The 144,179-nt window shown below is 43.1% G+C and overlaps 1 protein-coding gene and 1 long non-coding RNA gene across 3 annotated transcripts; one reads left to right on the forward strand and one right to left on the reverse strand.

The window, feature by feature from the left end:
• Positions 1-8,600: 8,600 nt before the first annotated feature.
• LOC148501153 (uncharacterized) lies at positions 8,601-69,571 on the reverse strand. 2 transcript variants are annotated; one of them, XR_015870079.1, is made up of 5 exons: positions 69,386-69,571; positions 61,731-62,472; positions 39,289-39,342; positions 13,232-13,426; positions 8,601-12,346 (listed from the first exon to the last, which is right to left on the reverse strand). It is a non-coding gene; the product is annotated as an uncharacterized LOC148501153 (long non-coding RNA). The 2 variants fall into 2 exon arrangements; XR_015870080.1 differs by lacking the exons at positions 13,232-13,426; positions 39,289-39,342.
• Positions 18,190-78,745, forward strand: IFI30 (IFI30 lysosomal thiol reductase). The gene is made up of 7 exons (XM_088450864.1): positions 18,190-18,414; positions 59,505-59,699; positions 62,629-62,703; positions 65,459-65,554; positions 71,323-71,475; positions 75,176-75,244; positions 78,548-78,745. Exons 1-7 carry the CDS (start codon positions 18,298-18,300, stop codon positions 78,617-78,619), a joined length of 777 nt encoding a protein of 258 aa, XP_088306990.1. The 5' UTR covers positions 18,190-18,297; the 3' UTR covers positions 78,620-78,745.
• The last annotated feature ends 65,434 nt before the right edge of the window (positions 78,746-144,179 follow it).

Here is a 144,179-nt window from a genome sequence, read left to right on the forward strand (position 1 = left end):
CGTCATTCAGAGCAAGCGCTCGCTTTTTGCGAGCGGCTCTGAATGAGGTCCTGAATCTTCAACTACAGGGTAAAGACAAGATATTAGCCAGATGATATTGGACATTCAGGCATTTTGCCACAAAAAAATAAACAACAGATGGAGTGCTGTCCTATAGTATAAATTTTTAATGAGTGACAATTGGTCACTCTTTAGCCATACCAGGTCATAAAGATCATACAATAAACATATAAAACAAATATTGATAAAATCACAATCTAAAATATCCAGATGTTTCTAAAATTTGGATGCAATCATATCACATCTGTAAGTAGCATCTAATCGCATCACTGATACTGTAAAAATGTTCCTATACCACTCAGTATATTAGCAAAGGAAGGCCAATGAAAATTGCAACAGAGAGAATCAATTTAGTGATCACCTCCTTAGATGCTGCAACTTGTTAGTTAATAGCTATTCTGGATATCCACAAGAAACAATAAAAGTCTCCCAAATAGGTATGATCTAGTCTCCAGTGGTAAATAATTAGAATATAGCGGTATAAATCAAGCAGTCACCACTAATTGTATCAAAAAATGGCAGTGTATATAGGAGACTGTGAGTAATATTTCAGGCGCCGGGCACGGCTAAAAAAAGCTCCATCGGTATTTCCGGCCGCGCAGCCTCTGGTCTCTGGGTACAGACTTGAGGTGCTGAGGTTGCACACCAGTGCCGGCGGTAAAATATCAGCTAGGGGAGGTCAGCCTTCCGTATTATAGAGTCCCCTCCCCTCAACTCAGGGCGCTATTCCTCTGAGGTCTAGCCCCTCTGAGCTGCTCTCCTTCTCCGACCCTGCTCCCTCAGAGAGCTCCGGTGGCCATCTTCTCCAGGTTCAGCCGCAGTTCTCCCTGGGGAAACGCTGGGTCCCTCCGTACATGCCTTTCCCTGGAGACAGGTTATGTAGTGCTATAGCCTACCAGATGTTGAGTCACTGACCACAGAGTCTGGGTAGTTGATTGTAGTGCCAAATTTGCAGTAATATATTTCCTGTATTGTATGTGACTTATGCTAGTGCTGTCTGTTTGTATGGGACTACCTAATCTGTACAAGTTATGTACGTTATATCCCTTTTTTTCTCTCTCTATAACCCTGGCATACCAGTGTATTGAGAGTTAATGTGCTTCAAATTGATGTATTATTTGTGAAGATTGTCATATACTGTTGGGTTGCACTAATCACAGTGTCAATACCTTGTGCTGTGCTCTCCTACAGCTTCTATAAGCACAGACAGGATCACTATACTGCATACACACTTATATTTGGTGAATACTGTTGCATGCCTTGTGATTGCATATTGCTCAGTGCCATATTGCTTGTTAGTTTACTCTGCAGCTTGGTTTAGCAAGGGCAAGAGTAACAATCAGACTGCTGCACCTATTCTGCTATCATACAAATCCTGTGAAGCAGGTTTAAATATGGAGGATTTAATTCAGGGTGGTCTGTGTGCAAGGTGCCATACTACACCAGGTCTAACAGCCCCTCCAGCCCCTGCCCAGGAGCCCCCCAGGGCTTCCTTTTCTCAAGTGCTAGCTACTATTGCAAACCGCCTGGCAGTCCCAGCAGTAATTCCCACTATGGGGTTGCCATAACCGGTACAAGCAGTACAGGTACCTCCTATGCCCTCTCCTTTTGTAGATACACTTTATACCTCAGTTCAGAGTCTGGCTACTACGGCTACTGCCTTTCAAAATATGTTGCAAGGCGAGAAGCTACTGCCTAGTAAAACTACTAAGCAACCTGTGTTATCTTCACAGTCTACGCATCTATCAGATACTAAGGTGGTATACGTTTAGGATGCCGGCGGCCGCAATACCGACCGCCGGCTTCCCGACTCCTCAATCCCAGCTAGGGATAAATGACTGGCGTCTAAAATCTAGACACCTGTCATTACCCCTATTCCGGGAGACCGGCACCCGGCATCCCGATCGAAGGTATCCCGGGGCCGCGCGCGGACAGCCGTGGGGGGGGGGAGGGTTAGGTTTAGGGCTCCTGGGGGGGACTTAGGGTTAGGCACCCACCCCGGGAGGGTTAGGGTTAGGCTAGGGGAGGGGGGGGGGGTTAGGGTTAGGCACCCCCAGGGGAAGGTTAGGGTTAGGCACCCCCGGGGGGTTTAGGTTTAGGCAAATAGATGATGATGTGCCCGCTCCTAAATCAAAGCACCCACTATTTAAATTACAAAAAGTGGCTTTGGAAGAGTTTCCTCTTTCTGATCAGGTAGCTGAACACATGGCGACAGCTTGGCAGAAACCTAGTAAGAGGTTTCAGCCCCACAAGCGCCTAACCAAATACTACCCTTTTCCTGCAGCTCATTGTGCAAACTGGGAATCTCCCCCAGCAGTAGATTCCCATGTTACAAGATTGGTTAAATCTTCTACATTACCTACCCATACAGCTTCCTCACTGAAGGAACCTACGTATAGAAAGATTGAAACTGGCCTTAAATCTGTGTATTCTCTTTCAGGAGCTATTGCTTGCCCTACTATGGCTATTGCCTGGGTGGCTAAAGCAATTGAGAGCTGGATAGATGCCCTAGAGGAGTCTCTCTCTTTTGATGCTTCCCGGGATCAGCTGTCATATATAGCTCACATAAGGGATGCAGCCGCATATATTGGAGAGGCAACCGTGGATGCTAGTCTTTTGGCCTCTAGAGCTTTTGCTATGTCAGTGTCTGCGCGCCGCACCCTCTGGCTGCATTCATTGAAGGCAGATTCAGACTCTAAGAAGGCCTTGGAAGTATTGCCTTACACTAGAGACGTTCTGTTTGGCCCAGAATTGGATAAGACTGTAGCCATATTAGCAGCATCTAAGACTGCTTTCCTGCCTTCAGCAACTTCTACAAAACCCTGGACAATGTCCTTCAGGTCCTTTCGTCCCCAAGGAAAACCTAAGGGTCAGTCATTTCCTAGATAGTCCGCCTCCACTAAGGCTGCAAAGCTACCAGACGCCCAGCTGACAAAGCGGAGGACAAGCCCACCTCCTGATGGGTTATTCTGGCATCCACCACAGATGCCTGGGTATAACAAGTGGTCTCTCACGGGTATGCCCTCTCATTTCTAAGATGGCCTTCCCACCAATTTTTCGGCACAGGTTTCCCAGCAGACTCGGACAAGGCCCTACTCATCCAGAAAGCCATTCAGTACTTACTTCAAGTGGGTGTAATAGTTCCAGTCCCTCTCTCTGAGTAGGGAAATGGTTATTATCCCACCCCATTTCTGGTTCAGAAACCAAATGGGTCTTATTGACCTATTCTCAAACTGAAGTCCCTGAACAAGCTTATCAAGGTGCCCAGGTTTCGGATGGAAACTCTGTGTTCTATTGTTCTAGCTATAGAGCCTGGGGACTTTATGGTTTCTCTGGATATCTAAGATACTTACCTACATGTACCTATAGCATCTTCTCATCAGAGATATCTCCGATTTGCTGTCCTACAGCAACATTTTCAATTTCAAGCTCTACCTTTGGACTGGCTACTTATCCATGGGTCTTTACTAAAATTAAGGCTATCATGGCATACCCGTATGACCTACTGCTCTTAGCACGCTCTCCAGACATTATTTAACGCCATCTGCAGATAACCATTGCTCTATTACAGAGGCATGGCTGGTTGATCAACTGGAAGAAGTCCTCCCTGAACCCTTCACAAAGGATGGTTCATCTGGGGGCTCTGGTCGACTCTCAAGCCCAGAGAATCTTCCTGACAACGGACAAGATTTCCACACTTCAACTATGGCTACACAGATTCCTATGCAGTTGTTGAGTGTTGGTTCATGCAGCAATGCAGATTCTGGGATCCATGGTATCCAACATCGATATAGTGGAATACACTCAGTTCCACTCCAGGACCCTACAATGCCTGATCTTCTCCAGGTGGAACGGGTTGCCTCAGCGGATCAGATCCCAGACAATGATTCTCTCTCCAGATCCCGGACTGGGTACTTTTTACAACAGATGAAAGTCTCCGAGGATGGAGCGCAGTGACCAGTCAACACTCCTTCCAGGGTCATTGGATATCAGTAGAGTCAACTCTGCCAATCAATGTATTGGAACTCTGAGCCATCTGCATAGCTCTCATTCTGGCTCAAGACATTCTTCTTGGTAAGCCTGCACAAGTGCAGTCCGACAATGCCATGGCAGTGGCTTACATCAATCACCAGGGAGGCACTCAAAGTCAGTCGGCAATGGCAGAATTGTCCTGCATTCTCACATGGCCCAATGGTAACATCACGGCCATTTCCTATATGTTCATGTTACAAATGCCGCTGTGGCTCTCTGCCTGATTGGCTCTCAGTTGTTATCCTTACTACCTGGACTCTGGCTGCTACATGCAGTTACTCACCCGTTGGTAGTCTCATTACCTGACCTCAGCCTGAGTGACCAATCACAGGAGACCTCTCCCTTCATTGAGGATTCAAGTCTGTTCCAGCCTGCCGATGATATTACTAAGTTCCTGCACCTAGTGGAGGTTCATGTGGTCGCTGCACGCTGTGCAGTTCCTTGCTCCTTTACCTTTGTTCCTGTGTCCTGCCACTGTATACCTTTGCTCATAGACTCTGTCCTCAGTGTCCTGTCCCTGCCAGTCCTACTCCTGTGTCGTGCTGGATTCTGCCTGTTCCCGTGTCCATTCCTGCTATGTGTTTGTGCCTTGCCAAGACCCTCCAGCTTACCTTTTGTGTCACCTCCGGTTTATGTCCAGTCCAGCGTGTACCTGTGCATCTGCTTGCCAGTTCAACCATTTCAAGTACTGATTCTGTTACAAGCTCCAACCTGCATTCACCTGTCAGTTCAACTATAGCCAGTACTGGTTCTTCTACAAACTCCAACCTGCATCTACCTGCCAGTTCAATCATTTCAAGCACTGATTCTGCTACAAACTTCAACCTGCATTCACCTGTCAGTTTAACCATATCAAGTACTGGTTCTGTTACAAACTCCCACCTGCATCCTGAGTAGCTGGTCTGCCACAATGAAATCTATTTCCAGCATTGCAGGTTCCACAGTATTCCCACCTGCATCCTGAGTAGCTGGCCTGCCATAATCAAGTCCATATCTAGCATTACTGCTTCATCATAATTCCATGCCAGAAAAGCTGGCCTGCTACTATCCAGATCTACACATCCTTTCTGTTTTTGTGCTTATCCGCCTGTGCCAGTTAATTGCAAGTCTTCAGACCATCAAGCCAATTTCCCAGCAGCAGACTCTAGCACACACCTGCATCTGTTAGCCTCTGCTATTAACACCTACCTTGCTTGCTGCTTTACCACAGGTAAATTATTCTCTGTGGATCTCTGCCTATTGCATGAGCCCCATAAGCGAGCTCTAGGGGTCTCATGCAAATAGTGCAGGTACATTCATAACTGTTCATTCCAGGAGTACTCAATTGGGAAGCGGACTTCCTCAGCTGTCATGACCAGCATGCAGGGGAATGGTCTCTCCACCCAGAAGTCTTTCAACTCCTAGTACACAGGTGGGGCCTGCCAGAGGTGGACCTCATGGCCTCCCGACACATTCGCAAGCTGCTGGTGTGCGGGTTCAGAACAAGGGATGCTGAAGCATTTGTAGATGCCTTGTTAGTCAAGTGGTTCTTTCATCTGGCATATCTCTTCCCTCCACTCTCCCTTCTTACTCGAGTCCTCTGGAAGTTCAAGTAAGATGGAGGCACGGTCCTGCTGGTGGTACGAGCTTAGCCCAGACAGCATTGGTACTCCGATCTTCAGAGTCTCTCCATATATGCACCGTTTCTACTTCCTCAATGGCCAGACCTGTTGTCTCAGGGTCCCTGCCTTCACCCAGACCTGGGTCGTCTGCCTTTGATGACGTGGCTCTTGAGACATCCTTCCTAAGGTCCAAAGGGTTTTCTCGCTCTGTGGTCCAGACTATGCTCAGAGTGCGTAAGCCTGCTTCTGCCCGAATCTATCATAGAGTGTGGCATACATACTTCCAATGGTGTGCCACTAGAAGCTATGACCCTGAGAAGTTTAGGGTTTCTCGAGTCCTAGCCTTCCTTCAAGCTGGATTGGACCTTGGACTTTGTCTTAGCTCATTGAAAGTACATGTCTCTGCTCTATCCATTTGGTTTCAGCGCAGAATTGCTTCTTTACCGGATGTCTTCTTTCAGGGTGTCCTCCGTATACAACCTCCCTTTCTCCCGCCGGTGGCTCCGTGGGATTTGTCAATGGTTCTTCAAGCCTTTCAGGGCCCTCCGTTTGAATCTCTGGGATCTGTGGAACTCAAGTGGTTCACAGCGAAGTCTTTTTTTCTTCTAGCTACAGCTTCCGCCTGTAGGGTGTCAGACTTGGAGGCGCTTTCCTTTCGCTCCCCATTTCTAAATTTCATCAGGACAGGGCTGTTCTTTGGACTTGCCCTGGTTTCTTCCCAAAGTTGTTTCTCGTTTCCATATTAATGAGGAAATTGTAGTCCCAGCCTTTCAGTCGCCAGACCTCTCGGCAGGTGAGGAATAATTGGATGTGGTTCGGACCCTCAGGATCTATGTGGACCGTACCAATTCTCTTCGGAGAACAGATACTCTATTTGTTCTATATGGATTCCACAAGAAGGGTTTGCCTGCCAACAAACAGAGTTTGGCCAGATGGCTTCGTATGACTATCTCACAGGCATACACACAGGCAGACCTTTCTGTACCAACTTCTGTCACTGCTCATTCCACTCACTCTGTGGATCCCTCGTGGGCAGCTCGCCATGGTGCCTCAGCTGAACAGCTTTATAATGCAGCCATGTGGTCTTCTGTCCACACCTTCTTAGGTTTTATGCCTTTGATACCTCTGCCTCTCAGGATGCTTCCTGTGGATGCAGGATTCTCCTCTCAGCTGAGGAGTGTCCCCACCCTTGAATACTGCTTTGGGACATCCCTGAGGATCCCTATGGACCCTGAAGAAGAAAATGAGAGCTATGGTAAAACTTATCTTTGTTAACTTTCTTTCTTCCATAGAGTCCATCTCTTCATCATATTAGTAATCTTCTGAACTAGAGGTAAAAAAAATTAAATCATACAACTTGTTAAGATTTGCTGGTATAAACACTCCTAAATACTTAAAATGTGTTTTAACAATTTTAAATCTTTGAATAACTGGATGAGAGAAGGTTTGAGAAGCATCTCCTGACAACAATAACAATTCTGATATGTTTATAATAATTTTATACCCTGAAAGTTCACCTGATTTTGGCTTTTAAATGACTGCTACTTTAAAACATTGGACAGTCTCACACAGGACTTACCAATGCCTGCAGTCCGCAAGCTATTACATATACCCCATGTCTCCAGGAGTGAGGAGGACATGACCTGACATCACCTGTCATCAAACAATGTGATGTGCACATATCATATTCATTTTAGATCAATAGCATATAATTGCCTGAGATTGCATAACTTTTTAGTATTAGTGTTTATGTTCTGAAACCATGTGTTTACTATGTAATGTAGAGCTAAACAAGGGAAATAGCCACAGTAATCATAAATGGTTGTGGTTTCCAAACTGATTGATGTGGCACCCCGGGCGAAGCAAGGCACCAGCAGGAGTGCCACAGGATGGTGTCCAGTATCAAATCAAATTTTCGGTCAGTGTGATAGACAAAACCATTGCTGGTGGCTGCCAATCAGAAGCTATGCGGATAAACAAAAGTGTCCACCATGTCCATCATATAACTGAACCTAAAGGTGGCTACACACCTGGGCAATATATCCACCGGCCCAGTGACCTGCAGACCGAGTAGCCGATTGGTAAGCCAATATACATAGGTGTAATAGCTACTCAGATGAGAGCACACATGGGCAAGTATCGTTTCGCACTTCAACTAGTGTATGCAGCCCACAGTTTCAAATTACAACTCTGAAATCAAACCTCATGAAAGTTCAGATGAAGGTCAGCTTAATCCTGAAAATTTATGAAGCTAGTCTGATTGTATGTACCGAAACCATATAACCGTGGTATCCAAACCTTCTCTAATCAAGGCACCATAGAGTTTCAACATTTTTTTCACAGTAGCCATAAGCAAAAAGTTATTGAGATAATCAGCAAAAAATATTAAATAAAGTAAATTGTGCTTACCTGTCATTCTTATGCTGGGTACATGGTCTATCTATGTATATATATATATATATATATATGGAAAAGTTGAAGATAATACAGCGCCACCTGGATAATATTTATATACCTATATTCACTCTCCCACTTGGTTATGGGCGTCAGCCAACACAAGAAGTATATGTAAATAGCAGTGGTAATCTGCTATTATAAAGAAAAAGTTACGTTTAAAGTGGACTTGGTGCAAGACGACAATCGTGCTCACGTACAATAAATAAATTATTATATAAATAAATAAATATACAAGTGAATAAAACAATTTTTGGTGAATAAAAGAAGGATTTTGTAAAATAGTGATAAATTAATTCCCAAAGGAGGAAAAATAACGCTTAAAGTTTATATTAATAAAGTGCCAGTGCAGAAATGCATGAAACCGTGCTAAATAGTACCACTTCTAGGATAGATGAAAATTCTCATATATATCTCTATATAGCAAACTTAGATAACAGATATTATGACCAGTTTAAAAGGAAGATATTATTTAATGAAATAAAAAATACAAAATATACATAACAATATAGACACATAAAGATATAGCAGGATATTTTAAAAAAATATTTCATAATCAGCACGATACATAGAATAAATATAAAATTATGTATTAAAATCAACGAGTGCTAAAAAGTGCCAAGTGCTTATCTTTTAAATAGATAGATCTTATTCAGGCAGGTTCGTGTAAAGCGGGTATGGAGTGTCCAACGCGTTTCGTCTGTCTCCCAGACTTCTTCAAGGGTAACGTGGCTCCATTAAAGATTTAGGGACTATATATATACCACACTAATTAGTGTTCATTAGTAATAATCAGTGACATCACTTCCTCTGAATAGTGATGTCCTGATTTAGCTGGAACTCATAAATGAACAAGTGCATCATACTGTTTAGCATATATTCAAGCTAGACGCTTGTCTAATAGTTATTTTTAGTCAGTTATCAAATCTCTCCTTCTTTTATCTTTTTAACATCGGGCACCGGGGGACTTCCGCCCTTAGTTGTTAGTGTTTCTGTCCATAGTGATCGGGTATATTTGTCACTTTCGCCCTCACTTCGTGTGTCACATGTACTTCTCCATACACATCGTATCCGGTTGGTGTTTCACGTGTCCTCCTCCGCACGCGTCATATCCTGTTGATGCGATCTCCGGTTTCCTGAGTGTATGTGCTGCGCCCGATGGCTACCTACATCACTTCCGCCCCTTCTCTCTGTGTATCCTTTCACATCACTTCCGCCCTTTCCCCGCTGGCGTAACATCATCATCCCCTTTCTTTAATTTCAACCACGTTTCTCATGTGATCCAGCATGCGCATATTTCGGTCTCATCGTGAAGTCGGTAGGGGTACATCCCTGTCGCTCTACTGCAGGCCGCCATTTTTATGGTTCTCTTATCAGGGAATTCTAAGAAAAAGGATATTCATGGTAGTAATTAAAGAATTCACTATAATGGGTTGTGTCCCCAATGATTGTTTTGTAAATGCATTTCAGAGATGCATAATTTCGGTTGATTAAAACAAATTATAAGTCCAAAGCATTTAATTTAACATGTCTTAGCGCACAATCTATTAACATAATTTTGATAATGTTGTCATCTAATCACTATTTTGCCCCAGTTAATATAGATACATTTTAACAAGCGGATTCAGCATAGTACAATAGATGAGTATTTTTATATATTGGCAGTTTAAAAGAATTTTAACCCATTAAGGACAACCTATACAAAAAATATATGTATAAAATTAAATTACTACTAATAATGGAACGAAAATGTTCCTGCTATATTCATTTTGTATGATATATTCATACTCCTAGGTTTACACATGATTGTAAAGCATATAAAAAACTGAAATAATGTTCGTTTTATAAATATATTGGAGCTTATATATTCTCGTTTTTATATGGACTCAGGAGATAGGTCTACTTCGAAATATTCAATTAATTAGGTCATAGTTATTTTTTCACTATTGTCCAATAATTTTATTTATTAATTGTTCCAAAACTGTCTCATAAATTCTGATCCTGGAAATAGGTGCAGTCTATTTAAGAATGGTGACTGAATTCACTTCCTCCGATAATGGTTCCAATTCATCTGGAGTTCTTCATACCAAGGTCACTTATATACCCCCATATATTCAACTACAGCACTCAGACTTCCTAGGAGGTCTCCCAACCAAGTACTAACCAAGCCCCACCACTCTTAGCTTCCAAGATTGGACGAGATTGGGCGTTAGGAAGTGGCTATGGCTGTAGACATCTACACGAGTATAGTTACCTAGGTACTGGTCTCCTTCATGGTTCATAATTGCCGATGTGCTAGTAGAGGGGATACGAGGTGTACATCATATTGATTGTAGAGACTGTTCCAGTTCTTCTAAAATTCTAATGTTGTTGATTCATTTTTCTTATATTTCAGATCCACATATTCTAAATACCTATATCGGCGGGTGTGTAAAGATGATATATCTGTGAACAACATAGTTCACAGACATATTACATCTGCCCTGCTGCACAACCTATGCCGATATTTCTAGCAGATATATCTGCACGTCTGGCTGTGTGTACGGGCGACCCGCCGGCCTCCCGTACACTTATCAAGGACTGATATTCTTGTTTTCACTCATTACTAATCTTATATGATGCTCCTATCATTCAGCTCCTGTTATTTTTTCAAACACATGACAGTTAGGAGCTGATTAGGTGGAGCACCATTTAAGATTAGTACACGAAGAATATCACTCGTTGATAAATCTGGGCCTAAGTTCTACAAAGCATAACATTTGGAGCTGTACATCTATATCTGATTTTATTATACTATATGTACACTGCTCTTAACACTAATCTGTTAAAATAGTTTTTTTTTGCAGACAACTAACTGCCATGAAGAAATATATTGTCATATATTTTCTAGGATAATATATCATGATATATACAGGTTGAGTCTCCCATATCCAAAATGCTTGGGACCAGGGGTATTTTGGATAACGGAATATTCCGTATTTTGGAATAATTGCATATCATAATGAAATATCTTGGGAATGGGACCCTAATATACACACAGAATGCATATATGTGTTATATGCACCTTATACACATAGCCTGCAGCTCATTTTATACAATATTTTCAATAATTTTGTGGCTCAAGCAAAGTTTGTGTACATACATGAAATAAATTTATGTTTCATTTACACCCTATACACACAGCCTGAAGGTAATTTTATACCATATTTTTAATAATTTGTGCCTTAGACAAAGTTTGTGTACATTGAACCATCAAAAATCAAAGGTTTTATTATCTCAGTCATGCCAAAATTATTCCGTAATTCGGAATATTCTGTATTTCGGAATATTTGGATATGGGAGACTCAACCTGTATCTTTGTGGTAGTTTGGTATTTTGAAATGTATTAATCCTAACAGTTTAATGGTAGAGGCAGTTAGATAGATAAGTAAAATAAAATCCTATAAAATGCTATATATCTATTGTTTTTTAAATCTACTCTACCTGTGAAACGTTTTAGAACACTATAATTTTTCAAGTTTTTATTGAAAGTTATCAAGTTTAATGTCTCAATGTGGAATTAAAGAATAGAACAAAAAACTATTGGAGATGAAAGAATAAATTGTAGAATAATTTAGTTTAACAAAACTAAATCTCCATTTTTAACTCATCAAAGTAGCCACCTTTTGTAGATATAACTGCTGAACACAATCCTAGCAATCTTTCTACAATGGAAATCAAATATTGTTTGGGACGTCTTCCCAACACTGTTGCAGAAATTCCCACAAATGTTTAACACTTGTAGGTTGCTTTGCTTTCACCTTTCTGTCCATTTCACCCCAAACCAGCTCAAAGGGATTTAAACTGGAGACTGTAATGGCCATTACATCATTTTAAGCCTTCCGTCTTGTTCTTTTCCTCAAAGGTGGCTCTGACATACCCTGAAGGTATGTTTTGGGTTATTATCTTAATGTAGGATGAACACTTGACCAACTAAGCATAGACCAGATGATATGGTATGATGCTGCAAAATGCTGTGATAACCCTTTTGGTTCAGGAAGCCAATCAAATAACATACGATAGATGTGAATAGGCGCTGTCTGCTTGTGTAACCAGGGAAGTGTTCAAGGAAAAATACTTATCTTTTGATGTGTGAGAAAGTGTTTTTCCTTGTACTGTTGTCATTCTATTTGATGTTCTTTTTCTTTATGTTCATCCAACTTGGGTTGTTCATGCATATATAAAAATAAACATAAAAATTTAGTTTTTTCAGATAAAACACTCTCAAAATAAATAATCTAAGGGAGGATTATGTCCCTATTATCTCCCTGGGGAGTAGGTGTATCATACATATATACGTTATTCGCACTAAGAAAAAATTAAATTTGTTCTTTCCCCATCTGATTGTGGGGGACGCACCTAGCTTACACACAGAAGGTGCGAGCCCAAGCCCATAACGGTATCTTTAAGGGGAAAATGTTCATGTATGACCCAAAGAATCCTCTGAACGTCAAGATATCATATACCTGACTTACACAAATAAGGTGCAAGTGAAAGCTTGTAAATGTTTCTTTTTGCTTTTATAGACGGTCATTTTAAAACTCAAGAGAAGTCCACGTAGGGTAAAATATATATATATGCGTACCCATACTCACACTTTGTGGTGCATAGTCAATCACATCTAAGTATCTTTATATTCCAACTAGTGAAAGAATCTTAAAATTCAAACTCATATGAATAAAAAATACATTTATTGTTTTATAAAAGTTCTATAAACATCACATGTAAAGCTATGTAAAAAAATATCTAAAAATATATAAAAGGCGCGAATGGCAATATTTGCCCAAATATGCAACAATGTGCAGAGGAATGGGAACTGCTTGGACAAAGATATGAGGTACATGCAAAAAAAGGAGTAATAAACAGGTGCCGGCTCCTGTATATCACATCGATAGTAACAAAAAAGGCACATACCTCTTGTCCCAGATGACAGTGTAAAGTTCCCTCTCCTGTGTAGCCTCCAGGACCAATGCGTTTCGAGATGAATAATCTCTTTACCAAGGTGTGGAGGTACTCATACTGATGTCCTGTTTATATAGCACTACCTGGTAATGTCACGAGGACGTCACTTCTGGTTAAGGTCCGCGGGGAAAAGACTTTAAAAAAGTCCTTATTTCTTGTCCATTCATTTTGTTTGCGGATATTGAGTGGTGTACCTGGGTTGATCCTCTCTAGCCCTCTGGATAGGACTTAATAAGGTGGTTGTTGTACGCTTCACTAAACCGTAAGTGCACTGGCAGCTAGTAATAAGAGTAAACCATACATGCAGATTATCGCAAAATTGTTTAAAAGATGATCTGAGAAGCATAAAAGTAAATGTTCAAATATAAATATACAGCATAAGGGAGACTTACCCATATACTTATTAAAGAAATTAAACTTTTAGACATAAAAGTTTAAATCTAGAAGTATTAATTATACAGTATAAGGGAGACTTTCTCATAATAAACCTCCTAATGGAATTAGACCCCTAGATCCTAAATATGAGTACCGGAATTACACACATGGGAAAAAACAACTTCTATATGGGGGTTTATGGATAGGTTATAAATTTCCTGTGTGTGAACCTCTAATTATAAAGAAAGAGCACCAATGTACTGTATAAATATAATTATTAAATAGCAATAATATATTTAGGCTTATTGACAATCAAAGTGTTCCAAAAAGGGGGGGGGGGGGTAGGGGACTACCCGTATTTTGAATGTCTCCAACAAGAAGATCTTTTTTTGAAAGTACTAGTTGTGCATAGATGTATATAGATAGGTACCCTTACTGGGTGCTTTGTTACATTTTCACAGATCCTCTCATATTTTAATATGGTAAAGGATTTGTAGTTAGGACTTCATAAGGAGGACAAAGACCATGATTTGATCTGGTAAGGATGCAGGCAGGATAGAGCTCTTCAGTTGAACCACTTTAATTCAAAGTCCTGGTTCAGACCTTTTGGACTCGGCCTGATTCAGATCCGGACGCTCTGAACGAGAGCCCGCTCTAAATCAGGGCGTTTTTTTATTTTTTTGGTGCGTCCTCCTGGACGCTCGCATAGCTTATGCGAGCGTCCATGATGATGGTCGCGATGGTCAAGACCATCGCGACCCTCGGGCTTGCGACGAGACCAGTAGGGTCTCGCTGCTGCAAGCCCTGGAGTGATTTTGGCTCTATCAGAGCCAAAATCACTCCCACTGACATCACTAGTGATGTCAGTGGGGCCGGACCCAGACGGTAGACGTTCCCATGGGAACGCCTCCGTCTGGGCAGCCACGCCCCGGCATGCCCACCAAAGGGGGCGTGCTGTCACTCACCATCGACAGCACGCCCCCTTTGGTGCGAGTCCCCGAGCAGCTTCCATCGTGCGCATGCGTATTTGGGTACCATCGACCCGCTTGCGAGCATCCTGCGCTCGCGAGCGGGTCTGAATGAGACCCTCAGTTTATTCAGTTTGAAAATTGACGTCATCTCTGTTTTAGCCAGATTTTTCTCTATATGTTTGTCCCTTCAGGAAGCTTTCGTGTGTGGGATGCCCACAAATCTACATATATATGTCAGGTTGAACAGTTATGTTCCATCCTAAGTGGTTGGATAAATGGTGCATCTGGAGGTCTTTCTTGATATTTCTCAGATGTTCTGAGGTCATTATTTTCAAAGGACTTGTCGTGCGTCCAATATATGTAAGACCGTATGTGCACGCGACTAAATATACTACATTAAAAGTATTGCATGTAATAAAGTCTTTCACTTTCATATTCACTCCATTTACTGTTATTTCATTATATTTGGCATGGTCATCTTTAATATTCCTGCAACCGATGCATATGCCACATCTGTGGAACCCCTTGGTGCAAACTAATTATTTTAAGGCAACCTGCAAAGTACTTTTAACAAGGTGAGTTTTAAGATTTTTTGCCTTCCTATAGATAAAACATGGCTATTCCGAAATTATCTCCTTCAGGACTGGGTCCCTTCTTAACAGATGCAAATATTTATGAAAGACTTTTTCAACGTGTTTGTGCTGGGTATCATTTTGGGTAATCAATGCCCACTTTTGTTTATTCTTGTTGTTAATTGTCTATTTTCTCTCTGGGTCCAATAAGTTGGGTTCTGTCTTTGATAGCTTCTTCTATGGTGTTGTTCAGATCTTCCGTGTTATAGCCTTTCTCTGCAAAATCTTGTTTCGTCTGGATCATCTGTTCTTTGCAGCTTCCATTCTTGCTGCAGTTCCTCCTCACTCAAAGGAATTTACTTTTTGGGACACTCTTTAGCCACTGGGCATGATGTTGACTGTCTATGGGTATGAAGGTGTTCACATCCGTGGGTTTCCGAAAGATCTTTGTCTGGATATTCCCTTCTTCCACATAGATCATAAGATCGAGGAAATTGATTTGTTTGCAGCTTTGTGTCAGTGTAAAATTGATATTCATGTCATTGGTGTTGAGAACTAAGAAATATTCCTCAAGACTCTCTCTTGTCCCTTTAAATAACAATATCACATCGTCAATGTACTGGTACCATTTGACAAAGCTAGTTCCCCAAGCCACGCCACCATACACATGAATTTCTTCCAAATAACACATGAAGAGATTGGCGTAGCTCGGGGAAAATTTTGTGCCCATAGCGATACCGGTACGCTGCAGGAAAATGTTGCCATTAAAGAAAAAATAATTATTTTATAAAACAAATTTGATGGCTTCCAACAGAAACTTTTTTCTTTTGGGGGACAGATCTGTCTTATCTAGAGACCAAGATATGGCTTCTAAGCCTTTTGAGTGGAGAATACAGGTGTAGAGTGATGTGACATCTGCAGATGCCAATCTCATGTCATTGGTCCATACGAAGTCCTTAATTTTGGTGAGAATATCTCCTGTATCTTTCAGATATGTGTGAGGATACAGGGTTCTCTCAATCACCCAGACACCGAGCAGATGAAACCAAAGTGGTGGTTTATTTTTCACGGCACACAGAAATAGGTAATATGCAATGGCAAAGGGGTAAATACAGCAAACAGGCAATATGCAAGTCGCAGTCCAGCCAGAGGCAGCCCCAGTAGAGTATGATGTCCCAGAACAATTCCACGAAATAGCTAGAGACCCTCAGTCCACACAGTCGAAACTATCACTGATCACACAGCAGTGAATAGCGTATGAGTCCACCTAAGCATTTTCAGGATATCACACAGTCGAAACTACCACAGTTCGCACAGCAGTGATAGAATTCAAGTCCACACCGGAGAACGAAGATCTCCCCACAGGAGTTTCCAAATGTATATGTCCACACAGGACTGGCGTTGCATTCCACTAAGCAACTTGGCAGAAATTCCCTTCTTAGCCAAGGTCAGTGACTAACATCCAGAGCTGCCTTTGGTGACCTCTTTTGAAAGCTTCCAATTTCCCATGGTCCTTGTGACCACCCAGGGGAGTTGCACCGTTCCCTGAATGGTGTGGGTCTCTTATCTCCTACCTCCCCCAGATATTTCTTCCCTGACGAACACCTGCTGGGTTGGCTCCGTTCAGTCTGCCATGCCTCTCAGATGTAGCAGTACACGCCCACTTTTAAAAAGCATTTCAGGGAGATTGTGAAAGCAGCACGTATGAGTATCATGGTAAAGTGGGCATGTACTGCTACATCTGAGAGGCATGTCATAATACTGACTTACATCCAAATGTAAATGAGCCCCAAAGCAGTCAGTAAGATCTACTTGTTGAGGACAACACACTGATACTTTTCAGAAAATGCATATAGCCATAGGGATCATTGTGCCTTATAACCAGTGCAAGGAAAGGATACTAATAATCCATTTGAATGTATATATCTGTTGTTTTTTTATACATCAGCTTCATAATGGGGGTAAGGTGCAATCAGGGAGATTGCTAGGCTCTTCAGGGAGTCAGGGAGATTGCTACTATTTCAGGGAGTCTCTCTGACAATGAGGGAGAGTTGGCAAGTATGGCGTGTACACATCTATACAATATAACTTGCCATCTTCAACCCCATCTGTCTAAAAAATCTGCTGAAAAGACACAAAGGGGGTGCTGCTGCTGCTGCTGGAGGAGGGCAGGCAGAAGCCTTGGAGAGAATGTTCAGAAGTGCAAATACAGTAAATTTTTTGTCCAATATTGTACCATTGAATAGGATGAAAATTAAACTGCACATTAAACCTGATATTTTAATCTTCTGAGAACACATCATCAAAGGTGGGTGCACACTGTAAGATATCACATGAACATGTAGGGAATCGAAAGAACGGCCCGACAATTGTACAGGTGTGTACCCAGCATTAAGTAGAGGGTACAGAGAGAGGAAGGGTTGGAAAAAGGGAAGGGGATCTATCTTATTTGCAGACTGCAAATACAAGGGGAAACATAGGGACCTCTGCTTTGTAAGCTTAGGTTAAATTTTGCTTTATAACCATTTACCAAAGTGTTTTAACACAGAATAAAGGGAAGAAAGAAAAATGGTATTTTGAGATTTTGGGGTATATTTACTAAAGGTAAGGTCGATTTTAATCGATCAACATCGATGTTTTGTTTCTGGTCTAAATCACACATTTACTAATACTTAAAAAACTAAATCAAAAGTTGACTGTTAGTAAATGTGTGATTTAGCCCCAGAAACACAACATCAATTTGAATCAATTTTGTTCGATTTTAAATCGATTAAAATCAACCTTTAGTAAATATACGGCTTTTACTTTAAAAAACTAAAAACAGGTTGCAACAGGGAATTCTGAGATATCATAGTGGAAGCACTGCATATAATGTACATCTGATATGTAGCTGAGATCGCATGTGAAGGGAACCAATGAAGTACAGCCCCAGACCATCTGAGTTCACCACTGACACATAAAACATGCTTTTGTACAGTGTATGACTACAAAAAAATTCTGCTGAAATGTCAGTATGTGAAAGTGGAAGTCTGCAGCTGGTTGGCGTTTGTTGTTTTTAAATAAGTAACTTTCATTATTCACACAGCTGAGATCCTTTCATTCAGGATACTGGTAATTTTATACAGGGAAGATTAGTGAAGGCGTATCAGGAAGAAACTGAGATTTCAAGGAGTGGCTTTATCATTATAACTTGCTGCACAGCCTGCACTTACAGTTTCTTACCCAGACACAATGAGGGCTGCTGTGCTTCTCTCTACTCTGTACTTTGTGAGTGCTTCAGCTCAGCAGCAATGCGACCACCCTCCAAGTGACTGGTGCAGTTCCTGGGAAATTGCTAAAGCCTGCCAGGTAAGGAGAAATTATCATCTTTTCAACATTTAAATGATATAAGCTGCTCTACCCATCTTCATTTTCAGGGCCTCCTATATACTTGTACATTGAATGTACCTGATTGTGATATGCTCTTCTGTCATTTTATGGAATAAAACCAGAATAAAAAATAAAATGCTGTTTCATATTGCAATAGACAGCATGTACTTTCACAGGGGATGTAGTTATGAGAGGCCGCCGGTCTCAATCCCGACAGCGGAATCCCGGCAAGGGATTTAACATAGGCATCTAAATACCGAATATAACGAAGGTAAGTCCGGGGTGCCCTTGCGTCAGCCGCTAGGGGGGATTAGGCATAGTTGCCTACCTTCTAAAATCTCTTCCCGGGAGAAGCCTGGGTAAGAGAAGCAGGAGGATGGCAACGGGGACAAGTCACGTCATTAAGCCCTGCCCCCTCACTGCAAAATTGCCGCAATTGGCTGTAATTTGCACAGGGGGTGGGGCTGAATGACATGATTCATTTAGAATCACATCTTAAGCCCCGCCCCCTACACGGAGACCCGCGATCTCTGCGGGAATTCTCCTCATTCTGCCCACTTTACTAGGAAGTGGGCAGAATGTGTGAGAAATGCCTACCCTTCCGGGGGTGCGGGGGGTTGCCCGAAAAATCGGGAGCCTCCAGCAAAAACCGGGAGGGTAGGCATGTATGGGATTAGGATTAGAGACTCTAGCGGGGTTAGGGTTAGGTTTGGGGGGGGATATTAAGTCTTGGCACCCCTAAGGGGGAGGGTTAGGGTTAGGTACCCCCAGGGAGAGATTAGGGCTAGGCACCCCCCTGGAGGGTTAGGCTTAGGGAGCGGTAAGAGGGGGTTAGGGTTAGGCACTACTAAGGGAGGGTTAGTGTTGGGGGGGGCAGAGGAAGTTAGGATACTTACCTGCCCCAGTCGGGATCTTCATCCGTCAGGCATCCGCTGTAGGGATTTGAACCGGCGGCTAAACAGATGCCGGTATTTCAATCCCTTTCACAGGGTCAGGCAACTTGGGACTGTCTAGGTTTTATTGATCTACAACTGCAGTTGGCTGGTAAACTGTGCTGGGATTTGTAGTTCAACAAAAGCTAGAAAGCTGCAGTTACCTTATCTCTTTACCAAAGGGTGCTGATTGTCAGTTCTACAAAGTTCCTTTACTGAATAAAACTCATTATTAGGCTACATTGACATTTCTCCTTAACTGAACTAAAGTGGTAATAAAATTATAGATAAAGCATTAGTTTGGCAAGTCTATATGCAATATGGCACCATCGGAGCAATCAGAAACTTTTACTGATTTCTAGTCATTCCGCAGGAAGCAGATCATGATGTCACTGTATTTTTAATGTTTTATGTGTTAGTATATTTACTGAATTTACCGACCATGGGTAATTTAACCATAATTTTATAAATTATTTGCCATTCCTTGAACGTATTACAAGTATAAAGTTTAGCACTCTGATAGATATGTGAAGCAAAAGTTAATGACATCCAAATCTGCATACTGTGGGCTGGATGTATGTTAATTACGCCTGTATTGCTATTCACAAAGGACCGCTCTCCCTGATAACAGCTGCCCTTTGTAATAGAGGGATTTCCAGGTTTTCTACCCAGAAGTCCCTTTGTGCATGCACAGAATAGCGCACGGTGCTGTGGGGATGATGCAATAGCAAGCCCAGAGGCATCTACTGGGTAACGCCATCTAATGCTGGCGTTACCCACCAGGTCCAAGCTCCCGAAGCTTGGTACATATTAAAATACGGATAAAACTCTTTATTTTTGCCCTTAGTGCATCCCACCCAATGTAGTTTTTAAAACTAAAATGATACAAATGGTTATAAATACTTTATAGAATGCCATATAATTTAACAAAATGCATGATATTATAGAAATTGTGTGTGTTTAAAATATCCTTCTTAGTAAAGTGTTCCCGCCAATATGAGAAATGTAGATTTGGATGGCATTAAGTGAAGCAAAATAAAATACAAAGTGTTACTCTAGTTGATGGTAGACTCCCAGATGCTTCTAATGCTGGGTACACACCTATGCAATCGCCGGGCCATTCTTTCAATTTTGACCCATTCTTTCATTATCACAAGAATGTGTCGCACCTTTGATCATGGTTTATCAGATGAAAATTGGCAGAATCGAAGGATCACATCTTATGTGCTGTTTAATATTCATCCAATGCAACTGGTCCAGATTGGACCAAACCTTCAGTGTGTATGCACCTTCCACCGTTCTTCTGATTCTACATCAGCAGCAACACCTCCTCTGTGTGTGGTGCAATCATTTTCTTTCGATATTTTGGCAGTCAGGGTTAGAAGGCTGCAAGTATGATTGTATAGGTGTGTTCACGTGTATCGGCACTGTGGTATGGACTTCCGATCGGGAGTTAAGTTTATCGAAACATTGCATTAAAAGAATGATCACAAAGGTGTGTACCTAGTTTAACATTTTGATTACACTGCAGGAGCTGACATTCACTATCGCACATTAAATGAAAGTCATTTATGGGACATGTTACACGTAAATGACTGAAATCCTGAAGTCCAGCATAGTTGCAGCTTTCTCTTATGTTGTAGTTCGCACAAGTTAAAGCCACAACAATACCATATGGTCTCATGGGAGAGTGTAACCTTAGTATCTGACCTCTTCATTGACAGCAGTAACAAACTAATGGTGCGTACACACGTAGCGATTTAAAAGGACGATATCGTTATCATTACCGTTATCTTTCAAATCGTTGTTTTAAATGGTCCCTACCAACTTACCAGCGATGCACGGCCGCGTATGGACGATAGCAATATAGTCCATCGACCGTGCATGCCGCTCAACTTACTTGATTTTTACTATAGGGACCAGCGTATATCATATTGCTGACAGATCGCTACGTGTGTATGCACCATAATCCAGTGCTCTTCACTTAAGATTCATTCACACATATCCCTTAAAGACCACACCAAAAACACATTTTAATGTACTCTCATATTTTGCCTATAACTCCAGCTAACTGGATGAATATCAAAACCTTTGGATCTGGCTGGCTTGGAGTAGCAATAAAATAGACTGCTTTTTGCACCACCTAGGTGTATTTTATACAAGAAACTACATTTTAATGCATAAAAACAATTTAATAAAATAATTAAAATGTAACACATAAAACAAATAAACTGCAGAGCTATTCATTCCATGAGGCAAGTCTCAGAGAATCTTACACTCCAGTCACTGGCCCTGTGCTGCAGCAACTGATTGCAGGGAAGAAGTGCAGAGTAAAATGACCACATACTCTTCATTCTTTAACTACTGTCCTAGTTGCTTCCTTACTGATAACATGAGTGGTGAATGGGCAGGAAAGGATGAAGCATACCTGCAAACATTGGAGGTGAGCTGATCGGGACAAGGGACTTGGCCACATCACAGAGGAGGAAAGGCCATTGTCTCCGAGGATATCCAGGGTCACCAAGAGGGGGTGTGCAGTTACAAAGTATGCGTGCCTTTCTGGGGGCAAAGGCTTGAAGGAGAAGTATGACCTCCCCCCTCTTTGTGTATAGCTTGTTCAGATGGCATCACATCCCTCAGCCACATATTCCCAATATAGGTGCCTATCTGTGCTCTCGGGAAATAGTGCTTAAAAGCTCTAGGATGCCCATTATCCCACTCCTATCATCCTTTCACTGCCACGTGCACCAGCACCAGGTTTGTGTGGAACCAGGGTTTGATAAACCATTAAGAAAAATAAACACATGCTTAGGGCATCAAGAGGAGAGGGGCACCACAGATATTTATCATTGCCGGATTCACCATGGACCATATGGTGCAAAACTGCAAATGTGCAGCTGAATCGGGTTCCACAAAAAGGGGCTATATACAATAATAAAAATAATATAATAGTAATAATAGAGGTTAATGATATACATTAATGTTGTCTTGGTCACTCGTCCACTAAGAGTGAGTGCAGCAGCGCACAGTACAGTGCTGCCAGATTGGGGGTTTTCTCCAAATTTGGAAGTTTTAAAGGCCTTGGCAAGAATTTTTGAGATAACTTTTATTTGTTTTTTTTGGGAAGCAAACCAAAATGGGGGCACCAAAATCTTTTAAGCGCTTTATGCCTCTAAATGTCTTAGGGCCTGATTCAGCAAGGAATGCACGCTAGCAGACGCACGCACCCAGCCACTGCGAGAATATGCTAATCAATGCATACACACGGAGACAGCAGCACAAGGAGCAGACGCCCAGCAAAACATAAAGCCGCCCACCTATACCGTGATTGACAATGTACACATCGGAACATCGAGTGCCATCAAAGCTGGGTGTAATCTAAGGGTAGACCTGACCCTGCCGCAGGACTTGATAGATTCCTGCACGCAGAGAGACGACAATGAGATTAATTTATACACGCCCCTGTAACGCCATCACGCCTGCGTTCGGCAGACCACACCACCCACAAATGGCACTTCCTGTCAATCAACATCGAAGGTCTCTGCGGGCTCCCTGCATACTCTTAGAGAGCCCTCACCGTACTCAGCAACCTGTTTGCACATGCACAATGCGATGCATATCCATGCGCAGATCGCAAACATCGGCTCGCACCGTGCATTATCTCACTTGCGTTGCTTACTGAATCAGGCCCTTAACCTGGCCCTGTGTGGAACAAACATACCTAACAACCAGCAGCGGCACATGCCCTCTTACCTGACGGGTGCTGCCGCTGGCCTGGGTCCCGGCGCCTGCTCAATGAATCTGGAAGGTGGCATGCACATAAGCGGCAGTGGGGCTGTGCATGCGCATATCACCAGCTTCTCGGGGCTGCATTGGTTGCAGCCTCGAGAAGCCCTGTAGGGCTGCCTGAAAGGCAGAGTAGTGGCTTCCACTGGAAGCCGCTCTCTGCTGATCGCAGCCCAGACTGGCAGTTTCAGGGGAAGGAGAGAGCTCCCCCCTGGGGCTGCCTGTCTTCAGCATGACTGTCAGGTGGCCCTTCCAATGGGAAGCCAGTGCAGTCACGGACTGCATTGTCTCACTGAAGTGGCTGATTTTAATGGGGGGGCTGCAGATTCGCAGCTCCTAGGTAAAATCCTCCACTGCTACCAACCGTCTAGCAATTGGGACAATTCAGTTATTGTGACGGTAGGATAGAACCTTGAAGAAGCATCAAATTAATTCTGACCCTAACCCATTAATATTGGGATCTTATGATCTCATTGCGAAAGCGCTGCTATGTTATCTACAGTACTACATTTTGGACATAATTGTTGAGACCTACACATAATGGACATAAATGTGATCTGTGACTGTTCTGATGCAACTTGCAGATCTTTTTTCAGCTGTAAATTTGACTTGTGACAGCGCACAACTAAAAGGCCAGAAACAGGGCTGAAAGGGGAGTTGTGGCCAGTGGGTCTGCATTATCCCTGAGGAAGCCTGTGCAATGGAGGACAACTGTTTCGCAGTGTGAGTGTGAGCACACAGACAGGACTGAGTACCTGATAGCTTCCAGACAGTTTTTGCCACGCGGCAAGCCCTATGACTCAGTCGGTGTTAGCAGAAGTAGCTGCCAACTGCACGGGGAACTGCTAAACCATAGTACGGACGTGCTACACATGCTAAAGGTCAAGTGCCAGCTCCCTGCCATCTGCTACTGTATTACAAGTCCTGTGGCGCTGTCAGGATCACTTTGTATGGGGAGAGCGATTCAGAGAAGCACAGAAGGCTCAGCTAGCTTTTCAAAAAGAATTTGCCATCTCCGGATGGCGTAATGAGCTTTCTGACGGAAGAAAAACAGTGGAGACTGTTGTCTTCCTGCCTCCACCCTGTTCTCCCAGCCCTCTTCTCTGACACCGGCCAATCAGCTGCCCCAAGAAGTGATTGCTCCACAGGGATAAGACCACAACTTCTCTACAGCGGCCCGACTGCTGTGTCCTGGAGCGACTTTAAACTGTTATTTAAACTGTGAATTGTGCACTTTCATAATATTTTTGCTTTTTATTGATGTTTTATTCATTTGCAACAATTCTGGCCACTGCCTTGCAGAGGGCATAACATTTTTAGATTGGCAGACCCAACAGGATCAATAAACAAAGATGTTATTATAACTGCACTTGAAATTTGTTTCATATTTCACCCTCAACTTATTCTCTTATACTTTTTCTTCTTCTTCTCAGGATCTCCAGTGCCAGTAAACAAAACTAGTTTAAATTTTAGGAGTGGGAGAACTCTACACTTAGCTAAAAGCAGTGTCATAACCAGAGGTGTGAGAGTGGTGCCACCTCACGAATCGCAGGGCTGGTGTGGTTGGTACCGCCACTCAACCACAGCCCCTGCCTCTGGCTAGCAGAGCCACAGGCCCTGCCTCTGGCTAGCTTGGAATAGCACCCTGCAGTCAGAATTGATGCTTCAGTGCCACCGAAGCATCCCGTGGATGCTGCAGTCAGAGCTGTAATTAGCGGCTCTGCCGGCCCTACCCCCTCCACATGACATCATGCTTTCAGGGGGTGTGACCGGCACAGGGCGCAGAAAAGTCCTGTTACGACCCTGGCTAGAAGTTTTTATATTTTTCCTTCACCCACATTCCCTTCCCAATCCCCCTATATGGATCAGTGGTGAGGCAGTGCAGCTTCACACTTCTATTAATAGTAAAACATTGTCAGAATGACATGGTCACACCCATGCTGGCCACACCCCTCTCTAGCACCCGAGACAGCAATCTACCACAATGGCCCTAGAGTCACACTCCCTGTACTGGCAGCAGTTAGGTAGACTCCATAGGCTGCATTGATGGAGGTGTTGTAGTTAAAATAAAATTTAATTGGGTGTGTGCACCATAGTTTGTAACCTGGGGCTAATGTATCTAAAATTTACCACAACTGGTCCTAATCCACCAGCTTCTACTATCAGGACCTACCACATGAGGTCCTGCAGAGCTTGCTTAAGTGTCCAACCTCTCAGGCCTTCTTCTGCAAGAGAATTGACCATTGTCCATGCTCCATGATATCATACAAGTGAAGGAAGGCTCATTTACCTCTGTTTTACTTGTTGGGGACTGGACAGCCTTACACTTATTTTTTACTTCTGGGGGGGAGTACTTATTTAATAGTTCATTATTAAATTAAACAATCATATTAACTTATTTTGAAAATGGTAACAACTTGTTTGTTCATTTCTGGGTCTATTCTGCTGGGACATGAAGTGTTACAGACACACAGATGCATCCTTTGTGATTTTGATGGAAGAGGAAGTGGCTACAAGGATTGCAATACATTAATATGTAAATAGAAACAGTACATACTTTTAATATGATGTGTTTTTACAAATATACCCTGTGTGTTTTTCTTTGGAAAGTCCCAGGTCGCATGTTGCATGATGCTTTGTTTCAGTTGTCACCACAATTATAAAAGGTAATTTACCAAGTATTTAATTAATGTAGTTAACTAAAAACTGTGGTGCAAGAGGGTGTGACCACACTGGGTCCTGGCACAGAGGCGCACAGTGATATATTATTAACAAGTAATAAAGGACGGGCGCTGCTTGAGTTTAGTTTTTCCAATAAATGAAAGCAGCTATTTGAATAGAAGATAGTCAATCTTCTTGACAAAGATACAGATAAAAAAATTATAAGAAACAGCGCTATAAATGAGTTATTGTACTCTAATGAAATTTAATAATCATTATATAACAATTTTAAAACATATATAAAAATATATAGACCAATTATAAACTGAAAAATATATATATTGACCTGAGGTTGGTTGGAAATGATTTTGTGCACGAGTACAGTTCATATGTCCACAAGTTTTAAGACATTGGCCCTCATTCAGAGCCGTACGCTCTGAGCAGAGCGCACGCTCTGAATGAGGGCCAGGCTCCATTTTCATGGAGCGTCCTCCTGGACGCTCGTATAGCTGTGGGTCACCACCCACAGGCTATACGAGCGTGCATTGTGATGGCCGCGATGGTCGAGACCATCGCGACCATCGAAATTGCGAGCCGGAGCCTGCGGTTGAGGTTTTCAACCGCAAGCTCCGGAGTGATTTTGGCTCTATCAGAGCCAAAATCACTCCCACTGACATCACTAGTGATGTCAGTGGGCCGGCTTTTGACAGGAGGCGTTCCCATGGGAACGCCCCCGTCAGGGAGGCACGCCCCCGGCACGCCCACCAAAGGGGGCGTGCTGTCAATCAACATCGACAGCACGCCCCCTTTGATCGGACACAACGAGCGAAGGACTTTTCTTCGCTCGTCGCGTCTGGCGCATGCGCACGACGGAGCTCCCTCCGTCGTGCGCATGCTCAGTCCATAACATCGACCCACTTGCGAGCGGACAGCCGCTCGCGAGTGGGTCTGAATCAGGCCCATTATCCAATTATGGCCCGTATTCAGTTTGAGCTGAGCCGTGATACTTTTTCGCCTACAGGACTTTTACATTGCGTGTTTTGCAGGCGGAAAATTGAATACGGGCCTATGTAGACTTGTTACCAGTTTTGTGGGACAATTGGATGGAGTCCTTAAATTAGCGGAGGGTCCAGAGTTGAAGCAAATCCCAGCGCAGATGTACAGGCTCCCAGTCTCCAGTTCTCCAAGTGAGATGTTGATAATTTCTGATATGGACAATAGCAAAGTTCATATGGAGGGGCTTCTCCAAATAGAATCCAACACCTGGGTCCCAGCATCTAACGCGTTTCGCTGCTATATGGCAGCTTTTTCAAAAAAAGACTTTCTCTCCCCACCAGGCACAGCTGAGGGATCACTCTCCATGTGGACTAGGCTCAGCTTCTGTGTATCTCTCCTGCATCATGCCTACTGCTCAGCCGCATTATTAATGATGCTACTCTGGCACAATTTAGAATCAGGAAATCTATTTATATGCCATAGTATTAAGTTTTATACCGTGATCCATTATTCCTGAATTTCTGCCTAACTACTCCTTGTACCAGACCCTGCACGTTTACCCAAATTTGTGCTTGTAACCTTATCCTCTGCTTGTTTAATTGTCACCTGAACATTCTCTAGTGATTTATTTATTTATTTATTAACAGTTGCTTATATACCGCAGCATATTCCGTTGCACTTAAATCAGATTGTGTACTATGCCATGTTATGATCCTCCCAGCTAGTCTTATTAGAAGACAGTAAGAGGGCCGCAACCTGCCCGGCTCTCACCGCAAAGCACATACCAACTTGTGGGGAGGGGGTCTGTCAGGGGGGTGTTAAACTTGAATATTAACATGACCATTGTCCAACCTACACACAACTTTTTAAAGGTAAGTACTCCCCAAGTAATAGCAGCTATTGGACACCTAGGTAATTAACATACACAGGTTAGATAGGGACTTAACATACAAGTAGGCAAAGCACTGCACTTCTATATAGAGCAAACACATTTAGGCAGACTCAGCACATCAGTGGATGGAGTAAACACATTCATTATGGGAGTAATTCAGCTTAGTCCAGGACCAGGGAGTCCCCAGAGTAATACTGAAGTGATAGTAGCTGAGTCTGGAAAGTCTTTGCTGTTGCATGACGTATGTGCCTATGCTTGGGTGTAGGGATGGCTCTGACTATATGAACTCTTTACTACTATGGGAAGTACAGCAACTTGGACATATCAGGGTCTTTTGCTGAGCTCCAAATTCTCTTTAGCAGTGTAAAACACAGAACACATTGTCATTGCCTGCTTCCTTCACCCAAGATTTTAGAATATCCGAGTCATTATGATGGGCATGTCCTGTCTCCTAGAAGAGTTTCCAATACCCTCTGGATCCCTTCTTGTAGGCAGGGATTTCTTTTAAAGATATGACACGCTACAAAGTGTAAATATAACTTTCATCAGCTGTATGTAAACACTAGCATCAACAGTTCAATGAATGCAACTTTTTAATGTTCCACATAACTGTTTAAGTTAACTTTTTTATAGCCATAAAGTATAATGGCATCAGCTATTAGGGACAGGGGCGCTGAGAGGGGGGGAGCGGGTACAGATTACCCGGCCAGGGCATTGCAGGGAGCCCGAGCCGCCGCAACACATCAACATTTTTTTTATATTCTCCTTTACTACTTTACTAAAACCAGCGCGGGAGGCGGCGGGCGGCAGTTGGCAGTTCGGGGGGGGGGGGTAGTGGCACACTGTGTGTCAGTGTCACAGACAGTGCACTGTCACTCACTTGTCTTGCAATGCAGATTGCAGTCTAGGGATGGACATCGATGGTCAATGTTTGCCGACCATCAATGTTTTTCTTCTGATGTTAGTGTTTTTACCATTCGATGGCAGCATTCCGATGTTTGCTGCCATCAAATGGTAATTTTTCGATGGTGTTCCAATGGTGGCTTATTTTCTTTAATTCTTAAAAGCAATGCCTTCCCTGGCTGTTGGGTGCTGTGTCTCTACATGTGATAGTCTCCATGGCTCATGCTGCTGGGTCTTTGGAGCTGTCTCCACTGCCTCAGACGTGACCCTCAGTCCCTCCCTCACTCCCCTCTATGCTAGCTCTGATTGGCTCTCTGAGACAATGAGAGCCAATCAGTGAGCAGCCCTGGCCGTGCAGCAGCAGTCACTCACAAACACACATCACACAGACAGTGAGCAGGTCCCAGACTCATCTCCTAGTGTCTGCAGAAGCAGTAACAGTGTTTCTGTCTTGTCCTAAGTTCTGCCTGCCTGCCTGGCTCAGCTGCTTTTTTTTTTCTCTGCACGGCTCCAAGCCTCGCCCCTAATCCCGCCCCTTTACTACTCATATAAATAGTTCTTACCATCAAATTCTTTTGATGCGATGATTAGTTACCATTGCATCGAAAGATTCAATGGTGAAAGCACTTGATGGTGGGCTTCCGATGTCCATCCCTACTGCAGCCACGCCGATGTCATCATCTCGCAAGGCTCTTCCAGTTCCAGGCTCCGGGTGGCGGGTGGACATTGGGAGAGAGGGAAGCAAGTGACCGCGAGCAGCCTACAGTATGTGGTGTAGACAGTGAGCCGGAATAAGACTGTCACTGTCTGTGAAGGGAAGAGCCAAGCACACCACTGACTGGCTGCTTGGTCGACGGTGTGAATCTGTGTAAGTGGACTTTGACACTGTGATCTTGTTGCAAGTTGTAAATCTATAAATATAATGCATCGCCATTAGTGTATATTAGATATATCATATTAATCATACGATACACCTGATATACACTATTGGTTATGGTTGCTATATAGATATATATATATATATATATATATATATATATATATATAGAAGAGTGGTCCGGCACTCTCACTTTTGTGTATATTAATTGCTGGGGTGCTTTCCAGGGTAGCTTTGATAGTTACCCACAGATATATTTACACTATCATCGTGTGATGAAAGGAAGACACTCTCCAGACTTGGCTTTGAGTTTGCAATATTAATCAGTTTAATAGGACATACCAAATTAATTTGCCAACGTTTCGGTTCATTAAGAACCTTTGTCACGGCATCTCAGTATTTGTTAACATCAGCAAGTTTTAACTAAAATTGGGGTACATAATAACAACATAAGCATATGGTCTAACAGGCCCTATATTATTTACCCAATATGAGTTTTACTGGGGAAAGAATGTAATAAAGCCTATACATGCAATGACTGGTACACAAATCTATACATACACACAGTGCCAGATTATGGTCCACATGGGCCTGGAGCTGAAATTTATGAAGGGCCTATTGTGTGTCGTTGCTTGGGGTGTGACCAGCACCATAGGGGTGTGATTAGAGATGTGGGATGTGTGACCAGTATTTTTTGAGGTGTGGCCTGTACTCTAGGGTGTAACTAGCACCTACCTTCCCTCCCTTCTTTGCTTATATCAACAGTGTAATGCAGGGCCGGACTGGCCATCGGGCACTTCTGGCAAATGCCAGAAGGGCCGATGGGCAGATGGGCCGATTTTGGCTGAAGCGCTGAGCGCAGGCTTACCCGGCCGGCGCTGCAGTGTTCAGCGTTTCCCGTTATTTACATATGCCGCGGCTGTATCATAACGTAATGACGGCATGACGCGGTAGCGTCATGACATCATTGCGCTGGCGGCGGCCGTGTGAATTGGGTAGCTTTATCCAGCTCCCGAGAGCTGGCAACTTGCCGGGTAAGCGGGCAGCGTCATGACGTGCTGGGCTTGATGCACGGCGGGAGTGGGGCATGCCTTGTGTGAGCTCAGCTGAGTGTAGGGGGGCGGGTCCGACTGGTGCACAGGCAGCGCGACACCCACGGCGGTGCCAGCGGTGGTGTGACGTCATTACGCATCTGGCCCAGGCGCTCAGGGATAAAAAAGCGCGGCGTGGGCGGGAAGCCAGAGTGGACTGGATGCCATTTTGGGACTGCATGAGTTGCCAGCTGAGAGACGGATGCCATCTGAGACTGCAGCAGAGACCCCAGTGCCCAGTGAATCATGTGTGCAGTCACATTGTCAAAGTGAGTGTGCACAATTTTTATTCCCCTTGGTGTGGTGGGTGGGCTGCTCTGTGCAAGCTAGCAGTGCCTGGCCAGGCAGTAGTCAATTGGTGTGGTGGGTGGGCTGCTCTGTGCCAAACTATCAGTGGTCACTAAGGAAGTAAACTACTATAAGTACTGTAGGCTACAGTAGTGTCTTGTATTTACTGAGGCTGTCAAGAATTCTGTCACTATTTCAGTTCTAAACCTTGAACTTGGTTTCTCTAAATGGAAGTGTAATGGTTGGTTATTTAATAAAGGTATAATCTATTACTAACATATGCATATTGTTAGAAGAAGAATATTGTATGTTTTGGTACCTAACCCTGCTTCGCATTTTTATTACCTGGTTCTCTGCATAACAAGGGAATTGAGAGGGGTGGGTAGAAGATCTAATAAGCATGTGCCAGGACCAAAACTAGGATTTTAGTCACCTGGGGCAAGACAGTAATTTGGCAACCCCTTCAGCAGTGCACCTATAGTAATACCCCCTGAGGTAATGCCCCTGTAGTATTACCCATATGGTAATGCCCCTGTAGTGCCGCTTTCAAAAAAATCCCCACAATACTTGCCTTAAACCCCGCTCCTGCCTCTGCCACCATCCGGTCCGCCCAGCTGCTCCTCGGAACCATGGGAGAGACGTCATGACATCTCTCCCATAGTGTCCATGGGGAGAGCCGGAAGCTGGAGTTCAGGGGAGAACTCCAGCCTCCGGTTATCATGGCGCTGCAGGGAAGGAGCCAGGCTCCCGCTTTTTTCTCTCTTTTTCTCCTGGCTCCCCCCTTTCCTCCTCTCTTTTTCCTGTCTCTCTATTCCTTTTAGTATGTTGCTATTTCAAACCTGCAGATCCATGTAGTATTAATATTAATTGTATACAATATATTGTTTATTATATTTCTATTTTATAATCTGTGCAAATATTCATATATGTGTATGTGAATAAGGGACACTATTGTGTGACATAACGTGAAAAAGGGACACTACTGTGTGACGTAACGTGACTATGGGGCACTACCGTGTGATGTAATGTGAAAAAGGCACACTACTGTGTGACGTAACGTGAAATATTAGGTGGCTACGCCCCTTCCCAGCAAAACTACGTCTGAATTTTTGTGCGCGTGCTATCCCTGCTTCCCCTATGGTTGGCGGCACAAACGCTCTTTTCTTAAAATGTGTAGCTGTGGCTCTGCATTGGTGTGCACAGAGGTGTCCTCTGCATTCAGCACCCCTACCCTAAAAAAGTCCTGCAGTGAACACTATCTAATCTTCTACAAATGTTAAACTATCGCTTGGGAAAATGCTTTCCCCTTTCTTGTGTATGACCTACACCAGTGAAGTGCCAGCTTTACCTATAGATATCTGTCCAATCTGTCTGGTGGGAAAGAAAATCTGGTCCATTTTCCAGCATCTGGGAGCAAATTGCTATTGTTATCTGCTCCCACACATTCCCAGATTTTCTGTCCCACCACACGAATTGGACAGATATATCTATAGGTGTCTGCACAACTTAACAGAACCAACACAATACCAAATGTTTGACTCCCATGCAGGATGTGCTCTGTTGTATGTATTTTAATAGATAATGATGTGTACTTGCCTGTTGTTCTAATATTAATTACATTTGTAAGAGCATAGAATAAGAAGTGGGAGGGGTCAGGAATAGTTTGGGGAGGAGTCTATGCCAGGAGTCAGATGCTGACGCGAGGTGGGCCTGTGTGCTCTTTAAATGCCAGGGCCTATTTTTAGTCCCAGTCCGGCACTGGTGTAATGTGAAAATCTATTAATGAACAAAGGGAAACAATCCTTGTTAACGTGTCTGTAATATGACAAAAAATGGCACTTAATAATGAAGCACATGTAAAACCCATCTACTAAAGAACATACGGGTCACCTAGTGATGTCATGAATGTGAAATATAAAAAAAAGACACCTTACCTTATTATAAGCTACTGGGGTATATTAATTAAATTATGAAATTTGCCCTCTGAAAATTAAGAATCTTTATCTCCTCAAGGGTTCTATTTATCAAGCAGTGAAAGCGGGGAGAAGTGGAGAAGTTGCCCATAGCAACCAATCAGCGCCTGCCTATTATTTTATAGACTGTACTTGATAAATGCTACTTCAAAGCTGATTGGTTGCTATGGGCAACTTCTTCACACTTTTCACTGCTTGATGAATAGACTCCCAAATCTCAGCAATAAGGATTCTTGTTCCATTTTAATGCATCAATCTTAATCGCCAGGACAAGGGCTCCGATGAGAGCCTGTCTGTGATCACTTTACTTCTATCTATGGACCCCCTTAAGGCTACTGCAACTTTCCAGCTGTGCGATGTGGCAAAAGCTGCAAAACACTTTGGGACGTCCTGTATCCCACTAGAGGGATCACAAGATCCTCTCCAGCAGGGTAACCCCATAGCAGGTAATGGGCTGACGCCATCCTGCGCATGAAAAATCTGCAAAGCTTTCCTTTGTGGATCTTATTAAGTACCCTTCCAATTAAAAACTATGGGAACAGCTGCTGTTCAAAGGGTATGATGTCAACATTGTTCAACTGTTGACAGGAAATATATCACCATCTGCAGAATGTTGCCATGAATTTTCGTCTTTGGTAGAAGGGTTAGACTACGGGGGGGAGGATTAGGGGTAGCAACTCACAGCTTGGAACACTGCATCAGCTGATACCCAGACAACACCACTGCACTGACATCCAGATGACACCGCAGCGCCGCCAGACCAGATAAGAAGATTGCCGCACCACAGGGACTATAATGTTGACATTATTATCCTTTATTTATATAGCGCAACAAGTGTTCTGCAGTGCCTTACTCAGTACATAACCATATAAGTGAACAAGATACCAGTGATTAATGGTGTCCATCCAAAAGGCGATTAGACCTAACGATTGAGCTATAACGACCGTCATTATCACTCAATCGTTTGGTAATCGCCCACAAATCGTGCAGTTTAATGTCTAATACGACCAGCGATGCGCGTGCATGCTGGCTGTTTTGGACATCTATCATCGGGCAGATCAGCATGTTACCAGATAATTGAAGTTCCTACACTGAACATCTGCTCGTTCAGTGTAGGCACATCACAGACATAGAAACGACAGCATGATTACAATTCGTAAGCGTGCTATCATTTCTATGTTGTGTAGTGGATGGGCAGCATTACAGTACAATACAATGCAGGACAAGAACATGGTATTATACAAATTGCTGCATTAGCGATTAGAACACTCAAAATAAGCAGCAGGGAGTCATCAATCAAGTGTTAGGTGCCCTTGTGGGGAGAAAGGAGTAGAAGAAAGTATGAGGATAAGCACAGGAGGGAAGAGGGCCCTGCTCATGAGAGCTTACATTGCAATCATGTTGACATTTCATCAGTGTCAACTTGATGAATGTCAACTTAATATACCAAATCCATATGTACAGTATATGTAATGTTTAGATCTTTCCCCTTCAATGCGTATCTGACATGCCCCTTATGGGCTCCTCAGTTGTCCCCACATTCCATCACACCGCTATTCATGCCCCTGCAAAGCCCAACCAAGTAATTGTACAGACCTCTGTGTAGTGTTCAGGCAGAGAGGGAGAAAACCAATGGCCACCAGAGAGGGGACATGCAGGTTGCCGAGACAGTGAAGAAAAGATGAGATCAGCCAGCCACACAGAGGGCCTGATTCAGACCCAGTCGCAAGTGCTGAGCGCTCGCAACCGGGTCGATGGTGGCCCAGAGCGCATGCGCATGACCGAGCCAGCTCCGTTGTGCGCATGCGCGAGACCCTGATAGCGACGGGCAATCCGTCGCTCCGGGTCTCGCACCAAAGGGGATGTGCTGTCGATGTTGAGTGACAGCGCGCCCCCTTTGGTGGGCGGGCAGGGGGGGTGGCTGCCCAGACAGAGGCGTTCCCATGACAACGCCTACATTTTGGGGAGGCCCCACTGACATCATAAGTGATGTCAGTGGGAGAGCTTTCGGCTCTGTTTGAGCCGAAAGCTCTCTGGGGCTTGCGGCCACGAGACCCTACCACAAGGGTCTCCTCGCAAGCCCGATGGTCGCGATGGTCTTGACCATCACGACCATCATCCTGGCCGCTTGCATTAGCTGTGGAGGCCGCTCCATACAAAAAAAAAGACGCCCTGATTCAGAGCGAACGCTAATCTCCTCTGCACCTGTAACTAATCCCAGCGCTGCCTGTTAAACTAGAACATATATATTGGTGTTCTATCTAATTCATCCACTGTATATACAGTACATATATATATATATATATATTAGGGGTGTGCACCGGCCACGTTTCGTGTTTTGTGTTTTGGTTTTGGATCTGGATCTTTCTTCGTGTTTTGGATCTGGATTGGTTTTGCCAAAACCACCCTTCCGTGTTTTGGGTTCTGGGTTTTGTGTTTTGGATCTGTATTTTTTTGAAAAAAAGCATAAATACAGCTAAAATCACAGAATTTGTGGGTTTTTCTGCTCCTATGCTATTATTAACCTCAATAACCTTAATTTCCACTCATTTCCAGTCTATTCTGAACACCTCACACCTCACAATAGTGTTTTTATGTCCAAAAGGTTGCATCGAGGTAGCTGGATGACTATGCTAAGAGATACGAGTGGGCGGCACAAACACGTGGTCCATCTAGGAGTGGCACTGCAGTGGCAGACAGGATGGCAGTTTGAAAAACTAGGCCCCAAACTATACATAATGCAAAGAAAAAAAAGAGGTGCAAGATGGAATTGTCCTTGGGCCCTCCCACCCACCCTTATGTTGTATAAACAGGACATGCACACTTTAACAAACCAAACATTTCAGCGCCAGGGTCTGCCACACGACAGTGGCTGAAATGATTGGTTCGTTTGGGCCCCCACAAAACAAGCTGGCAATTAATCTGTCCCTGCACAAACTGGCTCTACGGAGGCAAGATGTCGTCCTCATCCTCCTCATCCACCGATTCCTCACCCTCTTCAGTGTTGTGTACATCCTCATCCTCACAGAGTATTAATTTGTCCCCGCTGGAATCCACAACCACAGGTCCCTCTGTACGTTCTGGAGGCTGGTCTCCCTGGAAGAGTTGATAATTAATTTTATGAACATCATCTTCTCCACATTTTGTGGAAGCAACCTCCTACGCCTTTCGCTGACAAGGTTCCCGGCTGCACTAAACACTCTTTCGGAGTACACACTGGAGGGGGGCAACTCAGGTAAAATAGAGCCAGTTTGTACAGGGACCTCCAAATTGCTTCTTTTTCCTGCCAGTACAGGTACGGACTGTCTGACATGCCTACTTGGATGCTGTCACCGATGTAATCCTTTAACAGACAGACGCACGCTTGTCACTGCTGCTTTGAGGATGCAAGTGCGGCTACAGCCCACACAATTCACAAAGACAGAAAAAAGAAGAAGAATATTTTTATTGTTTGTGTAGCACACTTTGAGGGTGTCACCACCCTTTAACAGACAGACGCACGCTTGTCGCTGCTGCTTTGAGGATGCAAGTGCAGCTACAGCCCACACAATTCACACAGACAGAATAAAAAAGAATATTTTTATTGTTTGTGTAGCACACTTTGAGGGTGTCACCACCCTTTAACAGACAGATGCACGCTTGTCGCTGCTGCTTTGAGGATGCAAGTGCGGCTACATCGCACACAAGTCACAAACGCATTAAAAAATAGTTTTTTATTTTTTGGAGCACTTTGAGAGTTACACCACCCTTTAACAGACAGACGCACGCTTGTCGCTGCTGCTTTGAGGATGCAAGTGCGGCTACAGCCCTCACAATTCACAAAGACAGAAAAAAAAAGAACAATATTTTTATTGTTTGTGTAGCACACTTTGAGGGTGTCACCACCCTTTAACAGACAGACGCACGCTTGTCGCTGCTGCTTTAAGGATGCAGGTGCGGCTACAGCCCACACATTTCACAAAGACAGAAAAAAAAGAACAAAATTTTTATTGTTTGTGTAGCACACTTTGAGGGTGTCACCACCCTTTAACAGACAGAAGCACGCTTGTCGCTGCTGCTTTGAGGATGCAAGTGCAGCTACAGCCCACACAATTCACAAAGACAGAAAAAAAAAGAACAATATTTTTATTGTTTGTGTAGCACACTTTGAGGGTGTCACCACCTTTAACAGACAGAAGCACGCTTGTCACTGCTGCTTTGAGGATGCAAGTGCAGCTACAGCCCACACAATTCACAAAGACAGAAAAAAAAAGAACAATATTTTTATTGTTTGTGTAGCACACTTTGAGGGTGTCACCACCCTTTAACAGACAGACGCACGCTTGTCGCTGCTGCTTTAAGGATGCAGGTGGAATCTAGACGGGATTTGGAACTGGGGACACACTACCTCCATCAATTGTCTAAATCCCACTGCACTAATGGCGGATACCGGACGCACGTCTAACACCAACATAGCAGTCAAGGCCTCAGTTATACGTTTTGCTTCAGGATGACTGCTGTCGTACTTCATCCTCATCGCTAGGGACTGTTGGAGGGTCAATTGTTTAGTAAAAGTAGTGATGTTCCTACTTCCTCTCTGGGATGATGAACAACTCCCAGCAGCAGCAACAGCACTAGGAGGAAGTGGTTCTTGATCTTTCCCTAATTTATTTTTATCGGAGAAAGTTTGGTCCTCCATTTATGTTATATTGATATATACGTGCGGCTAAAGCGCACACAAACACAGAAAATATTTTTTTATTTTTGCTGGAGAGTAGTGCACTTTGTGGGTTACACCACCCTTTAAGAAATGAGCCAACCAGCTCTTTACTTATGGGACACAGGCGCACGCTTGGCGCTGCTCCTTTGTTGATGCACGTGCAGCCACAGTGCACACAATTCACAAACACAGAAAATAATTTTTTTTTTGGTTTGGACTGGAGTGTACTTTGGGGGTTACAGCACCCTTTAATGGTCAAGCCAGCCGGCCCTTTACTTATGACACAGGCGCACGCTTGGCACTACTTTGTTGATGCACGTGCGGCTACTGCGCACACAATTCACAAACACAGAAAATATATTATTTTTTTAGCACTTGGGGGGAGCACCCCTGATGGACAGAGCACCCCCTGGACAACACTACAGCACCCCTTTAGGACTGGGACACTGCACAGGACTTTGGAGTGGACACAGCCCCTATGGAGAACTGACTGCACAACACAGTCCAGCCAGCCCCTATGGACTTTGAAGTAGTGGACACAGCCCCTATTAACAACAGCAGCACAGCACAGCACAACACAGCCAGCCCCTATGGACTTTGAAGTAGTGGACAACAGCAGCACAGCGCAGCACAGCACAGCACAACACTACTCTGCACTACACTACACAGCCGAGCCAGCCCTAACTCCCACCCTCCCTCTTCACTGTCCACAGCCGAGTGAGAAAATGGCGCCGACGCAGGTACCTTATATAGGATCCAAAACCCGCGAGACTCGGAAGGCGGGATGATGACATTTTGCCTCGATTTCAGATCCGAGTCAGGCGGGAAAAGTCGAGCCTGACTCGGATCTGCCTCGGATCGGTGGGGCTCGGGGGGGTTCGGATTTCAGAAATCCGAACCCGCTCACCCCTAATATATATATATATATATATATATACAGCACACAGTGTGTACATATATATAAATATATATATATATATATATACACACACTGTATATATGTGTGTATATATATATATATATACACACACTTACATATATACTGTGTATATATATATATATATATACATACTTACATCACAATATAAATACCTTTCATTACTAAAATCTTCAGCCAGAGTCAGTGGCAGAAGGAGCATACCATTACTGAGGCACTGCAGGACACCCCATCCAGAAACATCAGCAGCCAGCAGGTTGTCCTCGATCACCATCAACAGCCCTCTAAAGTCAGAGCTGTGGCAGTTAAGTCACTCACGATCACCTGGGCCTCCTTCCCGGAGCTGAACTTGGCTGCTGCTGCTGTTCAGCACTGTTTTGGGGTGGCGCTCGTATCATGTCATATGGCATGTTGTCACGGAGCAGGGGAGGCGCGCCACAGAGAAACTATGCAGCGCTGTGAAGGGTTGCATTGTGCTGCCACCATTAGCAAATTTATTATATCCGGTATTTCAACCTCAGATGGGAGGGGGAGAGGGCTTGGTGTTGCGGGGTATTAGGGGCTGCAGCTTGATTGGGTGCGGCCACCGGCGGCTGCTGCCAAGGTATAACAGGATTTGTTTTTCCTGTCTCCAGTGCAGCACAGCAGATGCTGTGGGCCTTTTTTGATATGGGGCCTGGAGCTGCAGCTCCACCCGCCCCATTGTTAATCCGGCCCTGCATACACAGATATACATATGAATAGACATGCACATCTCTATAGTGACAGAAGAAAGGATACTATATACATGTATTTATTTATACAAAAATGACTATTACCTCCAATCCTCCGGCACGGCTATGGGGTCCAATTTGGCACCGGCCTATGCGAACCTATATATGGCCCAATATGAAAATGAGATCATTATGCCAAGATATGGCAACAATATTAAATTATTCATGAGGTTCATTGATGACATCTTTCTACTATGGGATGGACCAGAAGTAACTTTCATAGAAATGGTCACACAGCTCAACCAACTGGAGCATCCAGTAAGATTCACATATCATGTTGACAAATTTACAGTGGACTTCCTGGATTTATCAATATTCCGTATCAACAATCAGTTGGGTACAACCCTTTATAGAAAGCCTACAGACAGAAACCTCTTCTTAATCCCCTCAAGTCATCACCCACCAGCACTAATCAATAGTCTGCCTATCTCCCAATATCTTAGGGTCCTACGCAACAACTCTAATAAAGACAAAATGAATGAACAGCTTATGGAAATGACAGCAAGGCTACAGGAGAGAGGATATTCTAAGACCCTCCTTAACAAGTGTCTGCATAAAGCTAAGCATAAACTTATTAATCCAACACAGAAGCAGAAGAATATGGAACGACTCCTCTGTTACTGAATATAATAACAAATCACTACAAGTGGAGAAAGCTGTCAAACGCTATTGGCCAATCATCAATACGGATCAAACCCTACCCTTTAGGAACATGCAAGCTCCAATGATGGCCTATAAACGAGGACCCAACCTCAAACAGCTTCTATTACGGCCAACACTCAACCCGGAAGCACATGAGACTATTATAAGAACAATGCAAAAAAAACCAGGAAGCTATAAGTGTGGCGCTAAAAATGCATATTTTATGGAACTCTCCTGTCATCCTAATCATACCTCCCAACTGTCCCACCCGCAGGCCACAGTGTTGGGAGAAATCAATTTCACCGCTAGTGGGTGGATAGATGGCGTGCACATGCGCACGGCATCTCTTCACTGAGCATGGAGGGCCTGGGGGAAACCCAGCACCTCCTGGGATGCTTGGCTCACCCCCAGAGTGATGTAATGGGGGTGTGCAATAATACCATGCCCATGTTTTGGGTGCATGCGCTTTCGGCACACGGATGTCCCAACTGCTGAATCACCAATGTTGGGAGGTATGATCCTAATAGTGATATTTATGTCCCTGCTGCTGGTAGCCATGTCATGCTCCTGTGGGTGGGTGCTTCTCACATGCTAGACACGCCCCAAAAGATGTGCAGCCCTGTCCCTAACATGCTGTGACCACGCCCCCTAAGGGGGGCCCTGGGAAGTTGCTGTACTGGGGCCCAGGATTTCTCTTGGGAGCCCTGATTAGGGGGCCTATTCATGATGTTAATTATCAGGGTCCAAACAGACCTTAATAATTAACATTCTAACTCACCGCGGAATCCGGAGCAATTCATCATTGCCCTGGCGCGGTGACAGCTGATGTGAAATCAGCTGTCCCTGTGAGCGGATTCACTGCTCCTTTTCAGTGCAGTAAATCTTTTCACTGCTCCTGGGGGTCACGCATGCGCACAAGAGCCCCGACGTCCGGCAGAAGGAGCCAGACGGTGGTGGAGGTATCCGAAAGGAACCCTCTTTGTAACCCGGGACTCCTTCCCATAGTGAGGGAGCAGGTATCGGGAGCATTCGCCATCTGAAGATGGCGAATGCTACTGCACTCAAGCTCTGAAAATATATATGATGACATGCGGTACTTGCACACTGCTTGTCTGGGAGAGTTTTGACCAGACAGATTTTTTGGGGCGAAGGGGCCCGTTCAGGGACCCACCGGACCCTAAGCGAGCGCTTAGATTGCCTTATGGGAAATCCGGCCCTGCTGCCAGTGATATACAGTATGTTACACTAAATAAACATTTGTTTAGGACTGATGCCTCTCACTCTATCAAGTTTGTGTATAAAGAAGGGTGAGTGCCTAAAAGTGTGATTTTTCAGGTCAGTATACAATGAGCCTGATTTTGAGTCCAACACTGCTTGTACCCTGGGTAAGTGAGAATGCCAATCAGGACAGTGGTGAATCTAGCCTTTTCTTTTAGGGGGGGGGTAGTTTACTGTTTAGTCCCGACTCCTCCCATATCCAGTCCCGACTCAGGCATGACCATCACTTTTGGGCAGAATGAGAGAGGCGACCACGATCATTACAAAGCAGAATATCTGCTATGGCATGCCAACATACATCTGGGTGGTACTTAATATTTGCGGGTATCCCCAAAAATGGGTGTTTTCAGGGATATACCGCAAATGTTTGTTGATGAATAGTCCCCTATATAAAAGGCATTTATATAAAATACAACTTATATAAAAACACAATATAATTGAATTATGCATATTCAGAAATATATATATATAATATATATATATATAATATATATATATATATATATATATTGATAGATCGTAATTAATCTTCTGTGGGTAATCTCCAGTCAAAGCTCATTATGTGTGTGTCAGACCCTTGTGTTGCAGAGTATACTCTGGAGAGGCAAATCAACAAACATCCATCAGTTGTGTGTACAAAGATTGCTCTGGCTATAATTGCATGTCATACAATAATATAAAGCACAGTGTTCTTACTTTGCAACATATCAGTATTTTCACATTACATCTCAATACAGCAGTCATTGTTAGCATTCATTACATTATTATCTTATACACGAGGGAGTGAACTGTTAAGGGAAAGGAGGTAAGAATACACAGTCTTATTCATAACACTATCTGGTGTGAAACCATCTGCATGTTTATACATTTCAAGGTTCTACAACTCAAAGCTCAGCAGAAATCAGTATCTGTAATATTATTCATTTAAACCTATGAATAACTTAAAGGCACACACCATCTTGTGACAAGATGGAGTCTTATATGGATAGCTTAATAACAGATTTATCAATGTATAGAATGAATAGTTGTCTTGATAATTAAAGTTAATAATTAAAAGTTACAAATGGTTTGCAGGAGAGGAATCTTGGGAGCAGCTGCCAGTGCCATGGTGGAGTAAGCAGCATGTGAGTCAGTGTCACTATGACAAAACAATCGCAGGAGCCGCCGGACAGAGAGGAGAAAAGATAGGTAAGTTGGGAGAAAGAAGGGGAAGGGTGGGCCTGGAAATTAATGCAGCTGATTGGTGGCTGGTCCCGTGGAAGGGACCAAACACACAGAAACAACACAGTGGCAGTGACAGCACTAGCAGCCCATAAAGATCATGTGATCACGGGATCATGGCCACCATCACAGTATCAGACTCCCGGTTTCTATGGTGGGGCACAAGTCCTCCTGCCCCCTATGCCATCCGAGCACTCTGCCTGTGAGCTGCTACAGCAGGCAGGCTCAGCTGGAGTTACTCAAACTGTCAGACTGCCAGGACAGTGCATGTGTGCATCCCGTCAGTTGCACTGGAGGCAGCAGTGTGATAGGGGGGGCAATCACCCCAATCGCCCCCCCTGGATCCGCCACTGAATCAGGACAATCAATGGCTACATCATCAAGATAAGCAGCAGCAGAATTTCTAAGGGGCCTTAGAATTTTCTCCATCATCCTCTGAAAGGTGGAAGATACCCAATGTAACCCAAATGGCAACATCTTATATTGGAACAGATCCTCTGATGCAGAAGAAGCTGTCTTTTCTTTTGCTTTGTCTATCAACGGCATTTGCCAGTACCCTCTGGTTAAGCCTAGAGTGGTTCAATACTGTGCTGTTCGCAGTCTTCCACTATGTTCATCCAACTGAGGCAATGGGTTGGCAACAAACTTAGACACACTATTCAATTTACAGAAATCATTGCAGGAGCATCAACTCCCAATGGGTTTTGGAATAAATACATAAGGACTTGACTATGTGACTCTTCAATTACACTCCAACATTATTTCCATTTCTTTAGAGACCAATTCCCGTTGGGCTTCTGGTATTCTATAGGGCTTTATGGTGACCTTAACCCTTGGTTCAGTGATTATGTAATGTTTAATGACTGTTGTTTTGCCACGTACAGTATGTCAGAAAACAAATCTATACTTCTTACGGGAAAAACTTTAGACTCATGTGTTGAATAATTGAGAGGGTTTTTTCTATTTTTACTTTGGGAATTGAAGGTACTTCAGTTACCGGAGGGAGCTGGATGGTGATAGAGCTACTCTATTCTTCCTAGGGTGGCCAATCCCCTGCCATTTTTTCAATCCCAGGTTTTGGGATTGAAAAACACTTTGTCCTGGGAATAGCGGGATACCCGGAATTGGGTTGTGGCACAAACATATATTATTAATGCCCCCTACCCAGCTCCCACAGTGACTTACCCTCCTGTCTTATGGGTCGGGCGGGTGAGCAGCGTGGCTGGAGAATGGTTAGTATAGCGGTTTGAATGGTGGCTCCAGTCGGCCGGTGGTGCTACTTGCAATGGGCAGACTGTACAGCATGACCTCTGCATGTGACGACAGTTGCAATTTCTCAATATTCAATTAGTTTTGCATTGGCGAGAAAGCTTTGCCTGCTGGACTTTTCACCTACATCATGTGTTTTGGATGTGAAAACTTATAATGCACGTCCGCGCTTTTTGCCCTATTAAATTACTAACCAGGCGAAAACGGCAAGTGGCGAATGCAGAACGGAAATCGGTCTGAACCCCCCAAAAAGATGCACTAACATTGGGGAACAATGTAGAAGTGTTCCAATAGCTCTAATAAAACTATCTGGGGTACTAAAGTTGTTTAAAATCCTTGTTATTAGCGTCCATGTTAAAGTGGTGAAGAATGGTATAAAGCAGTATTTTTAGGTGAAAATAAGTAGTCCATTCAAATTTGGGGTACTTGAAAATGGGTGCTAGCATCTTTTAAATTCTCTAAAGTGAAGTTTAAATAAAGTGAAAAACGCACTTGTTGCATGCACCCTCAATCCCAAAAATACCTGACCCATCCTTGCAGACCACTAAGTTTTTATGCTTGTCCCCCCACTTTGTACTATTTCTTCCCCAAAATTAAACTACTTTTTTGGGGTGTTCTTAAGTTTTTTTCCTGGATTTGTTGTCCTTTGGGGGCTGTCCCAAGGGTTCTGAGTGCTTTCCTTTTGTTTGCACCCCTAAATAAAAATGTTGCACTTCTTTTCTCCTGCTATTCTTAGGCAAATCTTTTTTGCATATTACATTGCATTGACTTACCGCGTAGGCGAAAACTGTCTGGAATTGAATTTGAAGCCCCGATCCGCGATAACTTTTCTGCAGAAAAAACGGCTTTTCGCTTCTAATTGAATACGTCCCATTGACATTTTGCCTCACTCTGAGATCTGAACTTGGTCAGAAGACTCTATCCAAAACTGTATATCAGAACATGACCACACACCCAAGAGTGATATATCTAATACATATAGATATAGATAAATAGATAGATAGGACAGGTTCTGTGGCTTAAAACCTGGATTAAAACCAGGTGAATTGGACACTAGGAGCTAAATTTACTAAAATGGGAGTTCTATTAAGATGTGATGTTGCCCATAGCAATCAATCAGATTCCAAGTATTATCTTCTAGAAGGTGCTAGATAAATGAGAAGTAGAATCTGATTGGTTGCTATGGGCAACATCACTTTTAAAATAGAACTCCCATCTTAGTAAATTTAAGAAATGACAACGCCGGCTGTGCACGCTCAAACAGAGCAACAACTGAAATGCTCCACCGGGCGCCATGCAGTGGCCAACAGCATGCAACACATTTGAATTCTCCCCATAGAGGCGAGGAGCAGTGTTTTATATATAAGGGCACAGTCAGCGAATCGAATAAACTGAATGTTCCCATAGAGAATTCCGGAGAGGGGCTACACCTTCCGGAGAGGTGTTTAAGGGGCTACACCTGAAAAGGTATTGGATGTACTGAGCTGAAATTTGCCACGGACTGGTAGAACTGCGGTGCTGCCTGCCAAATTTCAAGGCAAAAAAATTTGAATTTTAAATTGGCAGTTTTTTCGGCTACTTTCAGTTAGGACCACTTTTCTGCTTTAGTCTATGCAGGATTTTTGGGAAGGCATAACTCAGGGCAGAGGGCAAATTTAGGCTTGGGGTTTATTTTGTTAGGTATTTGTTGTTGGGGTTCAGGTAATTGAGAAAGTTACAGTCTTTAGACTACCTCACAAATGCCCCATTATATAGATAGGGAGCTTCAACTTGTTGCGCAGCCTCAGTAGGTGGCCTCCAGCAGGGGATGTACTGTGGCTTCACCTGGGTGCACAAAGATAGCTGTCCTTTGTGGGCATTTACCAGCGGTGGGTCCCAGGAGAGGTAGCGGGCATTAGCGGTGGCGGGGACCTGGCTTAGGTGCTGGCATTAGCGGCGACGGTGCGGGCATTAGCAGTGAGACCCAGCGGCAGTGCAGGCAGTGCCATTCTGTAGAGTTCAGAGCCTCAGCGCCATTTTTGAAATTCAAAGATGGCCGCCACGAGCAAATTACAGCTCGCAACGTCATTGCAGAATTCGGCAGCAGTGCTCATTTAAAAAATGGCTGCCGCGAGCCAATTATGGCTTGCAACGTTATCGCCCCACCCCTTCAGCTGGCCTATATAAGCCATGTGAAAGAGCTTAAAGGCTGCCGCCTCCCAGGTGAAGGTGCAGCAAAATTATTAAAATATTCAGTGTTATGTTTTTATTTAAAAAATTATTTTACAGGAGTACTATAGGTACCAGAGGGCCCTTAATGCCCTGCTTGTGGTTCTCCAAGTACCAGCATGCGGGGGAGGCTTGTTGGGACCTGTAGTTCTACTGCAAAAGACAATATTTTAACTCTTTTATTTGCACCGTATTTATACATAACCCGGCACCCACCTCCCAGGGGGGTCCCCAGCTCCCCAGGGATCCCTGACCTGGGCTGACTAGTGGTCAGTGGTAATGCTATAGATGGGGGACCCGGTGAATGGGTTCCCCTGGCTGTGGGGAGAAAGGGTCTGGTGCTGGTTAAGGATAATACAGGGGACCCCTACGCTTTTTGTCCCCTGTATTTACAAAACCGGGACCGGCTCAGCTGAGCCCAGTGCTGGTTGTGCTAAATACAGGGGACCCCTATTTCATTTGTCCCCTGTATTTTCACAACCAAAAACAGCTGGACAGATCTCACTGAACCGTCCATGCATTTGTGTCTTATTTTTTATTATTAGTTATCTCAGATGCATGCCACACGTGCGTATATCTCTGAATCATTTTTTTTAAACAGATGCCTGCATCATGGATTTCACTGATCCCTTCTCCCCTGCAGATGGCCTGGTTTGCTCCTCCTATCTCTGATGGTTAGTAACTTATAAAAAAATAAATTAAAATCTATAGATGAAAAACCTTACATTTTCACATGTCCCATTAAGGCTTTTTAGACATGATCTGAAATTTCACAAAATCTACTGAATTTCTGCCACTCAAACTTAAAAAAGCACTGAAATTCCAAACACTGAAACTGGGTACACACTAGCCGATATATTGGCCAATCAATTGATCGGCCAATATATGGTACCTCTGTCGGCCAGTGTGTACAGACGATATGTCTGTGAACGATGTCGTCTGCAGACATATCTGTCCATCGGCAAGTGTGTACGGATGATAAATCACCCGTACACAGGAGCACCGAGAGGGGGGGAGGCACGAGCGGGTACTAATTACCCAGGTTCGGTACCGCTCCCCATCCTTCTTAGGTCACAACAACCCAACACATGCTGCTGTGTGCTGGGCTGCACTGGAAAACTGTCCGAGGCTGCTAAAGCAGCAGCCGGAGAGTCTCCTATGCCAAAGGGGGGAGTGATCATGCTGATCGCGCCCCCCCATTGGCTGTGCACTGGGTTGAGGGGCACACAGCGCTCAGCGCTGCACTGCAATTTTTTTAATTTTTTTCAAAGGGGGCATGGCCACGAGTTCCACGATTAGGCTGTGCCCCCCTACCCGCCGCAAGGCTGGCCCGACCAACTGCAGCATGCAGATGATGGTCATTCAGTGTGTATGAGCAACCATCATCTGCAGATATATCTTCAGATCACTCAAACTGCAGATATATCACTATAGTGTGTACCCACCTTAAGACTGATGCCTTAATGGACATGTTTCTTGCGCAATACAGATATGGTATGCCATCATATCCTGTGGTTAACTGCAGATTCAGCACTCTCACAGAGTGAGATTGCTGTCACTCACAAAATGGTGGAGCTGCTAATTCACAGAATTGTGTGCTCATTGGAATACAGTTTATGCAACTGAGGTCTGAGCAGAAGATAGAGCTGTGCAAATGGGTTAAGAATGGTGTGGATGGGGAGGAGGAGACAGAGCAGTATGGATAAGGGAGACAGAAAGGCATGGAGAAAGGGGAAGATTAAGCAGCACAGATGGGGGGAGCCAAAGTGATGCAGTTGGGTGATAAACAGTGGTGTGGATGGGGGGGACAAAGTGATACAGATGGGTAAAAACCCTGGTGTGGATGGGGGGGAGACAGAGTGGCACGGGTTGGGTAGACAGAGCAACGTGCATGGGGAGTACAGAGTGGCATGTACACGGGAAGACAGAGCAGCGCAGATGGGTAAAGACAGATTGTTGTGGATTAGGGAATATGGACTAGCACAAGTAGGAGAACACACAACATTGTGAAAGACAATTTGGTGCGGATGGGGGGAAGAGAAAGTGGTGTGGGTGGGGGGGAAGACAGCATGGCACAGTTGAGGGGGACAGAGTGGTGCAGATGGAGGAAGAAGGAGTGGCACAGATGTAGGGAAAAGAGAGCGGTATGGCTGGGGGGAAGGTAGTGGTGCAGATGGAAGGAAACAGTGGCATGGATGCAGGAAGACAGGGCCGCATAGATGGGGAAAGACAGATTGGTTTGGATGAGGGTATACAGACTAGCACAGTTAGGAGACCGCACAGCAGTAGGGATTGGGGAAGATAAAGCAGAATGTAGGGGTATAGGGGAAGAAAGTGTACATGCATAAACAGTCAGGTCTGGCGATGGAGTGTCTAAGGGGACACTCGTACCAGGTCCAGAGGGGCCTCAAGGTCCAGATGGGCACAAAGTGGTGCCACGGACAGCAAACTCACTGTTCCAGCTATGGCCGCCGGGACTTATAGCCGGCCGCCCAGTCCTTAGCTCCATTGTAGTTTGACCCAGGCAGTGCTGGGCTCTTCCAGGTGGCTCAGCTGCGGTCCGGGTCGGGCATGGCCTTTAACTCTGCAATGCAGCAGCGTGACATCTTAGGTCACGTTGCTGCATGTCATCCCTGCCTGGGCGGAAATGGATAGAACCCCGGCCAGCCATCAGGCAGGCTGCACCGCTGCAGTAGTAAGGAGTTCAGGCTGCCATTAGGGATGGGGCTGGGGATGGTAGAAGATGAAGGGAGCAGAGGAAGGTGACAGGGGCTGGGGCAGAAGGTGATGGGCTGGACATAGAAGGAAGAGGCTGGGGCAGAGAAAGGTGATGGGGGCTAGGGCAGAAGGCGACAGGGGCTGGAAGCATAGGAAGGTGATGGTGCTTGGGGATGGAGGAAGGTGATGAGGGCAGAGGAAGTAGAAGGAGGCTGGGGGCAGAGGAAGGTGATGGTGGATGGGGACGGAGGAAGGTGACGAGGGCAGAGGAAGATGAAGGAGGCTGGGGGCAGATGAAGGTGATGGAGGCTGGGGGCAGAAGGTGACAGGGGCTGGACGCAGAGGAAGGTGATGGTGCCTGGGGATGGAGGAATGTGAAGGGGACTGGGGGTGGAGGAAGGTGATGGGAAGTTGGGGGCAGAAGGTGATAGGGGCTGGGGACTAAGGATGTGGGCTGGGAATGGAGAAAGGTGATGGGGCTTCTGAGCTGAGGATGGTGATAAGAGGCTGAATTTGAGGAAGGTGATGAGGGGCTGACAACTAAGAATGGCTGGCCGCAGACACAGATGTCAGCAATATATTGTCAGACATCATATTCTCAAAAGCTTTCCCCAGTCCTCCATTCCTCCTACCCCTGAGGCATTCACACCACTGTCATCACGAAAGACCTTGCAAGAGATGGCGGACAAGAACTACAGCCTGCATATCTTTCATTTAACATTATCATGCTTCACATATCACACATGCAGGGGAGGGATGTGTGGAATCGGGAGTGGTGGTGAGAAGGTGGGGCCCCCAGAGACATCAGTGTAATGGACCCCGAAAATTCTGTTGTCGGCCCTGGACAGAGTATGATAGTTTTAGCAATTAAGGAGCTGAATGTGTATTCTAAATTAGATGGATGTATCGAGTGAGAAGGATGTTGGAACCCGGTGGGATTGTTGTTGTGACTGAATGGGAAGATTGTGGTAACTGAGTGGGATGTTTGTGCCACATAACTGCCCAGACCTCAGTTGCATAGACTGCATGTGTGTATTCCAATGAGCACACAATTCTTTGACTTCGCACCTCCACCATTTTGTGAGTGACAGCAATCCCACTCTGTGAAAGTGTTGAATCTGCAGTTAACCACCGGGTATGATGGCATACCATATCTGAATTTGCACAAGGAACACATCCATTAAGGCATCAGACTTAATGATCAGAACTTAATTTCTTTTTTAAGTTTGAGTGGCAGAAATTCAGTAGATTTTGTAAAATTTCAGATTTTATCTAAGAAGCCTTAATGGGACATGTGAAACCATAAGTTTTTTTGTCTATGGAATATACATAGAGAGTGAGAGATAGCAACAGTGGGTAATATAGAGAGCACTCACTAGACTTCTTGATATCAAGTAGAATAATTTATATATTACATAGTAGCACTTTCTTCACAGGATCTTTTCTGGTCTTGACAAAAGTCCTGTCGACACTTGGCACTTTATGTATGGCACTACTATGTAATAAAAAATTATTATACTTGATATTGAGAAGACCGGTGAGTGCTATCTAAATTACCCACTGTTCCTATACTAAGGCTCTGTGTTTGTAAATTGTCCTTGAGACAACGCACCCCAGCAATGCTACTGTGAGTGCGGCTCCCTCCTTTGGATTATATATGTATGTATGTGTGTGCATGTGTGTATATAAACTTTATTTATATAAATATATATATATATATAAATTAGGGATGTGCAGGCTCGGTTCTACTTGCTTCCGTTCGTTTTTTTTTTACCGAATCTTATTGGGTTTCAGCTGTCATGAGTTTTGGATAGCCAATAAGATTCGGTAAAAAAAAACGAACGGAACCGAGTAGAACCGAGCCTGCACATCCCTAATATATATATATATATATATATATATATATAGCCTTTAAATAAAGTCAAAATACACTTTGACTTACCACACTCTCTGTCACTGATGATGCAGGCTGGAGTACTTGTCTGCCGTCTCTTGCAAGGTCTTCTTGATGACAGTGCTGTGGATGCCTCAGGGGTAGGAGGGTTGGAGGACTGGAGAAAGCTTTTGAGAGTATGATGTCTGACAATATATTGCTGACACCTGTGTTTCAGGAATTATTTATAAGTCTTTAAGGATGTGCCCAGTTTGACTCTTATTACATTCTCTGACTCCTAGCCTGGTGCATGTTGCGTATTATGGGTTACATCTTCATTGTTATGTGGATAGATTCTTTTCAATGTGTAGACCCTAGGGACGTGCAGTCACTCCCTGTCATGCTCCAGAGTTTTGATATAAAAACTATGTTTTTATACATGTGTGCCTCTCCAGCCATTGACCTCACCACACATCACTGGTAGACCCTCACCCATATCCTCCAAAATATTGCATTCCTTTGTACTGTTCTGTATAAGTTAGGAAATTATAGTAATAACATTTCCGCAAACTATCCAAAACATTTCCTAAACTGCAAATAAACTGATCATATTAAAATATGTTCTACATGGTTGATTCTCTTCTCCTTCCTGCTGTCTTTTTTCCATCCCTTTTCAGCTGTAGAAAATGGTCTATCAAAGGAATATATCTTTAAAGTTCCATCAGGGCAGCTCAGCGATGCTCTGTTCCTCGGCGATACTGGGCGGTAGCAGTAAGAGGCGTGTCGCTTTGCCAACTAGTCTAGGTTCTTTCAGTGAATGCGTGTCTCGCATTACAACCTGCACACTGCAGTGGCAGTCTGGAGTTGTAGTTTCGATGAAAATCAGAAAAAAAGAAACAATTATTATAATATAATTACTACTAAAGAAATGCTGTATTTTGATAATAAAACATTGTTTTCCTGTGTATTACCCGTTATCATCATCCTGCGAAGGTGACAGTTATAGAAGGACAGCCTACGGGACATGTATCTCCACTGTCCTTGTAAAATAAGCAGACAGTGATGGCCAATACCTGGCCAACTCCAGGGCTTGCTAAATAGAGAGAAGCCATATATCTGCCAAGAATGGGTGAGTAGTGCTCTTCTTCCTATGATAAAGATATCTCTTTACTTGTAATACTGTTCCCTGCTTTCATTGTAAAACGCTTCATTTTAGTAGTAGTTTAGTGGGCACAGCATTACATTTCGGTTATTTATTTTCATATACTGCATGTATTCTAGAATATTGGGGCCTGTTTGGAAAATGTATAGGTACATGAAATATGGAAAACCGAGCAATTAATGAACACAGTATATAACACAGATCACACAATATATAATAGATGCATTATAATATACATTTCTTATAGAGTCCGTATAAGCTAAAAGGGAAGATCTGTGGTTGCTGGATAACTGTCATGAGAGGGCTGACAACTTTTGCCTATTTATTTCCCCGGAATGAAAATGGCCCCTGTTACGTAACTGAGCTCCTGAAAGACACAGATTAGTCACATTAGGGGCTTGTTTCAGAGGTGCATGCAATTCAAACACACTGCCAATGCTCATGTATATTTACGTTACACAGAGTGTATGCTCTACAATTCTATCGCAATCGGGAGAGACGGTATCAGAAAGTGATGGGCATTCCTGGGCAGTGGCCTGACGTGAACACAAAAAAAAAGAAATGTCTCCTGGGTGTGTTATGGGAGTGTCATGGGCATGTCAGTGAAAGCGGCTGCGTTCTCAAATGCACAGCCACATACATGTTCAGACGGAGAAACTGCACCAGCCATAGAGCAAGAGCAAATGTTGATGGTGGTGTGTAAAGAATAACGGCAGTGTTACAGTGTGCAGAGACGCTGACAGTAGGCTTTTCAGTTCTTACACATTGAGATGCTGACCACTGCTGCACCAGGGGAAGCCTGATACTAGCATTTGCATATTATTGCAGCCACGACACTGGCAACTGATGCACTAGCGCCCACCTCTAAATCAGGCTGTAAATAAGGTAATGCTTGTTTCATGAGACTAATGGCTCCTCTGCAGGGCCATAGAAAGGGTGGTCGGGCTGCTTTCAGGGCAGGACCAAATCGCAGGAGAAATGGCCACGTCCCTTTAGAATTTTTTTTTTTTTAAAGTATTTATTTTAAAAGGTAGTGCACACTACCCAGATTTCAACAAAGCTTATACCATATTATTACCAAAACCTAACAAAGATGTGGAATTGGTGGAGTCATATCGCCCCATCACACTCCTAAACCAGGACTTTAAATTGCTAGCAAAAATCATCGCCACCCACCTACAGACACTGATGCCTTTTCTTTTGATACATCACCAATTAGGCTTTACCAACTCACGATATTCAGACTTAGGTATTAGATCAGCTATCTCAACCATCACTGCGTCTAAAAACTGTAAAAACACACAAAACGTCCTGTTAAGCCTTGACACGGAGAAGGCTTTTGATAAGATAGCTCAGCCACACCTTTATGGAGTGCTGGAAGAGAGAGGGTTCGGTCCTCGGTATTAAGAATCTCTGGCAAGATTCACACTGACAAAAGAATATAATGAGTCCCAGGAGGCCTGGAGCAGAAATTATCAAGAAAGCACATGATTGTTTGGTTGTGGAGTGGTCTTGTGGCCTGTAGTTGCCTAGGGCCTGATGAGTACTGGGTAGAGCTGTGGCTTTGAGGTCAAGTTGCAGCCTGGAGGACTGATGTGTACTTGTTTTAAGTGTGGCCTTGGGGCCAAGTTGCAACCTTGGGGACTGATGTGTACTTGGCTAAGGTGTGGACTTGATGCAAATGAGACAGACGTGAATGACATTAATATCAAAGTCCACTCAGACACCGTGATGTTGTATAATCAAACAGACTATGCTGTGCAGCGGAGGGCGCCGTGATGGTAATAGCAAAGTCCACTCAGACGCTGCAGTGTGGCTGAAACACTGAGAAGTTGTATAATCAAAACAGACTATGCTGTGCAGCGGAGGGCGCCATGATGATAATAGCAAGTCCACTCAGATGCTGCAGTGCGGCTAGTACTGCCGTGATATAGTATAGCAGTGGTTACAACTCGATAACGCAGTGCAGCGGAGGTAGCCAAGGTGGTTAGGCAAAGTTCACTGAGACAGCTAGAATACAGACTGGACAGGAGGAGCAGGAACACAACACGAGGATGAAATTTCACACACCAGAACCGGAAGACACGTACTGGACGCTATAGCTGGCATCAGAGCAGAAAACCAGCAGTGGTGAAAAAGGAAGAGGATCCAGTTAGAGCAAGGCGGAGGTGACGGAGCAGTTAGGTGGGAGGACCTACGGAGTAGCAGCCCAGCGACCCTGTCTTCTAGCAACAGGCATGAGAGAGCCGCCCGGAGCACTGATGTCAAACAAGATGCTTCGGTGGCTTCTGACACTCGGTTTATCAAACAGATCCATTTTTTTATTCTGACCCCAAACCTGAACTAATTGTTAATAATGTAATTGGTGCTCTTGTCCATCTTGCTAGGGGAACAAGACAAGGATGTCCTCTATCCCCCTCAATTTGGCCCCGGATGCCTTGCTACGTATTTTGTAATCCCTAGATAAATTTAAAGGCATCTCTAGAGGTAATAAGTGTCTGAAAATTCTGGCCTTCACTGATGATTTACTTCTCTTTTTCTCCAACCCTGATGAAAGTATGAGTGAGGCATTGTCTAAAATTTCTCAATTTGGCCTAACTTCTGGCTTTACTATTAACATTCAAAAATCAATTGCCATGACCTTATCTCACGTTCAATGCCTTCGTTGGGCAGCAAACCTAAATCTCATGTGGGCCTCTACTACTATCCCCTAACTAGGTATCCAATTACCGAAAAATCTATCCTTGTTATATTCAATCAATATTACTACAGTAATTTCCAAAGTCACGGCTAAATTGAACATTTGGCAAAATCTACAATTATCATTTTTGGGTCGAACACAACTTGTAAAAATGATTGAAATTATTATACACTATACAGGTCCTACCCGTAGTGTTAACTAATAGGGATGAACAAATTCTGAATGCTATCTTACTCCAATTTATCTGGAATGGCAAGAAACCCAGAATCAGCCATAAAATCTTACAAAAACTAAAAAAGAAGGGGGCATAAATTTCCCTCATATAACATTTTACAACCAAGTGTTATCTGCCGTTATATAAGAGATTGGATACATTCCAAAAACCAATATGCCAACCCTGAATTGGAACAACAACTCATACCTGATATTCAAATAGTGGCTCTCCTACATATGGCATAAAAAGATATCCCACCTGCAGTAGAGGACAATCCGTTGCTAACATCTACTAAATCAGTGTGGTTCAAAATAAGAAAATCCTGGAATTTAAATCCCTCCCATTCTTTATTTTTACCATTCTGGGGTAACCCAGCATTCCAAAATGGCGGTATCAATTATCCCTTCTACTCTTGGTCAAGAGCAGAGCATTCTTCTCTTAGATGCATTATGGATATACAATCTCATAAACCATTAGCTTTTCATAAAGTGGTAGAGAAATTTGATTTTCTCAAAAAACATATTTTCGCCTTTCTCCAAACTCAACATTATGCAAATAAGTCCCTACATAACCTATCACCAACTGATTGGAATAATATATTAGACACTACATTCCTTAGATCAGACCAATCCCCTAGACTGATCTCTCATTTTTATTCACGTGTATGCTCACCATGTTTCTCCCGACAACATCGCACAGGCATATCGATATGGCAGGAACAATTTCCACACCTTCAAACACCTGACATTCTATCCACTCTCTCATATTCATTGAATACTCTACCAGCAACTACATGTAGGGGATGATATATAAAATATTTTATAGAGGATATCTTTCCCCATCATGTGCGATTGTAATTGGCATGTGGGACTCCTCCTCTTCTCCCAAATGTAACATTTCTTCCGCTACACTATTTCATTGCCTCTGGAGTTGTACCCCGATCCAGACATTGTGGTCACAAATTGCTTGATATATAACATCCATTTTTACATAATAATTTTTGCTAACTCCTGAATGGGCAGTATTAGGCTTCTTAAACCCTGACCAGGGCCAGCTCCAGGGGTCAGAGCACCCTGTGCCGACTCAGTTAATAGTGGCCAATACTCGCGTGCAGCAAACTAGCAAGGCACGCCTCCAAATAACGTCAAGCTGGGGGTAAGCCCACCACTCCATCACTAGCTGGGCTTCCCCTAGCCCTCTGCCGGCATTGAACGGGTGCTGCCCGCATATTTATCCATTCAGCCACTCTGGGGTCTGGCACCGCCGTTCAGCTGTGGCAGTGGGGGTCCCCAACCTCCTGATTTGACCACAGCGTGCCACTTCGGACCACGGGTGGAACAGCGGGACAGTACTGACCCACAGAAATCGGGATGCTGGGGAGGGGTGTGCCCTCTATGGGGTGGCGCTCCTGTTCGAATTCACTGGTCGAACACCCCAAAAGCCGGCCCTGACCCTGACCACCATCTATCTCTAAACAGCAATAAAATTCTTACCATAATATCTAATGTCGCCCGCAAGAGTATCCTGCAGCAATGGGTGCAACCCACGTTCCTTTAAACTGTTTGAGGAGAAGCTGTTCTTCATTTTCAAAATGGATTGGACAGAAGCTTTCCTTCGGAAAGTGCTTCGTACTAAGAAATACTTTAGCATTTGGGAGAGATACTTTGACTCTCAACCAAGTGACATTGGAAGCATGTGTCTGCAATCACGTCTCGCCTCCGACAAATCTCCATTCCAGTCGTAAAATATATCTCATTCCATCCTGTATATTTAGCTGTCGTGGAATGCGGTCTCCTCCGTGCTCCAGATTGCTGCTCTTCCCCTTACCTCCCCCTCCTATTCCTATTCCCTCTTTCTTTCTCTCCCTCATTCATTTCTTTCTTTCCTATATACCTATCTTCTATTATCATACCCCTCCCTCTTTCTTTTCACATAATTGATTAAAAATTAAGATGTAGACAGTTATGTTCTTTGTCTACCATATCTTTACATTTAGTGCAATCATTTATTTTCACTGTTTGTATTTTCATGTACAAAAATTTAAAATGTAACTTTTAAATATATGAGGTCATACTTCTCTGTTAATTATAATAAGGTGTACTTGGGTTGACTTTCCCTTTATTTTCTTTTTCCAAAAAATAACTAGATAGCATAAGGACATTTGAGCTTAATTCACCAAATCTATCTCACTGTTACCCTGAATTGCCCATGATTTTAACTCCTATATTGCTATGTTCACCCTTGATTTGCCACCAAATGATATATTTAGTATCCTCATATGTATCTTTATATGTATCTCTACTTTGATTCTTGTCTCAATAAAAAAATTATGAAAACAAAAGGATTTGCAGTGCTACAATGCTGGGCGCTAAACAGGGGGGCACTGTGAGCCCCGCAGCCAGGGGCAAATCCAGGGAGGGCAATGAATATGAATGCTCTCCCCCCCCTCACAAGCAGAGGAGACTGCTGGTCAGCGGCAGCAGCCTCCCTGAACCTACTGCAGCCAAGCAGACAGCAGCATGTGCTGGGCTGGAGATGTAGGTTACTGTTGACAGGTAAGGGGGAGAGGGTGGCGTTGTAATTAGTACCTGCTCTATCTCCTCTCAGTGGCCCTGCTCCTCAGGTCTTTTTGTAATTATAGACTGATTTGCTGCTAGACAACCTGATCTTTTGGACAGAGCTGGTCCCCGATGGGTCCAAACAAAGCATTCCCAGTCTTGCATCCCCTCCCATTTCAGCCATATTACTAGGACACCACCATACTTGCTGACTCTCCCTAAGGGCCTGTTTCAGAGGTGGACACAGTGTTGATGCCGCATGCAGTCTAAGTAGCTCTGCACATGCGTACTGATGGTTACTGCTCACTCCAGTGAGTTTGGATGCAGGAGCCATGGATTTCAGTGGGCATTCCTGAAAGATAACAGGCAGACAGTGACTGCGTCTAAAGTTGCAGTAGTGCTGACACAGGACACCATGTTCAGACAGAGAAATTGCACATGCATAGGGCTGGTGCAAGCTTCGATGGTGCGACTGAATGTGCACCGTTTGTGCATCTAAAGATGCACTGAGATAGATTAGCACAGCTGGAAGTGGATGTCTCAGCATGAATAGAATCGCGCCATTAGCATAAAGATGCATCCACCTCTGATTCTGGCCCTGAATGTCAGAGAGACTCCTTGAAATATTGGTGTTTTTCCTTACTCCCTGAAGAGTCTAGCAATCTCCCTGAGGCCATATTGGGTGGGGGCAACACAGTGATGATGTCCTTTTTCTCCACCCACCATGGAGAAAACATCGGGAGAGGAATAAGAAGGATGTGTGCTACAAGAAAATGGCAGCTGCTCCCCAGCATATTGATGGCTATATGACTGTGCCAAGGAAGTATAAGAGTTACAGGTGATTTATGCCCAAAGAAGTGCACTGGTTTGCTGAAGATGTGTGCTCCTTTACCTGGCAGTTAGTTTACAAAACTGGCACTGCTGCGGGGCAGTGTTTTACACCCAGCACAAGAAGGTGTTTAGTTATATATACAAAGACAAATGCAGTTCAGCAATTGCCTTTATAATTGTTGGTAGTAAATTACTATGATAATAACTTATTTAATATTAGACATAACTAGCATTTGCCCGTAGCTTCACTCACATAGATATTTGTTATTGATCAGTGGAACTAATTTTACAAAGACAGTAGTGGCATCTAATATTATGATGTATATTTTGTATTGTAGACATTGATCACAAAATGTCTTTGTAAACAATATTTGCAGTTTTTCCTTCCAGGGATTAACACAAAAAGATGCTTGGGGCTACTAACTTGTGAGCATGCCACTTAACCTACAATAACACTGTAAGTTTGAAAGTAACATGAGCAGCAACTCTGTGATATGTAATATTTGTCTACTGGATTGACATGTATACTGCAACTTCATGAGTCAAGATAAGCTGTCTGATTAGTGCTTAATATATAGTTGCATTTTCCTGCAAAATAGATCTTGATATATATATATATATATATATATATATAGTATATATATATACCAGAGCAAAAAGGCGTCACTCATAGTCTTCTCATTAAGGTATAAACAGTGCAGTGGTTTATTATAAGAACATCATCATCGACGTTTCGGGGCCGTGCGCCCCGAAACGTTAATGACGATGTTCTTATAATAAACCACTGCACTGTTTATACCTTATTGAGAAGACTCCAGTGCCGCCTTTTTGCTCTGGTATATGGTGGGGACGCTACTCCCCAGGAGGAGGGCACCGGAGCAGGTTTAGTGCTTTTCCCACCCTGCGAGTGTCGGATCATTGTTGTCTATTTATCTATATATGCATATGTAACTGTTTGTGTTCGGGGTGTGCAACATGTAATAAATATACCACTCTTGGGTATGCGGTCATGCTCTTTTGGCTGTGCTGGATTTTGAAGATTTTGAAGTGACTGCTCAGGTAAATCCTGTTCAATTTCTTTGATGAGGACTAATGTCAGGGCCATTGAGTCATGAAGTAATTTGGACAATTCTTAAAAATTCTCAGAAATGTGTGAGGCAATGAAGTGCTGCTTTTCTGTGAGCAGTGTGTCTCTGTCTTTGAGAGATGATATTGTTTACACTTGTGGAGAGATACAGCTTTGGCTTGGTTTTATCTCTCTCTCAATACAACACACCATTTTATAAATGTATAAATGAATATATATATATATATATATATATAATACAGTGGCGGCTCCAGAGATGGAACAACGAGACAGACAAACAAATACTTTGAAAAAAAAAATCTTTGTCTCCATAGTTTATACACAGTCCCAAGGAGTACATTTCTTTGTACAAACACAATTACAACGTTATTATAAGTATAGATGTGGAATTCTGTTACATTGTTAAGTGCTGTTTTTTCACTGACTTTTTTTTCAAAAAAATCTTATGAATGGTGACTGTAAGGTAAACAGGTCAAAATGTGTGTTGCTTAATTTACAGGTGGAAGAGCAGTGCTTGGAATACTACACTCGTAAAGAACACAAACTTCACCAAGAACCAGCGGTGCAAGTTGAACTGTATTATGAAGGCCTTTGTCCAGCTTGCCGCCAATTTCTTGGTCTTCAGCTATTCCCCACATGGCTAATGTTGAATGATATCATGAATATTACATTGGTGCCTTATGGGAATGCAGAGGTAAGATTCAATGTAAATAAATCACATTGCAGGATTACACAAATATGTTATGTAGTACACAATTGTAAATTTCAACCAGTGTGAGCCACATTCAGGCACAAAATGTTAAAAAGTCCGGACCACCGGTGCCACTACCCATGGCGCAAAGCTGAGGGGGCAGCATCGTCGCTCCTGTCTCAGGATTCTGGGGTACCTGGAAGCACGCACCACTGCTTGGAGAGGCAACTGGTGCATAGTTAAGATGTGTCTTGTGCACAACTACCTGCTCCGTTCTCACAATTCTATGCTGACTGCAGCCCACATAATTGAATTCTGTGTGTATATTTGGGTCCCATTCCCAAGATATTTCATTATGATATGCAACTATTCCAAAATACGTAATATTCCGTTATCCAAAATAACCCTGGTCCCAAGCATTTTGGGTATGGGAGACTCAACCTGTAATACCATTTGGCTTGTTTTTTTCTCACAATTGTGTAATCATGATGCTGATTTTAGTTAATTGAACTATTTTAACCTTGGTTCACAAAAATATATCCCAAAAAACAATAACTGTGTAAGCTGGCTTGTACCACCACTAAATAGTTTGGGAACTAGAGACAAGGATCTATTTCTGTAGCAATACATGTTTTAGCCATAGAGTAGCATATTTTATCACCGCTGATTGCAGCAATAACAGAAGCATTTTTGTATAATTTTAAGATTCTTTTGATGGTTGGACAATGTCTCCGGTTCCAGCGAAAGCCATTCCAATGAGAATACTTTTGTCATTCACTGATCAAAGCAAAAAAATACTGAGCTTCTTTCCTCTCCCTGGCTGACCGAACTGCATACGCTCATCCCTACATATGCGCCAATAACTTAAAAGGGGAGATCCACATTTACATATCTCAGTCACTGCTTTACAGTGGTCCATACAGTTTGGCTGTCATCATCATCTTCAGATGGCATTAGCAATCGACTATACAATAACCTCGAAAAAGATAGGCCTTCAAGGTAAAAGACTCCATTTCGCCATCCCAATAAAAAAAATTATGGAGATCGCATTACTGAGAGTTAGTTTGGATAAGCGATATCTGCAATATTGCTAAATAACACTGATAATATTTGTCTTTCTCATGACGAAAGACCTGCTTCTGCATAATGTATACCGTAGTTGCATACCAATTTTCCAGATTTGGCTGCTAAGCAATAGGGTCCAACCCGTGACATTCTATTTTCAGTGAGAGATGTGTGTTGTGGATGTCATAATGATAAGGGGGCACTGTAATGTGGCTTAAACTGAACTGGGCACTAGTGTGGCATAATCTGAACTAGAGGTCACTGTAATGTGGCATAATGTCACCTGCTCATTGTAAAGTGATATAATATGAACTGGATGCCGCTATAATGTTAAATAATATGAACTAGAGCACTGTAATGTGGCACAATATGAAGTGGAGGCACTACAGTGTGGCATAATATGAACAAGGTGCACTTTAATGTGGCATTATACACTGAAGTGGCTAAAGTCATGGGGTAGCAGTATATAAAGGTAATGGTAGGTTGCACCACCGTACTGTGCCATCTTGGAAATGCCCAGACTTGCATCATTTGTAATCTGATGCCTTGTAAGTCAGTTTGAACACATGGCAAGGCGATGTGAATTATCGTAGTTCGAAAGGGGCATGATAGTGGGTCTCCAACGGAGGGGACATTCCATTTCCAAAGTTATGAAGACATTCAACATTCCTGTATCTACACTGTCATGTGTGTACCAGGAAAACCTCATGGAAGGCATTACCACCCTCGGTGGACAGTGCAGTGGCCAACCACGGGTCCTTAATGATTGTGACCAGCGGCATCTGGCCAGAGTTGCCCGTGGTAACAGACAAGCTACACTGGCTCGAATAACATCCACATTCAATACAGGAGGTACCAGATGCATATCAAGCAGGTCAGTTCAGTGTTTTTTAGCTCCCATGGAATATAGGAGCAGGAGACCCACTAGAGTGCCACTGTTAACACTATGATACCAGACACAGCACTCACCTGAGATCGTGAAGATGCTAATTGGACCCGGTAAGACTGGCAACGTGTAGCGTGGTTCCATGTGTCACGGTTCCAGTTGTTTCAGGCTGATGGTAGGGTTTGAGTGTGGCACAGACCCCATAAGGCCTAGACCCCAGTTGTGAACAAGGCACCGTGCAGCCTGGTGGTGGTTCCATAATGGTGTGGGTGTGTTTACATGGCATGGGTTAGGTCCACTGCTCTGCTTGAACATGTCATTGACCAGTAGCTGATACGTTGCATTGCTTGGTAAACATTTGCAGCCCTAAATGGACTTCATGTACCCCCACAGCAATGGAATATTCCAGCAGGATAATGCATCATGTCATCGGTCCTAAGTTTTCCAGAATTTGTATGAGAAGCATTCTGGGGAGTTCAGAAGAATGGTGTGGCCACCATGTTCACCCGACATGAACCCACACAAGCATTTATGGGACGTGGTGGAGAGGTCCATTCGCACCCAAGATCCTGCACCTACAAATATCATGGAGCTATGGGAAGTTATCCAGATGGCATGGGTCAACATCTCTCCAGAGGTCTTCCGTCTACTTATGGAATCGATGCCATGTCGAGTTGCTGCAATTTGATGGGCTAGAGGGGGTCCTACATGACACTTGGCATCTATCCCAATGATAAACAAAAGAGATTTATCAAAGGGATTTAAAATATCCATTTTCCTGACACTTGAACTTAGTGCATTATTTCAGAAATAAGCCTCGGTAAACTGCAAAAACAAGAGGGAAAACACACAAAATGATATGGGAAGGTTGTGTTGAACATAGTTATATGGATGCATATTTATTAACAAATGTAACATTAGCAATTTACTAATATCTTCATGTAACACAACCGTCATTTTATTTTTGATTTTGTTTTACAGGAGAAAAATGTCTCTGGAAAGTGGGAATTTGTATGTCAACACGGACCAGATGAATGTTTTATAAACACAGTAGAGGTTGGAGACATTACTGTTTGGATTAAATCTAAACGTTTTATATAAAACAGCTCTAATCAACACAATCCTGAGACAAATTTTTTTGAAACCTGTTCATTACTTATTTTAGTCCCAACATGTTTGTAATTGTAACTAGTATCATTTTATACACATTTAACTTGGTAGACAGTGAACATTTCTGTTTTACAATCTATCTGAGAAAGGTAATAGAAATGAAAACTAAATTAAGAGATTATTTAACCCACAATTTATAGAAGTTTGGAGGTCTATTACCAGGAACCCTACCAGTTTGAGAAACCTAATCTCTGTCAGCACTGTACCCACTGCATACCTCTAGCTGCCAAATGTAAGAAGGGAAAGTGCTATCAGGATGCATGTTACAAAACAGCACAGTGGTATTTGAATAAAAAATTTTGTAGGTTATCAAAACTGGGAGATTCAGCATTAGAGTACTGACGGGGTCAAGGTTGCTAGTTCGTGGTATGGAACCTCAACATAACTGGTAGTTTGTGGAAGTGATATAGTGTGAATGGTAGTTTAAAATATTTTGGGGTTGCATTTACCCTTCAAAATTGCACACCCAGATAGAAATGGTAATTATTTCTGCTCATCACTTCTGTGTGTGAGCAGGAGAACCATTTAGAAGCAACAATCTTTGCGATATCAATATGTTAATACAAGGAGCAGCGCCCCGTGAAAGGCCTTCTGGGTAGGGTAAAATTTTCACTCTACCAGTGAGAACCTTTTTAAATACTAAAGTGATTATGTAATATAAGAAATATTATAAGGCCCAAAGTTCCTGCAACTATGGGCCATATTCAATTGCCGGCGAAAAGTCCCGGACATTTTATGCATGCTGGAGTTTTCGCCATCATCGCTAGTATTGCCTCTGTAAAGTATCGTGCTCGTCACCACGATTCGCCCTATTCAATTGCAAAGGACGTGAGAATACGTCCCGGCGAAACTGAAATCGGCAAAAAGTCCTGTCAGATTTGGGGAAAACACCTTGACACCTCCCAAAAGATGCACTGACATGGGGGATCACTATGGATACCCCCTAATAGCTCTGCTGAAGGTATTTAGGGTGCTTAAATGCTCTCAATTGCTGCTGTTTTGTGACTTTGCACAAGTTGCAAAAATAAGTAGTCCCAGCAAATGTGGGGTACATGAAAATGGGTGCAAGCATGGTTTAAATTAGCTGAAGTGCGTCTTTAAAAAAAATGTAAAAAAATGCACCTTCAGCATGCACCTGCAATCAAAATAAATGCACGGGCATACTGGAGTCGATTTTTCTACTTTTTAAGATTGTCCCCCAACTTTGGTTTTTTCGCCCCCCAAAATGAAAGTACATTTTTGGGGTGTTCTAAAGTATTTTTTAAACTTTTTTGTTTTCGTGGATTCAGTTTACCTTTAGGGGACTGTCCCAAGGCTGCAGGGGTATTCCCACAACTTAGCACCCCAAACCCCCAAATCTGCACTTTTTTCCACCTCCATTCAAGGCAAATCTTTTCCGCTGGTTACAAGGCGCAGACTTTTTGCACTGGCGAAAAGTCTTTGCAATTGAATACGGCGGAAAGATTCCGACAGGTGAAATGACGTCATCGGCGAAAACTATTCGGCGAGAACGGCTTTTGGACAGCAATTGAATACGGCCCTATATAAGAGTTTCATAATATATCCAGTTTCTATAGGCTTATTAAAGACCTACCATTATTGTCATCTTATCGAATTGCCACAGGAGTACTTTCTTGACCATAGAATGCTAATGAGCAATGCTATGTGTACTGTATGTAGCTGCAATCTACAAGCCATAATTTCCTCTTCCATTTTTCTTTTTAAATGTTAGCGATAGCTATTTTTAGTAAACCTTTACCGGCAACTAAAGCTAAAGTATAAGTTTTATTATTTAAGATATAATATTATCTACAAAGTTTCAGAAGTTTACCACTTGTGTCCCTGGAGGTATGTGCATATATTTTGCATACACACAACACAATCCTTTTACTATACAATCTGGCGAAGGGGCTAATAACAGATAATGATACAGTAGGTTGAACTCTGCTGCATAGCAAATGTAAATATTGTATCAAGGGTCTGGGAAAATCTGGGAGCCTTACATATAGATCTGTGAATATCATCAGTGCATACATGCCTACCCTCCCGGTTTTCGCGGGAGGCACATGATTTTTCGGGTAACCCTCCACATCCCCGGAAGGGTAGGCATTTCTCCCACTTTCTGCCCACTTCCTAGTGAAGTGGGCAGAATGAGGAAAATTCCCGCAGCGATCATGGGTCTACGTGTAGGGGGCGGGGCTTAATGACGTGACTCTACATGAATCACGCCATTTGGCCCCGCCCCTGTGTAAATTTTAGCCAATCGCGGCAATTTTACCGCATGGGTCGGGGCTTAATGATGCAAATCAACAGGCCCTGCCCCCGTCCCCACCCTCCTGCTTCTCTTACCCGGGCTTCTCCCAGGAAGAGATATTAAAAGGTAGGCAAGTATGGCACAGTGGCGTATTTATGTAAGTCAGCTTCAATTTACCCTGCTATGATTAATTGATCTGATAACTATCAGGAAGGAATGAAACCTATGAGCATGAATGTCATTATTTTATCTATATATTAGTGAAGCTATACTCTAAAAAGCCATTCTGCTGTTACTATATGAAATGCTATATGAACTGGTAGTCTTTTGTGATGCAGTAACAATTAAATGTGTTGTTCATTTATTATCTTTATTTTATATATCTAGACCTGTCTCATATATCAGCTGAAGGATATATCAAGCTTTTTTCCAATTATATTCTGTATGGAATTTTCCTCTAATATCAAGAATGCTTTGGAACCAGTAAGTAAACATTTATGTATATGAAAGTTATTTCTTCTTCTTATTTATTTTTTATTATGTATTATTATAAAACGTATTGTGTGTAGGTGTTAAAGGAGTGTGGTGTTGGTCCATAATAATGAAGCAAATATACTAATGAACATTTAATGATTATTTAGAATGAATAACTCATTAATAAGCCGTTATTATTAACAAGTTGCAATGTATAAACAAGAAATGTAATTCCCTTTTCCTGTTCTGAGTGTGCAGAAACCATGATATTCATATCATTAACTTATAATGAAGATTGCACACAGATGTAGTTTATGTAATTCATATTAACATGCTAAATAACCACAAACATATACAGTATGGTATAAATTGTTACTCGGGGAGTGACTGCTACAGTATATCCTGGCTATTTAATGTATGGGAGAGCCACGGGCGGATTGGGATGGAAAACCAGCCCGGGAAATTTCTGCAGCAGCCCTAAATGGGAGGAGGTGGAGCCTGTGAAGGGGACAGGATCTGATGACATATTTAAAATGATCTGATGGTATACAGGTGGCAAGTGGTGGAGAGACAGCAAGAAATGTCAGAGAAAGATGGGGGGGCGTGAGAAACAAACGAGAGATAGAAAGATAGAGAGAGATGAAAACTGTTTTTTTTTCATCATTTATCAATGTACAATCCCATCTCCTCTATATAATAATAATAATGCCACATATCAGTGTATGCTGGGGGCTGTTTTATTCCCCCTCATATCACTGTATAGTGCCTTCACCTCGATATAATAATACCACATATCAGTGTGTGCTGGGAGTTTTGTTAATCCTCATCATATATCACTGTACGATCTCCTCTCCTCTATATAATACCAATACCACATATCAGTGTGCTGGGAGCTGTGCTATTCCCCCTCATATATCAATGTACTGTCCTCTCTCCCCTATAGAATAACAATACCACATAGTTTGCTAAGAGCTGTATTATTCCCCCGCACATATCACTGTACAGTCCCCTCTCCCCTATATAATAATACCACCACATATCAGTGTGCTGGGAGCTGTGTTATTCCCCCCATATATCACTGTACTGTTCCCTCTCCCCTATATAATAATACCACATATTAGTGTATGCTGGGGGCTGTGTTATCTCTCATCATATAACTTTATGGTCCCCTCTCCCCTATATAATACCACATATCAGTGTGCTGGCAGCTGTGTTATTTCCCCTCATATCTCACTGTACTGTTCCCTCTCCCCTATATAATAACAATGTCACATAGCATTGTGCTGGGAGTTGTGTTATTCCCCCTCATATGTCACTGTACTGTTCCCTCTCCCCTATATAATAACAATGTCACATAGCAGTGTGCTGTGTTATTCCCTCTCATATGTCACTGTACTTTTCCCTCTCCCCTATATAATAACAATGTCACATAGCAGTGTGCTGTGTTATTCCCTCTCATATGTCACTGTACTGTTCCCTCCCCCTTATATAATAACAATGTCACATCATACTTACCTACATTGCTGGGCAGCTTTCCGGGAGCAGCAGGAGGGGACCTGCTGCTCTCCTCTTCAGGGGGCGGGGCCAGACGATAGATGGCATTAGGCCCCACCCCCTTTACAGAAAACCCCCGTGATTCGCGGGTCCGTGAGGAGAGGCGGGGCTAAATGACGCGATTTGCCTAATTTAGCCCCGCCCCTTCCCTACGGACCCGATAATTTCAGGTAAAATCTCCCCATCCTGCCCACTTCACTAGGAAGTGGGCGGGATGTGGGAGATATGCCTACTCTTCCGGGATCGTGGGGGGTTACCCGAAAAATCGGGAGCCTCCTGCGATTCCCGGGAGAGTAGGCATGTATGTGTCACATAGCATTGTGTGCTGGCAGCTGTGTTATTCCCCCTCATATGTCACTGTACTGTTCCCTCTCCCCTATATAATAACAATGTCACATAGCAGTGTGTGCTGGCAGCTGTGTTATTCCCCCTCATATGTCACTGTACTGTTCCCTCTCCCTTATATAATAACAATGTCACATAGCAGTGTGTGCTGGCAGCTGTGTTACTCCCCCTCATATGTCACTGTACTGTTCCCTCTCCCCTATATAATAACAATGTCACATAGCAGTGTGTGCTGGCAGCTGTGTTATTCCCCCTCATATGTCACTGTACTGTTCCCTCTCCCCTATATAATAACAATGTCACATAGCAGTGTGCTGTGTTATTCCCTCTCATATGTCACTGTACTGTTCCCTCTCCCTTATATAATAACAATGTCACATCATACTTACCTACATTGCTGGGCAGCTTTCCGGGAGCAGCAGGAGGGGACCTGCTGCTCTCCTCTTCGGGGGGCGAGGCAAGACGATAGATGGCATTAGGCCACGCCCCTTTACAGAAAACCCCCGTGATTCACGGGTCCGTGAGGAGAGGCGGGGCTAAATGACGCGATTTGCCTAATTTAGCCCCGCCCCTTCCTGACGGACCCGATAATTTCAGGTAAAATCTCCCCATCCTGCCCACTTCACTAGGAAGTGGGCGGGATGCAGGAGATATGCCTACTCTTCCGGGATCGCGGGGGGTTACCCGAAAAATCGGGAGCCTCCTGCGATTCCCGGGAGAGTAGGCATGTATGTGTCACATAGCATTGTGTGCTGGCAGCTGTGTTATTCCCCCTCATATGTCACTGTACTGTTCCCTCTCCCCTATATAATAACAATGTCACATAGCAGTGTGTGCTGGCAGCTGTGTTATTCCCCCTCATATGTCACTGTACTGTTCCCTCTCCCCTATATAATAACAATGTCACATAGCAGTGTGCTGTGTTATTCCCCCTCATATGTCACTGTACTGTTCCCTCTCCCCTATATAATAACAATGTCACATAGCAGTGTGCTGTGTTATTCCCTCTCATATATCACTGTACTGTTCCCTCTCCCTTATATAATAACAATGTCACATAGCATTGTGTGCTGGCAGCTGTGTTATTCCCCCTCATATGTCACTGTACTGTTCCCTCTCCCCTATATAATAACAATGTCACATAGCATTGTGCTGGGAGTTGTGTTATTCCCCCTCATATGTCACTGTACTGTTCCCTCTCCCCTATATAATAACAATGTCACATAGCAGTGTGCTGTGTTATTCCCCCTCATATGTCACTGTACTGTTCCATCTCCCCTATATAATAACAATGTCACATAGCATTGTGTGCTGGCAGCTGTGTCACTGTACTGTTCCCTCTACCCTATATAATAACAATGTCACATAGCATTGTGTGCTGGGGGCTGTGTTATTCCCCCTCATATGTCACTGTACTGTTCCCTCTCCCCTATATAATAACAATGTCACATAGCATTGTTTGCTGGCAGCTGTGTTATTCCCCTTCATATGTCACTGTACTGTCCCACCTCCCCTATATAATAGCAATGTCACATAGCATTGTGCTGGGGGCTGTGTTATTCCCCCTCATATGTCACTGTACTGTCTCCCCTCCCCTATATAATAGCAATGTCACATAGCAGTGTGCTGGGGGCTGTGTTATTCCCCCTCATATGTCACTGTACTGTCCCACCTCCCCTATATAATAGCAATGTCACATAATAGTGTGCTGGGGGCTGTGTTATTCCCCCTCATATGTCACTGTACTGTCTCCCCTCCCCTATATAATAGCAAATTCACATAGCATTGTGCTGGGAGTTGTGTTATTCCCCCTCATATGTCACTGTACTGTACCCCCTCCCCTATATAATAGCAATGTCACATAGTAGTGTGCTGGGGGCTGTGTTATTCCCCCTCATATGTCACTGTACTGTCCCCCCTCCCCTCCAGAGAGTCACTTACCAGCCTCAATGCTGATCTCACTGCTCCCACAGTCATATCGTGGCCTTGGTGAAAGAGGAGTGGTGCCTGCTTCCTTTTAAAGTTTCAGGAACCACCAATGAGATACTCCTCCGTGTCTCCGCCTCCGCGTTCCGATCGAAGAGTAGGAGTTCAGCTAGTGACGACGCTCAAGCTGTGCTGTCTAATGAGGAGGCCACACTGGAGTGAGACACCTGGTGGTGGGGAGAGGTAACTGCAAGGCAGTGTTACTGGCAGCCGTGAGAGGCTGAGCTGCCTCTGCACGGCCCAGCCCCCTGACATCTCCGGCTTTCTCCACCGCCGCTTTTCACATGCGCGGCCGCAGCAGTGGAGGCCCTAAAGGGGCTGCTAATGAGTGAGAGGTCCAGCCCAGCAGGAAGTACCCCGGTTTCGCGGCAGCCCAATCCACCCCTGGGGAGAGCTTCGCTCTACTGTTGTGTTTGTGTTAATGTGTTGTGGTCTAAACCATGACATTCTCCATATAGTGTAGCAAGATCTTAATACAGTATTGACTATAGCATCTGCTGTTAACCATAACTATACACATCTTATAATCATATATATATAGTGCTATTATAACTAATAACTTTACACATTGAATACTTCTCTGTTCCATGTATACATTAATCGCATTCAATTCACAGCCATATTTTAAACCCTTGCAGTTGTAGACAATAATCTCCAATATTGTGGCATATATACACACACACATATATATATATATATATATATATATATATATACATATATATATATATATATATGTATATACAGTGTTCGAAATGTGCTGGTATACAATGTTATGGTATACTTGCACTCCAAGCACTGAGCCTCCCGCGGGAAGATCTGGTGCCGGTGCTCCCTCCCTGCAGCTGGAGGCAGGAGCTCACTACCGAGCTTCACCTTCTGGTACCTGCAATGGGTGTTGTGAGAGATGTAATTTATGGTGTGGTACATTACACTAATTAAAAAGGGGCATGTCTTAAGGCTGCGCCCCTCTTTTCCGGCACACATAAGTACAACCTTAGATAAAATACAGATAAAATATATAATGCAGCACTAGAATGTAGCAACATCTATTAGTAAACTGAGAAGTGGCACAAAGTATCAATGCTTCAAAATGTATCGTAGTAGTAGCAAAGATCCTGCTAAGCGTGCATGCTTGTAAGAAATGCTCTGTGATTGACAGTCAATCTTAGCATAAGGGACGTTCAACCCGACCGTCTCAGATTTTCATGAAATTTGGTAGGATGATAGACAACATAAAGTGACTTTCATATGTAAAATGTTAGCCCTCAGTGATACACGGTGTTCATGCTACAGGGTTGCAAACATGACAAAAAAAATAAAATTTTTGCTTGCAAGGTCAACTAAAACCAATCATAACTTTGCTTCTAATTGTGGTAGAACTTTCATGTTGGTCTTGTTTTGAAGTTAATGGACCAGAGTTTTCATAAAAAATTGTTTTATATTTATATATTGACTTTTACATTTCAAGATCACATGATTGTCCTTTGAACTTCAATATCTAAAGAAGTGTATGTGTAAGTGTACAACCTGAGCCTCTTGTATGTCAATGTTTCAGTTGTATTCAACTTTCGTTGAATAAAACTGAAATGTTGACATATAAGAGGCTCAGGTGTTATGTCACAAGCGTTTGTTTGATGCAACAAGTCCTGTGAGTGACACGGCTTCTCTCTTCCTATATATATATATATATATATATATATATATATATATATATATATTGTATATCTGATAAGTTCTCATCAAGTCCCATTTGAGTGCCTGGTTCATGTGTGTATGTGTGTGTGTGTGTGTACGTGCGTGTGTGTGTCCATTGTTTTTCTTCTATAAGTGTAGACATTTTTTGGGATTGTTTATAATGCTGTATGTTTACATTTTTGCTCCTCTTGCAGTGCCTTGCAGCATTTCAACCAGATCTCCCAGCCAAAAAAGTGTTAGAGTGTGTGAATGGAGACTTGGGTAACAAGCTTATGCACCAAAATGCCCAGCAAACGGCAGCACTAAATCCTCCCCATCAATATGTGCCATGGGTGGTCATTAATGGGGTGAGTATGTGTTAATAATCTCTTTGTATGTGGACTCTTATGTACTGATTGTGCTATTAAAAAAACACTGTTCTCATTTTCTTAAGCCCTTTATTATATTAAATACATTCTACCCTGAAATATTTATTTTTCTCCTTCATCCACTAGGGGACAATGGAGGCTTCAAGACAGTGCGGTATAGACGTGTGCTAAGTGGGAGCTGGCACTTTAAATTTTTGAAGTGTGTCTAGCTCCATCCCCTCTATACCTCCCTACAAGCCCAGTCTTAGTTTGTGCCCGAGGGGAGCTGATTGTGTTTTCACATTCTCCTCAGGGTATTTAAATAGTAATAGCGCTGCTGTGCTAAAACAAAGAATATCTATATAAGGAATAGATAGGCAGCAGCTGCACTGCCTGTCTGCATCGATGGAGCTGCCAGGGGGAACCCACTCACAACTGCACGCAGTTCACCTAGGGTCCCCGACTACAGAGATCACTGTCTCCATATAGGAGGTTCTGCATACCACTGCTTGCAGCGTGCATAGTGGTCCTCCATTAGTTATACTGCCACCAGCAGCAGAGCAGCGGCGTATTCTCTGGCTCCCCATCTAGTGGGGTAGCCAGGTTACCACTAAAAAGGTGGTATATTCAGCAGCAGGCTGCTCCGATTAGCGGGGCAGCCAAGCAGCACATAGCGCGCTTATAGTCCAAATTAAGCGCTATAGGGGGGGGGGGGCGGATGGAACCTAGCTCCAGAGTCCTGCTCCTTCCTCCCAGCAGCCTCAGCACTTCTCTCAAAGTTTACAGGCCATTACACGGAGGGACACTGTCTGCATAAGATAAAATGCTGCTGCATGAAACTGTTAGCTTAACCTGGACTGTAAGTAAACAGTGGGGTTTAGGCTGGTCAGGAAAGCATTTAGGACAGGTAATTACTACTTTATTACAGTGGTGACTTCCTTCTTTGTCTAGCATTTTCTGGTACTGCTAGGAGTGCTATTAGGGCAAGTGTGGCTCTCTCCTGCCTCTCTGTATCTCAGTTTCTACCTTTGACCTTTTTCACTACACTTTACTGTTGTTTGTGTGGGGTCTGTATGTATCATGAATGGAAGGGGCTCTAAGGTGTTTCAAAAGTCATTTAGCTCCACAAAGTGTGCTGAAAAGTTTACACAGTATTGCTGCATCAGCAGTCATGAAGCTGGATATACTAACAGCAAAATGGGGTGAAAACTCCAAAAATTTCAGTTTTTGAAGGTTTCACCGCATTCCCCATATGTATCAAGTTCTGTAAGATCTGTCCTTTGCGTAATCGCAAATCTTCATGCATACGTCCAGTGCCATAACAAGACATAAATGCAATGAAGTATGGATTACCCTGGATAAGATCCCGCTATGTCTTAAGATGGCCCTTTAAACAGCCACCCCATCAAACGTAACCGCTTTAAGTCTGGATAGATTAAAGGACCCTCTCAGAGGTAGGAACCACGGATCGTCGATCAGCAGAAGTTGAAGGTTAGAATGCCAAGCTCTGCGAGGCCAATCCAGAGCCACTAATAGAACCTTGGCCCTCTCCCTTTTTGATGCGTTGTAGAATCTGAGGGAAATGGTGGGAACAGATAGGAAAATTGGAACTGCCATGACGTTGACAGTGCGTCCATTGTCACTGCCTCCGGATCTCTCGCATAGCGCAGTAGAGAGGCAGTTGATGATTTTGTCTGGATGCCATGAGGTTGACCTGCGGAAGACCCCACCACTGGACAAGCTGTTGAAAAACCTGAGGATGTACCACCCATTCCCCGGGATGCATGTCCTGCTGAGGTATTCTGCCTCCCAATTTTCGACACCTGGAATAAAGATTGCTGAAATTGTCACCGCTAACTTTTCCACCCAGATTAGAATTTGGCTTACTTATTTCATAGCTGCCCGACTTCTGGTGCTGCCTTGTCTGTTTATGTATGTCACTGCGATGGGGTTGTCCGACTGGACTCTGACTGCACGGCCCAGCAACAGGTTATCTGCTTTCTGAAGAGAGTAGAACACTGCCCTTAATTCCAATATGTTTATCGGCAGACTCGCTTCCTGTAATGTCCAGCGGCCTTGGAAGTGGTGTTCCCGAATCACTGCCCCTTAACCTCTCAGACTTGTGTCTGTGGTGAGAGAAGTCCAATCCCACACTCCAAATCTCTTTCCCTCCATTAGGTGTGTCGAGTTCAACCATGGTGGTGAAGGAAAAGATGGGATCCTATCCATTGTGAGAGGAGGTCTATCTGAAATGTCCTGGAGTGAAAATGCCCATAAGGAATGGTCTCGAATGCTGCAACCATCTTCCCCAGAAGACGAAATGCAGACATGCACCGATACCTGACGATGTCGAAGGACCGTCCTCACCAGCTCCTGAATGGATGTTGCCTTTTCCTGAGGGAGGAACACCCGCTGACATAATGTGTCTATAATCATTCCCAGAAACTGTAGCATCTGTGTCAGTTGCAGATGAGACTTGGGAAAATTCAGGATCCACTCGTGATGAATGAGCAGACTGTGAGTCACTGCGATGTTCTGCAGTAATTGGTCCCTGGAATGAGCCTTCAGCAGGAGATCATCCAGGTAAGGGATAATTGTGATCCTTGTATCCGAAAGAGACTCATCTTCACATCCATGACCTTCATGAATACCCTAGGGGCTGAGGATAAGCTGAAAGGTAACGCCTGAAACTGGAAATGTGAGTTCCGCACTGCGAATCTTAAATGCACGCTACACCAGCCAGACCCCATGAGTCATGACGTCACATAAAAGGGGCAGGGCTGGCAGCACTGAGGATGCCTGGTCAGCTGCACAGATTGCAGTATGCCCATCTGGAGCAACCACAGGATGTTCCAGATGGTACTGCGCAAGTGATCCTGGTTGCAGGGTGCCTTTCCAGACATCCTGCTAGCCAAAAACAAGTGCCTTGGGGTGGCAATGGTGCTGCCCATAGAACCCTTGCGTTCTATGCACAACCCTAGTTATGACCCTTGATACGGTGTTCATAAACATTGCTATGCATGTGGTAAGTGGCAGGATGAACAGATGTGTGCTCTTGCATCTTTGCTGCATACAAGGCAAATCGTGCCACACATGGCCTGAGGTACTGCGTTTGCACCCACAAGTCCATAGGATTGCATGCGTGACATAGCATAACGTAGCATTTGCTGCTGCGGGTAATCACATAGTGAGATGCGTGCGCAATTTTGTAGCGTGATTGGCAAAGATGCAAGCATACACATCTGTATTGCATGTCAAATGCGATGCTTGATATATACCGCCCATAATACCCAAAGGTTTGGTGCCATTGTTGGCAGTGGGAAGGAGATGATGGTATAAGCGAGGCGAGGAAGAGCATATGAGGGAAAAGGGCCCTGCTCATGAGAGCTTACAATCTAAACCCTCCTTGTCGGCAATGTTGGAAGAGGATACAGCTGAGGACAGCTACACTGCCGCATGTTGCTGGACATGTGAATATTATGAATACCAACGGTACTTGAGCATGTATCACTGTAAAAAGCAGTAATACAAAAGAAAAGGTACTAACTGTTTCAGTATATATAAATAAATAGAGCGGAATGTGTCACACTGACATTGATGCATCATGGGACATGAATGTGTAACAGTGTTTTGTAAATCATAAAGGAAAATATTTACTAGGAAATGAGTCTACAATTTACTGTACTGTATTTATTTTTAGAAACACAATGATTCTCTGCAAGCTGAAGCCCAAAGTGCCTTGTTTCACCTAATATGTGATTTATACACTGTAAGTATATAGCCTGATCAGTTCTGATGAGTTTGCTTAATGTGAATGTTTTTGAACAAGAATTGATAGAATAGAATACAATACATTAAAATGCCATGTACAACTTCAATAACCATGTAGTCATGTGTATCAGAAGTTGACAAATAAGAAAACCCTGTTTCCCTGTGTTGTTGTATGGCATTAGTATGCAACGGAACGGAGCCACTTTCACCATGGGTTATTGTGGGCAACAAAACAGGCATTTCCAAATACCAGTCTACTCTAAACACTACTCTACATAGAAGAACAGGGCAAACAATGACAACATACATATAATATAGATATCAAATTTTTATAGACAATTTGTAGGAGATTCAAAAAGGATTTCATTACATTTTTACAATCCTAATTTGGAGGTAGACTCCTGGAGGTATATTTACTAAGGTTGATTATCGATTTTGATCAAAAATCAATCAACTTTGATGTGTTTTTTTGGGCTAAATCACACATTTACTAACAGACAACTTTGATTTAGTTTATTAAGTATTATTAAATGTGCGATTTAGCCCCAGAAACACAACATCAATGTTGATCGAATTTCATCGATTTTAAAATTGTTTAAAATTGACCTTGCTAAATGTATTCCCTGCTGTGCTATGCAGGTTTTTCTACTTCATAGTTCATACTTGCCTAATCTCCTGGAATGGCCAGGAGGCTCCCAAAAATCAGGTGGCGCTCTCAGCCACCTGGAAAGGTGAACAAGTCTCCTGGCTTTGGGACCTCCCAGCCACGACTGCCCGATCAAGTGTGCGGCACGGCGGTTGATGCTGCAATTAACGTTTAATCATGGGATCGTGGCTCTGCCCCCCAATCCACAATGCCTGTAATCTCGCCATTGCAGAGCAGGAGGAGGGGCTATGATTGATTATACCTGGACTTGCTGCCCCTGTGAACTCTCACAGCTGTATCAGGCCTCTCTCTCTCCCTCTCTCTCTCTCCAGCCCCAGGATTGTCCTCTCCAACACCCGCCGGCTGCCGCAGGGAAGGGGGTCCAGCCAGGGTTACAGCTAGATATGGCCATCCCCAGCCTTAATTACGCACTGCAAGTACAACGTGATGTCATGACGTTACGTCGCATGGTTTAGCCGCCCAGCTCTGGCAATAGGAGGATAGTGCGATGCAGTCAACTGTGTCACAGTGACACAGACTGACTGTCACCCGCCTTCAATTTGCATGTTGCTGGCCGCGGCCGGGTTAGGGCGCACTCCTCTATGTTGTGCCCTACTCAGCTGCGTAACCAGCGTATATGTAGAACTGGCCCTGTTTGTAGTTCAGATATGAAATAGAAGTAGAAGCCCTGTTCCCTGATACTGGAGTCATTTAAAATCTCACTACTGGGGTCACTAAATAATGGACACTACCACTTTGGGCACTGCATAAGGAGCACTACCACTACTGTGGGTACTGCATAAGGGGCATTACCACTGTGGGCACTGCATAAGGGGCACTACCACTACTGGGTGAACTGCATAAGGGGCACTATCACTACTGGGGTCACTGCATAAGGGGCACTATCACTACTGTGGGCACTGCATAAGGGGCACTACCACTACTGGGGGCACTGCATAAGGTGCATTACCACTGGGGACACTACATAATGGGCACTACCACTACTGGGGCACTACATAGGGGGCACCGCTACTTGGGTCACTGCATAAGGGGCACTACCACTACTGTGGGCACTGAATAAGGGGCACTACCACTACTTGGGGAACTGCATAAGGGTTATTACCACTGTGGGCAATGCATAAGGGGCACTACCACTACTAGGGGAACTGAATAAGGGGCACCACTACTGGGGGCACTAATGGGGGACCTGCATAAGGGGCACTACCACTACTGCGGGCACTGAATAAGGGGCACTACCACTACTGTGGGCACTGCATAAGGGGCACTACTGCTGTGGACTTTATGTGTAAGGGGCACTACTGCTGTGGGCATTGTATAAGAGGCACTGCTACTGTGGGCATTATGTGTATTAGGGGCATAAATGTGGGCATTGTGTCAAAAGGGCACTGCTGTGTGTCATACATAAATAAGGGACACTACTATGTGGTGTAATGTGAATAAGAGGTGAATCAAGATTGTGCTACTATGTGGTGTAATTTGAATTGGGAATACTATTGTGTGACCACGCCCCCTTTTTAAAAGACCATGGGCCTGATTCAGAGCCGTTCGCTATTTGCGGTCGTTCGTTCAAAAACAAGGGGTGGCTATTCAAATGATCCGTTCGCAAATTGCAGTCTGTTCACACCTCTAAGTCTGAACGAGCGAGCAAAACATACGCTCGTTTATTTGATAAAAACGCCCCCTGGCCGCTCGCACCATACGTCATGTCCGCTATTTATTAGATTAATCGAGTACATCGTACAGCGTATGAACTGCTCGCTATTCTTGTGGTTGGTTTTTTCAACCGCTATTTTGCGAGCAGTTCTGAGTTAAAAGAAACCAAGTGACGTGGACAATGACGCTGCTGTATTAATTATGCACTCCCTTAAAACACCCGTTTTGAACTTTAAGCACGCCTGCGTTCGAATTCCACTCCCCCGTTTTCAAGCACTTTCCCCTGTTACCACCCACATATGCCTCATTCTGTCACTCAAAATAGCAGGCACTTGCTATATAGCGTACAAACGATTTTCGGCCGCACTGACTGGTTCGCGCATGCGTACTAAAAACCATACGCATGCGCAGATGTGCGAACATCGCTAGGAACGAGCATACTGCCGCTAGCGAGTGGCTCTGAATGAGGGCCTATGTCCCTTTTTTCAAGTGCCTATGACGCGCGCTGTCCCTTTTCTTTAAAAAAAACGGCGTGGGGGGGTTGAATTCCATCACTTCTCTAGGACCACTTTAAGCACTGCTCAGGTCCTACTAATAAACTACTGCCATTCCATATTGGTGTTTCCATTCATCACACATCACTCAGGCATCCATGGATAGGAGCATTAGGTCTAGAATTTGATTAAGGATTATGAAACACCAGTGGAAAATAAAGTAACTTTTTTTAATGTTTTCTCCATGGGAAAAATGCTGATGGGGCCAACTAGGTTAGTTGCCCACCTGTACATAATCTGTTCATTTTTGTGTGGTATTAGCAAAATAATTTGAAAGCTACACAAATATTCTGCGGCTGTAACATTAGCCATAAGATGTTAATTTGCATATCATTTTATTGTTGTCAACTTACTTGCAGTCATTTCTGTCTATATTACCTGATTGCTAAAATATATACTCTTATACTCTTATTTTATTTCGAAATAGGGGCAAAAACCAGATGCCTGTTCAGAGAAAGGAGTGACACCACTAAAGAGGGATTCCCTATGTTTAGCTTGAAATATAAAGTACTGCGAACAAATATTTTTAAGAAGTGGAGAAAAAATATCATTCCCAATAATCTGTTTGAAAAAATTTGTTTTATTAAATGTATGTATATGTGAATATTAAAGATAATTTCCAAAATTCTTATGTGATACTTGGATCCAAGATGGAACATCTGATAGCAGGGCATTGGTTCACTTATTACCTTCATGAGGCTACAACTATTGGGGGAACCATAGTGGTCTTGTGTGACCCGGTCTGATCCAGCGTTTACCTACTAGGTTTGTATACTAACCTTGCTGTGCAATACCCTTGCCTCATTGCCTGCTACCATTCCCTGCTTTTCACCTGATCACCTGCAAACTCCCCTCCACCACTTTAACCTCTTTACTGAACCAAGCCTCCTCATATCGCAGAAATCTATTTTATTAATTTTCAATAACTTTCCACCTCTCTGCAACAATTTGTCTCCCCAATTTCTAAATTTTCCTAATCTGATCTGACAGTCTCACATCTTTTTTTTTTTTACATCAATAGTTTTTATTAAAGTTTTTTTCAATTAACAACATGGAAGGGGAAGGATACGGAAAAAAAGAAAACAGAAGGACGGGGGAAGGGCAGGTGGGATGAATCAGACATTACTGTCAGTATAATAAACCTCTTGATTACAGTGTATTGGAAAAACATTTAACATGTTCACAATAAAGCATATATAAATATATATATAGACTCCAGAGAAAATATAGGATAGTAAAATAATAAGTAGGACATCAAAGCATCAAATCCCCAATACTAACACTTTACCCCAGTATAGAAATAGTAATACAAGAAAAGTGACGTTCCCATAATAAAAAAGGAAACTGACTAGTACGTAGAAATCAATTAGCGTCAAGAAGTAGCGTGGCGCCTTCCCCATTCTGGCCATATTTTGTGTAGCTTTTCAGGTGTAAAATACAACCTATGTAGTAACATGAATTGCATCTCTAAATGGTTAGAACATCTGGAGAATCTATGAGCCTTTAGATACATTCCTTCCCATTGTTGGGGGGTGAGTACAAGTTGTAAATCCTTTTCCCACCTTAATTCTGCCGAAAATTTGGTAAGGGTCTTGTCCTCTATATGGGAGTACCAAAATCTTATAGCACCTCTCTCATTATCTGATGACATTTTGGCTAAGATATTAGAGGGGGGTACAGCCAGAGGATCTGTAGTTCGGAGCACATCAGAGACCCAGTGACTAATACGTAAATAGGTAAAAATTAACTTGACGGTAGATTATATTGCGTCTGTAAATACGAAAAGGGACACATAGAATTATTACATAAAACTTCGGCTATTGTGTTTATACCTCTGGAGCATCATAATGAAATACGCAAATCTGGAATTAAACAGGAAAGGGCCAAAGGAGAGAGATTACGGGTAGGTAGAATCATACAACGAGAGACTCCTATAGTAGCATCCCATGCTTTAAGAGAATCTAATATTGCTCTAGGGGAGTCTGTCGAAGATGGACGATATAGTCTAGGGGTCCAAATCATTTCTTTTAAGGAAAACTGAGGAAACAAAGCTCTCTCCAAATCAAACCAAGGTTTTGTGTTCACAGGGAGCGCCCAGTCACTAATCTGGGCTACTAAGCATGTATGATGATAGGTTAAGAGATCTGGGACATCTAGGCCGCCACAATGTCTGTGGCGCGTTAATCGGCTATATGCAATTCGTGGAGTTTTACCTTTCCAAATATACTGTAGGATAAGTCTATGTATATGAGCTATAAAGCGCTGTGGTACTAAATAAAGAATTGTGCGGAACAGATACATTAACTTGGGTAGAACCATCATATTGAATGCTGCCAATCTGCCAGGAGACTTCAAATCTCATCCAACTCTTTAAAAGATCAGCAACATGTATTATAATGGGAGAAAAGTTAATCTTTGCAAATTTGGAAACATCATTAGGAATATGGATACCAAGGTATAAAAGAGAATCTTTTTCCATTGATACAGATGTGCCCAGTTAGTTTGTTGCTCCATATGCTATGAAGCGCACCACACAAGGTGTGCCACACACCACGCCATGAGTCGCGCCACACAGAAAGTTTTGTAATGTAATGTAGCGTAGCGCTGGAAAAAAGTCATAACGTGTAATACAACTTTTTGCCCACCAGGTGTCACTTTTCCTAAACTACATAGCGCATGCATCTGATTTCCAATGCATGTTCTGTATCACCACCTTGATGATTGGCTGACAGAATCGTGATTCGGTACACTATACAGTAGTACAGCGTTTTCCACATGGAATCAGGAATGTATAATAAAGCTGTAGAAGAATGTCTAATAAAGTTAGAAATTAATTAAGCTCTTTATTACACACTGACTGTGTGGTTGAAATTGCACACTTGCGCCAATGTAAGTACTGTCGGCACTGTCCCAGACTTAGACATTGTAGTGATTTCATTACTTTAGGAACTACAGTACTGTAGTAATGGGTGAAGCGTGTGGCCTAGTGGTCTAATGCCTAGTCTTACTGCTTCTCCCATCTTCTTGCTCCGTGGGTTCGAGACCTTGAAAATATATATATATTTTTTTTTTTACATCTTCACTTACAGTATTCAGTATTCAATACATGTGGAGCGCATGCCCAGTACATACTTTAGAGCGCAAACTTGCGTCAATGTCAGCGCTGTCCCAGACTTGGACACTATAGTGATTTCTCATGACCAGCAACTGGTAGTGGGCTCTGTTTGAGAGAGAACTCTATTACAAACTGACTTTTTCGTTTAAAGCGCAAACTTGCATCAATTTCGATGCTGCCCCAGACTTGAACACTATAGTGATTTCATGAGTTCAGTAACTGGTAGTGGGCTCTGTTTGAGAGAGAGCTCTCTGTATTACAAACTGACTGTGCATTTAAAGCACAAACTTGCATCAATGTCAGCATGGTTGGTGCTGTGGTGGCTGTCAGCCAGCTCCGAGGGGTTACAAATGGGATCTCTGGTGCATGCCATCAGCTCCCAACTGGCATCTCACAGGTGTTTGAAAAATGACAGTTGGGAGCTCATTGGCTGGCACCTTATCATAGGCTTATCACTTTTCACTCTGTCTCCTAACACTGCTTAGTAACTAGACCCCTATATATACTAGATGTTTAACTTTATCCCCCCAATTTTTTTTTTCCGCCCCCAAAATGAAAGTGATTTTTTGGTGTGTTCTTAAGTGCTTATTAAAAAATTTTTTAAACAGTTTACCTTTGGAGGACTGTCTGAAGGCTGCACGGGGGTTCCCGCAATGTTGCACTCCAGTTCAGCAATTTTTTCCACCTGCTATTCATAGACAAAACTTTTTTGCATATTACTGTACATTGCATTGACTTCCCACCAAGGCGGAAAGTCTTTCAAATTGAATACGGTGATACCTTTCCACCTGGCGAAATGACGTCATCGGCAAAGCTTTTTTAGTCAATCTCGTCTTTTCGCTCCAAATTGAATACGGGCCTCAGTGTGTACAGTATGTGTACTGTACTGTATACTACTGTAAGTGCCGGGCAGCTGGGAAATCACTGGGACGGGCAACAGGGATACTGTATAACTGACTGTGGGCGGCAATCCCCTTCAGTCGGCGCCCCTGGTGAGGGCAATCCTGGCCAATAGGAAGATACGCCCCTGCATCTGTGTGTTATTTACTTTTTTTATCATACTGTAGCCGCTTGCAACATGTAACGCACTGATCCGTGAATGCATCTGTAATCTGATTTTTTCACCAATACAGTACTTGGAGCATATTGGTGGATCTCCCTGATCCAAACTGCAAGCATCTTTTGATATTGCATATGATCTAATATAAAAATTGTTAAAACGTGCACGATAGTTCTTACTGTACGTCATGTACTGATTTACAGAAAGATTAATTCCTGTTCAGAACTGTTGGGGTACTGTGTCGAACTCACTTCATTATTCACAACAACCCCAATTGTACTGTACCTTGCAATGACAGATGCACGTGTTGGGTCTCAGACGCACTTAAAGACTGAATTACACCCAAACACCAATTTTATAAATGAATGAAAATGTTTACTTAACTTAACATACTGTAATATACTGTACTGTATGCAGTCAATCATACCTTTTTAATACTGTACATGCTTTTAGATAAGATGAAAACAAAATTGATTTGCCAATGGTCACTGCATGATGCCAACTAGAAAAAGTAAACAAAAATGATTGTACTGTCCAGAACTGTACCTGTAAGTACCAGGGGCGCCGAGAGGGAGGGGGAGAAGGTAAAGATTACCCGGGCCTGGGCTTCCTGAGGGGCCCGGCGGGGGCCCGAGTCTGGCGCTGCCCCCCCCTCGCTCACAGCAGCCCAGCACACAACATGTGCTGAGCTGCAGTTGGAGACTGCTCATGGCTGCAGTTGGAGTTTCCTATGCCTGTGCGGGGGAGCGATCACACTGATCGCACCCCCCAGGTTTTGCGCCGGGCTGAGGGGGCTCAGAGCATGCCAGCGCACAGCACCGCTTAGCGGCGCTGCAAATCTTTTTTATTTTTATTTTTTTCGGCAAGGGGGCGTGGCCACGCCTCCCGAGATTAGGCCATGCCCCTATTACCGGGGCCCGCCTTGGCTCTTGGCGGCCCTGGTAAGTACTGTACGGTCAAATACAGTAGTGTACAGTACAGTAAATAAAAAATATATTCTGTTACACAGTAGTTTAACAGTATACAGTATGAATCTATATAACTACAGTACTGTACTGTATATTTATTACTGCAGTTTTCTTACAGTTACTGTATGCTGCCCATCCACTAGACGTGCTGAAAACTGCCCGATTACGACATTGCAATCATGCAGGTGTTTGTCAGTCTGTAATGAGCCTGCACTGAACAAGCAGTCATTCAGTGCAGACTCATCAATCATCTGCAAACATTGCTCAACCTGACATTATCGTCAGGTTGACCAGCTTGTTTGCACGTTGATAGATGTCTAAACGACCAGCGGCCACGTGCATCACTGGTCGTTTTAGACATTTTTGCAAATGATTTATAAACAATTGAACGATATCGTTTAATCGTTCACATAAATCATCTAGTGGATGGGCAGTCGCTCAGAAATCATGCACTTTTTTATTGGAAATGACCAGCGATGCGCGCATCCACTGGACGTTTTCGACATCTACAGTATCATCGGGCAAATATGCTGAACAACCTGACGTTATAGTCAGGTTCAGATTGTTGCCTAATGATTGATGAGCCTGCACTGAACGTCTGCTCGTTCAGTGTACGCTCATCACAGATGGAGAAATGACAGCACGGTTACAATGTCGTAATCGTGCTCTCATTTCTCCATCGGCTAGTGGATGTGTTCCTTAAGTCTTTACTCAACAACTGTATTACACTATGACATTAGCATGCATTTCTAAGAGGGGTGCGGTGCGGTGCCTGCTACTGTGCAGGTGTACTTCCGTAGCTTGCGTTGCACTGTCTCACCTTCAGCCCGTATGTTGTTCAGATGGTCCTGGAATTCCAAGCTGGACACAGACATGACTACTCTACAGTACCTAGGAGGAAGGAGATTATGTGAGAACAGTCCTTCCTCAATGCCGACCGAAGCACCCTACAAGACCGAGGACTACACAAAAAAATTATGGTTTTAAGTGACAATCATCATTGGCACTTTTGGCCTCAGATATAGAGTTTCACCTATACTGTAGGCGCTCTCGCACCAGGTGCAGACTCAACCTCGCACCGGAGTGCAAGGTCCACTGTACGACCTGAAGAAAGGAGGATTGGCAGAGATAAACAGACAGTAAAAGACAGACACACAGGTTCACACCGGAGACACTCTTGTTCTTCGTCCTGCTCGATCCCACACACAGGTCCCTGTAGGAGAGAGAATATGCCATGCAGGGCCCTTTCTTGCTCTAACAGTGTGTCACACTAATCTACATTAATATCAGCACTACTTTAACTCACCGGCCTAACAAACTACTGTATTAATGTATAGTTGGCCTCACAGAGGGCCTACCTGTTATGGTGGAAGAGGCTTTGGGGGGGAACTTCTTTAGCTCTTTTGCTTTCCACCCCTGTAGTCCTCTCCTGTCCTCAGCTTCTTTCTTCTGCCACTGGCACGTCCTGGTTAGCGGCGTTGGGTCTTCCTCTCTTCAGACCTGGTGGTCTACAGTAGGTAGCGGTTAATGTACTGTACACGGCCTCACAGAGGGCCTACCTGTTATGGTGGAAGAGGCTTTGGTGGGAGAACGTCTTTAGCTCTTTTGCTTTCCACCCCTGTAGTCCTCTCCTGTCCTCAGCTTCTTTCTTCTGCCGCTGGCATGTCCTGGCCAGCAGCGCCGGGTCTTACTCTCTTCTGACAAGTCCCTTCAAGTTGTGTTTGTTGATTGAAGATCTGTATTTGGTGGCTGTTTGGCAGTCCTCCATGCTTGTTTCCTTGTCATGCGCAGCACCCCATTCAACGTGTCCTTTATACGGTTCAGTTCTTCTTTTCCAATCCTGAATCTTGTCCGACATCTTGAGAGTATATTTTCTTTTAAATTGTTGGGGATTGGTACTTTCTTCCAACAGCCATCAAAGTTCACACACTTGGTCCAATTGCATTAGAGGTTGTAGGGCACATGTTCTTGAAATATTGCTTGTGCATATCTATGCATCTCACCATTGCCAGCTCTGTAAAGTTCATTGTCCTTCTCAACGGTGATTACAGCCAGTGGTATATCTGCCAAGGGTGTTCCAAATACACTCTGTGGTGCTGGGATGCTTGACATGACAGGCGTTCCTGGTGAAAGTACAGGAAAGCTTGCATTGTTGATCCTTGATTCTTCAGCTGACCATTCAGGCAGGTGATGCAATGCCACTGGTGTACTCTCCCACTGAGGCAGGCTGTATGATGGCACTGGTGTCATGTCCAAGTACTCTGATGCCACTGTAGTGTCAATGTCTAGCAAGTGGAATGATGGGTCAGTTTCCAAGGTGATATCCTCATGGTCGTTGTTATCCTCTGGCTCAAATTCATCAGGTGTGACCATTTCATACTGTACTACTTGGTCATGTCTGTTCCTGATACGCTGGGCAGCGGCCTCTTACCATTCTTCTTTAGTTTGCCGGATTGCTTCTTTCATTGCTTCTGCAATGGTGTCCTTCAACCCATTTTCAAGTTGTCAATTTTCGCCTCCAGATGACATACTTTTCCCACGAGGTCTCTCACCATCTTAGCACAGCTACATGTGCATGCATTCTCTACTTGAAAGGACAGTTTTCAACGGGTTGGTGAGTGGGATGCATCTTTCACAGGTGTACAAGCCAGAGGCTCCAAGGTGTCCAGTTCTTCGTTCAGTATATGTGGTCCATCAATCACTGGTGTTTCCTCCTGGTTCTCCACGTTCATTGGTTGCTCCACTTTCCCTGGTTCATTTTCTCCTATGTGCAGATCCAAAGTCGCGCACTTGGGCTTTGCATTTTTCCTCGCCTTGACAAGTACAGGTACATTTTCCTTCCCTACTTTCTTCTTGGAAGGTTTGGTTGTAGATCGTTGTGGCACTAGTGCACTCAGCCTTTTGGTCAGCAGAAGTGGGTAAGATGAGTCAGCATTATAAAAACCTTTTACTCTTCACCATTTTCACAGTTCGGTGCACTCTGAAATACACAAGTATAAAAACACTAAATACAATATTAAGCAAAATAGTGGAGATATAAATGTTTCACATTACAGCACTGTAAACAAATACAGTACTCATACTGTATGTACTGTACTGTACTTTCAAGAATGTGCTGCTACTGTACTCTATACAACTCCAGTAATAACCCATTCACACAAAAGCAAATTACTATAGCAGTTACAGTAAACCACTCTACTGTACCTGATGCAGTAATTTGCTGATGAACAGAGATTTTTACTGTGTGAAAGGGTCACTTTCACCTTACATTTTACCTAGGTAATTTCGACGTAGGTTGACCCTTTCACACAGAATAAATGCTCATGTCCATCTGCAAATCACTGGGTAAAAGTGCTACTGTACTGTATGCCCAGTAATTTGATTGTCTGTGCCAAAAGGGGTACAAAGCAGGACCATCAAATAAACCTGTGCTTCAAATGCCAGATAAAGACAGGGTTTTTTGCTACAGTATTTTCTGTGTGAAAAGGGTGGGGCTATTTTTCTTCAAGATCTCAGTTCCTGTACCACTCAATAACTACAGTTTGACCGGGCAAAATTTACTTTTTATAAGATACAGTGCTTTCAGTTTTAGTTTAAAGGTTGTTTTTGAGTGTTTCTTTTGATGATACTGGATCAGAACCTCTATACACACCTTCCTATACCTTCTAATATTCTGCCTATACCTTCTAAGGATGACGCTAATTTGCGTACGCAGTCATACAGTAAATAAAGACTTAGACCTGGAATCTGTGGTTCCAAAGCACAAGTATTATTCAAGTAAAAGTACAGTCAGTTACACGCTATGATCTGTGTACAATAAGCGCAAATAAATCATAAAGTCACAAGGTACAGTTGATAATTCAATGAGAGACACAGACAGAGAGAGAGAGAGACAGAGAGACACAGAGAGAGAGAGAGACACAATTTAGGCGCAAAAGGAAATTATATAGACCCCAAGTACAGTATACATACGCGTGCGCTCTGGTACCAGATACCGGCATCAAGATTGAGACCTCCGCCGACAGCATAAACAGGAACACTGCAGACTGGCATCTTGTTTCAGAGCACTCACATATATACCCGTACTGGGATAAGCAATACAATAGAATACGTTGGCAGGTTCTCATTGGTTCCTCTTCTTGCTTCTTCCGTTACGGTACAATTCATAGGTCAGTGCAAAGACACAACCCAGCCTCCAACAACCTGATTGTGTCCACTTTCCCGCTGCATAATAAATCTAGTCTAAACTATGGCATACAACATTTCATAGCCGCATGTTCTGATCTTCTCACCGATGCCACCGGAATGCTGTTGAAACAGAGTAGATCAGTACGGCACCAAACACAGTCCAATTGTCATTTACTAAGCCATAGTTACAGAAAACATTCATTTCTTTATATACTGACATTGCGTTTAAACCAAGTAATAATTATCCTTTTTGCGTTATGGGACCATTGCTTTTAAATGTATGTATGCGGGGAGAAACAGCACTGAATTGTGTTGTGCGCCTGAGGGTTGGTGGGGCACTCTCCGAGCAGCACTAAGCTGGAAGGGCATCTATGTGTGTGTGTGGCCATGCCAGTATGATTTTGAGAAGGATCACTAAAAAGCTGACTGTGTTCTGTTTAACATTGTGTGTACTAGTTGCAGGGAATTTTGCTACTTTTCAAATATAAGTCTGTGTGTGATATTATACACGTAAGTCCATGCATGATGTGCCACATGCACACACATACATATATATATATATATATATACATGCACACAAGCACACATGCATTTTTCTGATGTTTTTAAACTGCAATTGCAAAATGTGTTTATGCAGTGAATTTAGCTCTCATACAGGGTGGAGGCTCCCAGCAGTGCAGTCGGAGCCTCACTCTTTATTCTGCTTGTTTTGGTTGTGTGGATGGACTCAATTGTGTAGCTCCATAGCTAGGCTACATTACAATTGCCACAGCTCGTATATTATGTAAAAATGCTCATAGCACCACGGTATATTGTGTTGTGTTATGGTATAGGGATTTTCTCCAGGATGGGCTTTGTATAGGATTCCAAATGCTAATAAGTTAGTGTTTATGTGTTAAACACTGTCTGCATGCGTTTGAGGGAAGGCTGACTATCTATTTTTTTTTACAAAATAGTGCTGTGAGATTTTATCATGTTGGGAAGTAATTTTTATGTGTGCTGAAAACTGTCGGTATGTGTTGGGGAAGATTATTAAAAAGCTGTCCGTGTTACTTTTTAGCAACTTTGCGTGCTGAATAGCTAAATTGCGACTCTTTTAGCAATATGGTGCTGTGTGTTGGTATTATGTATTTTTGGTAAGATGGCGCTGTGTAAGCTTTCTTTTTCTAAAATGGAGTCTTGCTGCCATTCACAAGATGGCGTCTTTCAGGTTTTCTAGATTGCAAACAGATTCTGCCTTACCCAATTATCCGGTTTCGACAAATTCCATCTATGATGGACTTAACATATATATATATATATATATATACATGTACATACATACACACACACATGTCATTCCTCACTCACAGTTTCAGACTGCAATGCAAATGTGTTACCTCCAGCTGTGAAGCTGGGGCCATTCTGTCTGGGTATGGGGCTAAAACCTGTTTAGGATTCAGACACATTCAATTGTGTAGATCAATGCCTGGATTATATTACAATTGCCACAACTATACTTGTCTGCATACAGGGATTCCCAATTTGTATGTAAAACACTCACAGTTTCTGGTGCATTGTCTATTCTATTTACTTTTTCGCATGAGGCTGTTCTTCTAGTTGCCCTTGGTAGATTATCAAAAACATTGCCATCTGTTCTTAGCTCGTGAGTTGTAACTTAAAGTGACGCTGGTCGCAAAATGGCGTCTTGTAGATTCTTGTTTCTAAAATGGAGTCTAGCTGCCATTTGCAAGATGGCGTCGTGCACGCTTCAATTTTAAACTGATCTTGTCTCAGCCAATAATCCAGTTTCGACACTTTCAACAGTAAATATATATTAAATCAAATACAGTACATATACAGTATAATGTAGACACAGCAGTATTGCGAATAAAACAAGATGGCCACTGAGCAAACACAAGATGGCCACTAGGACAAGACGGTCACTCACAGGAGACTACGAGGGGCAGCGGGAGGCTAGGAAATGATCAGCGGTATACAGTGTGTGTGATAGAAAGTCTATATGCAAATAAGTGTCTATGGGGACGGGCAAAGGACGGGCATACTGTGGCAGTGGGACATAAAACAAAGCAATATTGTGACTAAAACTAAGATGGCCGCTGAGGAAACATAAGATGGCCATGAGGACGGCCACTGGAGACTAGACTAAAAAGGGCAGCGGGAGGCTAGGAAACGATCAGCGGTATATGGTGTGTGTGATAGAAACTCGATACGCAAATAAGCATCTAACACAGCAAACATAGCAAAATGACCGTGAACCATACATAGCAGTCTACTTACAGTACCAGTGCGTTGATACTGTAGGAAACAGCTGTAGAAGCTCAGGGTACAGCAACAAAGGTGACTCGGAAGTCAGGCAGAGTTGCAGAGGCAGATCACTGTAATGAGCAGCAACAACAGTGACTTAGAAGTCAGGCAGCATTGCAGATAGTAGTATCTCCAGGGTTCATACTGGTAGTACGTGCCGAAGAGACGATCCATGCAGCAAGTCCATACAGTTGAGTAGCAGAATTACAGTGTGGCTAGCTAGGCCAGTCTGAGACGTTCTTTTATGCTACCAGAGACAAGGAAATCCTTGCTGCCAAAATTCTGCCATGCCATTGGATGACAAGGAAATGCATTTTTCAATTACACCAATCAGCAGCCAGAGTTTTAGTGGGAAGGAATTATTTTATCTCTGGTAGTATAATAGGCCGGCCTAGTGATCCACACTGTCAATCTGTTACTTAACCGTAGAGACTTGCTGCTTGGATCCCTTGAGATACTACTATCTGCAATGCTTCCTTACTTCCAAGTCACCTTTGTTGCTGTACCTTAAGCTTCTATAGCTGTTTCCTACAGTTGTAGAAGTTCCGCTGGTACTGTAAGTAGCTTGCTATGGTTCATGGTCATTTTGCTATGTTTGCTGTGTGTCAGTTCTGTATTTAAGCTATGGCTATAAATACAGTGAGCTCAGAGACACTCGTTGCTTTGGTTTGCTACAGCACATGCTGTGTATACATAGGAGAGAGAGATCCAAGAACACGACTGTCTTGTGTAGTATCTAATCAATCTCTGGTTTAATGGCGGCAAACTACATACATTTATAGCTTCTGAAGTACACATCTGCTTTCGATTACATTTAGAAAAAACCACAGGGCTGGGTAAAGCTTTGGAATCGCATACCTAACCATATATGTACATATGCTTTTCTGTGAATATATGACTGAGTCTGCACATGGAATTAACTCTTTCCTGCCCTTTGCATTTACTTACAATGAATACGTGGCATACTTGAAAAGACTTTTAGGATACAAACTTAATTCTATACTTCCACATTTTCCTCCTTTTTTATCTTATATACTATTGTTTATTCTAACTTACCTAGCCATGAACCACACCCTACGTATTTGGTCCCTACTTCACACAAGTTATCCCCCCTAACGAGGTAGCTGCATGGGGCAGTGCCCATTCAAGACCATATAGGCGATGAATCTCTTAGTCCCTATAGTTCTGAATCTTCCTTTTCATCCGTATCCTTGTAAAAGTCTTCTATTTTTGACATACATTGTTCGCACAAGTCTCTGCAAAGCAATGGTTCTCTTGTTTTGCAGATTACACAGAAGTTCTGGGTGTATTGATGTAGCAGGATCATAGTTGTCTTTGACATTTCTTTAGATGCTTTAAACCTAGAACAGTAATCAAGTGTAAGTATTTTCCTTATTAACCATACCACAAATCTAACAACAATATAAATGATTAATACTAATGCAAATCCTTTAGCTATTAACATGAGGATACCTGAAAGCCAACCTCCTATCCCCTTGAACCAATTTGCTGGATTCAACCATGACAACTATCCATTACTATCAATATCATACTCTGGATCATTATGCGTCTTCCTAAACTGCTCCTTCAAATCCTTGACTTTCTTCAAGTGTGCATATATTGGGTCAGTAAAATTATCAGCTATATAATTACAGCAAGCAGGTCCCACTATCTGACACATGCCCCTTGTGAGGCCGTTAGATATTCCAGAAACAGCTGATGCTGTCTGAGAATCTTGGTATGATACCTTAAAGTCTCATCAACTATTTCTAATACATCCAATATTTCATCTGTAACGTTGTCAAATAATTTAGCTAATGCTTCTATATTATGAGCATTCTGTATACTAAGTCTGGATATTGATAAAGCTAGGCCAATTTATTATATCATGGGATATATACTAAATCATGTGATTGACTTTTTGTAAGATCCTTCCTTACTCGATGATTTGCTGGGCTATTGGTTATATCTATGGTTTCTGCTATCCATGAGGCTATCCATGAGGCTGGGCTCAGTCTTGCTATAGTGCAACAGCCTGACCCTCCCCAGGGTAGAAATTTATATGCCTTATTACCACACATAAAATAATACCCTTCTGGTAGTAAATGCTGTCCAGTTTTAATTACTTGTTGAGCATGCCATAACAACCGTGAAGTATTTTTTACAGGGCAACTCTCTAACACGTGATATATACCTTGGTCATCCGAAGTGCATCATATATCATTTGTGGTGTAATCCCAAACACTGGAATGATTGAGATATTGTTTCCATCTAGTATCGCTAGTGTTATATTCTATTAGTAGTTGTTGTGTCAGTATCTCACCAATATAGCGAATTACTTGTCAAGCATAAAAGGTAACATTTACTTTAAAATTAATAGTTCCTAACATTAAGTTTGCATTTTTAGACCCTTCATTTTTAATATTGACACAGTCGTCTTCATAGCACATTTGGTCAAAATGTGCTATTCTGCTCAATTGAACCATCACGTTCTGCTTTCCAAAAGGGAGGTTGGGTCCACCCAGCCACAAACAATTGTACTGCTGAGTTGTTAAATGGCTTATGTGTCAATTTTATTGGCCTAGTTCAGGTGTCTATATCTTTACTTAATTCATCCCAACTTACTGGGGTTGCCACATATGGTATGGTTTTAGCTGAAATCGGGGAATGCGTACAAATCCAACAATCAGTGAGGTTAATACCTTGCATTAACTTGTTATCCCATATTTCATTAAGCTGTTCATGCAATTTTCTTTTAACTCTTACCAAGGATTGATTAGTTCCATTTGTACTATTAAAAGCATCATTACCCCTGTTTATCAACTCCTCAAAATTCATTGCTAAAATAAGAATAATAGCCATAGCAGAACATAGAATACATCCCCACAAGCCTCTATCAGGCTTGGGGCCTAAAAGCATATATTTATTCATTTTACTCCAACTCCCCTTGCGTAAAGATCTTGCAATGCGAAGCGTGTATCCACGTATTTTTCTCTGCCACCTTTACGGCTGTAGGAGTTGTCAGGAGAACCTGGTAAGGACCCTCGTATCTGGGCTCAAGGACCTTCCTCAGATGTCTTTTGATGACTACCCAGTCTCCAGGCTGCAGCTTATGAGAACTACAGTCTGCGTTGGGATTTGGAATAGATGAAAACACCTGATGGTGGATTTGAATTAGTTGTTTCTGCAACTGTATCATATAACCAGTCAGATCACTATGTAGATGTTGCAACTGCTGAGGAAAGTAACAACCAAGTTTGTATGGACTACCAAATAGTATCTCATATGGTGTCAGCTTAGTCTTTTTCAATGGGGTATTTCTTACAGAATGTAGAGCCATTGGAAGGCATTCTACCAAAGTTTTACTTGATTCTGCCATTAATTTTTGTATCTTAAGTTTTAGGGGGCCATTTAGTCTCTCCACGTGCCCGGAACTTTGCGGGTGGTAAGGCACGTGAAGAGCGGAGACTATCCCTAGGTCACTCATTATGTGTTGTGCAATTTCACCTGAAAAATGAGTACCTCTGTCACTTTCTATTGTCTCTGGTACCCCATATCTGCAAATGACTTCTTGGATTAGCTTTTTTGCTACTGTTTTAGCATTTGCTGCCCTACAGGCCCAGGCCTCAGGCCAGTGACTATAAAGGTCGGTTGTCACGAGGACATAGACATACACAGAGCAGGGAGGCAGTTGGATGAAATCTATTTGGATTCTCTGAAAAGGAAAAAATATCTGTGGGGTACTTTTGAGTGGTTCCTTGACAGCTTTGCCAGGGTTGTGAAGTGCACATACCATGCACCCGGACACAAAGGCTTGCACAGCCTGGTCAAACCCTGCAGCATGCCAATGTTTTTTAACAGTGTTGATCCTGGTGTCTCTAGACACATGCACCTTTCCATGCAGGATTTGTGCCATCACTGGGTAGAGGCTCCTGGGCAGGCAAGTGAGTCCTTTACATGACCATTCTCCTTGTATACACACAGCTCCTTGTTTCTGCCAGGCTTTCAACTCATCTGGAGAGGCCTGTTTTTGGAACTGTAAGAGAAGGTCCTGACTCACTTTAGGGGATTCTACAGCTGATGCTATAAGAGCAGCTGATTGTGGTGACTGTTGTAGGGGCTTCAGGGCTGCCTCCTTGGTAGCAGCATCCACACATGCATTCCCTTTGCTTCTGGTGTCTGTTCCCTAGTGTGAGCTTTGACCTTTATTACTGAAAGTTGTCTGGGAACCTGAAAGGCCTCAAATAACTGTCTAATAAAGTTTGCATGTTTTATTGGTTTACCTGTAGACCCTACAAAGTTCCTACTTTTCCAGATTGGACCGTAATCTTGAGCGATCCCGTAGGCATACCTGGAATCAGTGTAGATGTTTACAGTCTGTCCCTTAGCATAAAGGCATGCAGCCTTTAATGCCTCTAATTCAGCCTCTTGGGCTGACATGGTAGGTGGTAAAGGTTCTTGAATGATTGGTTCATGTGCAGTAGTAACTGCATATCCCGTATGTTGGTGGCCATCTACATAATACCTTGAACCATCTACAAACAATTCTAATTGTGCATTAGGAATTGGTATGTCTAATACAGGAGAGATCTGTGCGATTTCCTGTTCCATAAGCTGAATACAATCATGCTCGCAGCATGTGTCTGAAGAAAAAAGATTGTGATTTTCACTTTCCTTTCTGCTATCATTACTGTCACTGGCAGCACTACTATTAATTAGCATATCTGGTGCTGCTAGAGTGTCAATGTCTCTTGTTTCTAAACATCCTCCTTTTGAATCTTTCGGAAGTAATGACGCTGGATTCAATACCGTGCACCTGTGTATGTTTACATTACACGGGGTAAGTAAAGCTACTTCATATTTTATGAGTCTAGCTGCAGATAAGTGTTTAGTCTGTGCCTAATTGAGTATTTCTGTAATGGCATGTGGCACTTGCAATATTAATGAATGACCTAACAATATCTGCAGTTTTGTCTAGTAAAATGGCTGCTGCTGCTACCCCCCTGATACAGGTTGGGGTAGCTCTGGTGACTGGATCTAGCTGTAGGGAATAGTAAGCCAAAGGCTTCTGCCTACCCCCATGTTCTTGTGTCAACACCCCTTGTGCATGACCCTGGACTTCATGACAATATAGTGTAAAAGGTTTACTGTAATTGGGTAAAGCCAGGGCTGGAGCAGATATAATGTCTTTCTTTAACTCTTGAAACACCTGATTCTGCTCATCTGTCAATTTAAGAGGGCCTTGCTGCTTATCACCTTTTAGTGCATCATATAGAATTTGAAGCTTAGAAGATACACCTGGGATCCAATCCCTACAATATGTGATAAGCCCTAAAAAGGCTCTTAACTGTTTCAGTGTCTGGGGTAGTTTTACATCTAGTATAATCTGTTTTCTCTCTTCCAGGATGTGCTTAGCCTGGTGGGTTATACAATGGCCTAGGAATTGTACCTTAGGCTGTGCAACTTGTATTTTGTCTCTTAACACCTTACATTGTGCTTCATGTAGAAATTTCAATAATGACACTGTCTCTTCTATGCACATTGTTTCACTAATTATCTGCATACTGGATGAGCACTGTTTCTGGATCTATTGGTACCCATCCTTTTAATACCAGTGTCATAGCTTCTGAGAAGGTACTAGGTGAAGTGGCTCCTCCTTGTGGTAATCTTATCCATGTGTATTGTTGACTTTTGTGAGTGAAGGCTAACATTAATTGACTTTCTTTCATCAGAGGGACTGAGAAAAAAGCATTCGCCAAGTCTATGACTGTGAAGTGTTTAGCAGAGGGAGGGTTCTGGTTTAGCAGCGTATGTGGATTTGGCACAATAGGACTATCAATTGCCATACGCTTGTTAACCTCCCTAAGATCATGAATTAGTCTGTAAGATACAGGTTCATTATCCTTAGATCATTTCTTAATTGGATACAACGGAGTGTTCCATGGGGATCTGGAGCGTTTTAACACTCCTGCTTATACATATTGTTGTATCTGTGTTTCTATTGCCTGTGTCTGGCATTCGTTAAGGGGGTACTGTTTCATTTTCACAGGCGTTGCTGTAGGTTTAATTTTGATTGTTACTGGATCTACTGGTATGAGTCCTACATCCAATTTTCCCTTTGCCCATACCCCTGATGGTACCCTTGCTTCAATTACAGACAATAAGGGTTCCTCCTTTTGTTCAGAGGGTAAACATGTCATTAGGGATTGTGCAGTGTCATAGGCCATAGTTTGCAACAATCCTGCTGGTTTATTTAGCATAGCTTTCCCATTTCTGTACACTATGCCAGTAGGTTAGCTCTTAATAAATTCACTGGTGAATCTTTTGAAATTAGAAACTGGGTTGTTAGCACTACTCCTGAGTCTAATTCAATCTGTACAGGTTTGGTTTTAGGGAGGCTGATAACTTGGCCCCCCACTCCCACTACATTAGTGGAGCCTGGTCCCCCATACGTGGGTTCTACTATATTTTCTTTTAAGAGACTTGTAGCAGCCCCAGAGTCTATGAGACAGTTTCTTTTTATTTCCCAAATTAACAGGTATCATAATTTGTGGTCCTGTTGAGGCATTACATGTTAAGGGACATATTAGACTCTGGGGGCCTGTTTCCTATTGCTGGCTAAGATTCACCAAAAGATCTTGGGTCTGGAGTTTCTTTAACTTGGGACAATTCCTCTTAATGTGTCCCTGCTCCATGCAATTGAAACAAAGCCCTTTTTTCATGCATTCTTCTGATCTTTTAGATTGCTGACCACTAGGTGTGCCTGATGGCTTGGGTGGTCTATAGCCCTGTTCCTTGTTACCCTTCTGATTTAAATTACGGCAAGTAAGAACATACATGGGTTTGGCCATGGCATCTTTTTTCCTATCGCACTTTTCTTGCCTTTCCTTAGCATTATCTTCTATAGACCTAAGTATTTTGACTAGGTCATTTAGAGGCATTGAGGAATATTCTGGCCTACAGACCTTTAACTGTCACAGTAATTCAGGATTCATTCCAGCAAACTAAGTTAATTTCAGAACCCTTACATGACCAGGGTCTTGTGTGTTAAACCCCTGGTCTGTATGCCTCTGAAGGGGTTGCTCATAATATTCCACCACAGATTGACCCTTAGTTTGGTTCTCTTCTATAGCGGGCATATTAGTAGCCTCTCTCTAAGTCCAAACTCTGCAACTAGCTACCCATTCGGTCCCGCTTTCTGCTGTTGTCTGGCCAGCTATGTTTGGTGGATTAAAATCATTATCACAATTTCCTGCTCTAGCCTGAGCTATTTCATTAGCTACATGTACTCCTGATGCTGTTTCAGTGAGATCATGCATATCCAACCATGTGGCATTATGAACACTTCTAATCCTTTCCATATACCTGAGGAAACCCATAGGATTGTTTCTGAGATCTGGTAAATCTTTTATAAACCCTATTGCTTCCACAGGGGTCCAAGGCTTATAGGAGGAGGTGGTACATACTACATTACCATCATTGTCTCTTGACTGTGAGACTGAGACTGGAAATAATGGTTTAGTGTCAAGGTGGTGGGGCTGTAGCCCCTTTAGGTTCTTCAGAGAAAGAGTCTCTTCTATTACTTCTTAGAACCTTACAAGTAGTACATTGTTTATCTTGCCAATAATGGCAGACTCCACAGTCACATCTCCAAGCTGGAGTTCTGATGTGATGCAATATTTGTTCTGGAGTCAATGGGTGTTTTGGTCTTAAATTATCAATCAGTCCTAACCCACAGGTTGGACATTGTTCAGACTATAGGGCCTGACAATTTTTACATATTGTATCCCCTGGAACATTACAAAATCCACAAGCCAGATACGACCAATTTGGATATTTTTATTGATATATTGCCCTTTTAGGTGGTATGGGTCTAATTGGAATGGTTCTGTTGACCCCTAGTGGGTCAATTAGTGACAAATGTTCCATCTGCATTTCAAGTGTGTCATCTGAACTGTCTGTTCCTAATTTACTACATCTTTCAATCCAGTTATCTACCTCATCTTATATACCCTGTTTCCTTATCTGCGATCTATGCTCCCTTCTTAAATCAGAGAGGTTTTTAGAATCAAACCAATACTTCTCACCTAATCCTGCCTTTTTAAACACCTTCACAAATCTGTTGCCCTTTGTATCACCATATAGTTTCTTTATCACCTGCAGGGCAGTGCCCTGAGGCACTGACTTACTGTAAGTATATCCCATTTGTTAAAACTATCCCTCGTTCTAACAAGTTTATGGTCAAAATAACTTATGACCTATATCTGTGGAATCTACTGATCCCTAAGTATCCTGACTATATGTCTAATTTATGGACTTCCTTATAGTGAAAGGTCTATTAGCTAATTGGTGCAGTTAACTGAATATTATTCCCTCTAATTTATCTGGTTACTGTTACTTTTTGTTAGGGTCTATCTCTTTGTTCTTTTGATAACTAGATATAACAACAGACTGTTCTAAAAATTTCTGGTCCCTCTTGTCAAAACCCAGTGGGTGTTGACTGCAGATCTAATGGATTATTTTTGGATTCTTCTATATCATAACCTAACCCACTCAATGTTAAATCTATAGGATATACTAATGGTACTCTAACTACACATTTCTAAATGGGTTAAATACATTTTCATAGACGTACAAGACAAACAAGACACTTCTTTGACCTAGTATGCCTCATATGGGTCATACATAGGAACTACAAAAAAGATAAGCATTCTTTTATACAACAGGACTTCAATCACCTGACATTACACCACGTCCTTTCTCCCAAAGCATGCAGACCTGAGAATTGCCCCAGCATGATCCAGTAAACACCACGCAATCATGCCAAGGTTAATCCCCCCTTCTGCACACTCTGAGGATGAACCACCGACAATGTTCAGACATACAAATTCACACAGACAAAATATCTCTTATACGTCAGTCAGGCCTAACATATAACAACAAATGACAGATTGGTTAGTACATTTCAGAAAAATAATAAAAAAGCAGTGAGGGTGTCTATACATACCCAGTGTGATCCCAGGACAGAACTATGTGTGATGAAAGGCAGAGTAATCAGAACTGAGTACAAAAATACTTACCACCTGGGATTGTTATTCTGATGTCTCTCCTCTCAGACACGCTTGTTGTCCATCCAGTGATCAGCTTGCTGGATATCTTGGTGAAACCTTCAGTTGTCAGTTCTGTATTTAAGCTATGGCTATAAATACAGTGAGTTCAGAGACCCTCGTTGCTTTTGTTTGCTACAGCACATGCTGTGTATACACAGGATAGAGAGATCCAAGAACTTGACTGTCTTGTGTAGTATGAAATCAATCTCTGGTTTAATGGTGGTAAACTACATACATTTATAGCTTCTGAAGTACACATCTGCTTTCGATTATATTTAGAAAAAAACCACAGGGCTGGGTAAAGATTTGGAATCGCATACCTTACCATATATGTACATATGCTTTTCTGTGAATATATGACTGAGTCTGCACATGGAATTAACTCTTTCCTGCCCTTTGCATTTACTTACAATGAATACGTGGCATACTAGAAAAGACTTTTAGGATACAAAATTAATTCTATACTTCCACATTTTCCTCCTTTTCGATTCAAATCTTATATACTATTGTTTATTCTAACTTACCTAGCCATGACCCACCCCCTACGTATTTGGTCCCTACTTCACACAAGTCTGCACATGGAATTAACTCTTTCCTGCCCTATGCATTTACTTACAATGAATATGTGGCATACTTGAAAAGTACAAAATTAATTCTATACTTCCACACTGTGTTAGACTCATATTTTCATATAGACTTTCTATCACACACCGTATACCGCTGATCATTTCCTAGCCTCCCACTGCCCCTCATAGTCTCCCTTGAGTGACTGTATTGTCCTCGCAGCCATCTTGTGTTTCCTCAGTTGCCATCCTAGTTTCATTTGCAATATTGCTGTGTTTAATGTCCCACTGCCACAGTATTCCCCATCCTTTGCCCATCCCTGTAGATGCTTATTTGCATATAGACTTTCTATCACACACACTGTATACCGCTGATCATTTCCTAGCCTTCCGCTGCCCCTCATAGTCTCCCGTGAGTGACCGTCTTGTACTCGCAGCCATCTTGTGTTTCCTCAGTGGCCATCTTAGTTTCAGTTGCAATATTGCTGTGTTTAATGTCCCACTGCCACAGTATGCCCCATTCTTTGCCTGTCCCAATAGACGCTTATTTGCATATAGACTTTCTATCACACACACCGTATACCGCTGATCGTTTCCTAGCCTCCCACTGCCCCTCATAGTCTCCAGTGAGTGACCATCTTGTCCTCACGACCATCTTGTGTTTCCTCAGTGGCCATCTTAGTTTCATTCGCAATATTGCTGTGTTTAATGTCCCGCTGCCACAGTATGCCCTGTCCTTTGCCCATACCGTTAGATGCTTATTTGCATATAGACTATCTATCACATACACCGTATACCGCTGATCATTTCCAAGCCTCCTGCTGCCCCTCATAGTCTCCCGTGAGTGACCGTCTTCTACTCATGGCCATCTTGTATTTCCTCAGTGGCCATCTTAGTTTTAGTCACAATATTGCTGTGTTTAATGTGATGTATCTCCTTCTAAAAACGAATCTTTGTGTATTAAGGTGGATATGTATCTATCATTTATTAAACACAGCCTGCAAAATGTAAGTTACAAGCTGATTGGTTGGTTATACTGTATATATCTCACAATTTTATCACACATCAAGCTTTGAGTACATACTGTTTCACCTTAGTTTCCATTGAGCAAGCCACATTTCACATTATCTGCTGGTGTAAATGTGAGGAAATGTAATGTGTAATAGTTTTTAGCCTGGTCCATACAGTATGCCTGGTTTATATATATCTACAGTATATATATACATATATATATATATATATATATATATACACACACAATAAACTGTACCGTATATATACTGTACATACTGTACACTAAGCAGTGTTAGGAGACAGTGAAAAGAGAAGGTAATGTACAAAACACTCAGCTCCCAACTTTAATTTTTTAAGGTTTTGTTTGAAAACTGACAGTTGGGAGCTGATTGTTCGGTACCTTATCTCTTTTCACTATACTGCCTTTGAACCTCTATATACCCCTGGCTATACCTTCTAATATCCTTCCTATAAACCTCTAAGGATGATGCTAATTTGCATACACAGTCATCCAGTAAATAAAGACTCCAGACTTAGAACATGTGGTTCCAAAGCACAAAGTATTATTCAAGTAAAAGTACAGCAGTTACACGCTATGATCCTCATATAATCTTAGCGCATCAGTACAATACCAAACATGGCTTACTTATCACGTATAAAACCTTAGTTACGAAATAACCTTTATTTCATAGCAATTATAGTAAATGTGCATACTTGAATCTTATACCTTAAAGCTTATTAAACCTTTTATGTGAATATGTAATGTGTAAGTATGCGGGGTGTGATGTAAAGACGCTAGTTAACTTGGGGCAGATGCGTGCGCATGAAGCTAATAAACAGCGTTTTCATACAGGATCTTATGTATTCGCTAATATGTGATTAGTTACCAGCGCAATTGTGCGTATTAATGTGTGTATGAGAAATGGTGCACTTAAATCTCACTTAAACTAAGTGAACACCTAGCAGTGTGGAATGCTGAGCCTTATAGTTCCACACGCCCCTCTCTCTCAGCAGCCCCCACCCTTCCCAGGCTCAAAAGTACAGTCCTTTGTTCTCCCAGGTTCTTGTGTAAATGCAAATTAGCACAGCTACAAGACCCAAACCTCAGATAACACTCTTGGCTTTGAAGGTATTTTATTGCAGGAAGCCTGCTAATGTAAGGTGCTACAAACAACCCTCTTGCTGTATTCGAGCAGGGCCACCTGGAGTGAGAGCAGACGTTATGTCCAGGAAGCTTGTCTACACAAGCTAGATGTCACGTGGCCATTTGCTCTGTTTAGCTAATGCAATCCAATTTTGACATACTGTAAAGCAATTTCTGAAATATATCCTTTAGGGAAATTATAATAATATACACTTCATCCAGAGCACCCAAATTACGTAAAGTCATGAAATGGGCTTTTGGTGAATTGCCGTAACTTATGGCAATGGTCACAGATGCAATCGCATGATGCTAATAGTAATATCACCACATGTACTAAAGTGTGAGTTTATCTAAAATGGCGCTTAGGCGACCATTCGCAAAATGGCATCTTGCGATCTCATTTCCAAGATGGCATCTTGCGGCCAGTCGCAAGATGGTGTCGCTGCGATTCAATTTTAAACTGATCTTGTCTCAGCCAATAATCCAGCTTCGACAGTCCACCCTTTGACAGCGAACAACATGCTATCACAATCTGATTTTAAAATATAATATATAATTTAGGCTTACATTTACATACTATTTAGTGTTATTACGGGATGGCACAAGGTGGTTCTTAATCCATCAATAATGTGTCTCTGAGTGGGGACATAAAACTACTATTATACGCACACCGCGGATCTTGGAAGATCATGTGAAAGGTGTAGGGATACACCAGTCCTATAAAGGCAGTCTTGAAGGGGAATTGAGACTGATTGAAATCCATCCTTCTATCTTCTCCCTTACTTCAGCCACTGAAGCATTATGGTTCTTACGAAACTCTCATTTTAGCTGCAGAATTTCATCCATCTTCTGGTCTATCACCTCCTTGGGGTCGCTGGTATCATTGGTGACATTTTACTCCAAATTGGGTGGCCAACATTACGCAATACCCTCCAGTAACAGCAGTTAAATAATTTAACACTAGCCTATGTTGCACCAGTTCTTTCTTGTATGCTTGCAATTCTCTCCCTGTATACCTGAATGTGTCATCGTACATCTCGGTGATATTATCTATTCATTTAGCAAGTTCCTGAATATATCTAAAATTTAATGTACCCGGAGCGATCCTGGTGGGATCCAATGCGACTAAAACTTGAAAGCCAGTTGTCTCACTAATTAACTGAGTGGCTTTATGCACGTCACCAGGTATCATATTTCGTTTGCCTCTGTGTTCATATTGTGTGTGAAGATATGGTGACGGTGTGTTTTTATGTATACCAAGCATTTCCACATGTGTGAGGGTCATAACTTCTGGGACTACTCTTCCCAGGTAACACAAACCTTTGGAACTCGGGGAGAGCCACTTATACGCTTTTCTTCCACATATAAAATATACATTATCAGGGAGAACATAAGGAATGGTATGCATCATTATCATTAAGCACATTTCCCTTGCAAACAATCCTATTTCTGGGTCTTCCATCTGGTAAATGCAAGTTTCTGGCTGTATTATTTTAGCACAATAACCATCTGGCACCTTACCAATAATTTCTTTGGTGGAACTCAATGTATACCGATACCTAAATGTTTCCCACTAGATTTAATTGAGAGTAACAGATCATGGTTTATGGACTCATTATCAGCTCTTTGTGAGAAGGTCATCGTCTGATTATTCCCCGTCACTTCCCAACTCCCGGGTTTATTGGAGTTGGTTATGTTTAAACACAAAAGTGATCTATTTACTTGGAATTGATATAGTTTGAAATGAGGTGGTTTGGATGAGAGAAATTTTCCATCCAATGTTTTCCCTTTTTGTAATTCTAAAATTTCCGTGATATTCAGTGGGAATGGCACCAACCCTACATTATGCTGTCCCTGTGGCACATGTGAACACACCCAGCAATCAGTTTGATTTAACACTTTGCCTACCATGCTATGATAATCCTCTAAAGGATACCCATCCCAGTACGGGTTATATTTAGGTTGGCACTGCTGGATACAGTTCTCATCAACTAGGGACCCACAAAGCTCACAAATACAGGAATCTTCAGACGATAAACCTCCACACCGTCCCCAAGTATCCAGAATGACAGCTCTCTTAACAATAACAGTACTGAGATTGGTCAGACACTCCCCTGATTGGCATTGCACTCTTCCTGACTCCACTCCATCAGCGCTGCCATCAACTCCCATTTCCTCAATCGGTCTCCCATCACAGAAACTGGATATTCCCGAACTGACCAGGATGGTGAACACTCTAAAAGAGAATATGAAAATGAACACAGCAGGCCTGTCCATTGTCACAACAAGACCTGCAAATTTCTCTTAGTTCAGGTATCTCACTACGACCTTTTCAATCCTCCCGGAACAAGCTCGCGAGCGACAGGTCCACGCTATCAGCCTTCTCTCCGACTTGTTTCTCCACCGGTTGATTGACCTTTTTGCAGTGAGTGGAATGGATCCAGGTATCTCTCTCAGCCACCTTCAAAGATGTAGTACTTGTCAGCAGCACCTGGTACGGACCTTCCCACCGATCAGTCAAACAACCTGAATGCAAGAAATTTCTGATCATAAGATATTCTCCTGGTTCAACATCATGACAGTTAGTTTCAGGCATATCATGGGACAAGTTCAGTTACCTCGTTGTTACCTTTCAAGTCTTCCTGTGGACTTATAATCAAATAAGGTTGTCTACTGAACAGTATTTCAAAGGGAGACTGATTTAGAGGGGGTCTAGGAGTGGTCCTTATACTATATAGAACCAATGGTAATGCTTCTGGCCATCCTAGTCCAGTCTCTGCCATGATTTTACTTAACTTATTTTTAATAGTCCCATTCATCCTCTCTATCCTGGCACTGGCTTGCGGTCGGTAGGGGGTGTGAAGTCGGCTATTAATACCCATCAGCTTACACATATTTTGGAAAACATCACCTGTGAAATGAGTACCCCTGTCACTCTCGATGAGTTTAGGGATACCATATCTGCATACAAATTCCTGAACTATTCTCTTGGCAGTAAACGCAGCAGTATTAGTGGCCGCTGGGTAGGCCTCATCCCAATTAGAAAATACGTCAGTGCACACTAACACATATTTAAGGTTCCTGCAGGTTGGTAATTTGATTAAATCAATTTGTATTACCTGGAAAGGTCCATCAGTCGGTGGAATGTGGGATGGTTCGGTAGGGATTGCTTTCCCTATGTTCTTCCTCAAGCAGGTCAGACAGGACATTGCTATCTTTTCTGCTTGTGAAGAAAAACCTGGTGCGCACCAGTATGCTCTCACCAACTTGCACATACCTTGTTTTCCCAGATGAGTCAGACCGTGTGCTGCCTCAGCCAGGCTGGGGTAATATGCCTTGGGGGCTACTGGTTTACCTTGTCCGTCCCTCCAGAGCCCAGAGGACTTTTGCCCACATCCCTTGGACTTCCAAATGGACTTTTCCTGAATTGAACACAAATTTTGCATCTCAATTAATTTCAGCATATCAATTGTTTGGAAAGACATAATTTTTTCAGTGGGAGAAAACATTTTTAATCCTGCTGCCCATTTTGCAGCTTCATCGGCTTTGTTGTTGCCCAGTGACACCGGATCATCCTCACATGTATGGGCTTTACATTTAATTACTGCCACCACTTTGGGCAGTTGGATTGCTTCTAAAAGATGTTTTATGTGTCGGGAATGTGCAACTGGTGTGCCTGCTGCTGTTATAAAATTTCTCAGATGCCATAGCCCCAAATTGTGCACCACCCCGAACGCGTACCTCGAGTCAGTGTAAATGTTAGCAGATTTGCCTGCTGCCAGTTCACACGCTCTAGTTAGTGCTACTAACTCTGCCACCTGGGCTGAGTGAGGAGGACCAAGAGGTTTAGCTTCTATGATGTCTGTATCATTTACAACAGCATAACCTGTACATAATTCACCTGTGTCTGTTTGTCTATGACAACTCCCATCTGTATAAAAAGTCACATCCACATTCTCTAAAGGTGTGTCATGTATGTCAGGTCTAGCAGTAAAGGTCTGATTCAGATATTCCATACAATTGTGCATATCATTATGTCCGCCAGCAACTCGCCTCCTTCCACCCTTTGTACTGTACATCATGTTGTACATATGGTAAATACGTTGCTGGATTCAGCGTGCTGCAACGTTTAACAGTGATGTTTGCAGGTGCGATTAGAGCTAGTTCCCATTTGGTAAACCTAGCCGAAGAGACGTGTCTGGTTTGAGCAGAATTCAGCAGAGCAGATACAGCGTGGGGAGTGTATACAATCATATCATGACCCAATACTACGTCCTCACTTTTACTCACCAATAGAGTGGTAGCTGCTACACTTCTCAAACAAGTGGGGAGTGATCTTGCCACAGTGTCCAATTGGGCACTGTAGTATGCTACGGACCTACTGGCATCACCATGTTTTTGTGTAAGGACACCTGCAGCACAACCATCTGCTTCCGTACAATACAAATCAAAAGGTTTTTCATAATCAGGTATTCCCAATGCAGGAGCTTTTGTCAGACTATCCTTAAGATTAAGAAAAGCCTGCTCTGTTTCCTCTGTGTGTATGACATGATCGGGCTTTGAGGAAGAGACTAATTCCTGTAAAGACAAGGCCAAAATAGAAAAACCTGGGATCCACATTCTACAGTATCCACACATTCCCAAGAAGGTACGAATTTGCTGTTGATTTGCGGCAGTGTCATGTTCTGTATGGCCTGGATTCTATCATTTGTAAGATGTCGTAACCCCTGGGTTAGGCAGTGTCCCAAATATTTTACTCTGGATTGGCACGGCTGTGGTTTGTCCTTAGCCACCTTGTGTCCTGTATGCGAGAGATGAAGCAACAAAAGTTTAGTATCATTCAAACATGACCTAACCGAGTCAGAACATAGCAATAAATCATCCACATAATGAATTAGAACAGATCCATTGGCAGGTTGAAAAGATTGTAAACAGTCGTGCAATGCCTGGGAGAAGATACTGGGGCTGTCTATGAAACCTTGGGGTAACCGTGTCCATGTGTATTGTACACCTCTGTATGTAAATGGGAATAGATACTGACAGTCAGGGTGGAGAGGCACAGAGAAGAAAGCAGAACAGAAGTCAATGACAGTGAAATGGGTTGCATTTGGTGGGATCTGCATCAGGATGACAGCTGGATTTGGCACTACAGGGAATTGGCTTTCTACTACCTTATTAACACCTCTAAGGTCTTGGACCAGCCTATAACCCCTCCCACCACTCTTCTTCACTGGGAAGATGGGACTGTTGGCTACACTAGCTGTACGAACTAAAATTCCCTGTTGCAATAATCGCTCAATTATTGGAAAAACCCCTAATTCTACCTCTTGTTTTAGTGGGTACTGGGGAATATTTGGAGCTTGCCTACCGCTTTTTAAATTTACCATTACAGGGCTTACGTTTGCCATTAATCCAGTGTCCTGTCCATCCTTAGTCCAAAGAGAATCTGGAATTTGGGACATTTCATCTACCTGAGATGGATTTTCATTTAAACTTGTAGAGTGATACATTATCCTTTGGGGAGTGTCCAACATATCCCACACCTCATGTGCAAATCTGGATATCTAAAAATACACCATCAGGGGTGCAATATATAACACATCCCATCTTACATAACAAGTCTCTACCCAGCAGGTTAGTAGGAGTCACAGCAGCCAGAAGGAAAGAATGCCTGGTATGCAATGGCCCAATAGTAACCTCTGTGGACTTTGTTAAAGGATAATGTTCCACTTTACCTGTTACACCCATTGTTGGTACTGTCTCGTTGGTCACCTGTAAATTAATGTGAGATTTTATCACTGACCTGGTCGCCCCTGTGTCTACAAGAAAAGGATATTCAGTACCAGCTACATCAACCATCATGACCAGTTCTTCCCTAGTACTTCCCGTTAAACTGACTATCTGTAGACTACAGGTATGACCTGACCCCTAGCGTTGGCTACCTTTCTCCAATAAAGCATTTACGGCCACAATTGGAGCTGGTGCCTGCTGGACATTTGCTGGTCTCTGTGCATATCCCTTATGGGGATATCCAGGTACTCTCTGGTTTGGGGGTTCTCCCCTTTTTACTCTGCAGTTTTTAATTAAATATCCTGGCTGGTTACAATTAAAACATATTTGTGGATCGGATGAAGACACGAGTTGTTGTGAGGTTTGAGCAGGGGGAAAAGGTGGTGGATATGGGTTAGGGATATGGAGGATAAGGGTATTGTGGGGGATGTGAAGTTTGTGAGTAGTGTGGGACCTGTGGTTGTGTATGGTTAGTAGAATAGAGCTGTGTTTGCTGTTGTGTGGGGTTAGTGAGTGCATATAACTGTTCAGGTGTAGGTGTGTGTGTAGATGCAAGTGTGTCTGTTGGCTGTGATGTTACCGTCATTCCTTCCAGAGCTTGAATACTGACAGCCATTAGTTTTTCGCTCTGAGTCTCTCTCTCCTTTGAGATGTTTTTATCATGTTCTATGGCAGATTCTATGAGGGTATCTATTGTGACTCCCCTCCAGCCAGGTTGTGAAGTCTGAACCCTAGTCTTTAAATTCTCTTTCAAACCATCCATGAGTACCGTGACTATCATTCCCCTGTGGTGAGTGCTATCTTTAATATCTTCTAACCCAGGGTACTGGGTGATAGCCTGCAGAGCCTGGTCGCAATAATCTTCTGCAGATTCACTCTCCTTTTGGTGAATGGTGAAAATTTTGTTCCAGTTAACTACTACCGGAAAATATATACCCAATTGAGTTACAATGCGGGAAATGTTACCTTGGTTTACTTGGTCTGTTAAGGGAACGTCACCATCCAATACACAATCCGTGATAAATTTTGTCACGTCGGTATTGCGTGGCAGACAGGCCCTTAACATCACACGCCAATCTTTGTTAGTTGGCTCATGAGAACTACCCAAATTTTTTAAAAATCTTTGACATTTGGCTAGTTCCTTTTTGGGATCGGGGAAATCATTCATGATAGAATTGAGGGCCTGATTCAGAGCCGCTCGTAAGCGGCCACTCGTTCGCTCCAAGCGATGTTTGCACATCTGCGCATGGGTCGTAATGTGCATGCGCCAACCAGTCAGTGCGGTCGGAAAACGTGTGTTCGCAAAATTGCGAGTGCCTGCTAATTTGAGTGACAGGATGAGGTGTTTGTGGGTGGTAACAGGGGAAGGTGCTTGAAAACGGGGAGTGGTGATCCGAACGCAGGCGTGCCAAATGGTCAAAACGGGCATTTTAAAGGTGTGCATAATTGACAAAGCAGTGTCATCGACCACGTCACTTGGTTGTTTCTTAGCCTGAACTGTTCGCATGATTGCGGTAGAAAAATCCAACCACAAGCACTGCGAGCAGTTCAGACGCCTTTCGATGTACTCGATTAATCTAATAAATAGCGGAGATGACGTAGGATGCGAGCGGCCAGGGGGCGTCTTTACAAAATAGTGAGAGCATGTTTCGTTCGCTCGCTCAGACATAGAGGCATCAACTGACGGCAAAGAGCGAGCACTCAATTTAAATAGGCGGCCCCTTTTTCTGAACGAGCGAGCACAAATAGCATCCGGCTCTGAATCAGGCCCTCAGTTCTGCTCTTGTCCAGGGACAATGCATTACTACTTCCCTCGTGGGCACTACACCGTTCGCATCTGCACTTCCATTCGGAACGGTTATTGTCCGAATGGGATGCAGACCAGTAGCGCTGCTACCTTTGACCTTGTTACCTGGCTGGGGGTTTAATCTGTTGCTGCTACATATGGTATTAACAACTTCCTCTACAGGTGCAGAGGGTGTTAGCACTTCCCTTGCTGTTACCGATGGAGATGGCGGCACCACTCGTGATTGTGTTGAAGATACATCTATCATTTGCACAGCATGGGAAATGGCAGACATTACAATAGGCTCATCATCCACATCATAAACATTTTCTTTATGGTTGCTTAAGAGAGGGTGCAAATTGCTTGTTACATTTTTATGGGTATTTTTGGTAACTGTACTTGCACCTCCATCCACATAAGGTGGGGGTGGTGAGCGTGAACTGCTGGCAATACTCTCCACAATGCTACCTTGCTGCACGTGCACGCCATTTTGCGAGCCGCAAAATATTGCAATTCAGCGTCGCAGATGTATTCTCTGGCAATGGGCTCACAATGCTAGTTTGCGTTGCTTGCACATTTTTAAGCCACGCATCCCCTTCATGCTGCCACAACTTTAAACTTTCATAATATTTGACCTTTTTCTCTCGGGAGCGCATCAGACTAATATGATCCCGGACATTATCTAGTACATTTTTATCAAAACTACTAATTCTGGGAAATGGTCAAACACTCTTCATCGTCATCTTAACCCATACATCACAATACCTTACCGCATAAGTACCGTACTTAGTATGCATAATACGATGGGCTGATCCAAACAACACTTTCATTAGCAGCACATCATTGTCTAACATCTCTATTGTTTGCATGGCCCCCATTCTGAGACAACTCCTATGCTTTTCAATAAAGATTTAAACTGGTGAAAGACAATCACTTACCTGTGGACGATTTAAACGGTAGCGCCCACACACCTGGATAAGATTTGAAAAAGGCAACTTCCACACCGGATAAGATTTAGTAAGGCAACTTCCACACCTATGAAAGTTTAAGTAGGCTACTTCCACGCACCTCTCTACAGCAAAGACAACATGTACAACTGCAGCTGTGTATAGAACGGTAAGCTGCTTACCGAGCGACTAGCACTTAGCCCTTAAAGGTCATACGGTACCTCTAACTGTAGGGAACAAGTTACCCCTACCAACAAATACTCACTGTTACACACTTTTTCCTGCGCAGAAAAATACACGTTAACCCAGATATTTATAACAATTGAAAAATGTAAACCTCAACAGCTTTATTTAAACACGTGGCAGCACAACCGGAAGTACTTATACGCTATTGTGTGACCAGTCACATACACAATAATGCGACTACCACACAACCGTATGACTTTTTAGCTGTGTACGCAAAAGTGCATCTTTACTGTGCACAAAACTGCGACTCAGCCGCGTGCTCAATACTGCGGCACCCCTTTAAACGTTAGGTTCTATCAACAAAGGAAAACAAACTTTTTCCTCTCTTGTCCCTGGATTCTAGTCAGCTTCCTTGGCTCACACAAAAATGGATAGCCATCTTTCAGCACAAAGCGGCTGCAGGTAAACCCTGCATGTGGCCACTCCACCCTTTGCTGAGATATCGATAACCATATGTGCCGTGTGAGTAGGTAAGTGACTTCACGATGAGCCCCCAACTAAGGATACTGCCTTTGAACCTCTGTATACCCCTGCCTATACCTTCTAATATCCTTCCTATAAACCTCTAAAGATGATGCTAATTTGCATACGCAGTCATCCAGTAAATAAAGACTATAGACTTAGAACATGTGGTTCCAAAGCACAAAGTATTATTCAAGTAAAAGTACAGCAGTTACATGCTATGATCCTCATATAATATTAGCACAAAGAGATTATACAGACCCAAGTACAATTATACATACGCAGCGCTCTCTGGTCCAGATGTTAGGCATCAGCAAGAAACCCCTCGTCAATCAGCATTCAGCACAAAGACTAGGAACCCAGGGTCAGAGCATATTTATACCCTCCAGAAATAAACAACACAATAGAGAAGTTTGTTGCTAATACCATTGGTCCTAACGGGGAGGGCATATGTTACAAGGCATTTAACAGGTTGATTCAAATAGACACAACCCAGCCTCTAACAACTGGGGGTCTCTGGTTTCCTGCCCCATACAACATCCTAACAGTTGTTCATATAATGTACATTTTGTTGCTTGAAGTCTCTGCGGTCCATAAGTTGAGAATGCATGATGCGATCTCCACACCGATGGTACCGGAATACTGTTGAGAGAGTACGCATCAGTACAATTCCAAACATGGCTTACTTATCACGTATAAAACCTTAGTTACGAAATAACCTTTATTTCATAGCAATTATAGTAAATGTGCATACTTGAATCTTATACCTTAAAGCTTATTAAACCTTTTATGTGAATATGTAATGTGTAAGTATGCAGGGTGTGATGTAAAGACGCTAGTTAACTTGGGGCAGATGCGTGCGCATGAAGCTAATAAACAGCGTTTTCATACAGGATCTTATGCATTCGCTAATATGTGATTAGTTACCAGCGCAATTGTGCGTATTAATGTGTGTATGAGAAATGGTGCACTTAAATCTCACTTAAACTAAGTGAACACCTAGCAGTGTGGAATACTGAGCCTTATAGTTCCACATGCACCCCTCTCTCAGCAGCCCCCACCCTTCCCAGGCTCAAAAGTACAGTCCTTTGTTCTCCCAGGTTCTTGTGTAAATGCAAATTAGCACAGCTACAAGACCCAAACCTCAGATAACACTCTTGGCTTTGAAGGTATTTTATTGCAGGAAGCCTGCTAATGTAAGGTGCTACAAACGACCCTCTTGCTGTATTCGAGCAGGGCCACCTGGAGTGAGAGCAGACGTTATGTCCAGGAAGCTTGTCTACACAATCTAGTTGTCACGTGGCCATTTGCTCTGTTTAGCTAATGCAATCCAATTTTGACATACTGTAAAGCCATTTCTGAAATATATCCTTTAGGGGAATTATAAAAATGTACACTTTATCCAGAGCACCCAAACTACGTAAAGTCATGAAATGGGCTTTTGGTGAATCACCGTAACTTATGGCGATGGTCACAGATGCAATCGCATGATGCTAATAGTAATATCGCCACATGTACTAAAGTGTGAGTTTATCTAAAATGGCGCTTAGGCGGCCATTCGCAAAATGGCGTCTTGCGATCTCATTTCCAAGATGGCATCTTGCAGGCAGTCGCAAGATGGTGTCGCTACGATTCAATTTTAAACTGATCTTGTCTCAGCCAATAATCCAGCTTCGACACCTATCACTAAATAGACCCCTGAATTTCTATCTACCAGGCCACATTTCACATACCCTGTATACTGATGAACACTCCATAGCCCCCCACCGCCTTGTGACCATCTTGTGTATGGTTGGTGCCCATTTTGTGAGTCACAATATTGCTGTTTCATACTGACCCATTAACTCATTAACACAGTATGTGCTGCTACAATGTACCCGGCCCTAGACGCATATTTGTGTCTCCAGTTGTACACTGTACAGTACAGTACATTGTACTTCTCAACATACTGTACAGTATAGTACTATAGTATACAGTATATTTGTTAAAAATAAAAAATTGTCTGGCCTGAACATTTGAATTGCTATGAGAATTCCTGCCCATCACCATAATTATCATACAGTATGGTACGGCTGATGTAAGAATGTAATACTCCCTGTGTTCTAAAATACTGTACCGTGTGTTATACAGTATAATATTTTTTTTAAGATGCTGAACATTAATGTATACTGTACTCAGGGCCTGATTCAAAGGCGTTTGCAAAAAGCGAGCACTTGCTCTGAATCAGGGCGGCCGCTTTTTTTAAAACTGGCCTCCTGGCCGCTTGCTAAGCTGTGGGTCACCACCCACAGCTTTAGCGGTTGGCCAGGCGATGCTCACGATTATCACGACCATCAGGCTTGTGACGAGACCCTTGTGGTAGGGTCTCATTCCCGCAAGCCCCAGTGAGCTTCCTGCTCTAATAGAGCAGGAATCTCACTACTGAGGAGGGAATGCCTCTATTTGGCCAGCCACCCCCCCTCCCTGCCTACAAAATAAGGCAAGCTGTCAATCAACATTGACAGCCACCCTGTTTTGCTGTGAGCCCCGAGCTCCAGGGCTCACGCATGCACAGTGTGCACGTGGTGCATGTGCACTGCCTGGCCATTGACCCGCTTGCGGGCGCACAGCACTTGCGAGCGGGTCTGAATCAGGCCCTCAGTCTGTATACTCAGTAACAGTACTGTATTTCTCTTGTTCTCTCCACAGTTTTTGACGTCAAACATGCCGACAAAAATCATCAACTACATCAGCAAGATAATTGCAAACATGAAAAAAGAACACAAAACAACATGACAGATCCAGGCCTGGCTGAAAGAGAGTGGTGTTCTTCTTAGTTTACAGACTGTGCGCTATCATGCATTTGAGAGAACGCGGCCCAGATATAGATTTCCTTCTAAATGCACATGGTAGGTACTTTACAGCAACCTTTTTTTATTATACTGTATGTTGCTAGATTGCTACTGTATTGTGTTCCAATTTCAACACTAACTGTCCAATAATTTCTATATGCTCTGTATGTGTTCTACTGTAGGAGTGTCAAAAAGATTGTGCACAAATTAGCTTGTGAGGATGATGAGCATACAGCTTTACAAATAAAAAGTATTCTAAAAACAAAATGTGACCTGGACATATCCTGTTCCAGCATCAAACGGATGCGTAAGGAATTGGCATGGACTTTTGGCCCTTCAAAGTAAGTAAAATACTATAGTGTACAAAAACGCACAAATGCACTATACAGTGCACTATTTTAATCAGTAAACTGTCCTTAAAAATGCACTGACTTTACATGACTGTAAACTAAAACTTGTTTTTATTCCACAGGATACATCCCATGATAAGGGATGTTAATAAAGAAAAGAGAGTTGAACAAGCATCACGGTGGATAGAGAGTGGAGAGAATTTTAATGATGTAATTTTCACAGATGAAACTTTGGTTTCTCTCGAGAGGTTCTCAAGACTATCTCTCACTTAAACCATGTCCTAAGCATCCATTAAAGGTCCATGTATGGGGAGGTATATCTCATTGGGGTGCAGGACCAATCTTAATTTTTGAAGGTACAGTACAGTAATGTTTGTTGTAAAAAGTACAGTGTGCGCTTGTTACTGACAATAATTTATCATCTCTTTAGGCATCATGGATAAGACGTACTTCCAAGAACAAATAGTAGATGTCTGTATGGTGCCATTTGTGAGAAAATGCTTAACATCAGGACATCGATTATTCCAGGATAATGATCCAAAACATTCAGCTTCAGTGAAATTCATGGAATAGAGAGGTATAAATTGGCAATGCATACCACCACAGTGAGTATTGTCCTACTGTATTCACTGTTTATTGTAAGTACCGTGCAGCAATTATTCTAAAACATCTTTTTATTAGTACTGTGACTGAATATTTTTTTTTCTTTACTTTCCTGTAGGTCACCGGACATGAATCCCATTGAATTGGTCTGGGCCCAGTTGAAGAGGTTCATCAGGTCTGATGTGAAACCAAAATCTAAACAGGAACTTTTGGATGGGATAATGAAGTTTTGGAAAACTGTATTGACACATGCCCAGTGTAACAATTATATTGATCATCTGTATAGAGTCTTACCAGTTGTCATCGAAAGAAATGGTCAAGCAACTGCTATGTAGCTTATACTGTACTGTATGTTATATACTTAGTAATGTGGAGGAGGGATTTAACTTCTTCTTTTCAGTTTGTGATCCAGACTGTTAAGTACTGTACACTGTGTCCATACTGTATGTACAGTATTGTGGGTGTGCTTTCTGTCCCTATATACAGTATTCTCCTAATTTCTTTTATAAGCTCTGTATTTACCTTTCCTTTACCTTATTTACTGTACAGTACTGTACTTCATAGTTTTGCTCTTTTCTTTTCATTCTTTAATTTCATTCATTTCTCTCTACCCTTCCCCCCATCCTCGCGTTTCTGCTGTCACACACCTCTGTTCATACAGTATTTAACCCTATGCCCTGTCACCACCACAGTGCTCCCCCTCCCTGCCACCTGGTCAAAGCCACGAGACATCTAATGGTCATTGCAACCACAATTACTGTGGATTAATCAGCAGTTTTGTGCCCCCTCCTTTCCTCATGGCCCAGGACAAATCTCGCAGCATTATGTCACTGCCCCTACACTGTTTAACCCTTATGCACAGCAGATTCAATATGTGCCTAGTCAGTGTGCAAGCCCACAGCTAATGGTTCAACCACCCCTTCACCTGGCTTCTACACCTACTGTACTGTACATTGCCCCCTGTTCCAAAGCACGCATTGCCACCGCAGCCATCTGCAATGGCATCATCACAGATTGTGCTGCAGCTGCCAGTTTCTGCTACTGTGCTTGATTTTGCTGTTTGTAATGCAGATGTTTCAAGTTTTCAGGTTCCTTTGGTTCATATAGTAGTGGCTGCTTCAACATCCACCTCTATAGTCACAGACATACAGTAGTGGGTGCACCATGCATTGAGGGACAGGTTTCTACTGTACATCTGCAGTTGGGGTGGCGGTCCCTTTGACATCAGGATCAGGTGAGAAGAGCATTTTTGCTAAAGTTAGCGCTCCGTTATTGCATTCAGAGGAATCTTCTGATTCTTCTAGCTCCCTGTTAGTTTGTTCTTTGGGAAACCCAGGGCTCCCTGCTGCTAGGGGGGATTTGGAGTTATTTCACTTTTGACCTCAAAAAGACAGGTGGTGTTCACCTCCATCTGGATCACCCAAATTGCATCTTGTTAAATGTATTTTTTTGTAAATCGTTATATGGGCTGTGGGCCAAGGGGCACTGCTTTTTTCACCACCAGGCTTAATTATAATACAAATTCTTTATTAATAAATTTGTTAGGCTGGTTAGTTAGGGCCGATATTAATGTGGATAAGTGGATTAGTGTGACACTGTTAGAGCAGGAAAGGGCCCTGCACAGGGTATTCTCTCTCCTACAGTACAGGGACCTGTGTGTGGGATTGAGCGGGACGAAGAACAAGAGCATCTCCGGTGAGAACCTGTGTGTCTGTCTTTTACTGTCTGTTCATCTCTGCCTATCTTTTGGATCTGAGGCCAAAAGTGCCAGTGATGATTCTCACTTAAAGCCCTAATATTTTTGTGTAGTCCTCGGTCCGGTAGGGCTTATCGGTGGGCATTGAGGAAGGACTGTTCATGTTCCCGAACTGTGGGAAAAGAAAGCAGAATGTTCCTGTTACACAAGTACAGAAAGAATTAGTGTGTAAGGAGAAGAGGTTGGAGATGGGTACTTGGAATACAGAAGGGAGAGAGAGACACTGTGAAAAGGAAAAAAAGGAGAGTGATACAGCAGAAGACAATGTACAGTAGTGTACGGTACAGTACTTATGTGGTCTGGAACGGCTGCTTGGCCCAGGTGCAGGCTCCTGGGCAGTGGGGGGCTGGGGCCGGGGCCTTCCATGTTCCGGAACTGTGGGAAAAAACCCAGAATGTTCCTGTTACATAAGTACAGAAAGAATTAGTGTGTAAGGAGAAGAGGTTGGAAATGGGTTTTTGGAGTACAGGAGGGAGAAAAGGAAAAAAAGGAGAGTGATACAGTAGAAGACAATGTACAGTAGTGTACGGTACAGTACTGTAGTTATGCAGCCTGGAATGGCTGCTTGGCCCGGGTGCAGGCTCCTGGGTGGTGGGGGGCTGGGGCTGGGGCCTTCCATGTTCCTGAACTGTGGGAGAAAAAAACAGAATGTTCCTGTTACACAAGTACAGAAAGAATTAGTGTGTAAGGAGTAGAGATTGGAGATGGGTCTTTGGAGTACAGGAGGGAGAGAGAGACACTGTGAAAAGGAAAAAAAGGAGAGCGATACAGTAGAAGACAATGTACAGTAGTGTACGGTACAGTACTTACACGGCCTGGAATGGCTGCTTGGCCTGGGAGTAGGCTCCTGGGCAGTGGGGGGCTGGGGCCTGGGGCTGGGGCCTTCCATATTCCAGAACTGTGGGAAAAAAAACCCAGAATGTTCCTGTTACACAAGTACAAAAATAATTAGTGTGTAAGGAGAAGAGGTTGGAGATGGGTCTTTGGAGTATAGTGTTGAAGCTGGATAATTGGCTGAGATCAGATCTTTGAAAATATCTGGAGAGGCCATGTTTGCATTGTCTGCACGACGCCATCTGGCATAGTCAGTATAATATCATTGTGTACAGCGCTATTTTGCATTGTGTACATCTGCCGTGTTACTGCACTGTTAAAGTCTTTACATAATAAATGTGCACGGATACACATATGTATTTAAAAGACTTTATATATAATTAAAAATGCAAGGTTTGACCAGTGCTGGGAGACAAGTCCTGTGGACATGTCTGTGACTAGTAATTGAAAAACACACACATATTGTGAGATGCAGACGAGTGTTTTGAATGAACCATTGTCTTTAAGTCTGACTATCATTGTATGCCTAAAGGAACTAGCATTTACCTTCCAAATAGGCTGGAGAGAGGCCTTTGATTACATTGTGATTCCATCAAGTATCTGCTGGCCATCTCAGATCAGAACAACTCCATTGTCTGTAATTTTTGAACTTAGGGCCTGATTCAGACCCAGTCGCAAGGGCTGAGCGCTCGCAACCGGGTCGATGGCGGCCCAGAGCGCATGCGCACGTGCGCGAGACCCGGATAGCAAAGGGCAATCCGTCATTCTGGGTCTCGCACCAAAGGGGGCGTGCTGTCGATGTTGAGTGACAGCACGCCCCCTTTGGTGGGCGGTCCGGGGGGGTGGCTGCCCAGACGGAGACGTTCCCATGAGAATGCCTACCATCTGGGGGCTGCCCCACTGACATCACAAGTGATGTCAGTGGGAGAGCTTTCGGCTCTGTTAGAGCCAAAAGCTCTCTGGGGCTTGCGGCCATGAGACCCTACCACAAGGGTCTCATTGCAAGCCCGATGGTCACGATGGTCTTGACCATCGTGACCATCATCATGGCCACTCACTATAGCTGTGGGTGGTCACCCACAGCTATGTGAGCGGCCAGGAGGCCGTTCTTAAAAAAAAAAATGACAGGCCTTCATTCAGAGAGAGCGCTCTTTCAGAGCGAGCGGCTCTGAATCAAGGCCTTAGTTCAGACAGAAGTAATATCAATAATACCAGTTACTGAATAAAGCTAGATATATATATATATATATATATATACATACACTTAAACGATCGCATGTGTATCCACAATGTGTGCACACATATACACAGTTGATATTGTAAATATAAACACACACACAGCGCATGTTTGCACTGTACACAACACCTGCACACAGCGCACCTTTTACGCTGCGTGTAGATGCACAACGCATACTTACATATAATCATAAATATATACTCACTCATAAAAGGTTCCTTTACAGTAAACGTGATATTAGAGGTTTTAATAGCATATAATAATGTTGTGAAATGTATGTATATGATATTTAAGGTATACAACATGGTTGACTTGGCATGTTTGGTACTATACTGACACACTGTTTATTTCCAGATATCCGAACCTACCAGCGAGGGAGTCGCATTTTGCGTTCGATGGTTATGGATCATAGGAAATTATTGGTTTGTAGTGTCTTAAACCAATTATAGAAAGACAAAGTAATCTCCAGAAACTGTGGAGAATTGGGACATACAACTAGTGAACTGTCCTATGAACTACAGCGTACTACAAAGACCAAGAGCAAGAACCAATGGAATTATGTTTGTCTGTCTACATTGTTGTTATCATGATCTGTTAGGGTATATACTGTAGCCTGTGTCCCAGTTCCAGTCAACAGCCATTCTTCTTGGATGACCAAAGGCTTCTGCACTGATGACTTTATGCTGGGACTGGTGCGCACGCGTATGTATTGGGCTGTATCGAATATCCTGTATTTTATTGTCTTTGCACTAATTGTGTTAGTTGAAAGATTGTAACTTTCTTTTATTGCAATAAGAATTTTTGTGCATTGGAACCACAATAATTGTCTGGACAGCGATTATTTCTCTCTAGCAATTTAAGGGTATTCATAGATGGGGGCTCGCAGTTGATATCACGTCACCCTGATTTGCACGATAGTGAACAGGCCTCGATTCCGCAACAAAAGGTGGAAGGTGCCATAAGCAGGCAAGAATGCAAGCGGGTCGATGTTGGGCCAGTGCGCATGCGCACGACGGACCCGGCTCCGTTGTGCGCATGCGCGAGACCTGGATAGCGACGGGCAAGCCGTCACTATGGGTCTCGCTACAAAGGGGGCGTGCTGTTAATGGTGAGTGACATCACGCCTCCTTTGGTGGGCATGCCGGGGGCGTGGCTGGCCAGACGGAGGCATTCCCATGGGAACGCCTACCGTCTGGGGCCGGCCCCACTGACATCACAAGGAGGCCACTCTAAAATTCAGAGGGACGGCCCTGATTCAGAGCGAGCACTCTGTCAGAGCGTCCGGCTCTGAATCAGGGCCTGTGTTCGAAACCCTGCTACCATTCAGTGTTGTGGAATCAATGTCCTTTATTGTGTGATCTTAAGGGGCACTGATTAGGAACTAGGATTAGGAATTAGGACAAGAGAGAAAGGTTTGTTTCTTTTATTGTCTGTCCGTGTTTTGTGTGTTAGTCACATTATTGTGTATGCGACTAGTCGCAAAATAGCGTAATTTTTATTTCCGTGCTTTTGTGTATCAGTCGAATTATTGTGTATGCGACTAGGCGCACAATAGCGTATACGTGTTTCCGGTATTGCTGCCACGTGTTCAAACAAATTGTTTAAGATTGCATTGTTGTATTGATAGCGTGATTACATTGTTTTAAGTCTCTTAATCATACTGCCATATCTGAGAAAATAGTTTCATTTATTTTCTGCGCAGAAAAGGTGCATGATAGATGTATATTTGTGGTGAGAATAGGGGTACTGTGTGTTCCCTATTACTAGGGGTAATGTGTGTTCCCTAGACCTAGGAGTACTGTGTGTTTCCTAGGGTACACATAGCAGGTGTATTGCAGAAAGGGGCACTGTGTGTTCCCTACAGATAGGGGTACTTTGTGTTCCCTAGAGGTGAAATCGTCAATATGATCACAAAATCCATTGATCAGTTAGGTTCTTTGGGCATTGCGATTGAACCACACGGTTGGGGCAGACCGTGATTGTGAACAGAGTTGTGGTGGAGGAAATCACTGCTAGCAGTGGATAGTACTCGAAATGGGATTTGTTTTTTTTTTGTTTTTTTTGTTCAGGGTACTGTGTGTTCTCCCGTTGGTGTGGGGTACTGTGTGTTCCCACTGGTTATGGGTACAGTGTGTTCCCTATCCGGAAGGCAGGATATTGTATTGGCGGCATTCTGCTGTTTGTTGTGTAGGTTAACTGTAACAATTAGCGAGTTGGTTGTACACAATGGGTGAAGGTGAGTGGACGCAGCTTGTGAATTCATCCACCAGTCCATATACTAGCAAAAAGTGCTTAGCGTTCTCCCAGATGGGTGCCAGGCTAACGCTAGGTATGGTGGACGATGTGCTGCTTTTGGAAGGGCAAACAGGATCGGCATGGCATATAATGCATATGAAGTATGGAGCATATGCAACTACGCACTGTAATGTATAGGTTAGAATGACGAGGAAGTGTGTAAAACCTTTTCCAAAGATTGGCAGTTTTGATGAGGAAATATTGAACAATGTTAGAGATAACATCTGTGTGGTGAAATCTCTGAAGAAAAGAGTAAAATATAATGATTGCTTGAAACTGTGGCAGCATGAGGGAAACGTGGCGTAGTGGTGTGCATGCGGCGAAAAATAGTGTTGCGTGCATGATGCAAGGGAGCACGCACGCAACACACAATAGCGTTGTGTGCACGCCACAAGGGAATGCATACGTATGGCATGGTAGCATTGCCGAAAGTACAGTTAGTAGCACAGGCACACGTCTACCGCCCTACGCGGTTGGAGATGAAGATACAGCCCATACCAAAAATGAGAAAAATGTTACAATTAATTTGTACCCGCTCCTGAGTAATTATAAGGAAAATATTCATGAAGCAGCTGGTGAACCTGTTGTAATGTCAGCCATTTCTCATGCTGTTCAAATGTTAAATGTTCCTTCACAGCAGGTACAGGAAGTGCCCTCACCAATGGTAGTAGCAGAAGTGCTACCACCCACAGAAGCCGTAGCAGAAACTGGTGTAAATAATATTATATATTGCAGTAATAGACTGAACCCCCCAAGTACCAAGGCCAAAGGTAACGGTGTGGTAGGCATGCATCCAGTCTGGACAATAACAGTTCCCAATGGGAATCTGGACGCACGTGGTGTAGCGCCTACAAGGGAGGTAGCAATGCATTGTCCATGGACGAGAGCGGAGCTACATTCCATATTGACAGATTTCCCTGACCCTAGAAAAGAGTTAGCAAAGTGTCAGAGATTTATAAAATATTTAGGTAATGCTCATGAGCAAACCAACAAAGATTGGCGAGTGGCATTACGAGCATGTCTTCCACACAATACCGACGTGAAAAAGTTTGTCACAGCTTGTGTATTGGATGGAGATAGTCCCTTAACTGACAAAAGTAATCAGGACAACATAACCCGCATAATCACCCAATTGGCCGTATATTTTCCAGTGGTAGTTAACTGGAGTAAAATTTTTACAATTAAACAGAAGGAGAGTGAGTCTGCAGAAGATTATTTCACCAGAGCGCTGCAGACTATTACCCAGTACACTGGGATAGAGGACATAAAAGATAGCACACACCACAGGGAAATGGTCATCACGGTACTTATGGATGGTCTTAAAGACAATCTAAAAACCGGGGTTCAGACCTCACATCATGGATGGCGGGGAATTATGGTAGACACTCTCAGGGAAACTGCTATTGAACATGACAAAAACATCCTCAGGAAGCGTGAAACACAGAGTGAGAAGCTAATGGCTGTTAGCATTCAAGCTCTTGAAACAAAGCATCTACAGCCACCAGACACTTACTCACCTGCACAGCTACAAGTTCTCAATACACATCATCCTGTGCAGTCGCAAATTATACAGCCATACCACACATATCCCACTCGGCAACAAAACACATATCAACATACCTTGTCTCAGAACACATTCCACACACAGCCATAACCCCATATCCACATCCCCAGCCATTATCTTTCCACACTCCCCAACCCACACAACAACAACATCCTTTCAAACCATACCCACCACGAAGGTGTTATAACGGCAACCAGAGGGGACACTTAATTAAGGCTGTAAAGCAAGGAAACAGGGACCACTTAACCACTGAACTCCAAAACACCACCAGAATGCAGGAAACTTTCAGCAATCGCCTGCTCACAAAGTAGCAGTAAATGCTTTATTGGAGCAGGACAGTCAGCTCTAGGGGTCAGGTCATACCTGTAGTCTACAGCCAGTCAGGTTAACTGGGAGTATTAGGGAAGAACCTGTAATGATGGTTGATGTAGCTGGTACTAAACATACTTTTTTTGTTGACACAGGGGCGGCCAGATCAGTGTTAAAATCTCCAACCAATTTACAGGTGACCTGCAAGATAGTACCAGCAATGGGTATAATGGGTAAAGTGCAGCATTATCCTTTAACAGAATCTGCAGAGGTTACTATTGGGCCATTGCATACCAGGCATTCCTTTCTCCTGGCAGCGGTGGCTCCTACTAATGTACTGGGAAGGGATTTGTTGTGTAAAATGGGATGTGTCGTTTATTGTACCCCTGATGGTATATTTTTAGTTATCCCAGAGAGAGTTGTGCATGAGGTAAGAGATATATTGGACACTCCACAAAGGTTAATGCTTCACCCTACCATTCTAGAGCAAAGTCCACCACAGGTAAAGAAGATGTTATCTCAAATACAGGATTCCATTTGGACCAAAGATGGACAAGACACTGGTTTAATGGCAAATGTAGCTCCTGTAATGATCAACTTAAAGGTGGGAAGACAGGCTCCAAAATACCTCAGTACCCTTTAAAACCAGAGGTGGAGTTAGGGGTGTATCCCATAATTGAGAGATTGCTCCAGCAAGTGATTTTAGTCCGTACAGCTAGTGTAGCCAACAGTCCCATCTTTCCTCTGAAGAAGAGTGGTGGGAGGGGTTATAGGCTAGTACAGGACCTTAGAGGGGTTAATAAGGTAGTTGAGAGCCAATTCCCTGTAGTGCCAAACCCAGCTGTCATTCTCATGCAGATCCCACCAAATGCAACCCATTTTACTGTCATTGACCTCTGTTCTGCCTTCTTCTCTGTCCCTCTTCATCCTGACTGACAGTATTTATTCACCTTCACATACAAGGGGGTACAATACACATGCACATGGTTGCCCCAGGGCTTCATAGACAGCCCCAGTATCTTCTCCCAGGCCTTACATGACTGTTTGCAATCTTTTCAACCCATCAATGGATCTGTTCTAATCCAGTATGTAGATGATTTAGTGTTGTGTTCTGATTCGTTTATGTCATGTTTCAATTATACTAAACTACTGTTGCTTCATCTCTCACATACAGGACACAAGGTTGCTAAGGACAAATTACAGCCATGCCAGACTAAGGTTAAATACTTGGGACACTGCCTAACCCAGGGGCTATGATATCTGACTACCAACAGAATACAGGGTATACAGACCATGACACTGCCACAAAACCAACAGCAAATCCGTACCTTCTTGGGCATGTGTGGATACTGCAGATCATGGATCCCCGGTTTTTCTATTTTGGCTTTACCATTGCAGGACATAGTTTCATCCTCAAAACCCGACCATGTCATACACACTGAGGAAACAGAGCAGGCTTTCCTTAATTTTAAGGATAGTCTGACAAGAGCACCTGCATTGGGAATACCAGATTATGAAAAACCTTTTGATTTGTATTGTATGGAGGCTAATGGTTGCACAGTAGGTGTCCTCACACAAAAACATGATGATGCTAGTAGACCCGTAGCATACTACAGTGCACAATTGGACACTGTGGCAAGATCACTCCCAACATGTTTAAGAAGTATAGCAGCAACTGCTCTTTTGGTCAGTAAGAGTGAGGATGTAGTATTAGGTCATGATATGATTGTTTATACACCCCATGCTATATCTGCTTTGCTGAATTCTGCCCACACCAGACATGTTTCCTCAGCTAGGTTCACGAAATGGGAACTAGCTCTAATAGCACCTGCAAATATAACCATTAAACAGTGCAGTACATTAAACCCAGCAATGTATTTACCATATGTGCCTCAGGATGCACAAAGGGTAGAGAGAGGTGAGTCACTGGTGGAAGGTGAGTTCTGCAGGTATACTGATGCACATGAATGTGTGGAATATTTGAATCAGACCTTTACCGCAAGACCTGACATACGTGATACACCTTTAGAAAAAGTAGGTGTGACATTTTACACGGATGGAAGTTGTTATAGACAAACTGACATTGGAGAGTTATGTACAGGTTATGCCGTTGTAAATGATGAGGATGTTATAGAAGCTGAACCCCTTGGTCCACCTCACTCGGCCCAAGTGGCGGAGCTAGTGGCACTAAAAAGAGCATTTGAGTTGACTCTAGGTACGCCTTTGGGGTCGTACATGATTTCAGAGCTCTATGGCATCTTAGAAATTTTATGACAACAGCAGGCACACAAGTAGCACACTCAAAACATATAAAAGGACTATTGAGAGTGATCCAACTACCAAACGTAGTGGCTGTCACTTAGTGTAAAGCCCATACATGTGAGGATGATCCGGTGTCACTGGGCAATAATAGAGCAGATGAAGCTGCCAAATGGGCAGCAGGGTTAAGAATGAATACACAAATTGATCAAATTATGATGTTTGAAACTATTGACATGCAGAAATTAATTGAGATGCAAAATTTGTGTCCCATTCAGGAAAAGGCAGTCTGGAGATCCAAGGGATGTGGGCAAGAGTCCTCTGGACTCTGGAGAGATGGACAAGGTAAGCCGGTGGCTCCCAAGGCATACTACCCAAGCTTGGCTGAGGCAGCGCACTGCCTGACTCATCTGGGTAAACAAGATATGTACAAGTTGGTGAGGGTGTATTAGTGTGCGCTGGGTTTTTCTTCTCAAGTGGAAAAAAGGGCAATGTCCTGTCTGACCTGCTTGAGGAAAAACATTGGAAAAACAATACCACCGAGCCATCTCACATCCCTCCAACAGACGGACCTTTTCAGGTAATACAAATTGATTTCATCCAATTACCACCCTGCAGGAATCTCAAGTATGTATTAATTTGTACAGATGTGTTTTCTAATTGGGTTGAGGCATATCCAGCTGCCACTAATACTGCTGCGTTTACTGCTAAAAAGATTGTTCAGGAATTTGAATGTAGGTACGGTATCCCTAGAATCATAGAAAGTGATCGGGGTACTCATTTCACTGGTGATGTCTACCAGAACATGTGTAAGTTGATGGGTATTAATAGTAGACTTCCTACCCCCTATCGAGCGCAAGCCAGTGCCAAAATGGAGAGGGTAAATGGTACTATTAAGAATAAACTGAGTAAGATCATGGCAGAAACTGGATTAGGTTGGCCAGAAGCATTACTGCTAGTCCTTCATAGCATCAGGACAACTCCTAGACCCCCTCTTAATTTGTCCCCCTTTGAGATACTGTTTGGGAGACAACCTCATCTGATTGTAAGTCCACAGGAAGACTTGAAGAGTAATAATGAGGCTACTGTAAAGTATCTTATAACAGTGAGTAAACAGTTGAAACAACAGCAGCAGAAATTTAAATTGTTGTCACATGATATGCCAGAAACAAACTGTCATGATGTTGAACCTGGAGAATTTGTTATGATCAGAAATTTCTTACTTTCAGGTTGTCTGACAGATCGGTGGGAAGGTCCGTATCAAGTGTTGCTGACAAGTACAACATCCTTGAAAGTGGCAGAGAGAGATACTTGGGTCCATTCCACTCACTGCAGGAAGGTCAACTATCCTGTGGAGATACAAGGCGGAGTCAAGGCAGATAACATAGACCTGTCAATTGCGAGCTTGTTCCGGGAGAGACTGCAGTGAGATACCTGAGCTAGGGAAATTTATAGCCCACTAATCCAGCAATGGAGAGGCGGGCTGGGTTTGCGTTCCTATTTTCTTCCAGAGTTCTCATCATCCTTGTTTGTTCCAGGATGTCCTGTTTCTGTAACAGTGGGCAGATGATGGAGAGGGAGGTCAATGGTGATACCGATGGAGCGGAGTCAGGAGAGGGAGCAATACAGTCACAAGGGCGGTATCTGACCAAACTCAATACAGTAATTAAGAGATCTGTCATTCTAGAAACTCGGAGTCAGTGTGAAGGTCTATTGTCTGAGGAATACTGTATGTGTGCAAACTGTGGATCTCAAATTGATGAAAAGTGCATCCAGCGATGCCAGTCCAAGTGTAACCTGTATTTTTGCAAGCATCCGTTAGAGGATTACCATTCTTTAGTGGGTAAGGCCTTAAACCAGACTGAGTGTTGGGTTTGCACTCATGTGCCTTAGGGACAACAAAATGTAGGTTTAGTACCACTCCAATTAAATGTCTCTGAGGTTCTTGGATTACTTAAGGGGAAAACGCTGGATGGGAAATTTGCCAAGTCCAAGCCTCCAATTTTTAATCTCCATCAGTACAAAGTGGATAGATCCCTGTTATGTCTAAACATCACCAATTCCAATAAACCAGGAAATTGGGAGGTGACCGGGAACAATCAGACAATGACCTTTTCACTAAGAGCTGATAATGAACCTATACATTTTGAACTTTTACGCACAATTAGATTAAGTGGGAGACACTTCTGGTATCGGTATACACATAGTGACACCAAAGAAATGGTTGGTAGGGTACCAGAAGGGTACTGTGCCAGGGTTATACAAACAGAAACGTGTTAGTCAGATGGCAGAACCTGAGATAGGATCATTTGCTAGAGAAATGTGTTTAATAGTAATGATGTATTCTATACCCTACGTACTCCCAGACGATGTGTATTATATATGTGGAAGGAAAGTGTACAAGTGGTTCACTCCGAGTTCAGAAGGTTTATGTTACCTGGGAAGGGTACTCCCAGATGTTATAACCCTTACACATGGTGAAATACTTGGTATACATAAAAATACACCATCACCATATCTTCACACACAGTATGAACACAGAGACAAAAGAAATATGATACCTGGTGATGTACATACAGCCACACAGTTGATTAGCAAAACAACTGGCTTCCAAATTTTGGTAGCATTAGATCCCACCAGGACCGCTCGGGGTACTTTAAATTTTAGATACTTCCAAGACCTTGCTAAAATGTGTATTTATCTCATTTTAATTCTTTTACATCTCATTAACACTTATTGATTTATCTTTACACACCTATCCTTTTACTCTTCACTATCACCTTTTTTCCCCTTTTCGTGTGATGCCTTGGGGATGGTCCTTGGCTGGAATTTTTTGGGGTGCCTTGCTTCTCGGACGTGAACCCCTTAATGTTAGGGACGCTGGTATAGAGGAGCCTTGATGCCGGCCCAGCACTTATTCATATATTTGCAAATGTATGTAAACCAATACCTCTGAATTTCTATTATCATGTAGGATTCAAGTATTTTTGATTTATCTGCAGTGTGCTGGGGGCAATTTTCTTTTTTCTGTGTTCAGTGTAAACCCCACCCTTTACAAGCACCTGTAGTATATTATTAAGCTGATTGAGCAACTACCATATTTTTGGCTTGCAGTTTGGAGGCATGAAAGGAGTCAGCATTAGGAGGAGGTGCTGATCCTTATAGTGCCATGTGGAGGTTTTTTGGGGTACCTCCAAGGTAAGTTAGCTCTCAGCTCATACATGTACTGTTATCATGCAGTACATCAATTTGTTATTATATGACCCAGAGTGGGTGCTACTATTATGTAGCAATAATTATTTTGGGGTGAGCGTTTGGGAGTGGGGCCCCCGGGGTTGTTCTGGCTGGACCTTGCTCATGGCATCACCACTTAATTCACATAGAATATTTTTTCACTTTCTATTCGTTTGTGTATTATTTATGTCATTTTAATTCTTTTACATCTCATTAACACTTATTGATTTATCTTTACACACCTATCCTTTTACACTTCACTATCACCTTTTTCCCCTTTTCGTGTGATGCCCTGGGGATGGTCTTTAGCTTGAATTTTTTGGGGTGCCTTGCTTCTCGGTCGTGAACCCCTTAATGTTAGGGATGCTGGTATAGAGGAGCCTTGATGTCAGCCCAGCGCTTATTCATATATTTGCAAATGTATGTAAACCAATACCTCTGAATTTCTATTATCATGTAGGTTTCAAGTATTTTTGATTTATCTGCAGTGTGCTGGGGGGAAATTTTCTTTTTTCTGTAATTGGCTTATGTGTCAGATGTGTTCCTGCTGTGTTGAAGTGTGGAAAATGTAATGCTAAGGTAAACCGGGAGAATTAAATTATGATGGTTAGTAGTAATAGTATGCATACTACGGTAAATGAAGGACTGCATTACAATCCTGAACTAGAGTGTACCACCAGATGATGTATAGATTTAGCCATGCATGAAATGTATTATTAAATGTTATTTTAAACATCCTAAATAATGCAAGTCCCTATCCCCTTCAAGACTTCCCTTATAGGTTAGGTGCATCCCCACATCTTTCCCATGATCTTCCAAGATCCGCGGTGTGCATGTAAGGGTAGTTTTATGTCCCTCCCAGGGACACATTATTGATGGTTTAATGACCACATTGCGCCATCCCATAACATAACTTTAAATAATATTTCATAGTGTATAACTGAATAAATTTAAGACCGGAGTGTGTTAGCATATTGTTTGCTATCAAAGGGTGGTCTGTTGAAGCTGGATAATTGACTGAAATCAGATGTTTGAAAATATCTGAAGACGCCATGTTTGCATTGTCTGCACGACGCCATCTGGCGTAGTCAGTATAATATCATTGTGTACGGCGCTATTTAGCGTTTTGTACATATGCCATGTTACTGCACTGTTAAAGTATTTACATAATAAATGCGCACGGATACACATATGTATTTAAAAGACTTTATATATATTTAAAAATGCAAGGTATGGCCAGTGCTGGGAGACAAGTCCTGTGGACATGTCTGTGACTAGTAATTGAAAAACACACATATATTGTGAGGTGCAGACGAGTGTTTTGAATGAACCATTGTCTTTAAGTCTGACTATCATTGTATGGCTAAAGAAACTAGCATTTACCTTCCAAATAGACTGGAGAGAGGCCTTTGATTACATTGTGATTCCATCAAGTATCTGCTGGCCATCTCTGATCAGAACAACTCCATTGTCTGTGATTTTGGAACTTAGTTCAGACAGAAGTAATATCAATAATACCAGTTACTGAATAAAGCTAAATATATATATATATATTAATATATGTATATATATATATATATAAATCCATGACACAGATGAACATTTGCATATATATATATATATATATATATACATACACTTAAACGATTCCATGTGTATTCACAATGCATGCACACATATACACAGTTGTTATTGTAAATATAAACACACACAGCGCATGTTTGCACTGTACAGAGCCCCTGCACACAGTGCATCTTTTACATTGCGTGTAGACACATGATGCATACTTACAGATAATCATAAATATACATTCACTCATAAAAGGTTCCTTATCATTAAATGTAATATTAGAGGTTTTAACAGTATATAATTAAGTTGTGAAATGTATGTATATGATATTTAAGGTATACAACATGGTAGACATGGCATGTTTGGTACTATACTGACACACTGTTTATTTCCAGATATCCGAACCTACCAGCGAGGGAGTCGCATCTTGCGTTCGATGGTTATGGAACATAGGAAATTATTGGTTAGGATGTATACTCTGTATATAGTGTCTTAAACCAATTATAGAAAGACAATATAATCTCAAGAGACTGTGGAGAATTAGGACATACCCCTAGTGAACTGTCCAGCGTACCACAGAGATCAAGAGCAAGAACCAATGGAATTATGTTTGTCTGTCTACATTGTTGTTATTGTGATCTGTTAGGGTATATAGCCTGTGTCCCGGTCCCAGTCAACAGCCATTCTTCTTGGATGACCACAGGCTTCTGGACTGATGACTGTATGCTGGAACCGGTGCGCACGCATATGTATTGGGCTGTATCGTATATTCTGTTATTTATTGTCTTTGCGCTAATTATGCTAGATGGAAACATGTAACTTTCTTTTATTGCAATAAGAACTTTTGTGCATTGGAACCACAATAATTGTCTGGACAGTTATTAATCATCTCTAGCAATTTAAGGGTATTCATAAGACACACTGTAAAAAAGGAAAAAAAGGAGAGCAATGCAGTAGAAGACAATGTACAGTAGTTTACGGTACAGTACTTACGCGGCCTGGAATGGCTGCTTGGCCCAGGTGCAGGCTCCTGGGCGGTGGGGGGCTGGGGCCAGGGCCTTCCATGTTCCTGAACTGTGGGAAAAATAAACAGAATGTTTCTGTTACACAAGTACAGAAAGAATTAGTATGTAAGGAGAAGAGGCTGGAGATGGGTCTTTGGAGTACAGGAGGGAGAGAGAGACACTGTGAAAAGGAAAAAAAGGAGAGCGATACAGTAGAAGACAATGTAGAGTAGTGTACAGTACAGTACTTACGCGGCCTGGAATGGCTGGTTGGCCCGGGTGCAGGCTCCTGGGTGGTGGGGAGCTGGGGCCTGGGCCTTCCATGTTCCTGAACTGTGGGGAAAAAAACAGAATGTTCCTGTTACACAAGTACAGAAAGAATTAGTGTGTAAGGAGAAGAGGTTGGACATGGGTCTTTGTAGTACTGGAGGGAGAGAGAGAGACCCTGTGGAAAGGAAAAAAATTTGCAATACAGTAGAAGACAATGTATAGTAGTGTATGGTTCAGTACTTACTGAGGCTGGAAAGATGCCTTTGCCAGGCTGCAGGCTCCTGGGCAGGGGGAAGGGGGCTGGGGCCATTTGGTTTCTCGAACTGTGGGGAAAATACATGTCATTTTGACTGAAAACAATGTGGAAAAATGTCAATAAATTCAGCCTGACAGTACTATTACTACTGTATTATTACACTTTACTGACAGTATATACTTACTGTACAGTATGGGCCATGGGCACTAGACCAGGTCTGTATGAGGCGATATTGTTCACCACGGTGCCGGCATCGTCAAGTGTACTCTATGCACACTTGCTGATGCCGGCAGCAAGAAAAGACGAGGGGGTGGGAGGGTTAACAATATCCCTAATGCTGCATGTACAGCCCACTGGGGATATCGTTGACACCTTGGGGGAGTGTGCACATGCATCCTTGGTGATTTACTGCATACATACTAGACCATTTGTACAATATTTCATTGAACCATATTGTTATTGTTCATGAAAATCATCTGGTGTGTAAGCCCCTTACTGGAAAATAAAAAAATACAAGGACAGAAATAATTAGTGTGTAAGGAGAAGAGGTTGGAGATGCATGTTTGGAGTTCAAGAGACAGAGAGAGAGAGAGACTGACAAGGGGAAAAAAAGAAAGAGGTAGAAAACAATGTACAGTACTGTACTTACACATACTCGCAAGGCCATTGGTCCTGGCCGCAGGCTCCTGGGCAGGGGGGGTGGGGCTCTTTGGTTTCTCGAACTGTGGGGAAAAAAAAGGACAGAAAAAATTAGTGTGTAAGGAGAAGAGGTTGGAGATGTGTCTTTAGTGTACAAGAGATAGAGACACTGATAAGGGAAAAAAAGGAGAGAGATAGAAAACAATGTAGTGTACAGTACTGTACTTATGCGGACTCACAAGGCCACTGGGCCCAGCTACAGGGGGGCTGGGGCCCTTCAGTTTCTCAAACTGTGGGTAAAAAAATTAAAAACACAAGAACAGAAAGAATTAGTGTATAAGGAGAAGAGGGGAGAGAGAGAGAGAAAGAGAGAGAGAGAAAAAGAGAGCGAGAAAAGAGAGAGAAAGAGTGAAAGAGAGAGAGAGAAAGAGAGAAAAAGAGAGAGAGAAAAAGGGAGAAAGAGAGAGAGAGAAAAAGGGAAAGAGAACAATGTAGTGTACAGTACTGTACTTACATGGACTTGTAAGGCCACTGGGCACAGCTGCAGGGGGGCTGGGGCCCTTCGGTTTCTCAAACTGTGGGGAAAATAAAAAAACACAAGGACAGAAAGAATTAGTGTGTAAGGAGAAGAGGTTGGAGATGCATCTTTAGTGTACAAGAGAGAGAGAGAGACACTGATAAGGGGAAAAAAAGAAAAGAGATAGAAAACAATGTAGTGTACAGTACTGTACTTATGCGGACTCACAAGGCCACTGGGCCTGGCTGCAGGGGGGGCTGGGGCCCTTCGGTTTCTCAAACTGTGGGAAAAAAAACACAAGGACAGAAAGAATTAGTGTGTAAGGAGAAGAGGAGAAAGAGCGAACAATGTAGTGTACAGTACCATACTTACGCGGACTCACAAGGCCACTGGGCCCGGCTGCAGGGGGAGGGGCTGGGGCCCTTCAGTTTCTTGAATTGTGGGTAAAAAAAACAAAAACACAAGGACAGAAAGAATTAGTGTGTAAGGAGAAGAGGTTGGAGATGCGTCTTTAGTGTATGAGAGAGAGAAAGACTGACAAGGGAAAAAAAGGAGATAGAAAACAATGTAGTGTACAATACTGTACTTACGCGGACTTGCAAGGCCACTGGGCCCCAGCTGCAGGGGCCTGGTGCCCTTCAGTTTCTCAAACTGTGGGGAAAATAAAAAAAATTACAAGGACAGAAAGTATTGTGTAAGGAGAAGAGGTTGAAGATGCATCTTTAGTGTATGAGAGAGAGAGAGGAGAGACTGACAAGGGAAAAAATAAGGAGAGAGATAGAAAACAATGTAGTGTACAGTACTCTACTTACGCGGACTCGCAAGGCCACTGGGCCCGGCTTCAGGGGGGGCTGGGGCACTTTGGTTTTCTCAAACTGTGGGGAAAATAAAAAAAACCCAAAGGACAGAAAGAATTATTGTGTAAGGAGAAGAGGGGAGAGAGAAAGAGAGAGAGAACGAGAACAATGTAGTGTACAGTACTGTACTTACACGGCTCATACGGCCACTGTGCCCGGCTGCAGGGGGGGCTGGGGCCCTTCGATTTCTCGAACTGTGGGGAAAATAAAAAAAAACACAAGAACAGAAAGAATTAGTGTGTAAGTAGAAGAGGTTGGAGATGCGTTTTTAGTGTACGAGAGAGAGAGACTGACAAGGGAAAAAAAAGGAGAGAGAGAAAACAATATAGTGTACAGTACTGTACTTATGAGGACTTGCAAGGCCACTGGGCCCGGCTGCAGGCTCCTGGGCAGGGGGGGCGGAGCCCTTTGGTTTCTCTAACTGTGGGAAAAAAAACATGTCGTCATTTTGACTGAAAACACTGTGGAAAAATGACAATAGATTCAGTCTGAAAGTACTATTACTACTGTATTATTACACTTTACTGACAGTATGCACTTGCTGTACAGTATGGACGATGGGCACTAGACCGGGTGTGTATGAGCTGATATTGTTCACCACGGTGCTGCCGTCGTCAAGTTTTCTCTATGCAGACTTACTGATAACCCTCTCACCCCCTCACTGATGTCGGCAGTGAGAAAAGATGAGGGGGTGAGAGGGTTAACAATATCCCTAGATTGGGCTGCATGTACAGCACACTGGGGATATCATTGATGCCTCGGGGGAGTGCGCGCAAGCTTGTTGAGTGCTATAATATTTTATCCATAAAGCAAAAAGATAATTAAAATGCTTTAGAATATTTCCATAGAGCTTTGTTGGAAATGGCCAAGTACTTTATACTACTGTACAGTACTGTACAGTATCTGACATAAAAGACAATGTGAATCACAGGGAAGTGGCTGTTTCAATTCTTATGGATGACCTTAATGAGAATTTGAAACAAGAGTTCAGACCTCTATTCCAAATTGGAGAAGGATTACGGTAGATGCCCTTAGGGAATCAGCTATTGATCATGATAAAAATCTAACCAAGAGAAAGGAAATGCAAAGTGAGAAATTATTGACTGTGAGTACACAGGCCCTACAGGAACAGCATCCACAGCAGCAAATGTATGGTTCAGTGGACGATATGGTAATTAAAGATAGCCACAGTCAGGCACAGTACAGTAAGTGTTAGACATGTGGACAAATACAGTAGGACATACAGCACTGTACAGTATAGCCAGAAAACATAGATTGGGACAGTACAAGAAGGAAAATAGAGATTCAGGTTATTCTCAGGCACATGGGAGAAATTACCCTATACAGTACATACAACAGGAACAGGGTAAATTGGCCTAGAAGGCATCAAGGATTAGAAAGAGGCCCACCACATGGGAATTATTCAGACAATGCCCAAATACCTAATGCTACAGTACTGTACATACTGTACCTGTAAAGATAAATGTTACTAAGACAATTATGTTTGAAGTTTTAAGTGTACAGCAACAATTGGACTACTGTACTGTATACTGTACCAAAAATCCTACTGTACGACAAGTCTCTACCAGAACAACACAAACCAATACAGTATACTGTAGTACAAAAACTACTGTAGCCTGTGAAGCTGGAATTGGGCCCAACATGGTACAGTATGGTATATAAAAAATATACAGTACAGTATGACCAAGTGGTGCAACCTCACACGTAGTCTCTGTGGGCGGCACTGTCGCCACCCCACGAGCTGTACTTTTGCCTTGCAGGGTGCCAGGATCAGCACGCTGCTGCCAGAATTGCTTCCCTTTGCATAATTTGGATGCTATAGGCACACCCTGGCATTTAAAAATGTTTAGGGGGTCTATTTACTAAGCAGTGTTAGGAGACAGAGTGAAAAGTGATAAGAAAGTGATAAGGTGCCAGCCAATCAGCTCCCAACTGTCATTTTTCAAACACAGCCTGTGATATGGCAGTTGGGAGCTGATTGGCTGGCACCTTATCACTTTCTTATCACTTTTCACTCAGTCTCCTAACACTGCTTAGTAAATAGACCCCTGAATCTGTCCATGATGTAATAATGCCAGACTTAAAGGGGGCAGGGCCAGCACAGATAAACAGTAGATCGACATAAATTTGGTCGACAGGCATTAGGTCAACCAGGAAAAATGGTTGACTGTGACTCATGATTACACACTGTATTTGCCAACATGGCAATAGATAATAATGGATGAAATGTTGCCAAAATATTTTTGAAGACCAAATATAGTAGTGGTGGATCAACTTGCCTTTAGTTACTGTAGGTTTACTATACAAACAAGCCATGTCGACCAATAGTGTGTTGCCCTTTAGTCCTTGTTGATTTAATGACCCTGTCAATCAAATCTCTGCCAGTCATGTGTGTGGTAACAACTGTCAGTCATCATCAGATATCCCACACCCTACAGTGCAGTGTACTGTATGTCACAGTGCATTGTATTTGTAATTGCACTGTATACTGTCATTCATGTAATTGTACAGAAATATTGTACTTACTACGTTGGAGATGCCTCCTTATTCGGCATAGCCGAGGCGCATCCCTGTGCAGCAGGTCAGACCAGTGCCGTTGGAGGGCCCGGATGGTCCGGCGGCGCCCATATTTATTAAATATCTCCCTTCTCTCTCACCTGTAAGTGAGCTCTTTCTCTTGGTTGGTAGAGAACGGCTGTTCTCTACAAGTAACCAAGAGAAAGAATTCACCTGGAGAAAACTTCCTCTCTCTTGTGGCCGCCATCTTAACTACACACGTACAGCACGATGCACGACGCTAATTCATTACACACAGGTGCGTCACTCGTTACGGCAGGCATCTGTGGTGTAGTGGTTAGAACGCAAAGCAATGTGGGCATCCTGGGATCAAAGCCTGGAAGGCTACAATTTGTCATTTTTTTATTATTTTTATTTTTGTTTAAATCTTCACAACAGGATTACATAGAAATCACTTGGTGGTGTGTGAAGTCTGTCACGTATATCAACACATACAGGTATTGATGCACAAACAGCATTGAATAAATATAGAGCAATTGAAGTTAATTTTATTAAGTAAGTTTACTCCAGTACAGTAGACTCTCCTCAACTTCCCACCACCTGCCATTTCTACTGTATGCTTTTCTATGCCACCCAGCTGTATTGTACATGAAACCACAATGCACTAGACATTGTATTGTTTGTATTGTACAAAATGCAGGGACGTTCAGGTAAGGGCAGACCTTGAGCTGACTGCTTACAGTAAATGGATTAACAGAGCGTCCTTTATTATGGTAATGAGAGGCTCTTGCTTACTTTGGGGGAAGGGACCTCATGCACTGTGTGTGACTCCCAATCCACTGGGCATGCGCATTACTACTGTATGCGCCACAGCTATGGAGCGGCTCCACTGGGAGAGCGCCACAGATTCTATTGTCACTGTAACCCTTCCACTGGGCATGCACCAGAAATCCCATTGCAACCCCTCCACTGAGCATATGCCAGAGATCCCATTTGTAACCCCTCAGAGCTGTCTAACAGCCACCACAGTGCCAACCGTGCAGATATTGATGCATGTTTGCGCTTTAAATGCACAGTCAATTTGTAATGCAGAGACCTCTCTATCAAACAAAGCCCACTACCAGTTACTGGTCATTAGAAATCTCTTTAATGTCCAAGGCTGGGACAGCACCAATATTGATGCATTTTTGCACTTTAAACGCACAGTCAGTTTGTAATACAGAGACCTCTGTCTCAAACAGAGCCCACTAGCAGTTACTGAAATCATGATATCACTATTGTGTACAAGTCTGGGACAGCATCGACAATGATGCAAGTTTGCGCTTTAAATGCACAGTCAGTTTGTAATACAGAAGTCATGAAATCACTATTGTGTCCAAGTCTGGGACAGCATCGACAATGATGCAAGTTTGCGCTTTAAATGCACAGTCAGTTTGTAATACAGAAGTCATGAAATCACTATTGTGTCCAAGTCTGGGACAGTGCAGAGAGTGGGGCATGAGTGCAGTACAGACACATTCATAGCAGCACACTAGTTGTCCTAGCAGATGGGGGATGGTGTCCTTGGCAATGGTCACCATTCGCAGCCTTTTCGGGACACAGGGGCAGAGCTGACTGCTTACAGTAAATGGCTAACAGAGTGTACTTTATTATGGTAATGAAAGTCTCTTGTTTGCTTTCGGGGAAGGGATCTTATGCACTGTGTGTGACTCCCGACCCACTGGGCATGTTCCAGAAATCCCATTGCAACCTTCCCACTGGGCATGCACCAGAGATGCCATTTATAACCTCTCGGAGCTGGCTGACAGCCACCACAGCGCCAACCATGCTGACATTGATGCAAGTTTGCGCTTTAAATGCACAGTTTGTAATATAGAAACCCCACTTTTAAACAGCCTAATAGATTACTAATTTCTAAAGTAATAAAATCACTATATAGTAGTCTGGGATACAGTGTGTGAATCCTGACACACTGGGCATGCGCAGTAGAAATAGACTCGAAACGCCATACTGTAGCGCAACTAGCTTTGTGTTGTACATGGGTACCTTACTGGAGCCCCATACACCCCTATCTTGAGCACACAGTGGCAAAAAGTAGCATAGAAATAAAATATTTATATATATATTTTAAAGGTCTCGAACCCGTGGGACAAGAAGATGGTAGAAGCAGTGAGGCTATGCATTAGCCCCCTAGCCCACACACCTCAACCCTATACTACAGTAGTTCCTAAAGTCATGCAATCACTACAATGTCTAAGTCCGGGACAGTGCGGACAGTACTGTACTTACTTACAGTGCTATGAGACTCAATACGCCACAGCGTAGCACATGACTAGCAATGCGTACATGGCATATGGAGCAACAAACTACAGTAGCTGGGCACATCTACATATAAAGTATAATGTATTGAGTTTAGTAAGGGTTGGATAACAATACTGAACTTCTGTAGTGAACATTTAAAAAAAAATTAAAATAAATGATCAAGGTCTCGAACAGGTGGACAGGAAGTGTAAGCAAGGCAGTTCACCTAAACCCTTGCCCACAAGTCTGTCCTAGAAAGAATTGCTTCTGTCGTGTATGTGATGTGACGGCTGCGAATTACAGTACTGTACGTGTAGTGAGCCTCCTTGTAGCTCGACTAGTGTATGGAGTGGCTCCATTGAGTGTGACTCCCGACACACTGGACATGCACATTACTACTACAGTATATGAGCCTCCTTATGCCACAGCTACGGAGTGGCTCCACTGGGCATGCGCCAGAAATCCCATTGCAACCCCTCCACTGGGTATGCACCAGAGATCCCATTTGTAACCCCTCAGAGCTGGCTGACAGCCACCACAGGGCCAACCATGCTGACAATGACGCAAGTTTGTGCTTTAAATGCACAGTCAGTTTGTAATACATAGAGCTCTCGCTCAAACAGAGCCCACTACCAGTTACTGAACTCATGAAATCACTATAGTGTCCAAGTCTGGGACAGCATCGACATTGATGCAAGCTTGCACTTTAAACAAAAACGTCAGTTTGTAATAGAGTTATCTCTCAAATAGAGCCCACTACCAGTTGCTGGTCATGAGAAATCACTATAGTGTCCAAGTCTGGGACAGCGCCGACATAGACACAAGTTTGAGCTCTAAAGTATGTACTGTACTGTAATAAAGACATTCCACTTTTGCAGCATTTGACTCCCGACCCACTAGGCATGTGCAGTGCTGTGAACTTCCATATGCCATATGGCATACTGTAGCGCTACAGTACATGGCGTATTATATGGCTTTGCTCCACTGGGCATGTGCCAGAGATGCCATTTATAACCCCTCGGAGCTGGCTGACAGCCACCACAGCGCCAACCGTGCTGACATTGATGCAAGTTTGCACTTTAAATGCCCAGTCCTCTCTCTCAAACAGAGCCCACTACCAGTTAATGAAGTCATGAAATCACTATTGTGTACAAGTCTGGGACAGTATCGACATTGACGCAAGTTTGTGCTTTAAAAGCACAGTCAATTTGTAATACAGAGACTCTCAAACAGAGCTCACTAGCAGTTTCTGAAGTCATGAAATGACTATACAGTAGTGTCTGAGTCTGGGACAGCGCAGAGAGTGGCGCAAGTGTGAAAATTCAACTGCATACGGTTGTAATACAGACAACTGGGCATGCGCAGTGCAATGATCTTCCATACACCATGGCATAGCGCTACATGGCGTATGGCTTGGCTCCACTGGGCATGTACCACAGATCTAATTGTAACCTCTACACTGGGCATGCACCAAAAATCCCGTTGTAAACCCTTGTAGCTGACAGCCACCACAGCGCAGACATTGGCGTAAGTTTGCACTTTTTAAATGCACAATCAGTTTGTAATGCCTTAATTTTAAACAGCCTTTTAAACAACAATACTACTACAGTAGTTTCACTATAGTGTCCAGAGCCAACAGTGCCCAAAAAAATCTTGTTATTTTCCAGGGCTCGAACCCAGGACCAGCATTGTTGCAAAGTGATCACCTAACCACTAGCCCACAAGGTAATACATAAGTTCAAATCCCTGCAGCGCCAGCCCAATGTGGATGGAAATCCCGATCGTCTACAAGGTAAGTATCAACTAACCTAATCTACCCCCTAACCCTCCCTTAGGGGTGCCTAACCCTAACCTTCCCCCCCTGTGCCTAAACCTAACCCCTCTTTCCCCACCACCTAAACCTGTGCCCCGGGGGGGTGCCTAACCCTAAGTTCCCCCCGGGGGTGCCTAACCCTAATCCTCCCTCCCCCTAGCCTAAACCTTACCTCCAGGAGGGGTGCCTAACCCTAAGTCCCCCCCCCTGGAAGCCTAAACCTAACCCTCCTCCCGTGGCTGTGCACGCTTGGCGCCTGGCATCTTCTTCGATCGGGATGCCAGGCGCCGGTCTCCCGGCATAGGTTAATTAATGCTCACTGGGATTCTGTAGTGGAGATGCCGGCGGTCGGCATAGTGACCGCCGGCATCATAAACGCATCCCGCCCACAACCCAGCTACAGTATATTAAGATCCACACATAGTGGTCTCATCCTTTTGCACTCCACCCAGCCGCTGCTGTTTTTAGTAATAAAAAAAATGATCTTCCTTTCCAAATATTGTACACAGTACTCCACCATTAGAGAATAATTCATCCCATCTCAGTGAAAGCTGTGCGTGAATCTCATTAATCTATAGTATCGGATATACCGTGATAACAACTTCACTACTGTACAGTTATGTACAGTATGTGTACTGATTTGTGTCCCTTTCTAAGAGCTTACTATATGTATGTGATATTAAAAATATTGGTTGTGCAAACATGCAAATACTGTACAGTGCATGAATGTGATATCCATCCAATTTAACAGTATGGTATTCAGTACAAATTACAACAGTGGAGCACTAGCCACCCAGCGGTTAAGCACTGTATTACATGCCATAGCGTATGCTTAGTTGAAGAGTACCACAGTACGCCACAAATCCAGCCATCATATAACTTTCCATGGCGTGACTCAGAGCCCTGAATAGCACGCCTGGAACAACAAACTAGCTGGGCATATCTGTATTCATATATATTTTGAAGATATGCAAGTGTCTTCTGTGATAGATAGAAGGGTAATGCCTCTGTCTTGGTGGTATTTAATTTGTAAAGATGCATTGCTGTATCTATCTATGACCTCATGTAGGCAGGCAAAGAAGTCTATGGGCTGGTAACAAATAATAAAACCTCGTCAGTGAATAAACATAGTTTGTGTGACATGGAAGCTACAGCAATTCCTTCGAAACATAACATATCTCGGATAGAAGTGGCAAAAGGCTCAATGGCTAACGCATACATCAAAGGTGAAGTGGGCAACCCTGTCTTGTACCATTGGAAATAATGAACGGAGAAGATAAGGAACCATTGCTTAATACTTTGGCAGTTGGGTTACTATACAAGGCAGAAATAGACTAGAGTATTGCTCCCTGAAATCCGAATTTCGTTAAGGTAGCTATAAGAAATTCCCAATGTAGGCGGTCAAACGCCTATTCGGTGTCTAAAGAAAGCAAAAGAGCTTCTAGTCTTTTTCTAGCTAGCAATTCAGCCAGATCAAAAAACCTGCGGGTATTGTCCAAGGCTTGTCGTCCTCTAACAAAACCCACCTGGTCTGGATGTATAAGCTGAGGGATCAATGGGGAGAGGCGATTGGCAATTAGTTTAGAGAAGATCTTCACATCAGAATTAAGGAGAGCAATTGGCCTGTAATTCTGATATAAAGAGGGATCTTTCCCAGGTTTAGGGATAGTAATAATCCGTGCCTCAAACATCTCAGTTGGGAGAGACCCCTGTTTAGTAGCTGAATTAAAAAGAGTAGTAAGCACAGGGGCAACCTCAAGTGAGAAGTGTTTATAAAAAGAGTTGGAAAATCCATCTGGGCCAGGCGCCTTATCTAGTGGGAGGGCCTTAATAATATCCACAATCTCTCTCTCTGACCAAGGTGCATTAAGAGACTTCAACTCACCAGCCGTCAGTTTAGGTAATTGTAGTTTTCCAAAAATGAGGTGATAAGGTTATTTGTGGGTTGGGGAGTATTAGATTACATAATTTTTTATAATATTTGGCAAATGCGCCTGCAATGGACGAGGGATTAAGTGATCTCTGTCCATCTGGGGTATTTATGGCTTTTATTCTATTTTTTGTTTGGCATAGATGTAATTTACATGCTAGAAATTTGCCTGCTTTGTTTCCTAGAGTATAAAATTTCTGTTGTAGCTTAGACAAGGTGATTTTCATACATTCCATGAACATTTTATGGAGTTTGTTTCTAATAGATACTAACTCTCTTTTAAGGAGACGGGATGGGCGAGCACGATTTAGAGATTCTACCTGTGCCAGGCGGGTTTCCAGATCAGTCTGTTGTTGTAGGTATTTTTTACGTAGTCTAGAACCTGTCTGGATAGCCACTCCAATCAGGACTGCTTTTAGAGCACACCAATACATAGTTATTCATGTGTCATTTGGGGAGTTAGCGGCCTTATATGTTGAGAAAGCATCTAGTAGAGGAGTGGTTGCTTCAGATGAGTGTAATAGATACTCAGGAAATCTCCATTGTCTAGGAGGATGCTGAGAGCCTTCGCTATCCCACGACCAGGTTACAGCCGAGTGATCAGACCAAACTACAAGGACAATTTTGGACTGTCTCATATGTTGACAGTCCACTTATCTAAAAGAACTAGATCTATCCAAGAATAGGAATTATGTACATGTGAGAAATACACACCCTTGGGGAATGAATTCTCCACACATTGTATAGATCAAATTCCTTCAATATATTACGCAGCGTAGCGGATGGGTCTGGGCCAGATCTGGAGGTGCCCACTGTAGTGGTGTCACGACCAGAATTTCTCGGCATGGCGGTCAGCGGGTGATACCTGTGAGGACGCTCTGGCGAGGGGCATCTGGCGGTGGCGCTGGTGCCTGGCGGGGAGCATTGGCTGTGCGTGGTTCTGTGTGGGCATACTGTCACTCTGGTCTGGTTAGGCCTGGTGGTGCTTCCATTCCATTCTGGCATGGGTGCTGCCATTTTGCCTCCGGACATGTGACCTAGTTGCCCTATCCTGGTGTGTCACGTGCTCCTCTCTGACCAGTCACGGCTGAGCACTGGGGATTTAAGGGAGTTCAGAGCTCCCTTGCATTGCCAGTGCAACGTGTTTCTCAGCGAGAGCTGAGAGAGAGTGTTCCTGTGCTTTCACCTGTCTGTTGGATTCATTGCCTAAGCCTGCTTCAACTGACCTGCTCCAACCCTGTTGGATTCCAATGCCTCCTCCAATTACCTTCCCTATGGCCTGAGCACCTGTGTCAGCTAGACTTACCCTGCACCCTCCATTTACCTTTTCCCCTGCCTGAGTACCTGAACCTGCTGTTTCCCTGCACCTTGCTTCCACTTACACCCAGCTGGACTTTATTACCTCTGCCTGCATTCTGTTACAGCTCACCATACTTGCATACTGGACTGTTCCTGCCTGTCACTATCTGGACATTCTCCCATTTACCCCACTACAGTTATCAAGTGCACTTTATTGCTATACCTGGACTTTTTCATTTGCCATTTCCATGTCTTAAAAACTGCACTTTTTCATTTAAATCTGCTTCTGTGTCTGCTCCTATCACCACCCCGGGTCCATAACAAAAACAGAACCTCACAAGTGGACTTGTCCATTTTAATATCTGGTTCTAGATTGAAGTCACCCATGATTACTAGACTACCTTTTTGAACTTTTTGAAGGGCCTCTAACATCTTTTTTAGAAAAGGAATTTGACTTGTATTGGGGGCATATAGGGAAACTAAGGTCATGTCTCTATCATCTAGTTTCCCAACTAATATCAAGTATCTGCCATCTCTATCCGCTATCTTACAGGATAGTTCAAATCGTAAGGAGCAATGAAATAAAATAGCTACCCCATTACGCTTAAAAGGGCCATTAACATAATAGGATACTGGGAATCTAGCATAACATTACCGCAGGTGCCAATGAAGAGAAATGTGTCTCCTGTAGGGCTGCCACCTTTGCCTTTTGTCTATGAAAAGTAGATAGTGCTATTGAGGGAATTGAGCCCATGCATATTTAGTGAATAAAATTTAACCATTTGGAGTTAGAGAAAACCACACTTTTACAGAAAACGTACATAACAGTATATCTAGATTCCTAGAGATTGACAAACAGGGAAAAAAATAAAAAAAACACCAAAAAAAACATACATTATAAGGCATTGAACTGAATTAGCCTCAAAATCGGGGCTAGGATGTTTGTCGCAACAAAAAAAAATGACGGCAAAACAAACAACATCGGGGAAAAAAGGCCCAGCATGAAAGCCACCCACCCATACAGCAGCTTAAACACTATTAAGTAAATAAAATAAGATCTTTAACAGAGCTGGGATGTAAAAACAATATCAATT

The sequence above is a fragment of the Taudactylus pleione genome, unplaced genomic scaffold, assembly GCF_031769625.1.
Source record: "Taudactylus pleione unplaced genomic scaffold, aTauple2 ptg000532l, whole genome shotgun sequence".
In the NCBI taxonomy this organism is placed as follows: Eukaryota; Metazoa; Chordata; class Amphibia; order Anura; family Myobatrachidae; genus Taudactylus; species Taudactylus pleione.

Coding starts and splice junctions, on each gene's coding strand:
- IFI30 (XM_088450864.1), top strand. CDS start 18,298: ATGAGGGCTGCTGTGCTTCTCTCTACTCTGTACTTTGTGAGTGCTTCA. Junction 59,700..62,628: donor TGCCTTATGGGAATGCAGAG/GTAAGATTCAAT, acceptor TTTGTTTTACAG/GAGAAAAATGTCTCTGGAAA. Junction 71,476..75,175: donor CATGGGTGGTCATTAATGGG/GTGAGTATGTGT, acceptor ATTTATTTTTAG/AAACACAATGATTCTCTGCA.